This window comes from Pituophis catenifer, unplaced genomic scaffold, assembly GCF_029215685.1.
Source record: "Pituophis catenifer annectens isolate HBS135680 unplaced genomic scaffold, rPitCat1.0.hap2 SCAF_9, whole genome shotgun sequence".
In the NCBI taxonomy this organism is placed as follows: domain Eukaryota; kingdom Metazoa; phylum Chordata; class Lepidosauria; order Squamata; family Colubridae; genus Pituophis; species Pituophis catenifer.
Window position 1 is genome coordinate 10,950,707 of NW_027256889.1, and position 142,445 is coordinate 11,093,151.

At 40.5% G+C, this 142,445-nt stretch overlaps 8 protein-coding genes and 1 non-coding gene across 12 annotated transcripts; 3 read left to right on the forward strand and 6 right to left on the reverse strand.

The window, feature by feature from the left end:
* The first annotated feature begins 8,638 nt into the window (after positions 1-8,638).
* Positions 8,639-20,812, forward strand: PTAFR (platelet activating factor receptor). The gene is made up of 2 exons (XM_070949838.1): positions 8,639-8,707; positions 19,695-20,812. Exons 1-2 carry the CDS (start codon positions 8,639-8,641, stop codon positions 20,781-20,783), a joined length of 1,158 nt encoding a protein of 385 aa, XP_070805939.1. The 3' UTR covers positions 20,784-20,812.
* Positions 20,813-23,761: 2,949 nt separating this feature from the next.
* EYA3 (EYA transcriptional coactivator and phosphatase 3) lies at positions 23,762-50,502 on the forward strand. Of its 2 annotated transcripts, XM_070949290.1 has the most exons (18): positions 23,762-23,861; positions 28,804-28,902; positions 30,410-30,453; positions 30,983-31,062; positions 31,954-32,020; positions 33,105-33,247; positions 34,764-34,901; positions 37,133-37,215; positions 38,044-38,227; positions 39,173-39,312; positions 40,019-40,102; positions 41,570-41,659; positions 42,191-42,249; positions 42,998-43,155; positions 44,220-44,334; positions 45,399-45,520; positions 45,830-45,930; positions 48,059-50,502. In XM_070949290.1, the coding sequence occupies exons 2-18, from the start codon at positions 28,870-28,872 to the stop codon at positions 48,137-48,139; spliced, it is 1,722 nt and encodes a 573-aa protein (XP_070805391.1). In that variant the 5' UTR covers positions 23,762-23,861; positions 28,804-28,869; the 3' UTR covers positions 48,140-50,502. The 2 variants fall into 2 exon arrangements, with proteins under 2 accessions (XP_070805391.1, XP_070805390.1); XM_070949289.1 differs by lacking the exons at positions 23,762-23,861; positions 34,764-34,901 and having other exon boundaries at positions 28,810-28,902.
* A 2,114-nt stretch (positions 50,503-52,616) lies between these two features.
* Positions 52,617-57,017, reverse strand: XKR8 (XK related 8). Its single transcript, XM_070949774.1, has 3 exons — positions 56,695-57,017; positions 55,251-55,447; positions 52,617-54,095 (listed from the first exon to the last, which is right to left on the reverse strand). Exons 1-3 carry the CDS (start codon positions 57,015-57,017, stop codon positions 53,347-53,349), a joined length of 1,269 nt encoding a protein of 422 aa, XP_070805875.1. The 3' UTR covers positions 52,617-53,346.
* A 4,232-nt stretch (positions 57,018-61,249) lies between these two features.
* Positions 61,250-70,735, reverse strand: SMPDL3B (sphingomyelin phosphodiesterase acid like 3B). Its single transcript, XM_070949382.1, has 8 exons — positions 70,615-70,735; positions 69,640-69,853; positions 69,028-69,125; positions 66,471-66,614; positions 66,122-66,294; positions 64,704-64,884; positions 63,218-63,351; positions 61,250-62,366 (listed from the first exon to the last, which is right to left on the reverse strand). The coding sequence occupies exons 1-8, from the start codon at positions 70,673-70,675 to the stop codon at positions 61,971-61,973; spliced, it is 1,401 nt and encodes a 466-aa protein (XP_070805483.1). The 5' UTR covers positions 70,676-70,735; the 3' UTR covers positions 61,250-61,970.
* A 2,423-nt stretch (positions 70,736-73,158) lies between these two features.
* RPA2 (replication protein A2) lies at positions 73,159-87,573 on the forward strand. Of its 2 annotated transcripts, none has more exons than XM_070949537.1 (10): positions 73,159-73,234; positions 73,783-73,874; positions 73,956-74,057; positions 74,818-74,931; positions 75,264-75,338; positions 76,613-76,726; positions 76,987-77,100; positions 78,864-78,958; positions 79,916-80,001; positions 87,443-87,573. In XM_070949537.1, exons 1-9 carry the CDS (start codon positions 73,219-73,221, stop codon positions 79,998-80,000), a joined length of 807 nt encoding a protein of 268 aa, XP_070805638.1. In that variant the 5' UTR covers positions 73,159-73,218; the 3' UTR covers position 80,001; positions 87,443-87,573. The 2 variants fall into 2 exon arrangements, with proteins under 2 accessions (XP_070805638.1, XP_070805637.1); XM_070949536.1 differs by lacking the exon at positions 87,443-87,573 and adding an exon at positions 81,506-81,984.
* PPP1R8 (protein phosphatase 1 regulatory subunit 8) lies at positions 84,579-92,502 on the reverse strand. 2 transcript variants are annotated; one of them, XM_070949533.1, is made up of 7 exons: positions 92,412-92,502; positions 90,428-90,488; positions 87,832-87,985; positions 87,416-87,678; positions 86,622-86,766; positions 86,219-86,283; positions 84,579-85,021 (listed from the first exon to the last, which is right to left on the reverse strand). In XM_070949533.1, exons 1-7 carry the CDS (start codon positions 92,477-92,479, stop codon positions 84,668-84,670), a joined length of 1,110 nt encoding a protein of 369 aa, XP_070805634.1. In that variant the 5' UTR covers positions 92,480-92,502; the 3' UTR covers positions 84,579-84,667. The 2 variants fall into 2 exon arrangements, with proteins under 2 accessions (XP_070805634.1, XP_070805635.1); XM_070949534.1 differs by having other exon boundaries at positions 87,416-87,636; positions 92,412-92,480.
* On the reverse strand, positions 89,569-89,736 carry LOC139321520 (small Cajal body-specific RNA 1). The gene has a single exon (XR_011600796.1). It is a non-coding gene; the product is annotated as a small Cajal body-specific RNA 1 (non-coding RNA).
* Positions 92,503-95,953: 3,451 nt separating the features above from the next.
* Positions 95,954-108,782, reverse strand: STX12 (syntaxin 12). The gene is made up of 9 exons (XM_070949338.1): positions 108,587-108,782; positions 104,198-104,267; positions 103,081-103,180; positions 101,803-101,940; positions 100,664-100,707; positions 100,166-100,271; positions 98,866-98,938; positions 98,407-98,489; positions 95,954-97,635 (listed from the first exon to the last, which is right to left on the reverse strand). Exons 1-9 carry the CDS (start codon positions 108,693-108,695, stop codon positions 97,543-97,545), a joined length of 816 nt encoding a protein of 271 aa, XP_070805439.1. The 5' UTR covers positions 108,696-108,782; the 3' UTR covers positions 95,954-97,542.
* A 16,315-nt stretch (positions 108,783-125,097) lies between these two features.
* Positions 125,098-130,321, reverse strand: CITED4 (Cbp/p300 interacting transactivator with Glu/Asp rich carboxy-terminal domain 4). Its single transcript, XM_070949698.1, has 2 exons — positions 130,182-130,321; positions 125,098-127,038 (listed from the first exon to the last, which is right to left on the reverse strand). The coding sequence occupies exon 2, from the start codon at positions 127,023-127,025 to the stop codon at positions 126,405-126,407; it is 621 nt and encodes a 206-aa protein (XP_070805799.1). The 5' UTR covers positions 127,026-127,038; positions 130,182-130,321; the 3' UTR covers positions 125,098-126,404.
* Positions 130,322-142,445: the final 12,124 nt, after the last annotated feature.

The window sequence follows — 142,445 nt, forward strand, 5'->3', positions numbered from 1 at the left end:
TTAAGTGCCATTTTCCTTGGGCAGCCATATCAGAATTCAGTTGGTACTTTTGAAAAAGACGTTACATCAACTGATTCGGCAGGTAGCTGCAAAACTTGAGATTGTAGGTAATATTTAGATCTCCCTGGAGCCTTAAAATGCACTTTTTTTTGCCTTTCCAGCAGCAACACACCATTAATACAAGAACTTGTGACCGAACCATCTTCTTCCCAAGTGGGAAAAGGGCACTACAGAATCTAGTTTCCTTTGGTAGAAAAAGGATCAGGAAGTATAAATAGAGATAAAGAGAATTTTGTTCAAGGCAGAGAATCCCAGTTTTCCCAGCTTCAGCAGTCAACTTGCTTGTTTCCCTTCTGCTCTCCAATTAACCAAATATCCCCAAAACCAGGAAAACGATTGCTTTTGCATAATGCATTTGCATTATGTCTGGGTTTTGGATTCCCATATGGCATGAACCTAGCCACCGTGATCTCTAAACCATGATATATAAGTTAGCATAGTTTCTGAAAAAGCCAGTGTATTTGTTCAGGACTGGAAGCAGGAATATCTAAACTCTAGCCCTCTCTTAAGCATGGAAACTCACTGGATGACTTTGGGCAAATCACTCTTGGCCCTAAACTGGGAGATCAAAAAATATCTCCCTACTAACCATACTGGGCCAATGTGATAGATTATGATCCATAACCTTCAGTTTAGAGGACTTCATTCTGCAGTGGATTCAGAGATGGGTTTCAGCAGGTCCTGACCAGTTCTGGAGAACCGGTTGTGGAAATTTTGAGTAGTTCGGAGAACTGGTAAATATCACCTCTGACTGGCCCCGCCCCATCTATTCTCTGCTTCCCGAGTCCCAGATGATTGGGAGGAAATGGGGATTTTGTAGTAACCTTCCCCTGGAGTGGGGTGGGAATGGAGATTTTACAGTATCCTTCCCTGCCACACCCACCACGCCACACCCGCAGAACCGGTGGTAAACATTTTTGAAACCCACCACTGAGTGGATTGATTTGTGCTGATAATTCCTGTCCAAATTTAAGTTTATTCTATAATTGAAAACATGTTTAAGTAACTCAACACATTATTGAGATAGTTCCAATAATCAGGAAACTACTGTATATGCAGTATGTTTAGTTACTATTAAGGAAATAACCATTGGTTTCCCTTTCAACCAGCAATTTCTCTAGCAAAAGAAAGCTGAGACAGACAGCCTGTTTCCAAATTCAGAATGAACGTATAATTTGATGACAGCATAATAAACACTGGATTGAGGTGGTATAATAAACTGGTTTAGCTTAAGGCTTAAGCCATAAAAATAATAATTTACAAAGCAGGAAGGTTTGGATGGAAGCAACACCAGCCAGAAGCTGAAGATTCTGGCATCCAGCCCAGTATTTCTCCCTCTCAAGTGATACAGATGGAATGTTCTCAAGAGCTCCCAAGCCTTAACCAGGAACTTATTAAAGTTTATTTGTTTAGAACTCACAACCTGGAAACTCACTCTTTAATTCAACTGAATATAACTGGGATGCTTAGTGAGCAACTCACAATCATTTCTTCATTTGTAGCACGAGCACAATCTTACAAATTGTCTTAGGTGTTCTTTTAATGTCGGCGGGCCATTAATCCTTTAAGGCGAATAGCACATTCACGGGCAACTATGGAGAGGAGGGTGAAGGGGAACTAAATAATGACACATGTAATGAAGACATCACTTCAGTGCTGCTACATGTAATTACAATCCTGAGTGATTTTGTCATTTTGCCCTCGTTTGCCATGCATATTGCCAGACACTGAAGCTCTGATTCCAAACCAGATTGAACATGTCATCACATATAGAGGGGCAGGGCAGACATTCCCTATTAGAAGTCTGCCTCCACTAAATTTTGAGCCTTTCCCCAAAGAGCATGAAAACTGACATCCCTCAGGACCTGCAGCCAGGGAAACTTAAAATTTTATAGATGAGAGGAAGACAAACTGAAGGACCATTAAATCCTATGACAGTCTCTGAATGAACTAAGGACCAAAACTGTTAGAAGCCAAAGGAAGGAATACAAAGTCAGTTTGTATGATCAGGGTCAAAATAAGACATATAAAATTCTAGAAACTCTTTACGGACTTTTTGTTGATAATCTGGACACTGGACAGAAACATTAATCTTTCATCAATTTGTGAATGAATAAGGGAAAGACTATGGGAAGAAATGATACATGTATATAAATTTTAGAGGGTGGATAAATATTAAGATTGTTTGTACTTGTGATGAAGATCAGAAGTCATTGTTTAAATATTTTTTCCTATTTCCTTCTTTCTTTTCCTTTTTTTCTTTGCACTGTACAGTTCCTTTTTTTCTATTCTTTTCACTCTTTCTGATTTCAATTTGTGTTATATTTTATTATTGTTAAAATCCTTAATAAAAGTCCTTAATAAAACTTTTTTAAAAGGTTTCCCAGAGGATCATGGCTGAAGATATCTGTTTTGCCCAACTAGTTTTAGTACGTTTAGTACGTTAGGTCTGTTTTCTTGCCCATCACTTAATTGTAGATGAAGTCAGTCATATTACAGAGCTGGTATTTATCGATAGCTTTTCTAGGCACTTGAAGATATACTGATGGACTTGCAAGTGGAGGTTTTGAACATTTTGAGAACCAGCTTCTCTTTTTTTTTTTTTTTAAGAAGCAATTGCTCTGTCCAAAGGCATTGTGCAATTCCCTGTGACCCGGATCACATGTGAATAACACCAGCAACATAACGAAGTTGCAGCTCTCCCTGCTCCCCATCTTCTGGACAACTTCTGCAATCTACATATGGCGTACTTGGTTATAGAATAAGAATTTAAACAAAAAGAGGAGTGCTAAAAGTCATGTACATTGGCACATAATGATTTGAAATGGATATTGTTGATTTCCGTGGATTGCTTTGCTGAAGCAGCAGAACTAGATTCGGGGGTGGGGGGGCCCTCCTGGTCAGAATAAACCAGACTGCTCTTCCGCAGTGTTATAATGATGCAGATAATTCTGCTTCTCTCCCCAAAACCCAAAGAGAGAGATCTTTGGGCCTATCTGGAAGGTCACAGCTTCTCCATCCATGCTATTTAAAAAAGGCCCTTTTCCAGAACTGTAAGGCTGGCAAATCCTAATACTCAGAGGATCACATTGCTTATTCCATGGAATTGCTTATTCCTGTTAAGACTTCTGCTAAACTGACCAATAAGTATGAAAACACAGGCAGCTACTCACAAAAATGTAGCTAATAAATGAATACGGAATGGATCAAAGTCGGACTGTATAGTTATTGCCAAGAAAGGAAACCAGTCATCTTTCTGCTGACACAAAGCAACAAACACTAAAAATATATTATTTCCCCCGAAAAGCATTCCTAGGAAGAGCAATGTTTATGTTAGGAATTTCTAGCCTTTTACTATGGTTCAGTGAAAAATATCTAAATCTACTTAAGAATATGAATTATTAGACAAACAGATCTGGCCAATAAAAACCTAAAAGCCCACTGAATAGCTACAAACCCTTTGCTGCTGTAACGTGATCATCTATATATTCGTAGCCCAAATCTACTGAATATATCTGGTTAGTGTATCTTTTGCCTTTTTTTGGACAAAATTTCCTTGTTACCTATAGTATCAGTCAGGCTAAGTTGTAGAACACAACTCATTGGTACGTGTCAGGAAAAACAATGAAATGCAGACAGGCTTAAAAACCATTATAAACAAGTCCCAAACACGATTTCTGCCTCCAGCCATACCTTCCAGCCTCCGAATATTGAAACTGAGCTGCTATAACTAAAACGCTTGGAATGCAACACCTTCTCTGTGGAGACATTTATAACAAGTCTTCTCTGCTGATAACATGCTCACTTCTAGGAGAAGAGCTAGAAGCAAATTTCTTTTGGGCAGAAGATACGATTTCCATCCGTCTCTTGTGCCAAGAGCCCGACCTAGTAGGAGTTGTTTACTTTTGACTGTGTGAGAGAACTAATTTTCATATTGGGCTGCAAAAATCCAGATGGCCAAGTTGTTCAGACACTTTTGATTCCTTGTGGCCTAGCTGACAAACTTTTGGCAGGACGCTGTTGGAGGTCAGCAATTGTTCCTTTGAATCTTTGTAAAACACACACACACCCCTTTTTTTAAAAATCCCCTTGGGTTGGTTTTCCAGAGTATCTGGGTCTTCTTCAAATGATCCTTGCCCTGCCTTGAATTATATATCCAAAGTATTTAAGCTATAGCTTCATCATTAGGTCTCCTAGTCTGGTTTTACTTCATCCAGGACTGATCCAGTTCTCTTTCAGGTCCAGGGTTCCTAACAATTTTCTCCAGCAATGGAAAATTATAAGCACCCCATTTATTTGAAAGATCCATTTTATCTACTAATAAGCTCTTTTATCTCACCCCATGAACCAATTATGTGATTTCCTGCTTGCTTACCTTTACCTCTTCCCTCTGTTCTGCCTTTAGGTGATTAAAAAAACCCTGGACATCCAGGTTCCTAGCATTCATATTTAATTTGTATCTCAAATTATTGTAATCTATTCTGATTTCATTCTAGATTGTATTTTACTCTAATTTCATTTTAAATGAATCGTGTTTTATTCCTATTCCAATTTAATTTTAAATTGTTTTTACCAAATTTTTGTAATAATTGTTTCTGGAGCTCTGCACTTTGATATGGCCTAAGAGCTAATCAATAAATAAAGATTAGATTAGCATTCAGTTTATTTCTTTGCTTCTCATGGCAATTTCCTACCAGTTGCTTCTCATTTCCCGAACTTCGCTATACCTGCCCGCCTCCCATTACGCTAGCACTCACTTGTCTCAGACAGTAAATATTCAGACTGCCACTCGTCCCGAGAATACATAAATTGGAGTTTCTCATGTTGGTTACTAGTGCTTTAGCATTTGATGAACATTACTACATTCAGAATGACAGGTGAGATTTTTAAAGGCTGTGCAAACATATCCATACCCACACAAATAAATAAAAGTCGAGAGAATACAGTGCAAATTTCACAGAATCATTTTCTGCAACCAGGTATTCTCCTCTATATTTCTATTACACACACTTAGCTGGGAGATCAGGCTGTTGCCCGGATAAGCCACGAAGTAAAAATTAGGTTAAACTGTTTTAAGAATCTGACTCATTCACCTGAGAGACCGACCACACCTTGCTCACTCATAGCGTCTGTTTCCTGCTATTGCTGTTAAGAAATAAGTTCAAACAGTTGCAGAATGTATATATTGCACATGCACGCACTCACACACACACATATGGGACCTTTGGGATTTCCCAGCACTTCTGTTGCATGTGATCTGATAATGGACTCCTCCTTCCACAAACGTAATACAGTATAATGATCTTAAGTGTTCACCCGAAACTTTTCTTCTCCAGAAGATTAAAAATAATCACAGTGGACCCTTCTGAAGAAGCCACATTGAGATCATCTGCACTTCCAGGATAAAAACATGAGAAGAAAAGGTCCTCATTCCCCATAATCTGCTAGTTGGATTAATTTATAAACCACGAATGGAGGTAAGTCCCTTTTAATTTTATTTCGGAACAGATCAGGATCTCTGTATGGATATCTTTGTACTTGGTCACTGCTTGCTACATTGGCATATTTCAAATAATATGAGTGAAAGAAGCAGGGAGGGGATGTAATGAAATTACAAGCTTCATTCTTGGATTCCCCACCTCTGGCAAGTTGTCAAGCCCAATATACTTTGTTATCTGAAAGTTAGAGGAGATGGAAGTGCTCTGCATATTCCAGACTCATTTTAGCAGAACGAATCTCATCGGGGGTGCATTTGGAAGGCAGAGCTGAGACTTTTGAGAGAAATAGCTAAGGGAAACCTTACTTGTCTATTCCCCAGCCAACCTCCGACAAGGGAGGCAGCTGGCCATTTACCCATCTCATAGGAGGGACAACATTCAAACCCATCCTATAGACCTCTCTAGCATAAGCAAGCTTTCCTTTGATTGGGAATATCACAGCCCCCCCCCCACCTCCTGCATAACTGGAGTTGGCATTCATTCACTAATAACAAGCATTCCTATTGCTAACAGAATTAATTAAATTACAATCCTGGCCCAATGCATGGGAGAAAAGCCAAATCATTACAGCTATATAATAAAACATCCATGACATATTTAAAGTATTACAGATATAAACTTTCAGGAAAAAAAAATCTAACAAAATATAATTAAATTATAGCAATGAAGCAGCTGACTTCAGTAGCAATTGATCTCATAATATGGGTCCTGTCATGCACAAGACCAAATTGGCTATGGATTCCAAGCCTTTCCTTAGTGGGATCTGTGAAATATGCCATCCTAATGAGCTGAGACTTCAGGACAGATTGCATGGGAGCAGGTGACAAATGGTTTGGATCTAAACTATGTTAAGGAAACCTTGAAATCCTGTCGTTTCAAGGCTGCCCTTGGCTTGCTGCCTTCTTGTATAGATTGTACACTTTTCTGATGTGCCTAATCGAATCATAACTGAGGTTTTCATAATCTACTATCAATCTTCATACGCTTATGTTTGATGACAGCACCAAGCATGAAAAACATTCTGTATAACAAAGTCATTAGTAGTTGCTATCACAAGACCAGAGTATCTGCCTTGTCCCTCTTTTAAATTGAATCTTTTTATGTCTCATTCATGGTTGTCAGGAAGTTGGGGAATTTTCCAACAAGGCAGAGAACCTAACTTTCTTCCAAGCAAGGGAGCCAATTTTTTTAAGGGCTTATAGTCCTGGGATCTTTACCTTAAATTTAAATTTTTAATGATCCTTCCGCAGGTTCACCTACGGAAACCTTATTACGACTTTTACTTCCTCTAGTTAGTCAAGTTCGATGGCCTTCTCGGTGCTCCGCCAGGGTCAAGGCTGACCCCGCCAGGGCCGATCTAAGGACCTCACTAAATCATCCAATCGGTAGTAGCGATGGGTGGTGTGTACAAAAGGCAGAGACTTAATCAACGCGAACTTATGACCCCGCACTTACTGGGAATTCCTCGTTCATGGGGAATAATTGCAATCCCCGATCCCCATCACAAATGGGGTTCAACGGGTTACCTGTACCTATCGGCATAAGATAGACATACACTGAGTCAGTCAGTGTAGCGTGCGTGCAGCCCCGGACATTTAAGGGCATCACAGACCTGTTATTGCTCGATCTCAGGTGGCTGAACGCCACTTGTCCCTCTAAGAAGTTGGACGTCGACCGCTCGGGGGTCGCATAACTAGTTAGCATGCCAGAGTCTCGTTCGTTATCGGAATTAACCAGACAAATCGCTCCACCAATTAAGAACGGCCATGCACCACCACCCACAGAATCGAGAAAGAGCTCTTCCACAGGATCTTTACCTGTGCAGCCCTAAAAGGATGGATCGTTTGTTCATGTATAGTGGAGGGGAGAAATGGTACCCTAACCTGTTAATATCTTCAAAAGGAAAAAAAAAATCTAACTCAGCTTTTATTCCATTAGTGACAGAACGTGCCAGAAGTCATTAAGATAGCATAGAGAGCACAGCCCTTTCTTCTAAGTAAAATGCCATCTGAGGTGACTTCCTTCTTTTTACCTAATGATAGGGCCATTCCTAGCTTTCTATCAAGCTGAATCCAGGCATTACATCCATTTTGTTTTTTTTATACATCATGTAGCTGACATCATAGCTTTCTGTGCAAACACCTTTTAGATAAACAAACGTGTGGTGTATTTTTTTTTTCTTCTTCTGTTCAATTGTGACGGATTCTGGGAGACTGCCTAGGAAAGTCCCTTGTTTTCTTGGTAAGGTTTTTCAAAGGTGGTTTGCCATTGCCTCCTTTCTAGGGCTGAGAGAAAGTGACTGGCCAAAGGTCACCCAGCTGCCTTTGTGCTTCAGGCAGGATTAGAACTCGTGGGCTTCCAGTTCTGGCCTGGTGTTTTAAACACAACACCACAGTTGCTCTCATGATGTGTATGGGTTTTAATATTTTCTTTTTAAACTTTTGTATGGGATATTGTTCGCAGTATTTTATTCTTTGTTGTTAGCCGCCCAGAGTCCCTCGGAAATTGGGCGGCATAAAAATGCGACAAATAAATAAATAAATAAATAAATAAATAAATAAATAAATCAAGCCATTAACAACTGCCAAAATGCACAGGGTGAGCAAGTCTACAGTGGCCCGATTTAAGCTTTCGATGATTCAGAATTTAAATTCAGTTTTACATACTGCACACATCCTCACCGTATGTAAATAAATTAAAGCAAATCCAAACTCCATTCGGTTTCACATGTGTCATACTCATCTGGGCTGATCCCGTAGCTCCTTGGATTGGAAACATCAACTTCTACATTTACACACGTTTAAAAATATTAAATTGCCCGCCTCATTCCAGTTGGGGATAAAATATATAGTATGTGCTGTCTTATAGTTTTTTTGTAGCAAGTTATCTTCCTCTCAAACTTGCTCAACGTTTCATCTGTTTGGCAATGAGGATGACACACCCATTGTTTCTTCATTCTCAACGACTATGTAGGTTTCCTGTGTCATTTTCAGTTGAGTTTATGGAATTCAGCCTGTGGTGAAAATGCTTCAAGTCACAGCATGTAAGAGACATCGTTCCCACAGATTGGCCTTCTATTGATGGACATTGCACATTATTACATCGTGGCCAAACCTTTGACTCAGCCAAGAACATCCTTCCTTGCTGTGGTAAGTGATGGGTGCTTTTACAGATGAAATTATTTAAGTATGCTAGGACAGCGTCTAGCTTTTGTTATCAAGGGTTTTTTAATCCCCAAAACTCAGAAAAACTTTATAGAAATATACTTATTGCCAATGAATTTTTTGTACGCAGGGGTGAAATCCAGCAGGTTCTGGAGAACCGGTAGCAGAAATTTTGAGTAGTTTGGAAAATTGGCAAATACCACTTCTGGCTGGCCCCAGAGCGGGGTGGGAATGGAGATTTTGCAATATCCTTCCCCCAGAAGTGGGGAGGGAATGGGTATTTTGCAGTATCCTTCTCCTGCAATGCCCGCCAAGCCAAGCCAAGCCAAGCCAAGCCAAGCCAAGCCAAGCCAAGCCAAGCCAAGCCAAGCCAAGCCATGCCCACCAAGCCACGCCCACAGAACCAATAGTAAAAAAATTTGGATTTCACCACTGTTTGTACGGAAATATCCATCATGGGGTTGGGCTCAATAACAAATATTTTAATAAAAATAATTATTCTGATTATGAAATAGTAGATAATAGAAATAAGCTCAGTTGCAAATTTTGGAGAATCTTGGTCAATCTATACTCAGGAGATCCAGCCTTCCCTGCCTGCTGCTTCATTGTTTAGATTATATTCTTTCTGCACAATCAGAATAGCCATAGAAGAGAATGAGAAGGCAGTTGTTGTCAGTGGTGGGTTCTAACCAGCTTTACTACCGGTTCTCTTCGTGCACGCGCTTCACGCCCGTGCATTAGGAATATGCTCAGCTGAGGTGTGGCAATTCACTCTATCACTCTATCACTCTATCAGCTGGGCTAAAAATAAAGAAATATAAGATAGGAATAACGCAGGGGCGGGCGGGAGGGCCCAGCTCCTGGACAAAGAGAACCGGTTCAGTGATGTCATATCGTCACCGTTACCGGCTCGGTCAAACTGGACTGAACCAGGAGGAACCCACCACTGGTTGTTGTACCTTGTAGCCAGTGGTGGGATTCTACCGGTTCAGACTGGTTCGGGCGAATCGTTAGCTCCGACTTTCAGCTGTGAGTGAACCGGTTCACTCCGATTTTGAAGTGGGCCCGCCTGCCCGCCCCTGCGTTATACTCACCTATGTTTCTTTTTCCAAAGTCCAGCTGATCGGTGCGGCAGAGTCAATTGCCGCGCCTCAGCTGTTTTCCATACCGGCAGCAATGCGGAAGGTGAGTTTTTCCCAAACTGTGCATGCGTGTACAACACGTACGCGCTTAGCGAACCAGTTGTTAAACCGGTAGGATCCCACCCCTGCTTCTAGCTTCAAATGATGCTAATTCACAAACAAATGTACAGAAATCTCCAGGAGCTGGCAGTGATTGTGAGAATCTATGAGCCACAGTAGATATCCAACGATTCCTATTTGGACATGTACCTATGGCATTGGTTCTGATAAAATTCCTTTTGATTGGCTCCTCTGGCATTGGTGCTGTCTTTCTCCAGAAAATAAATTATTATAAACAGGCAGGTCAGCTATGAGTTGTCAACCACTGTGTCTATCCACAATGTCTCCGAAAATCATGATATTGTAGACAATTTTCAATGGGGCTTTTCAGACATGTGCCATAACTGCTTGGCAAGATTAGAGCTGGGCAGGCAGAAATATGAAATAATATTTAACAAAAGGTTAATCAGTACCCATAAGATCCTACCAGGGCACTGTTAGCTTAAATGGAAAGTGCTTCTGCAGATTTGCGTTCAAAGATGTCAATTCATTAATGTCAACCAGTTTGTGACTACAGCCTTGGGACTTTGGGTTTTTCAGTTTCAGTATACAACTGGTCTCTAAGGACAGAAGTAGATGGTTTGTAGCAAACATATACGGAAACCTTGAGTTCCAATGCCTTAAGTCCACCTTGCATTAAAAACAAACAACAACGACAAAAATGGATTAGGCTTCCTATATTGTATTGTAGGTTTGTGCAGTGATCCAGTTTATTGTAATCCGATTCACACAACTTTTGTTGCCATGTCTTCAATCACTATCTTTCTTTCAATTTGGCAAACAATAAGTTGTTGCTATGTTGCATCCTGTTAGCATTCAAAATAACTTGTTTCCAGTACCAGGAAGTTGAAAAGTCAACCAGATCAGGAAAGGGTGTAACTGGGGTTTTTTTTACATCACTGGCAAATTTATAGTGGAATTATACTAAAAATAGAGAATCTAATATCAATGAAATTATCAAGAATGTGGAATTACATTTTCACAAGTTAAAAAAGAATTCTGCTGGATCATGCCCAGTAAAGGTCATAAGTGCTGTCACTTAGTTGTTGCAAATTCTGTATATTCCTTTTTTCTGTTAAGTTATTATCATGTGGAAATCTACCAAGCAGAGCCTAGTATGAGATATGCATTCAGAACGAAAGACTCCACAGTTCAAAGTTTTTTATTCTTGAACTGAACAAGTATACAGTTCTTCCTTATTAAACTCTGCCCCTGAATGACACTATTCACTATTAATTTGTTATTTAGATTTATGCTCCATCTTTATTTTTTTACAATTTAAGGCAGTGTGTACATAATTCTTGCTTTTCCCGTTTTCCACACAATCACAAGCTACAAGGCTGAGAAAGAGTAACTGATTGGCAGAAAGTCACACAGCTGACTTCAGTGGCTAAAGAAGGACTAAAACTCATGGTCACCTGGTTTTGAGTCCAGCACCTTGGGTGGGAATTAATATCTGGGAGGGCCTTGCAATTTCACTGGCCCTGGACAGTTTGAGATTATAGTTTCGGATGCCAACCAAATGGGGACCAATGCTCTAGAACAGCTGTCCTGCCCTGCCCTATTGCCGATTATGGGACTCCCATCATATTTCCATCCCCTGCCACCATAGCTCATGATGCTCAGAATTGGAACCCAGCATTAGCAGAAAGACATTAGATTGGGAAAGGATGCCATAAGGTCAAAAGACCGCAAGGGTGAAAAGAAGATCTCTTCAGCTTGGGTAAAGACAAAGTCTATCTGAATAAGTGACTTAATATAGAAAGTTTACAGCTAAAGATACCAAGGGTTCTTGAATATAAAATGGCAGAACAAACATCATTGTGGTTTCTGTTTCACCTAGTCATCAAAATGAAGGTACAAAAAATATATATAAATGCACCCACTGAAGAAAATAAACAAAAAATAAAGGCCTGCCATGGAAAGGCCACATAAGGGCATAAATACCTCTATTTCCATGTACTTATATATTTCTTAAATATAAGTGCCACATTTTGATGAAGTACTGCATAAAATTTATCCCTTTACAAGATTTTTCTTTAGCACCAAACCTGTGAAACATGTTAGAGTGACAAGTCCACATATGCCACTGAAATCTTCATAGCTGTGTTGACAAAGGGCATTAAAATCTTGAGCTCACATTAATGCACAATACTTTGCACCACTTCTCCCACAAATCAATAGAGAGGTGTAACTTCTAAGTGGTTTGTCAATAGTTAAATCCATTATCAAATGAAAGTCATTATTATCAAGTAGTTTATATCGTTTATATTAATAGTAGTTGTTATTTAACTATCTGGAGTTGTGATGCTGAGATGTGTGGTCATATATACTGAAACAAAAAAAGGATCCTCACATTGGCTTAATCTATGTCAGCCCTTCCCCCTCCCAGGAACAAAGAAGATGCATCTGAGTATTTATTGTTCCTGGTCTATAGACAGAATCTTGCCAAACTAAACCAACTGCTGTATTTGCATAATAATAGATATTCTACCAATAGAAGAAGAAAATAGGACTCATTTACAAGATAAGGTGTAAAGACTATAACAGCAACTATGTAGGACAAAGGGCAGAAAACTAGCAATGTATATCCAGGAACACCAACTAATAGTCAGAAAACATGATGGAGATTCCTTAATTTCACAACATACAGGTAGACTTAATCATGGCTTCAATTGGGAAACTGTGAGCATCCAAGTCCAGAAATACTAGAGAATTCCTGGAAGCCTGACATTTAGAGACAAATCAGCCATCAACAGGCACGTAGAGATAAACAACATCTATATGCCATTCCAAAGACACAATCGAAAAGCCAAAAAGGAAACAAAAAGCCTCCTCACTAGCAGTCAGCATTCAGATAAACAGAGATTAGCAGCAAGATTAACATTAGATCAACAATTAAACAGCAAACAATGCCCCAGCCAAGGAACCACCAACTCAGACTAACAAGCTAATAGTAAATAACAACCTTTTCTAGGAACACCGAGACCACCTCCACTAACACTGATAAGGGAAGCCACTAGAATATGAAATGAGAGCAAGCCCCATTCCCTTCTAGCATTGATGATGCTATGTAGTTTGATGGGGGGAAAACCAGTGGTGCTATTCAGCGGGTTCTATCCGGTTCGGGCAAACCGGTAGCGGTGGCTGTGGGATGCTCTGCGCACCCACCCGGATGTCATCACATCCCCTTTTTGATGCTCTGCACATGCGCAGAAGGTCCTGTACATGCGTGGAGGTGGTGCGTGCGCTCCCATTCGCGAACCGGTAGCAAAGGTAATACCAGGGGTGAAATGTAAAATTTGTTATTACCGGTTCTGTGGTCGTGGCTTGGTGGTGGGGGGGGTGGTAATGTGATTTCGGCTGAAGAGTTTGCAAAAAAATGCTTTGAAAAACCTCTGCCGATCAGGCAACTCAGCTGGGATCGTCAGAGGCTTTTCAAAGCATTTTTTTACCACCTCTTTGGCCGAAGAGTTGCAGAAAAAAATGCTTTGAAAAGCCTCTGACGATCCCAGTTGAGCCGCCCGATCATCAGAGGCTTTTTACTTTTAAAAACATTTTTATGGCGGAAGAGGCTGTAGAAAAATGCTTTTAAAAGTAAAAAAAAAAAGCCTCTGATGATCGTGCGGCTCAGCTGGGCATTGTGGGGGGGCGCAGGGATTTTTGCTACGAATTCTCAGGTGATCCGGTCTGAACCGAGAGCATTTCACCCCTGGCTAATACTACCCCTGGGAAAAAAACCTACCAAGTACAGAGCGCACCAAGGATCCCACTACTAGATACACTCTGGAATCACTACGGAGGAGCCTTCTTAATCCTCATTCTCTTAAGAAAGGTCTCCATACTTTGCTACCCCTTTGCCCTCTGGAGTGCAGCGCCAGCCTCTCAAGAATCCAGATTTTCCTTCCACCACAATTTGTTGCTTTATTTCATCAATCAGCCTCAATAACAGACTGGGCCAAACACATCGCTTCTCACTTGATATAAAACTTGATATGTTTTGATCGATTTCTCTCCCTCTGGGGTTCTAAGAAGCTATTTAAATGCTCCTAACCATGGATCTTTTTTTCTGGATTTATTTTTCATTTGTTTGTTCATGATGAATTGGGAGAAGCGCCAAATTTCTGCTGCCAACAGAAACTTCTCTCATTGGGAAATGAAAGATCAGCACAATACCTGGGGCATTATACTGCATGTAATAAAAGATAAGTCACCCAGCACTCCACCTGTAATATGATTAGCAGTTGAGTTTCATTTCAACACTGTCAATAACCTTCCTTAACTGAAAACAACAAGATTACTCTGGAGGTGCAAACCAAGTAATTCAAGACACACAGTTCCTTTCTTTCTGTTAGTTCTCACCAATTATAAAGTCAATAGAATAGAATAGAATAGAATAGAATAGAATAGAATAGAATAGAACAGAACAGAACAGAATATAATTTTTTATTGGCCAAGTGTGATTAGACACACAAGGAATTTGTCTTGGTGCATGAAATGTCTGCAAGAAAACAATCAAACTAAGAAAGCACCAAGGACCCCCCCCACAAAAAAACTTGTTAATTGGAAAAGGTGCTACCAGACTCCCTCTAATTTTTGGCCATTACAGATAAACGCATCTCTCCTCTTGCAATGTTCACGGCAGTCAGTGATGCTTGGAAATACTTTGCTCGGAATGGCTCAGGTCAGAAGTGGGCCCCGTTAGGTTCCACACCTAGGTTCCAAATGCCCATCCACGCAATCTTTACACAATCTTTAACAGTGGTTCTGCATATGTGTTATTAAGTAAGGCTTATTCTCAAGTAGGGGAGAATGATTGCCCTTAGACTTAATCAAGATGCCTAACAGTTTTAGAATCTTTTTAAAAAGCAAGAATCAATTGAAAATTGAGAAAGGAAGCACAAACAAATCTGTAGCTATGTTCAACCTTGGTTCATGTTGCGCAACTCCTTTTGTGGTTTATGTAGAATTTCTCAAGAATGCCCACACCAGTTTCACTTCCGTCCATATAAAATAATTGCAGATGCACCCAGAAAAATAAAGTAAAAATATTTAGAAAATATCACTTGAAGCTGTATTATAAGGAAGTTAAAAAGACACTAATTTGATAAAAGTTAAATAACTCTTTCTAATGCACTTATTTGCCTAGGAGGAGGAAGTGAGTAAAAAGAAGGCAGCAGAACATTATAACTGAAATATTGCCCCCAGGGAAGTTAAAAAAAAGATCAGCCTATTGCTAAATTTTCAAGAGAAGAAAATGTATAGCACAGAGAGTTTGCAGTTCTTTCTACTTAGAAGAAAAGCTAGGAAAAAGGGAAGTCTTTGCATTTTCATGAAGTTATAAAATTCAATTGACAAACAAAAATGCTATCTAAATGCTATCGATCTATCTTAATTATAACACCAATGCTATTCTAGTCCTCGTTGTCCAATATTGCACAACACATCTCAGCTATCTAGAGGTTTTTCTATTTCCTTGAAGTTGTCCAATCTAAATTTAAGAGAGCTATTCTTACAGTATTACCATCTTGCCAGAGGTGGGTTTGGTATCTGTGGTCCGTAAGGCTTGGTACCATTTTTTAAATCTTTGGTTAAAGTTAGCTTTCTGTCTGGTGGGTTTGGACCCAATGGTAATCAGAGGTCACTTGAATTCAACCTAAGAAATTGCTAATATTGGCAAACTTTATGCCTAAAATTCTTCTTGAAAAGATTTTGACTGCAAAAATGCCAGAAATATTTTATGCAACATAGAATGAGACATAGATTTTCAAATCAATCTAAGTCTGGCTCCCAGCCATGTAACTTGTGGGATCTTTTCAAATGGATATGAATCATCTTCTTGGCAATGGGCGCTTTATTTCAGTCACTGACCAGCGTAACATAACATTCAAGGGTAAAATTATAGCCATCCCATTGAGGTCACAGCTTTATCTATGTGTTATAAGAATTGAGCAAAACTTAGATAATTGGCACAAACTATAAAATCAGGATACCAATACCATTAGGACTGTGTGTTTGAAGTTTCAAAAAAGAAATTAACTATCACAAATATTTATTTTTATTGATTTTACAACAACACAACACAATATACAAAACACAAACACATGATATGTATTACATATCAGTTTCGTTCCTCTTACTTTCTACTATATACATTCCCCATTTTTGCCATCCTTTATTATCATTTATCGTCTCTTTATTTTTAATTTTCTTCATTTACAATATTTTACACATTTGTCACCTTCTCTCCATTGTTTATTCACATTTACTTCCCTAATCTCGAGCCACTCATACCACTTAGTTCATACTTGATAATATTCTGTATCTTCCTTTTCTTTTATTTCTTTCGTTAATTTATCCATCTCCGCACAGTCCAGGATTTTTTCACTTTTCCATGACTGTGCGTAGACTATCCTTACTGCTGTAATTATATTTAATTATATATAATTAAATATCTAATTTCTTTGCTGTAAGTTCTGTTCAATATCCCCAGTAAAAACATTTCTGATTTCCAATCCACATTATAGCCAATTATTTCTTCTATCCAACTTCTAATTTTAATCCAATATTTTTTCGCATTGGGACATGTCCACCAGAGATGATAATATGTTCTGGGGACTTTTTTACATTTCCAACAATTTGGAGAATTGTTCGGAGACATTTTAGCAAGTCGTACTGGTGTGAAATGCCATCTGTAGAACATTAACTGGTTTTCCTTGAATGCCGTTGAAAGAGTCAATTTAATGTTTATTTCCCATAATTTTTCCCATTTCCCCAATTCTATATTGTAGCCAAAATTTTTGGCCCATCTAATCATAGTATACTTAACTACCTCTTCTTCCATTTTATACCTCAATAGATATTGGTATATATTACTAATTAATTTTATCTCTGTTCCATGAATAATTTTATCTAATTCTTGCGGCTCCTTTCGTATTTCATATATCTTTTTATCTCTTACAAATTTAGATTGCACTTGTGCAAATGTCCACCAATCCATCACCCTACCAATTTCTTGTTCCAATTCTTGTTTCGTTTTCAAATCTCCCTGATCATTTACCAATTCCTTATATCTAATTATCTTATTTTTCTCCAATAAATTTGGGTATATCAATGCTTCTGTTGGTGATTCTAGTATAGTGTTTTTGTTTTGTTTTTTTCCAAATCTGTAGCAATGCATTCCTGATCAAATGTGTTTGAAAATATTTATGTGATTTATATTTCTCATCCCACAGGAATGCATGCCACCCTGCTTGCAGGTCATGGCCTTCTATTGTTAGTACTCTGTTATTTTTCAGCTCCATCCAGTCTTTTAACCATACTAAACTCGCCGCTTGGTGATAAATTTCCCATTCTGGTAATGCCAATCCCCCTCTATCCTTTGTGTCTTGCAAAAGTTTTAATTTAATCCTGAGCTTTTTCCCTTGCCATATAAATTTGGAAATTAATTTATTTAATTCTTGAAAGAATGTTTTCCCTAGTTTTAACGGTATCACTTGGAACAGAAATAAAATTCTCGGCAATATATTAATTTTCACTGTTGTGGTCCTTCCTAGAAATGAGATTTGTAATTTTTCCCAATTTCCTAAATCGTTTTTTTTATTTGGTGTATCAATTTATTGTAGTTGTCCTCCTTAATTGAGGAGCATTTCGCTGTAAGCCAAATTCCCAGATATTTTATTTTCTTAGTTATCTTCTTTTTTATTTTGTCCTCCAATTCCTTTTCCTGACCCTTTGTAAGATTTTTTGTTATTAATTTCGACTTATCCTTATTAATTTTGAGTTCTGCTACTTCACCAAATTCTTCTATCTTTTGTATCAATTTAGAACCCGTTTCTAATGGATCTTCCAAAATGAATACCATGTCATCGGCAAATGCTTGAGTCTTGTATTCTTCCTTCCTAATTTTTAAGCCCCTTATTTCCTGATCTTCCCTAATTTTCATTAGAAGAGTTTTGAGTGATAAAATAAATAGAAAAGGAGAAAGGGGACACCCTTGCCTAACCCCTTTTGTAATATCAATTTTTTCTGTCAACCCGTCATTTATAACTACCCTATTTGTTTGGAATATATTTTCCCCACCATTTTTTCCAAATCTTTCCCCCAATTCCATATAATTTAATTGTGTTGTAATGAAGTTCCAATTCAAATTGTCAAAGGCTTTTTGGGCATCAAGGAAAACCAGTGCCGCTTGCTTTTCTGGATGACTTTTATAACATTCATTATTATCCTCAGAAAACCATTTTGGTCCGAATAACTATCGCAAATATTTACATAATTTGGGTAAAAGTATAGAACAGATTTTCTTAGTTATTATACAATTGGTTTGTGTAGGTAAAAAAAAAAAGAAGAGCTACACATTCAAGATGAAGCTCCTGGTTGACACACGTTGTCTTAGCCAGCCCTCAGTGAAAGCGACTCTAAAACCCAGTCTTGACCATCTCCTGCACAAAGCTCACCTCTATTTATTTATTTATATTTATTTATTTTATCAATCATATATAAGATAACAGGTAAAAGTATAAACATAATTTGGATACACGAAGAGTAAGTAAAAAGGAATATTAGGACAGGGACGATATTCTTAAAACTTTCTAAGAACATTTCTCTTATTACTAGTGGCTGAAGCCTGCTTTTGCCAGAGACACCATGACTGAAAAGCATTAAGCTGTGCTAAACTAACCTTTGCTCAGGTTAGTTCTCAGTAAAAGCTCAGATTCCTTCCTCTTTTCTTATATAGTTCCACTTCCTTCCCCTCCACTCATTTCCACCCCTTGCCAGAACTTGCAGGCAACTAATGCAGCTTGAGCTCCAGATTTTCATTATTCTTAGAGTAACCACAGAGTCAAGTGAAAAGAGAAGAAGACTAATACGTAAGTCTGCTGAATGATGAATACCTTAATTTGCCACAGGTTCCCAGACAAAAAGATCAGACAAACAACAGATTAAGTAGCCTTAATCATATATGAAGAATTGTATGGAAAAAAGTGAGAAACTGTTGAGCATAGATGGCCTTGTTATAACCCCTTATGAGCTTTAGAAAACATTGCAAGGAGAAGGAAGTAAGACATGTAATTTCCTGGTAATGAACCAGCTCTGTTCATTCAGTCCTACCCTGAAAAAACTGAAGATACACAGATGGTAAGAACCAAGCAAGCAGTGTCTTAGGAAGATCTCCAAAAACTTTAGACATTTAACTGTAATTATTTTACTTAATAAGCTAAAAAAAAAAGCAAAAAGTTAGTCCGATTCTTAAACTTTATGATGTGTTTACTTGAACTAATGTAAAAAAAAATGGAGTATTCTGAATGCTTATAATGGGATCACACTTGAGAGAATGAAATGGATGATTAATGTAAATGCTGAATAAATGCAGGGTATCGGTATAGAGGTATTCCAAGAGTTGAGGGCGGACTGTCCAACCCAGTTGCTAAATGTAAATTGCCAAAGGAGCAATTTCGAAGTACAACCTCCTGACAGGCGAAAGTAGTTAAACATGGAAAGACATAATTTCTCAGATAACAGGTTTAGCTAAAAACCCTCACAATTCCTAGAGAATCCACAGAAAGGGGATTCCTAGAGGGTAAGGCAATGGACTGCTCCACAGTAAGTGGTGTGAGTGAGGAAAATGAGATTGTGTTAATGACATAGCCAGCTCCAAGTTAGCTATAAGAAATTCTGTCGTTTTCTTCTCTTGTGTTAACTATTTCGTTTTGTCATTTTATTCCCAGGATGAGGACACCATGTCTACCGCAATGATCACCAAACTTGATAAAAATGGAACCCTCTCTGCACTTCTCGGGCAGACTAAGGAATGTCATGTGGATTCTGAGTTCAGATATCTATTGTTTACTGTCTACTACAGCATCATTTTCATTCTGGGCTTTGTAGCGAACACCTATGTGCTGTGGCTTTTCACTCGGCTTTATGCTAGGAAGAAATTAAATGAAATAAAAATATTCATAGTCAACTTAACAACAGCTGACTTACTTTTCCTGGTTACACTGCCAATGTGGATTGTTTATTACAACAACAAAGGGAACTGGATCATGCCCAGCTTTCTGTGTAATATAGCTGGCTACTTATTTTTCGTCAATACGTACTGCTCTGTGGCATTCCTGGGAGTCATAACATACAATCGTTACCAAGCCGTCACAAGGCCCATTTCAACCATTCAATCCAGCACACGAAGAAGAGGAATTTATGTTACATTGGCTATCTGGGTCCTAATAGGTGTTCCTTCCATCTACTTTTTAGTTGATGATGGCACAACTGCTGAGGGGCATCTGATTCGCTGTTTTGAACGCTATGACACCACCGGTAATACAACTCCTATTTTTGCCTTCCATGTGATTATTTGTATTTGTTTCTTCGTTGCTTTCCTGCTTGTCTTGGTATGCAATACTTTCATTATCCGGACATTGCTTTCAAAACCAGCGCAAACTCGGAGGAACACTCGGGTCAGGCAACGGGCTCTTTGGTTAGTGACTATAGTTTTGACTGTCTTCATTCTCTGTTTTGTGCCCCACCACATGGTGGATCTACCCTGGACTTTGATGGTTCTGAACATGTGGGACATAAGCTGCCAAAGGCAAAAACTATTAAATGATATCCACCAGGTTACCCTTGTTCTTCTGGGTGCCAACTGTGTCTTGGATCCTATCATTTATTGTTTTCTCACAAAAAAATTCAGGAAACATCTTTCTGATAATTTGAAAAGCATAAAAGACAGTCGAAAATGTTCCAGGCAAACAACTGAGACTGGAATGGAAGGGATGGTACAATTAGACAATTGTTGTCCTGCATCCCCCAAACCTTAAAAGTATTTTGAATGCAACACGGAGGAAGGTACTTCTGTAACAGCAAAAAAATGCCAAAGAACATACATTTGGTTATAATTTGCATGTTAAGGGACAAACATATACTGCATACAAATTAGGAAATACAATGTTTCCTTACAAAGAGCAAAGATGATAATTGGGAGCTTTGTGTGCGTATTTGATTTGCTGCCCAGATGCTAACTAAAGATGACCAGCTTCTGGGACCTACTTTTCATTCTTAAGGAAATGGACTGAACATCTACATTGAGAGACCTTCTGACTGAAAATTGTAAAGTAGAATGAAAGAATAACTTTCTTACAGAAGAGCAACATTTACTTATCAGTAACAAGTAAAAGTTAATGACTAGCAAGACTCCTTGGCAACTTAAGGTTGCAACTCTTGTCTAAAAACAGCGAGAACTGGAGGCCATGTAACACAAATGCAAGATCTCTGAAAGGAGACGCCTGATCTCAAATGAGATGACTTTGGGTATTTGGGGAAGAATTTGTGAATCTCTTATTTGAAAGATGGATATTTACACTGTTGTAGTTGTGATGCAATATTTGATAATCAGTATTTTTTTTGTTTTGTTTTCATCCTGAAATACTTCTAAACTCTTGGGCATCATTTGGCACATATCAGGTCTTTTTTGGGACTTAGTGCCAATACTTAGGACAGTTCTCATGGGTATACTCTTTCTCTTGCTCTTTTGCCATTCCTTCATATCAAGAAAGGCTGAGAGATACAAACCAAAACTTATACACTTACAACTTAACACTTATGGCTTAGCCAAGAATCCATATGCAAATTTAGAAGTTGAGATAGGAAACAAGAAGACCTATCTGGAGTATGAGAGAACAATTCCTCTAGGTCCCTCAAAAATGAATTCTCTCTCTCTCTTTTTTTTTTTTGCAATCTTATCTATGTTAAAATAAAAGCTATATTACAAGCTTAGATGAAATTAAGACTTCTGGCATATTACGCCCGTTTCAATGTATTTTTCTTCTCCGCATCTGTAACCTTTCACAATTTGACAGACACACGTCTGAGACAGGAGCTTCTTGTACACATGAAGGTTGTTCTTGGTTTAGAATGCTGAATATGATAAGGGATGTTTGGCTTTCTTAGGAGACCCAACTGTTGCCTAATATTTCATTTCTATCCATTGCTTTGTAATAGACTAACCTTAAAATGTTCAAAAATGCAAGTAGTAATGATTGTTTTAATAAATGTCTGAATTAGTAGACATGTGACTTTTATAATGTTGTACAATGAAGGAGTATGGATCACTAATGAAAAAGTGATGATGAAGAAAGTATTTATAGCCAATAAATACTGTTCATTTTTTAAAGATAAAAACTTACCAGTATCTCCATTTTTGTATTGAAGACTATAAAAGACAAGCATAGCCTAGTTCGTTCGGGAAGGGAAAAAAGACTGAAATGTATAGCTGGTAACGCTTTTATTAGAGCCACAATGTCAGAAAAGATTATCCAAGATTTGAAGCTCTCCAGGCTTCCAACTTTAATATAATTTTTGGTCTCTGTCCCCAGAAAAGACAGACACTTTTGAGTGAGGATGAATTCTCCAAACTTTGTTCTCCAGATATGTTACCAATGTTTTGATTTATGGTTCTATTTTCTTAATGGATATCAGTGTGGGGAAAAAAGAACAAAATGTCTTCAGTACAGAGTTCTCATGCTTTCACTGAGAGTCAAGAACAAAAGCCTTTTGGATCATACCTCTGGCAGAAAATTGCCTAAATAGGTGATTGAGTTATGGGCAGAAGGAGAAGGGTAGCAGAAGGTACACTCAGCAGCTGTAGAAAATGAGCAGGTTGAGGGAGGGTTCAAATGCATCATCAGTCTCTTAGCGCCCATAAGCGATCTAAGTCCAGCCCACCTTGACTTCCTTATTTACTGCCAAATTACTTTAACCGCTAGTTCAAATTCTTGTAGAGACCTTAAGCTTGCAATAAATCTTTATACCCATTCAAACTCCCTGGATTTCCTGATTTCTCTGGTGCTTGACGGCAGCTATGATACTTCCCACCATCAATCTCTTTCTTCCTGTGCTTATATTGTTTATTTGTAATACAGACAGCTATCATGTCAGCTTACCTCTGAGTATGTCTGGATTCTGCATTTCACTTGCCAGAAATGATCTTTATCTAAAATGTTCTCAAATAGTTCAGTTTGGAACTCCTGCATTTTTAATTACTACCAACTTGAGATTTGTTAAAAAGCACATCAGAAGTTTTATTCTAATTGTGAAGCTCTTGTATAAATAAATATAAATTAAATATACATAAATGTATATTTGTGTATGTATATGTGTATGTATGTTATGTGTATATATATATATATATCATTTTTAAATACAGTGTACGAATGCAGGGTATATCAGTTACACAAACAAAGACCAGAATAAAAAAAAAATATTAACACATGAACTCATAACAGTACCAGTGACTATAATATGATAACACTTGTATTAGATATCATTGTAATAATATAACGTACGAGTTTGGGTGAACTTCATACAGAGCCGGTTTGGGCTTCCCAAAGGTGACGGGCGACCCCTACCGGCAGAGCAAAGTAATTACGCTGGGGCAGCACTTGTAAGGCGCAAAGACAGCGAGAATGCCCTCAGCTCAGCCCCATTTTGTTTTTACCTGCCAGTTCAATGGCAGTAAGAAAAAAAAACCGCGGCCATTCCTCGTCGCGCGGACCCAATCTTTCGTGCCTTCCCTCACCCTCCTTCCCAGACATTTTGAATCACCTAAGCAGCGGTGGTGGTGGCGACCGCCGGTGTTAAACCCACCGACCAATCCTATCCCGCCTCACTTTTACCGTCACTTCCGGCAAGGAGCTTCCGCTTCCGGGTCCCAGCCAAGCGAAGGCTTGCCGAAAGGGGTTCCTTTCCGTTCTCTTTCTTTTCTTATTTTTTTTTTTGGGGGGGGAGGGGAGTTTGTTGTCCTGTTTGGGAACCCAGCCCGTCGCCGGACCCGCGGTTGTCGCCATCAACTCCACCATGTCCCCTGGCGCCAAGACCGGCTCCACAAAGATCTCCTCACGGTGAGAGAAAAAGAGTTCCCCCCCCGCCCCCCACTTTCCCTTTCTCTCGCGCGATCGGCGCGCGGGCCGGTGGGCGTGGCCTGGGCAGCGGTTGCCGCGGCCCCGCCCACAGGGGCTGTTTGCCCTCCCCTCCCCCCCTCCATCCGTGAATGGAAGGGAGAAGAGAAGAGGCAGCTGGGAGGGGCTCGTCTCCTGCTGCCCCGGGATCGGAGGAGCGCGTCACGGGACGTGCCCGCAACTTGTGGAACTCACCGCCACGTGATGCGGTGACACTTCTGATCCCCCCCTCAATATCCCCCCCCCGGTTTTGATGGCTTTAAAAGAGAAGCCGAATGCATGGAGAAGGAAAAGGTCTGTTTGCGATGGTTTTTTTTCTTTTCCTAATGAAAATCCGGACTTGACATAGTATGTTAGCCTGACTGGGTTGCTTAATTTGTGGTTGTCATATGGGTGGGTATATATATATACCTAATTTTGTACTTATTTATTTTGTCATGTTTATGTAGCGTATATTGGAGGCGGGTGACCCTTTGAGAGCTGTATGCAACGAAATTTCATTTGAATGTATGTGATGATTTAATTAATTAATGATTCAAAGTGACAATGAAGTTATTCTATTCTTATAATATATTCTATTTATTCTATTCTATTCTATTATCTTTTTATGATACCTTTGCCAAGGGGCAAGCAGAAGTTTTCAGCCTCTCAGATTACTCTTTATTTTATTTTTGTTTTATTATTAAATTTATATACCGCCCTACTCAGGACGAAGGACTCAGGGCGGTGAACAGCCAAAAGATAAAACACATATAATACACAATTTAAAAACAATAGAAAAACCCATTAAATAATTTGGCCCAAACAAGTTAAAAAAAACCCTATTATTTTAAAACAAATTTAAAATTAACAATTAAAAAGGAGGTTAAGCCAGGCCAGCCTGTTGAAATAAAAAGGTCTTGAGGGCACGGCGGAAAGTGCGTAAGTCCGGGATCCTCCGTATCTCCGGGGGGAGCTCGTTCCAGATGGCAGGTGTCCTTTGAAGAGCTCATCCCGGTCTCCAATTTTTTCCGCCCCTGAGACCAGTTGGTCCGATTTGTCCTTTTATAGATTCTGACATTGTCAGTCTGTTAGAAGATTACATCAACTGAAGCATGACTATGGGTTAGCAGGGTCTTCTTAGGCAATAAAATAAGATACAGGTAGTCTACAACAGTTTGCTTAGTGACCATTCGAAGTTACAATGGCACTAGTAAAAGTGACTTCTGACCATTTCCCACTTGTGACTGTTGCAGTATTCCCATGGCCATGTGATCAAAATGCAGACGTTTGTCAACTCGTATTTATGACGGTTGCAGTGTCCCAGGGTCATATGTTCACCTTTTTGTAACATTCTGAAAAGCAAAGTCAATGGGGAAGCCAGATTCACTTAACAACCATGTTGCTAATTTAACAACTGCAATGATCCACTTGACAAATGTGGCAAGAAAGGTCAAAAAATCAAGCAAATTCACTTAATAAATACCTCACTTAGTAACAGAGATTTTGGGCTCAATTGTGACCGTAAATTGAGGACTACCTGTACTCTTCTTTCTATACAAATGATAAATCGGCTGTACTGATTTCAGAGTCAGCAGAAGGAATAAAAGCACTTAGTGCATCACAATGTTGTTACTTCTTAAATCGAAACAATTGAGTAAAAAACATGTTGGACGCATAGTGCTGTCATGACTTTTTAATTTATATTCTTTTATCCTTGACCACTCACCTTACTGCCAGAGCTTTAAGGAAGTGAAATCAGAAAATGTCTGATGTGTGATGAGGACATCCTTGTGTGGTGAGAACAGGTGCAATATAAATATCTGAACTGCAAATAAGCCAACCATGGTTTGGCTAAAAAATTAGATTGAGAAAAGCATTGTCCTGGTGATCATGGATAGGTGTTGTAAGATATTTTGTATTTACATGATGAAATTAATCCTAGTTTGTGCAATTCATTTAATTTTCTACCCTGTTTCCCCCAAAATAAGACATCCCCTGATAATAAACCCAATCGGGCTTTTGAGCACATGGCAATAAGGCCAAGCGTTTATTTCAGGGTTCAAAAAAAAAAATAAGACAGGGTCTTATTTTAGGGGGAAAATGGTAGTACCTTTTCACTTGTAATTTTACAGAATAATAAAATAGGACTACAGTTCTTTCCTTTTGTGAAGATGAATAGAAGATTACACTGTACACTAGATGGCTTATTATAAGATGTTTCATTTTATTTTCCTGTTGAGAATGATATTTTTTCTCTGATTATTTTTGTAGAAAAATATATTTTAATATTTGTGCTGAAGAGATAGGACTCATTCAGAGATAAAGATTATGAAACTACAATTTTGTATATTTATTGCAATCAGTATTCTATTCACACCATATGGTTTTTAAGAGATAATAAAATGTTTTAAAATAGTTTAAGTACAATAAAATTTCAGGAAAATTCTAATTTTCTAAATTGAAAGAAATTATTTACTCCGTTTTCATCTTTTTGGTACTTTTTGGGTTGTTAATCTCGATTGCTGAATTCCAAATAATATGTCTCCTTTGTGTTTGTATAACATTTAAACCAGAGCAGTAGATGCAATATACTAAACTTGCTCTGGAAAGAAAAAGAAATAAAAGATAATAAATTACAAAACTAGATTTGAAATCCATCTGCTGTACAATATTTTTGGTTCAGGTTTCATAAAAGTGGCTTCACTATTTCTAAGAATAAAACCATTTGGCTGTTCACTGCTCTGAGTCCTTCGGGAGTAGGGCGGTATATAAATCTAATAAAATAAATAAATAAATAAAAATAAATAAATAAATTTGACTTTATTTATACTTACAGCTCTTCCTGTACAAAAATATCTTTAGAAAATGAAGTTGGCATGAAGCAGGAAAGTAGATTTTTTAAATATTTGCTATTGGTTTTGACTTTGAGCTTTTAGATGAGTGGGTTGCTGTTTTATTAACTTCAAGAATATTTTATGATGGGCATTATTGATTCAATGAAATTTCTCAGTAACATTTGAATAAGTAAGAAACACATATTTGTTTCAGGCAACTGAAAATTTGAAAATATTGCCAGCTTGTTTATGGCAGGCACTAACACATTTTTTTCTATATCTTTGAACTGCTAGCATGGGACTATTTCTAAGACAAACAAACAAGAGTGAAAATGTGAATAGCTCTGAACTTAACTTTGCCACTACATTGCAGGGAGTATCTTAATTTTCAGGCCAAAGAATGGATGACTGAGAATCTCCATAGACATTAATTTTCAGGAATTTGTTTTTAATCTTATTTTAATGAGAACTTTCTCATTAAAAAAAATGATAACACTGCAGTTAGGTTGTTATCTGGGAATAAATCCCATTAATCTCAGTGATTCATGGTTAAGAATCTTTGGGGTTTGGGTTGGGTTTGTTTTGAATTGTGTTTTTTGGGGGTGGGTGGGTTCAGAACTCTAGAGGTATAGGATTGCGTCAGCCAAACAATGTTGTGTTGAATACAGTTTTATACAAAACATGATTTAAATTAACTTGTTTAAAAAGCATTCACGAATTAAAATTTAAAAGTAGATTGTTGGTAAAGATCCTAATGCAATGGCATATTGCTGATAAGGAATCTTACAATGCTGCTAGCGGTACGAAAGGATTATTTTAAGTGAATGTATAAATTAATAAGATTTTCAACAGATACGTTATTAAGCTGTTTTTTGGTTTTAATTTTTCTGTGGTGAGTCAGGACAAGCTGAAATCATATTTTGATTATGAGTCTTCTTGCTTTTATAATGTTTGTAGGTCATCAGCTGACGCTTGCGAAAGCAGTAAAAAAGCTTTTATTGCAAAACATTAATTTTGAAAGTGTTTTCAAGCAGGTTCACTTATAATCATTACTTTTTTTAGGCATCCGGTAATTTTTTCCCCCCTTAAATATTTTTGGATACTATATTATAACAATTTTCTCAGATATTGAAAGTAAGGATTGTAATATCACATTTGCTTATAGCTGTTAAACATATTTATTATATTGGTATTGTAGCATTTTATAGTTACATTTTCAACTTACATTGTATGAGCCTTCCTGGAATTTTCTTGAGGAAGGATGTCATAGAAATAAAATACTTTGACATTAAATTTCATTTAATGTTGTTGAAATAGGCACAGATAAATTTATGTAGAAAAGGCCAAGTAAAAATATTAGTTTGTCTCTATGATATGTAATAACCAGCTTGGTATTGTCTGGCATTTCTTCTATCAAGGACATTGCATCATGAAAAAAGCAGTGTTTGTCTGATGGTTATGTTATACCATGATGAGTTCAGTTTTGTAATTCTTATTATGTTGTGATTTTGGTCTTTTAATTTGAAGAGGAGAGATTCCCTGTACGCTTTAACATTTGGAGGTGCATATTTTATTTGTTAATCTGTTTTTCAAATAGAAAAAAATATTGATGTTTGTATTTCTCCTTAAGGTCATGTTTGTATTGTAAAATAGCTGTTAAATAAACACACAAACTGAAGTAAACACAAGTTTTCCAAACTCTTTCATTTTCATTTATTTGTATTTCATCTGTGGCTTATTTTTCTTTAACCTTCCAATGCTTTCATTTTTACCTTGATATTTTATTAGTAAAATATCAGTAAAAAGAAAGAAAAAAACGAATAGTGACTTGAAATCCAAGTAACAAAACAAATGCGATGGAAATGAGGTGCACCCTTACTTGCATTATCCACTTTAGCTTGAGGTTTAATGGAAAATCCTTGCTTTTTTTCCATATGATAGTGTAGTTTCTCTATATATATATTGGTAAAGCCAACATTTGTCTACAAAGTGTCAGATTAAATGGCTAAAGGGACTGATAGCAAAAATGATAAGCAGTTCCCCGAAAACATGGATATTGTTTGTTACAGGTTTTGAAGGCAGAGAGAAAGACACCCATTCTTCATATTGGAGCACTTTTGAAAAAGCTTGCCTCCATGGAAGAGGTACAAGATTTAGCAGAACAGCCAGTGAGTATACAAAAGAAACAACAAAAGCAAGAAAAAAAGGATTTCTCTTTCTATGGAATTTGCTAGAGAATAGTTTATTCATCTTAACTTTGTTTGCAGGGGTAAAAAATAGAGGAATGCAACACAGATATACGATTGAAAAAAAAGAGTGGCTTGCTAATATTTCCATATGTAAAACTAGTTACCTGACTGATACCAATCATTTGAATTTCTCAGAGTTCTAAATCTCTGCCAGACGCTGTAAAAGAAAAAGATTTGGATGAAATCAATAAAGCCCTAGCCATGCGGTGCAAATTCTATACTTTTGTGTTTTGACTGCTTTTTGTGTCATCTCTTTGGCATCATATTTAACCATGAAAAATGGAGGATAAATTTTCTAAATAAATTATGCATCTATTTATTCCTGTCCACTGGCCATAATAAAGGATCATGTTGAATTAAGATGCCATTTTATCTAAAATGCCAATGAAAAACCATTTTCATAATTAATATTTACTTACTTATTGCTAATAGCAATGCAACCGTCCCATTAAAGAGTCCCAGGGAGAACAGGAAACCTATAGCAACCACATTTGACTTTTTGTATTTCACCTCAAATCCCCCTTACAACAAAGAGATCTTTATCCAACTGTGAAAGGAACAGGGAGAAGCAGTAGACCTGAAGTATTTTGGGAGCAAATAAGTGCACAGCTATTTGCTTTCTTTTTAGCAATCACAAAAAAAGGATCTTTGCAGAATTAATAAATGCTTCTTCAGTTAAAAACTGGATGGGAATTTTTCTTCTTTTGAGTTTATCACTGTAGAGCAAAATCCTACTTTGCAACAACTCGTCATCATGGCTATATGAATATCAATGCGAGCACAGGCGTTTTTTGAGACCATATTTAGCATATGGTGGAGCATTGCTTTTGTTTAAGAATCAATTGGAAATAATGGGAGAAAATGGTCCTTAGCTACAGCCTATCAAAATAGAAGTAGACCTGTCTTCCACAGGCCAGAATATGAAACCTCCTAAATCTTGATCTTTCTGTCCAGATACGTAGATTCCGAAAAAAAACCAGAAAGCTTTGACTTTATTGAACATTGTGAAATTCTGGTTTCCCATTATCATAGTGAGCCATGACAAAACTTGGACAAGTGTATTCTCTTTACTCCCTCCCTTTGGAGGGTTTTACACAAGCAGAGTTTTTCATGAAACTAGACTTCGTTAATTATGATTTGTGCAAACTGGTCAGTAAGAGCAAGCCTGGTTAGACTTTGGCTTTTTCTTGCTAATGAGTACGAACATTACTGGGAATTAAATTTAAAAATAGAAACTGTCCCTTTACATTCAGGAAAAAGGAAGAGTATATGAATGAGAGAATTGTGCAGACCTAAAAAACTGTTGTCATAAATCCATATTCCTGTTATGTCTCAACTCAGCTTTTGTGACTCATATTGTTGCTCATAGTTAGAGTTTTTATTTGCTGTCAAATTGAATAACCTCATATCATACTTATCTCTGCAGATAAAAAAGGCCAAGATGCAGGAATCAGGAGAACAACTATTAAGGTGTGCAATTCTTAAATTAAAAAAGAAATTAGGTTTCTGTAGGTTTTTTTAAAAATGACAAATTGTGATTTGGAATGTATTTTCTTAGGTTTTCATTTAGTATGGACTGGGCGTGACAAGTCCGTTAGTCCTTATCATCGTCCTCAGCTCTATAAAGTTGGTCACTTCAGTTGATATTTCACTGAGGATGAGGGACTGAAAAAAAATTTGAGGCTTTTCACATTGAATTTTGGAAGTGCCTAAATTTCATTTAGTATCATGATTAAATTATAGATAATGCTGAATAAACCATAACTTGAACTTTCTTATTTGTTTAACCAGTTCTGCTAGCAGGAGGAATCAATTAGAAAAACTGAAAAACATTCTTATGATTATTTCAGAATTTTAAAGAATTTTGGCTAAAATATACTTATAAACGTGGGTATTGCATACAGTTTTAAGACAATTAGCATATGTCTGGGATGATAATAATATTTAATGGATGTGACAACGGTTTATAAGTACTTCATTGTTTGACTTCATTTTTCAGGCAAGTGAGCAGTTCGGACAGTAATGATCAAAAGCCTGAATCTTCAAATCTTGCTTCAAACCTGTCTATATCTAATCAAAGTAAGTGATTTCTGTATCTTCCAAGTTTTAGGAGAAATGGGCTGTGGCACCTGAATTGTGTTCATAACATAGCCCTTTTATTTGATTGTTTGATTGATTTGGTATCATCTATCTCCAGAGCAATATTGGGCAGCTCATAATAAAATAAACAGAATAAATAAAGAATGTAATAAAAAGCAAGGCATGCAACAGAATAATCAGACTAAAAGAGGTGAAATCCTTACAATTACCATGGATTTATGATTTTTTAAAACTATATTTATAAGCTAGGTTTTTGAAGTCGTCGTCTTCTTGCGATCCAAAATATTTAAAAAGTTACCCTAAATTTCAAGCATGAGTAAGCATACCCCATGTATTCTGTGCATCAGAATGCATATTAAATCTGCAGATTTAATACGCATTCTGCAGATCTATGCAGAATGCATATTAAATCTGTGCAAAGTGTCCTGCATTTGCTGGGGTAATGAGATTTCCACTGACTTTTTGTTGAAGCAAAAAGTCTTTCTAGTCTTCTTCCACTCAAGCCAGAAGAAGCTTTTGTGTAAGTTTTGGACATATCACTTCAGTTCTTGGCATGCATATGTTACCTGGAGAAATGTGTTCACCACAGATCACCAAAATTTTGGGTGAGCTATGCTGAAGGAGTTGAACAGACATCTGCCACAAAACTTACTAAAACTTTGCATGGCAGAGCAGAGAAAAGGAATATGGAAGTTTTGCTCTTAGAAATATTGCGTGAAGTTTAAAAAAAGTTGTTTTGCTTGAGTCTTCCTTAAATGTTTCTTTTGAACGTTTGCACAGACCTAATGCAAATTACAGTTAAACACACATTAACGACATGGTTTGTGTTAAATAATTTTTAAGGTCATTTTTAAATATTGTATTTTGCAGTCATGCCATGCACTGACTACATCTCAAGGTCATCAAATGACTATACCTCACAGATGTATTCTGCAAAGTAAGTTGAACTAAGTTGCTTCTTTCTCCAAAATGTCACAGCAGGAATCTTACTGGATGCTTAGTTCATGTAGATGTTTAATTGCATAATGCAACTTTTTTTTTTTCTGAGTTCTATGGCATTTGTATGCCTAGGTCCCTAAAGGAACCGGCTCTGTTCTTTGAAACTTCTCCATCCTTCTTTTCTGACTAGGTCGGAACATTTGACCTAACAATTATGGTGCCCCTTCATGACTGCCTTTGCCTTACGTGTACATATATACAGTGGTGGGATTCAAGTAATTTAGCAACCGATTCTCTGCCCTAATGATTTCTTCCAACTATCCGACTGCTCAGAAAGTTAACAACCAGTTCTCCTGAAGTGGTGCAAACTGGCTGAATCCCACCACTGCATATATACCCAAGACTAAGCAAGATTCTAATAAATATTTCTTAGCTGGTATCAATCTGTAATTTGGACAGCATGGAGCTTGGGATGGCACAGAACATAGAAAGCTTCACCAATCTCTGCACAACCCAGAAGGAAGGCAGAGCATTCAGCAATAGATCTAGGAGGCGACATGTCGTTAGTTGTCGTCTCCAGGTTCTCTGGCAGCCGTGATGTTACCCAAATCTGCTACAGTTTCCTTCCTTAACAAGAGACCAAGTGTTGAGAGGAAAAGGAGGTAAGGTGATTGCACCCCTCCTTTGTTCTTTCTATGGCTGCTGTTTTAATATTATAGAATAGAATAGAGTAGAATTTTTTATTGGCCAAGTGTGATTGGACACACAAGGAATTTGTCTTTGGTGCATATGCTCTCAGTGTACATAAAAAGACAAGATACATTCATCAAGAATCATAAGGTACAACACTTAATGATAGTCACAAGGTACAAATAAGCAATCAAATCATACTAGGAAACAATATAAATTGTAAGGATACAAGCAACAAAGTTACAGTCATAAATGGGAGGAGATGGGTGATAGGAACGCTGAGAAGATTAATAGTAATTGAGGTACTATTGCATTGCACGTTGAGAGTTCTTCCTGTTAATGTAGCAACATCCCATATCAACAAGGTTGTTTTTCTTTTTCTTTTTATGTAGGCCATATGCACATGTCCTTTCTGTACCTGTTCCTGAGACGATGGCCACTTATTCTGGGCAGACTCAGTATCAAACCCTACCACAGTCCCAGACATACGCTGTTTATCCCCAGACAACCCAAGCCTACGGACTACCTCCTTTTGGTAAGGTTGGCCGGGATCTGTATAGGGCCTTGCAGTCATCTTGAGAAGTTTTGCTGTTACATGTAAGGTGTCCTCTCTAAAGTGCTTTACATAACTGTATTTACAAATAGGTATGTTTCGATTATGTACAAGCTTAGAACATGCACGTTGCAAATTTGTGAAACAGGTAGTCTTCGACTTATAATCACAATTGAGCCCCAAATTTTCTGCTGCTAAGTGAGACATGGCTTAATTGAGTTTTGTCCCATTTTATGACCTTTCTTGCTACGGTTCTAAGTTAGTAACATGGTTGTTAAGTGAATCTCGCTTCCCCATGGACTTGGCTTGTCAAAAGGTGGCAAAAGTTGATCACATGACCCCAGGACAACCTGCAACCCGTCATAAAGATGAGTCAGTTGCCAAGTATCTGAATTTTGATCATGTGACTAGGGGGATGCTGCAACGGGCATAAACGTGAAATACACTCATAAGTCATTTTTTTTCAATGCCGTTGTAACTTTGATTGGTCACTAAATGAACCGTTGTAAGTCGAGGACTACCTGTACCTCAGACTTCTTCTGTGTAAGTTGCCCAGAGTCCCTCAAGGACACTTGAGATGGCAGCAAATAAATAAATAGATGTCTGAACCCAGCCACAATTGTCAACAGATGACAGGAATAGAAGGGAACTTACATAGCAATAGCATTCAGATTTATATACCGCTTCATTCATAGTGCTTTACAGTCCTTTCTAAGCGGTTTACAGAGTCAGCATATTGCCCCCAACAGTCTGGGTCCTCATTTTACCAACCTTGGAAAGATGGAAGGTGGAGTCAACTTTGAGCCGGTCAGAATCGAACTCCTGGTTGTGGGCAGAGTTAGCCTGGAATACTGCATTCTAACCATTGTGCCATCACGGCTCGCAGCAAGACTGCAGAAGAGAAATGGGCCCTGTTGCATTTTATGTGACAGAGCATAAATTGGCCAATTCAGTGTCATTTGTTCTGTTTTATTTTAGGGGCTGTACTCTTTGGTGTACTCCTGTAGGCATAAATATTCTGTACTTATCTAGGATATATCATGCAGCAATAATTATCAGCTAAGTGAATTTAGAATCTCTCCCACCTGTTCTTTGCCCCAGAGCAATTATGGAAGGAGGCAGCTCTCTTGTAAAACTGCCCAACTGAGTCACGATGGCTTGCTGTAGGGAAAACACTAGTAATCCAGAGGCATTGAGCTTAGGAAGAGTCTGGTCAGCAGCGCCTGCACAATTCTCTTTTCTTAGGAAAGCTTGGGAATTAACCTTATCGCATCTCTTCTGATTTATTGTCTAGCTTTCTTTTTTCTTCTTCCTTGACCCTGCTGCTTCACTCCCTTCCCACCGCTTCTCCAGGTTTAGACCTCAGACTTGCACATTTAACAGCTCCTCTATCTGTCAGCGGCAATTGTGTCACTTGTTCACATCGGTGAGAAGAATTTGGTGGCCTGGCTGACCACAGCCAGCTTTGTTTATAATGGGTGCAATTTATCTGATTCAGGTGCACTGTGGCCAGGTATGAAACCTGAGAGTGGTTTAATTCAGACTCCATCTCCAAGTCAGCACAGTGTTCTTACCTGCACTACAGGGTTAACCACAAGCCAATCCAGCCCAGCACATTATTCTTACCCTATTCAAGGTAAAGGTCGGCATGGTTTTTTTATTTACGTACCTCTTCCTGTAAACCTGGTCAAGAAGCCACAAAGAGGCCAGCACGTTTTTGTCTCTGTTTTGTGCATGCTTCTCTGCTTGGCGAGCTCTGCTTCTGCCACCTCTCTCTGCTCACCGTTTGCCTGCTTTCTCTGCTCTCTACCAGGTGAATTTTACCATGCTCTGCTTTCAAAACCCTTAGAGAAATGGGGAGAAACCATCCGGGGGTATGGGACACGTGCATGTATACAAATGCTAAAATACAGTGGTGATAATAACCTCCTTATTCAGCATGCAGTGGTTTTGCCCTGTGCTTAGGTTGCAAGAAATGCATATAAAGGTTAGCTTTATCAACCTGCAGTAACTATTGATTTTGCTCAACAATAAGCATCTGCAAGTCCCTTTTTAAATCAACAATAAAATCCATCAGAATTTCAAAGTTGCGACAGAACTATTCAAATCCTTCGCTCAACCTGCCATTAAGTTGCAAGGAATAGAATGTGCTTTTGATTTCTAATAAGCAGTTGTCATTAAATAAGAAAGAAACCCTCAGCTCGTTGAATGGGCTGAATATGATTCAGAAATACGTGATGGTACATTGCATTTAAAAATACCACATAGCAGTAAGTGACTTTAGCTATTACTGAGCAAATCTCTTCGACTAATTGCAAACAAGGAATAACTGGAGTGTTTTCCAGACAGATTTTATGACATTGTGGCATTTAAAAAACAAAACCACCCAAGCAACTCTGAATATTTGATAACCTGCAGAAATAGGAAGGAAATGCAGTTAGATTGCTGTAGTACATCTTACCTGAAAGGAGCATCCCTAAGTGGATTGTGTCAGTTTGCAGAAGGACAGGAACAACAATGTGTGTGCGTGCATGTTTGTTTTTCATTAGTTGATTAAGGACTGTAAGTTTCAAGATATCAGTGGGCTATAGCTTTGATGAAAGAAAGTAATTCTATATTGCATTGAAGTAGGTCATCCACTTTAAGGATTAAATTGTTTACTTCAAAGTCCTCTTGGGAGTTGCGGGTGGCTGTTGTTTGGGATAAAGAGGCAGTTTCCATTCGCATCCAGCTTACAATCACTTCAGCACTGAACTTCTCCACAAAGAGATGGTTCTTTTATTCGTTTATTGTATCTGATCTAGAGTGGACCATTTTTTAAGTGCTTTTGCTTTCAATGGATTTAAGCTTGACAAACTCTGGCTTGGATCTGGAATGGAACAAATATAACAAATCTGTTGTGTGTTGCAATCGTTAATAATCAGCATGATGTGCAACCTGGAACAACATGTACCATTGAGCATCTTTGTACCCTAACAAGGAAAGTTATTCTGTTTAAAGAGTTCCCTTCATACTAGTGTCTCAGCTGTCTTCCAGGTTCCATTTTTCTTTTCCAACCGATACTTATGATTATTAAGCACACTTAGTTTTCCTAAGGCCATTTCTGATTTGGGTGCCCTGTTGATTTATTTTGAGGGATTGTAGTTCTGAAAAGGCCTACTCAAAAAGTGACATCGTCCGCCTGTTTTCAGTGGCCCTCTTTTAAGTTCCAGCCCTTTTAGAAGCAGGCAGAATGGTAATGATGTTGATCCAAGCAAAACCAGCCACATTGGGTCCCACTGAAACCAATGGGACAAATTAATAATGCGACTGATTGCAGCTTCAAGTACCAGTGCAATCCTACACTTTATAATTTCCTAAACTGATGCCCTCTACATATTTTGGACTTAAAGCTTCACCGTGCTTTAGAAAATAAGTCGCCCGACATTTAGCAAAAATTAGGAAAGGTTTCCCATTGATGTCTGTTCAGAGATAGTTTTCATTGACTTATACATCACTGATTGATAGATTAAGGTGTATAAATTTATGCACATAAATGTCAGAATTTAATACAACTAGTGGCTTATGCTGTGGTTTTTTGGTATGCATTTGTGAGAAGAACAAATTATATTTGTATAGCGCTTTTTTTAAGTAAACGCTAATGGCATTTAATTATTTTGAAAAGAAAGAACAGCTGCATGGTGATGTCATAGGGGTGATGTCAACATCTTGTCCAATGTTTCTGTGAATTCCTTTGATGAAGGGAAACAGTTTGAACTAAAGATCCTGGAAATGTTCCATCCCCCACAAAAAATTAGGTAGTTTTAACAATCCTCTGCATTTTAATGACATGGATTAATACACCGTCTTCTTCTGAATTTCCTACAGCTTCAAGTACCAATGCCAACTCAATTTCCACTTCCTCACCTTCTGTCAATATTTCAGCAGCCACCGCCAGCATCTCTCAACAGGTACATAATCCTCCAGTATAAATTACCCTGTTCATTGTAATGTATTTCATCCCATGCTCCAGTATATTTAGCAACTGGATGATAGGAGACAATAATTTGATTTTATGAAATGTGTAAGTCTCCAACCCAAGACATGGATCTCACTGTCTCTTCCTGTGTTATTTGTCACAATGCTGACCAGTTCAGCTTTTCAGAAAAAAAGAATTGAGAAGCATTAGCTTGATTTCGGAATGGAACAACTTGTCGCAGCCACTCTGCCATGGCCAACTTGCCATAGGACAAGTCACCATGGCTAACTCGCCATGGGGCAATTCAACAATTTGATTTAATTATTTAACAAAGTAAATATATATATATATATATATATATATATATATATATATATATATATATATATATATATATATGTAGGTCTTTGGTTATTCGGGTCTTCTCCCACGTAAAATTGGAAGTGTCTTGGCGACGTTTTGTCAAAGTCTCATTCGTCATCTTCAGGCTGGTGTTCTAGGCTTCGTGCTTCCAGGAGCGTGCTTCCAATTTTACGTGGGAGAAGACCCGAATAACCAAAGACCTACATACAAACACCCGCGAAAACCTGAGAAAACATATATATAAACATAAACATATTTATATAAGTCCTCCCTCACTTTAGCTACCTGGCATCATCCTATATAGGCTGTTGAGAGTTGTAATTGCCATTGTTGGGATGCACCAAGACAGAGAAGGCTACCTAATACAGACTGGCGTTAAGATTCTTTTAGCACTTGGCAACTGCCTGTTTTCCGCCATTCTTTGCCCTCTTTCAGTTCTTAATTTTTTTTCTTAAAGGAGTATCCTACATACACAATCCTTGGCCAAAGTCAGTACCAGCCGTATTATCCCAGTTCAAGTTTTGGCGTGATAGCACCAGCAGACAGCAGCACAGAGACCAACACGTTGACATCTGCCACCTATCCTTCTGAAAAATCAAATGCCATGGTGCCTACCCAGACGGTGCAAAGACATTCCTCTGGTAAACTCAGGGTTGGGAAATGGGTTTGTAAATGCTTTTTAGATCTGTATTTCTTAACCTCAGCAACTTTTAAGATTTGTGGACTTCAACTTCCAGAATTCCCCCCAGCCAATATCCTGGAGCTAGAGCAGGGGTCGGCAACCCGTGGCTCCGGAGCCGCATGCAGCTCTTTGGGCCCTCTGCCGCGGCTCCCTGTCCCATCACTGGTTGGCCCCGCCCTCTGCCCCTCTTATTTCTTTTTGGGACTCTAGCCCGAAGTGGCAGGAAGCGAAGGCTGCCTTATGCGAAATGTGGCATGAAGGCAGGTACAGGGCAGCTTCGCTCCTGCACTCTCCTCTCCCCCTGAGCAGGGAGCGTGTGCACGTGTGGGGAGACCCTCCTCAAATGAGCGCCAAAGCACAGCAAAGGCACGTGTGGGGTGGGTGGCCGCTCGCTTAGGAGGGTCTTAACAGGATGCAGCTTCTCTCCTGCACTAATGATCTAGCCATTGCCTCCTCCCACTCTCGTGACGTCCTGGCTGTGGCTGAGCCGGGAACATGCGCACACACGGGGAGACCCTCCTCAAGCAAGCGCCGAAGTCAGGGGTGGGTTCTACTTACCTTTACTACCGGTTCGCAGCGGGGCTGCGCACGAAAACTAACTTTTTTTACTACTGTTCTGTGGGCGTGGCTTGATGGGTGTGGCAGGGAAGGATACTGCAAAATCCCCACTCCAGGGGAAGGATACTGCAAAATCCATTCCCACTCCACTCTGGGGCCAGCAAGAGGTGATATTTGCCAGTTCTCCAAACCACTCAAAATTTCCGCTACTGGTTCTCCAGAACCTGTCAGAACCTGCTGGATTTCACCCCTGATTTAAAGGTTGTTCATTTGAATTATATAAGGTGCACTGGAATACGGTATTGAAGGCACAAGATACATAAAAATTGTTGTTCCCTTTTTCTAGGTGATCCATCTACCAGTCCATCATTGCCAAGAGCGACTGCAAGTAAACATGTAGATGAGCAGTCTAGGAGAAACATGACTCCAAAAAACAGAGGCAAGAGGAAAGCAGATGCTTGTTCACCGCAGGACAATGAGCTTGAAGTTTGTGTTTGCTATTTTTCTCCCTCTATTTCTTTCTCCCTCTCTCTCTTTTTTAAGTCTCGGAAATTTGAATTAATGGAAAGATAGTAAAGTTAGGCAATTGTAGTCTGCGAACTGAATAATTAATGGGAAAATTGGTCTGTTTAACTTTCTCTTTATCACTATAAAACATGAGAAATAGCTAAACTAAGTGGGACTTAAAATAGAAACACGAGATTATTCCTTGAGGAGCATAAACGTCAAATGAAGTATTGTGATGCTAAAAGGATTTAAAAGTTCTCGATAAGGATGAGGGCAACATCTGTTGAATAAGAAATGCCAATGTTTTCCTCAAAATAGGGACCATCAATCTACAGGGGTCACATTGCAGTATAGAGATTAGAGCTGATGTAATACAAATTTGTCTCAATCTCTTCGGAGGTTCATCTGCATTTCTGAAGTTCATAATCTAGTCCCTCAAATGACTCAAGTGTCCTCTAACAGAGTAAAATGTAGTTTGGTGGGGATGTTTACCAGAAACAAATGCCTTCTCCTGTCAAAAGTTAAGACTGTTGTAATTTTGAACTGTCTTAAGTCACTGAGGTTTTTTTTGTTTTTTTTTTTACAATAGCAAGGATGGGATGGGGTGCTTTTGAGGCACTTGGGGGGCGGGGAACAGCCAACCACCACCAAAATTAACTTATTACCTTTCTGCTTCTTTCCTCAGCGAGTATTTCTATGGGACTTGGATGAAACCATCATAATATTTCATTCTCTTCTGACAGGCTCATATGCCCAAAAATATGGGAAGGTATTGATTTTTGCTGCTGTTATATTTACTGTAGAATGTATAGATTCTATTCTCTAAATTAAGCCATAGAAAGGATAAGTCTGGAATTTGAAGTCCAGACATCATAAATTTGTAAAGGTTGGGAAACACAGATCCAGAGGAATGATCAATGCTATATTCTCCCCAAAGAAAAAGTTAGCAACCGGGTGAAAATTGGTGAGCCCCTCTGCATCAAGGAAGGGCTCCTTTGGGAGGGGTGATACCATGGGTGAGATGCTCCCGGACCGGACCAGACCGCCCGATCCAGTAGCGATTTTTCCCTGTGGTTCAGCGATCCGGTAGTGATCACTGCCTGGGTGTCATTATTTCCTGGTTTTAACCAGGAAATAATGTTTTTTTACTTTGCGCGCGCACATGGTGCACACAGTGCATGTGCTTCCGAACCGGTAAAGAAGGTAGGTAGTTTTCACCCCTGGGTGATGCCACTGCCTCCTTCAAGAGTACTTTGTGGCCGTGCATGACAGAATGTATAGAATTTGGAGCAGGAGTGGGATTCAGCTGATTTGGACCGGTGCCCTGGTGCTATTCCATCGTATTTAGCCCCATTTTTAAGCCATGCACATGCATGCAAGCCGCGTGTGCAAGCAAAGCGCATGCACGGAAGGCGCGCGCACGCATTTTTGGTGCTGGGCGAATTGGTTGTTAATTCATGTGCCGCCCACCTCTGATTTGGAAGTTCCCTTGTATGAATATATTTCTGACTTTGCCATATACAGCAACCTATCTTACAATGCCAGCAAATAGCAGTAGAATTTTTATGATATATACAAACCTGAAAGGTTCCATCCAAGAGCGTCTGCAGGGGAAGGAAGGGGGGGGGAAGTCAAGGGAAGCGGGGAGGCAATCAAAGCCCCACCCTTTTTTGTGTCACCATAAATTGAAAAAATGGTGGGCTTTGATTACCCCATCCCCTTGGATATTACTGGTTCTGTCCCTCAGCTGCCTAAAAGTATTTTTATATACAGGTAGTCTTTGATTTATGATTGTTTTTCAGACTTATGACCATTGTGGCCTGCCCGCAGTCACATGATCAAAATTCGGAGGCAATTGGCAAATTAGCTCATAGTTATGACAATTACAGCATCCTGGGGACATGTGATCACTTTTTGCAACCTTCTGACAAGCAAAGTCAACAGAGAAGCCAGAATCACTCAACTGCATTACTAACTGAACAACTGCAGTGATTCACTTAACAAGAAAAGCCATAAAATGGAGCAAAATTCACTGAACTGTCTTGCTTAGCAGTGGAAATTTTGGGCTCAATTGCAGTCGTAAATTGAGAACTACCTGTAGATTAATAAAAATAAAACAAGTAATTCACCTGGATAACATTTGTACTTGCTGCAAGTTTCTATAAATGTGTCTTTTGCATTAGAATTTCTGATGTCTTGTTATCCCCTCAGAAAAACTCTCTGTCCTAACTTTTAGGATCCCAGTTTAGTTGTTGGTTTTGGACTAACAATGGAAGAAATGATTTTTGAAGTGGCTGACACACATTTGTTTTTCAATGACTTGGAGGTAGGCAAATTCTGACCTTACATATCTTGGAATGTCATAATGAAATCTATTAACAAAACACATCCCGAAGCTGTTTATCTCTGTTAGTCAGGACTGCAATAGGAGTCTTGAACTTCCAAATTAGTCAGTATTAAGAGACTTGTGTTATTCCAATCTTAGTTCCCTTTTTTCATTGTAATCAGTAGACTAATATCCTCCTCTTTGTTATTAGAGATGAAAAAAAGCATTAAACTCAGATCTGATTTGTCTTGCTTCAGTCCTCTAAATTGCTTTAAAGTATAATTCTGATGAGTGACATGGCTTATTGTTTTATCATTGATCATGTTATCTTTAAATGAGCATAGAGATCAAACGGAAGCCTTCCATCACCTGAAAGATTTATATTAATCCCACAGAGACAAAGCTAGCTGGTTAGGAATTCTTATCCAATAAGCAGGCATCTGATCGGGGGAAAAGTACATGGAATGCTATTGCCAGTTAGCAGAGATCATGACTGGGCATCCTAGGTTTCTTTCTATTCTTTCATTACAGGAATGTGACCAAGTACATGTAGAAGATGTTGCATCAGATGACAATGGCCAGGATTTAAGGTTTGGATCCCAGGGATTAATATGGACAATACTGATACTCATATATAATGACAAAGACAAAATATATCAATGCTGAATATTTACCAATTGAGATACTGTTCTTTAGGATGACCTTTGGATTTTCTTATTAAAAAGGGAAGGAAAGATAGCAGAGTAACCATGAGCATTCAGCAACATCTAATTCCTCCTTGCAAATAAGTGTGTTTTAGAGCCTCAAAACACTTGATCGGCAGAACCAAGGCAATGCTTACAAACAAACAATTCAGCAGGATGCTAAAAATAGGAAGTGTTGTGTTCAAGCTAAGGACATCCTCTGAAAATAGGGCAAGCGATCTAAAACAGGGGTATCAAATTCAAGGGCCGGGGGCCAGATCTGTCCTGCGGGTTACTTAGATCTGTCCTGCGGGGTCAGCCTGAGAACAGCGAAGGACCAGCCCGTGGTGCTTTTGCCAGGGAAAATGGAGCTCCGTTTTTGCTGGCAGAGGGATGCAGGAGGCCATGGCAGCCAAAAACAGAGCTCAGGTGTCTTGTTTTTGCTGGCAGAGTGCTTGGGCCACTACAGGTGCCCCCGACACGAGTGACAGCGGGCTGGCCATGCCCACCCCAGCCCCCAGAGGTCAAACACAACCCTGATGTGTCCCTCAATGAAATCGAGTTTGACACCCCCGATCTAGAATCTTTGAACAATAACTACTGAAATCCAGTTTGTGAGATACATGTAACCCAAAGCTTTCCTTTTCTATTCCAGCAACTACAATTTTTCCACCGATGGCTTCAGCGGCTCAGGAAGTAATGCCAATCATGCTTCCACAGGAGTCCAAGGAGGAGTGGACTGGATGAGGAAGCTGGCATTTCGCTACCGGAAAGTACGCGAGGTCTATGATAAATACAAAAACAACGTTGTTGGTGAGTATCAGCAGGTTTCTTACACTCTTCCTGCAGCAGGCAAGTCTCTTCTATTAAAAATTTTTATCTTTTGGAAAGAACCAGAATCAGCCAGCCAGCCAATAGACACTCTATTATTGATTTGATGCCAATTATTATTATTGATGCAAATTATGTCAGTATATCATCCCAACTACCGTTTATCCCAGTCAGACCACCTATGTAGATGTCAGCTCAACTATATTATTCAAATAAGGCCATCCATGCAATTTTGGCAGGACTTCAGTAACCACTTGAAATGTTATTAGCATTGGTGTAACTGCATTGAAATGTTCACACTTGACATGCACAGTCATCTGGAACACAACCAAGGGATATATCACCTCCCTTGGTGAGGGAGGTGGTCTAGAAACATGAAATATAAATAAATAAAATAAAATAACTTTCCCAGCACAGTTCTCTTCAGCTCTTTGATTGAGTACGTTCCCAAAAGACTCCCCGTTGGCCTTGCTGGCTATAGAATTTTGGGAATTGAAGTTCACACATCACAGATCTCTCCAGGAAATGCAGAATTCCATTTTTTGTGAAGTGCCTTCAGAGGGTTTACTTTCACCCAGTGCATTTTCACCACATCAAAACTATCCTCTTTTTTTTATAAATGTTATTTTCTCCCCGTGGTAAAAAATATATCCCCACTTCCACCACTAGCCCTATGCGTATGTCATGAAGTTGTGAAAGTTATTTCACAAAGAAATTTTTTAGAGAAGGGTAAGGCCGACTGGAGTAATAGGAGATGTTTTATATGCATCTGTTTATGAATTTGAACATGGTTTTGACTTATCGCAGAAAGACAGTTTGGAAAAGAAAATGTTTAAAAACTTGATGGTCTAATTGAGTATGTTAAAATTGTACTTTTCATAAAGACATCTCCGAATTGAAAAAAAAAAACCCAATTTGTTGAATGCAGAAATCACAAAGTTGGTCCCTGAGACTAATAACATTTCTTTTCTTTCTTTTTTTTTTTTTTGAGACTAATAACATTTCTATTTCCTGATCAACTTCATTTATTTTTTTCCCCCCTCTAGCTCTTCTCAGTCCTGAGAAAAAAGAAGCACTGCAGCGATTAAGGGAAGATATAGAAGTGTTAACAGATTCTTGGTTGGGAACAGCGTTAAAATCCCTCCTGCTCATTCAGTCCAGGTACAAAAATGAGACTCCCCTGTAGCAGAATAGTTGTGGCACAGTGCCTGCAACCACATTGGTGTGTGATGAAATGTCTCATAAACAGCATAGTGTTAGAAGCATCCAACCTGAATTCTAAAGAGTTGGTCGTGTCTCAGTGGAGAACCTTCTAACTGGGCACCCAAATTTAAAGGTCACACCTAAGCAAGATAAACTAGAATTGTTTAGAATGTTGATATAACCATGGATGACCCTTGTGGTGATATACTCTTGTTTGTTCTTCTTGGAACAATTCTGGAATAGCTATTTAGGATTCTGTTCTAGTGAGCCAGCTACGGTTTGTTCATAGCTTATTAAAAGAACAAACCAGAATTCCAGATTAGCATATAACAGTGATGGCGAACCTAAGGCATGCATAGGCCAACGTGCGCCTCTGGCCAGCCAGCTAATTTTCAGGATGCGCAGGGGGTGGGGCACAAACATGAGATGCGCATGCATGCACAGGGGGTTGCTCGCATGTGCGGGGGGTGGGGGCGGAGCAGGGGGGCGCAGTGTGCCCCCCTCTACTGCCTGTTTTTGGGCCCAGGAGGCTGCAGGGAGACCTGCTAGACCAAAAATGGGTGTGAGGGGGTCACGCACGCATGCGGGGGGTGGGGGGAGCATGGGCACTCATGCACACATGCACAGTGGGGCATGCATTGCATTATGGGTGCCAGCATGCACATGCGCTGTTGCATGCGCATGCTTTCGGCACACGAGAAAAAGGTTAGCCATCCCTGGCATATAACATTGTCTAAATTTTTCAAACCTCTAGGCTTTGCAAGGAGAAGCAATATATGTACATGCTCTTCATTCATGATTAAGAATTCTCAAATACCGGCCACTGGCCATGACTAATTGTGCCCATTGCTGCATAGGAGATTTAAATTGAGCTTCCCTTTTTGTTATTCTTTTCCTGCTGTCTAGATGTCAGTTTGGAGATTTTTTTTTCTTTGTCATTTTGTAAACGGATCCTTTATGAACGAAGGCAAATATACACCTCCCACATATATCTTCTTTTCCTCCCTCTTGTTTTCCTCTAGAAAAAATTGTGTGAATGTCCTGATAACAACCACTCAGCTAGTGCCAGCTCTGGCCAAAGTCCTGCTTTATGGACTTGGGGAAGTGTTCCCCATTGAGAATATTTATAGTGCTACAAAAATAGGTAAGTGAATTACATCAAATTCCTCTGGGTTATGTTAGGAATTCCCAGTGGGTGCAAATTGAAATGGAAAGAGGAGGGAGGGAGGGAGGGAGGGAGGGAAGGAAGGGGAGAGAGAGAGAGAGAGAGAAAGAAAAGAAAGGAAAGAAAGAAGAAAGGAAGGAAGAAAGAAAGGAAGGAAAGAAAGAAAGAAAGAAAGAGAAAGAAAGAAAGAAAGGAAGAAAGGAAGAAAGAAAGACTTTAATGTGTGAAACCATCACAGTCAAGTATTTCTTTGTTTTAATCATAAAGATGTGTGTCCCTTCCTGGCAGGTAAAGAGAGCTGTTTTGAACGAATTATCTCTCGATTTGGCAAGAAGGTGACCTATGTGGTGATTGGAGATGGCCGTGATGAAGAATTGGCAGCCAAGCAGGTGACTGTGGGCTTCATTCTTTTTCTCTTAGCACCCAGCACCCAGGATGTCTGTCGTCTGTTTCTGCCAGCTCTTTGACTGCAGCTTCTGCTTCAAATGTCAGCAGTCCAAGTAACACCCCCAACGAAAGAAAACTCCAAGGCTTGAGTTTCCTCAAAGTTCCATTTTATTAGAGATGTCATATTGGCACATCTGGGAAAACCCGAATCTGAAAGTTTCCAGGTTTTCCCCACCCAAAGGAAAGTTCAAGTCCCTGCCCAACACCCACATGTCCATCACATGATCCAATCAAAACACTGTCCCAACTGGAGATGCCTCCCAGTCCCAGCCTTCCAGGTGCAGGACAAGATGTCCTTGACTCTGAGAAAGGAATGTTGTTATAACTATATATCACCCTGACTCCATACAATCCCCTCTCCCAGTTTCCCACAGTAGTAAATGTGGCGGGCCTGAAGATCCAACGAAAAAGATGGCTGCCAGGCCTGACATCAGAGCTATTTAGTGTCTTGGCCACCCCTCATCCATAGATCTGAAAATACCTTCATGACTGATGGGCTGTTAAACTTTGCTTTGTTGGCTGACTCCTACTCTCGGAAAGTACAGTATTACATTTGCCCATATTAGTCAGCACCATTCAGATTACAGGCATGTATTCTTGCTGCATATAGGCGGCTGAGTGTGGTGGCTAAAATGTTGCACTTGGTTGGGGAAACCCAAATTCAAGTCCCCATGGACCAAGCAGCTAACATTGGGCTGAGCAGAGAATCTTGAGTTTCCAGAAGGACGGTGGTGGTGTAACCCGTTGGCCGTTGGCCCCTCCAGCAGCCAAATCAGAGGAGAAGGAGGAGGAGGAGGTGGGAGTCAGGGTCAGCATCAGGGCAACCTGGGAGCTCCAAGAGGGAAGAGGGAATGGAGCTGGCAGAAAGAGAGACAGAGGCAGAGCCTGGGCCATCCGTCAGCCCTGAGATGGGAGAGTCAACAGCCCCCAGGTCTTTTTGCCGGGGCTGCCGGCATTCCTAATAAAGGAATCTTTTGAGTTCACATCAGAGGGTTGTCGTGTTTGGAGAGCTGGGTAGAACAGAAACAGTAGAACCTTTGGTCATGACCATAATGCATTCCATAACTTTGGTCGCAAACCGATTTGGTCGTGATCCGAACCTAATTTTGGAAATTTGACGCTTACAAAAAAAATGGCACAGAAGGGGAAATTGGCCACGGGGAAAAAAAATGTGAATTTTTTGGAACCCGATTTGGTCATGGTCAGAAGCGTTTGTGACCAGAGGTTCTACTGTATAGGGATATAGTGATGATGATAACAATGGCAATAAATAATAATGGAATAATAGGTAGTCTGGGATCTGAATGTTTTTTATGTTCTTCTAAGCAATCTCCTTTATTAACATAAGCTTTATTGTCATTTTTTTCTGTAGATACACATTAAAAATGAAATTATTGCCTGCTCTCAAAAGTGTACACATACATACCACAAATAGAGATATGCTATATACATATATACGTATGTATATACCTACACCCTAACATATAAATATATGTAAATATTAATCACTATCCATCTTGATTGACTGATAGAAGAGAATTTTTGTAGCTCAGGATTGAACTGTGGGATCCTTGATGCTCTCTGAGTTTGGTGGTTTTCTTGCAGGGGTTTAATTTTCAAACTAGGTAACATCATCAGTTCCCTAATAATTCCTTTATTATTTCCCACCTATCTTGCCAAACTAAAGCAGACTAATTTGCACCATTTAATACTGAGATCTGGTAGGGAAGAGTCGCCTTAACTCTTTCTCCCACACTAAACTCTCTTGCTACTCTGGAATACATTCCCTCCATCCTGGGAATCCAAAGTACATCACACTCCTGGCAACAGTGGCTGTAAATTGTAGTGCAACTTTCCCAAAATTACAAAGTCTCCCCTGCCCCCCACCCCCACCCCAAAAAAGAGGGGGGGGGGGAGAAAAAGCCAGCATGCAGAATTTCATACCACTCACTGTGCCCTCTTTTGTGCAGAAAAAGCCTTAATTACACCACTTCCTTTGCACCCCACCTTGTCCCCCTTGGCAGAGAGATTGCCCCATTCCTCACAGGACGGTTTCTCTTCTTTTTGCAGCACAACATGCCATTCTGGAGAATCACAAATCATGCGGATCTGGTGTCCCTTCACCAGGCTCTCGAATTAGACTTTCTGTGAGGACCTGGGCGCAAAGCATCTTGGCCCTGCTCCCAACAGTCACCTCGTGGCTTAAACAGGAACCAGTCTGGGGACTTTTCTCTTTCACCCAGACAAAGAAATGCAGCCAGTGGAAGTGTACAGCAGGAGGTTCTTCTCCCCCATCGCTGCTTTCCCGGGAGAACCGACAAAGCCTTGGCAACGCAGCTCCGGTGCTGGAATGGTTCTCTGTGGGTTCGTTTTTGGGTTTTTTTGGCAAAGGGAACTTTGGGAAACTTCCAGGTGCAGAATCTCCAGCAGCAAAGGCCTTTCTCCCTGTGTAGCCCTCTGTAGTATTATACTAAAGAAGAGAAAAGCAGTACAGTTTGGTAGAATACTTTTGCTCCCTGCAGACTTTTTTCAAGCTGTTAAATGGGAAAGGAAGGCAAATAGATTGTTTTTATTGTTTTTTTTTTTTTTTTTTTTTTTACAGAAAGCGGTCCAGGCATGTCTCCCTTCTTGCAAAGCTCAGAAATAGCACTGTTTATATGTTTGGGGGGGGGGGGAACAAATAAAGTGTGTTGGATGAAGGGGAGCTTTTTAGTTTTTCCTACTAAGCCAGGGACCGAAAATACCCAACCATTCCCTTGAGGTACCATGGCTGTCCCCGATTCTTTTTCTAGCAAATACACCCACTTGACTAGCATGGTATATTTTTTAAAGTGAGGACAAGACTCTAGAATCTAATTGTCCCGTGCCATCCCTCTTTTCAGCACCTGCATAATTGGGTAACAAGAAAGCGCCTTTTCTTAGATCCGAGATGGCACCCTGCCCGTCCACGATAGGAGTCCCCTTCAGATGCCAACTTCCCATGCACCAAGGATAGTGTCCTTTTCCGTTCCGATTTTCTGAGGCAAGGATTTGGGTAGAACAAGGTACCAAGGAGCGGGTGAGGGTGGGCTACAATGCTGCAAAATATATATTTTTTCAACCCCAGGGCAAAAGAGAACCCTTCAGCTCCTTTGCAGAAGTTGACGGTAGAGATAGCAGCCTGCTAATGTTTTAAGAGATGCCTCCTGTAGTTCTCCAGTTTCTTATTTCCACTTGACAATGGTACCTGATTTTCTTCAGTACTGTAATCTCGGCTGTAGCTGGATAGCAATTTTGCATCCCCTGCATCCCTTTCTTTTGGCCGTCAACCTGGAAGCTGTTGAAATAGTAAACAGAAATGGAAGTCACCCTTAGGTTACTAAGTGGCAGACCAGAATGGTGGCTCCTTGTTAGGGAGGCAGTGGGGTGATTCCTTTTGGAGTAAGTGCATGGTAGACATTGATGGCGCAGATGCTGCAACATTCAGTTATTAGAAAAAATGGTTCTCGTTTCCTTGCTCAAGGAGACACCCAGCCTTCTTGCTGCCCGGTGTTTTTTTACAAATACTTTAAAAGACAGGCCTAGCAGTGTATTATTGGATGAAAATATATTCTCCCTCCCAGATCTTCCCCCCTCCCCTCTCCAGATACAGACTAGAAGGGGCCTCTGTCTGTTCAATCGCTTTCCTGCAGATTTTTATTTCTCAGCAAAAGTGTGGAAGTCATTTGCCTTGAGGGGCCCTTGCTTGACTTTGGAAATAACTCTTGTGCCTTAACTTCTTCCCGGAGTCCTGGAAACGTCAACCGTTGTGTGGAAGAGCCTCTTCCGTGTTGAAAGTTAATCTTTTGATTCTATTTTTTTAAGCAATCTCAGTCAGTGAATGTTGAGCCCCCAGGAAACTGGCTCAGAGGTGGGTTTTTTTTTTTTCTTTCTAGAAAGAAGCCCCTTGCCAGCCCCTTGTCAGGTTTTGGAAACACCTTTGGCCATGTGGGAAGCTTTTGGCATCAGGTTCTGATCTTTGTAACGCCTCCTTCTCCAATATACATGGGCCGATTTGTTTCCCTAAACCACTCAGGGCGATGGTACATTTTCTGTATTAACTTTTACAAAAGTCGATTCAGCTCTTGCACCACTGATTTTGCTGGCTGCTTTTCTCTTGGGGCTTCATAGAATTTGGAAACCAGTGTGTTGCCACTTCCTTCCCACTGTTTAGCTTTCAAGCATGTCTGGGTTTTTTTTTCTTCCTCTAATGCAAAGGTGGATGAACATCACCTGAAGTAGGTGGGAGGCTGTCATCTCCCACCAAGTGTGAGAAATAGGCTGCAACTGCAATTGCATGCCGTAAGCAAAAGTAAATGACAGTTGCGGATTCTCCCTCAGGATCCCGTCAACGTCCTGGCGTCAGCTGTGCGTATAATACGGTAGTGATTGGAGGGCATTAAATGGCTATATAGATTCCTTAAACATCATGTTCTATGTAATGGCAACTGTCCTGTGAACTGGAAAAAAAATAAAGTCTTTTATTTTCTATACAACCCCTCAATTGTTCTTTTCTTTATTTTCCCCTTTTCTTGGAAATTCTTCTCAGAATTGCTCTCAAGTTTGGATAGCTGGAGGTTTGTGATTTCTCTCAAATAAGTGAAGATCAGAAATTCTTGTTGATCTCCTGAAAATCATCAAGCTCTATGAGCTCCATGTGTCTTTTGCCCTACCTGACCCACAGGGCTTATTCAAGGTGTTCTCTGTAAGACAGAAGATAAATCTAAATCTCTTACTTTTCTTAAGTGGTGTCAGTGGGATCTTGGGCTTTGATACTTGGCTCTGCCCTTATTTTCCCCAGCAAAAGTTACCTCATCAGGCCAAGATTACTAAGAGAGAGTTGCCATGTGTGAATTTAGTGAAATCAAGCGTACCCTGTGAAAAGGTATTCTGCCTGCTTTTATTTTCTTTTACTTTTTTGCCTCCAAATATGTTGTTTGCCATAAGTATAGGTAACAAAAGCTAGATGGGTGTGATTTTCTTTTTAGCTGAATACCACACAAGAATTGGATTCGGATTCTGAAACAAGGCTCTAGATAATGCTTCCTTGTTCCCAACAAACATGTCCAATTTGATCACATTTGTTTAAAAAATGATCTTAAGGCTTTGGTAACAGCAGCAATGAGTGACCTACGGCCTTTCAAATGTGTCTCACAGTACTTCCCGCCAAGGTGGCCAATTATGCAGGATCTGGGAATTCAATATTGATCCCCCATGCTTCTAGACTAAGCTTCACTCAGAATATATCTACTTAAATTATGAAATCTCATACGATTGAAGTACAGGAACAGGTAAAAATATATCTTGCTTTTCAGACTTTTTGGTGGCCTCATGCATTAGCCCGCAAAGAAATGACTGGATTTTGCACAAGATTAAATTCTATCAGGAACCTCAGTTACCTGTAGCCATTTGCTTTGGCTTTGCATTTTAACTGACATCTCGGTACTGAGAAGACACACTGAGCAGAGTTAAGGCAGTTATCTCAGGCACCTTATGGTTGGGGACATCCTAGTAAATCCTTTAGTTGACCCCTTTGGAGAGCTACTTGTGAAACAATTTGGCCTGTTAACATTGGAGCAAAATTTACCAGTTCTATAGCACAGATGAACAGGAACTGAAATACTAAATATTTCATAAGTGGCAATAAATTAACAGTTACACTGAATTCCCACTAAATTTGGCATTACTATATGTAAAAAAAGACCCAAAACTATAGCACAGATGAACAGGAACTGAAATACTTTATTCAGTCTAAATATTTCAGAAGTGGCAATAAATTAACTGTTGCACTGAATCTGGCATGACTATATGTAAAAAATAATAATAAACTGGGCGACAGTTTAGTGAAAGGAGGAAGAGAGGTTAAAGACTAGTGTATCCACTTTCTGAATTGAAAAGCAGGAGAGGACTTGAATTTTTTAAAATGCCAATGTATACTAAATCCTTTCCTAGAGCTTTGCTATTTCCTCCACTCCAACTTGCAATCTTCTGTATTGGAGGCTTAAATAAGTTGAATATGCACATCTCTGCCATACATATTTTTGCTGATTCCAGTCAATCTGAATCATTGTGAAAATCTAAAGTAACACTGACTTTTTAAAATTAGCCACATAAGGCATAGGTATAGAGCCAAGTCCAGAAAGAGGTGTTAGGCATGTTTTCTAAGCTTCCCTTCAAGATAACTTGGAAATTGGAATAAGGACTGTCTTCTCAAAACTCTTGAAATACAAACTCCTCTCAAAACTCTTGAAATATAAACTATTTGGGCACAGGTGGCCAAAATAGAGGGGAAGGGCTGAAGCTACTCTAGCTAATCCAGATGTTGCATTAAAGCAAAATCTAATTAGTCTTCCAGGTATTTTGGAATTCTATTTCCATCAGTCCCCATATCAAGCCATAGAAAATTACAGTAAACTACCAGGTTTACGAACTTCATCTCAATGAGATCGGAAAAGTCTCAGCATCATTAACTATAGCACTACGCCAAATTCTAAACTATAGTGCATTTTCAAAGTCAGTTTATAGCAGAGGTCTTCAAACTTAGCAGTATTAAGACTTGTGGATTTCAACTCCCAGAATTCTCCAGCCAGCTATGCTATGCTATGCTGGCTGGAGAATTCTGGGAATTGAAGTCCACAAGTCTTAATGCTGCCAAGTTTGAAGACCTCTGGTTTATAGCTTATGGTTTAAGGATTATGTGTTTTTCCAGATAAACTATACATCCATAGAAACCTTGATGTCATAGTTCAGATACTATGGCAAGAACTAGTTAAAAGTACAAGCGACAGTTTGGGACCTTTCTGATGGTCACATCAAAGAAAAGTGGAAGCATGTGATGTGACCAAAGGTCATTTCAACTAATTTTTTCTCATGTAACATCAGAATGCAGGCAGGTGGGCAGTCAAGTACAGTGAACTAAAGACCTGAATTTAAAGGTATAAAGTTTGAAAAGTGCACTAGAAGTGAGAAGTATTGCAATCTACAATAAGGTGCAAGTCATAGAATCCAGAATTAGAGACATCAAAAACAACGATGTACCTATGAACATCTGAATTTGCTAACTACATTTCCCAGCATTCTTCAACTTAGGCCCTATTTGGCCATATCTGCTGGTGTTGCTTCATATCTTCCACCCCCTGCGAAAGATTCTCTTCAAGAGGACAGCTGTACAATCTCATCCTTAACTAATAACAACATTTCCCTCTGAGCTTATTTGGTTTAGTTTATATGGCTAATCCTGGAAGAAACATAGACATGGATTCAGCAGGCAAACTGGTACAAATGTTTTCTGAATCTATATTCTACTATAGTTTTGTCTTGGCTGCCGTAGACAACATGGCTCATAGATACATATCACCGACAGTCCCATTCTGTTGGTACCGAGTCTCCTTGGCCAAAGAGCCAGCAAAGAAGTTCTGAGAGAGTCTATAAGTCCGATGGTTGATGACGGGGGTTTCTATAACCATTTGCCGGAACACAACCGCATCTCCATTCCCAGGCTCATTGCTGTCTACTTCATCGTAATCCGTAATGAGTGCAGTTTTCATAGCGGGATGAAAACACTTGTAGTAGACGCATTTCAAGAAAATGCCAAGGGCATAACAGACCAGGGCAGCTAGGAGTGCAGTGCACACTTGGGAATCCCAGCTCGAGGGAATTCTGTACCACCACCAAGAGACACTCAGGATGACGCTATCCAGAATTAGGAAAATGTGGTAAATAGCTGAGCGGTGGCGCGTTTTCCCCTCGGCCACATTGAACCAGCAGAAATAGAGGATAACGGCTACCGTAGCTCGATAAAACCACTCAAAGATGGTATGTTCCATCAAGTCTGTCCCTTGCAAGGAGACCCAGAGAAGCATGGCCAACCAGATGACTAGGAAGTGGAGGAAAATGAAGCCTGAGAAGACTACTGCAAAGAGCGCCAACGAGAGAATGCGAGGACACATCAACAGGAAGTTCCACAGGAAGTAGAAAACCGAAGACAGGAAGGCCAACTTGTGTTTGTCCTGCAGGAAGCTGCGCAGGGTCTGGTGATAATCCAAGAGGGCCCAGGTGATACACAGAAAAGATGTGCAAATCCCAAGTACTGCAAAGAAAACAAGGGAGAAGGCAGTGGAAACAGAGATCAGGTTGAGGAAGAACCTCCCTCATTGCAAATGTCGAAAAGGTACACAAAATTATCTGCTACAACATCCTATTTTTCAATGACTACTTCAGCTTCAACCGCAATAACACACGAGCACACAATAGATACAAACTTAAGGTAAACCACTCCAAACTGGATTGCCAAAAATACGACTTCAACAACAGAGTGAATGCCTGGAATGCACTACCTGACTCTGTGGTTTCATCCCCAAACCCCCATAACTTTAACCTTAGACTGTCAACTGTTGATCTCACCCCATTCCTAAGAGGTCTGTAAGGGGCGTGCATAAGCGCACCAGTGTGCCTACCGTCCCTGTCCTACTGTCCCCATTTATTCGTATCCATTTCCTGTATTCATAATCATGTTTATACTTATGTTATCTTATACATGCTTGACAAAATAAATAAATAAATAAAATAAATAGATTATAAAATCTATCCCTTGTAATTCAGGAATCGTTCAGTTATTTAAATTATTGTAATTTCTATTGAATGTACTATTTCTTTGCACTGTTATGCAATCCTCCATGACCAGGGGTGTCGTATCGTGACTTTTCCCCCTTCGCTAAACCAGGCATGGGCGTGGCCAGTACATGACACACCCAGCCTGCGGGATGCAAGTTTGTAACCCTGCTCTACATTGACAGTAAATTGACATTGGCAGTAAAATCAAGGAGGAACCTACATGTAGTCCTTGACTCAGGACTGATTTCTTGATGACAGTTTGAAGATTCAATCTTAAATTAATATTAAGATCTCCATTGAATTGTTACTTTGTGCGTAGATGGATAGATGGATTTTGATTTGATTTTGAACATCCTTTTCCAATTCACCGAACAAATTAACAAGGTTAATTTTTTCACATTGTTTTTGTATCTCTACAAACCCTGAATTCTCAAGAGGCTGAAGATCTGGCTATTAAAATGCTGACATCCACTGCTGGATTTTATTTATTTATTTACCAAATTTCTCCATCGCCCTTCTCATTTACATGACTGAGTGGCTGACAAATAAAATGGATACTGCAAATAGCAGGAATTTATGCTGGCAGCAGCTCACATTCCTCCAAAACCGGCCCCTCCCAACTGGCGCTCACCTTGAAATATCTCAGCTTGGTTAGTGTGTAGGATGATGTAGATCACCAGGATGAGCTGAGGTGCGCTTTCCAGAAAGGTCTCGAAGAGGCGCAAGAGACTGACATCGTGTGACAGGAAAATGGCAAAGGCCTGATGAGTCGCTGTTGCATCTTCCATCTTACACGCCTGGAAACCTACCTTCAGGACACAGAGACACCTGCACAAGGCAACACAGAAGGCAAGATTTAAAATTATGAAACAATGCTGTCGGAACATTTCTCAAATGGCAGCCCTGGGAGACTTATTTACAGTTAGTCCTTGACTTAACAACCATTTGTTGAGTGACTGAAATTACAATGGCACTGAAAAAAAAGTGACTTATGACCAGTCCCCACATTTATGACCACCGCACTATCTCCATAGTCACGTGATCAAATTTCAGGCCCAAAAACATCCAGCAACCAGTACTTTCTCTATGATGTTGGAGGAGTATACGACAAAACTTTTTATTGTAAGATCCTAAACTATCCCTAAAAGCAGTACCTCCTAACAGTTTTGGTTGCTACGGTGTAAAAAAGATGCTGAGACTCTAGAAAGCGTGCAGGAAAGAGCAACAAAGATGATTAGGGAACTGGAGGCTAAAACATATGAAGAATGGTTGCAGGAACTGGGTATGTCTGGTCTGATGAAAAGAAGGACTAGGGGAGACATGGTAGCAGGCTTCCAATATCTCAGGGGCTGCCCCAAAGAAGAGGAAGTCAAGCTATTCTCCAAAGCACCCGAGGGCAGGACAAGAAGCAATGGGTGGAAGCTAATCAAGGAGAGAAGCAACTTAAAACTAAGGAGAAATTTCCTAACAGAACAATTAATTAGTGGAACAACTTGCTTCCAGAAGCTGTAAATGCTCCAACACTGGACGTTTTTAAGAAGAGATTAAATAACCATTTGTCTGAAGTGGTGTAGGGTTGGATTAGAAGACCTCCAAGATCCCTTCCAACTCTGTCATTCTAAATTCTAACAGACTTCACTTTCCTTCTCATTCCAGGAAATATGCAAGATAAGTGTAATTAACCGGATCATTACATTCACACATAATGCAGCCTCAAGGGCTTCTAAGCATTATTGTTCGTGCAGCCAACTGTAACTTAACCCACTGGGTTAATTCGCGTTTTGCTTTTACTTTGGCCAAGTTCTTGGCAGCTACACCCCCCCCCCCGCTATCCTTGCGACTTATGACTCAAGCCCGCGTCCATCCTTTTTAAAACACAGCCAACCAAGTTAGTTGGAAGAGCCTGGTGCTGTGATGCGGACTCTGGCATGTGGATAAAAGGTGCCGGAGTTCAGTCAGGTTGGCAAGGAGTGTTTGTTTAGATAGGTTGTGTCAAGTATTCAAGGGAAAGAGCCTGTGCTGGGTGCAATTGCCCCAGTCAATGAACGGAAGCATCCCCTCCTTGCTCTTCTTACCTGTACAGGTAGCCGAGCTGTAGGACATGGAGCAGCTTCGAGGTCCGGGCGGATGGCTGGGAGAGGCCTTCTTTACCGGAGTCACTTCGGAACCAAGCCCAACTAAAGAACTGGGTCGTCAAGGAGGAGAGGAGCAGCAGCCCCAGCACCAGCCCGCCCCATTGCAAGTGGCCGGCTCGGAGGTAGCTGGCAGCCACCCAGACATCGGCCCCCAAGTCCAGCAGGAAGGCCAGAGTGCCCGCCAGGGCAAAGGCCAGGTCCAGAAAGCGAAACGGAGGCGGCTGGGGAAGGCTGCAGCCAGGACCGCAGCCGGTCCTAGCCATGGTCCCCGTTGGACGGCAGGGAAAAGGGCCTCGGGAGGAGGTTCCTCAGGCCGTGGGCCGCCCGCTTTGGTTCCTCCGGAGCGGTTGCAGAACTTCGCCTCGCCTACCGCGGGTTGCCGGGAGGAGCAAAGCTCCGTTGTCCGCTAAAGAAGCGCAAAGTAGGAAACTTCGCCGGGATTCCCCCCCCACCTTCCTCTCAGACCCCACCTCTCAGGCTCCCCTCAGGCCTTGCAAACGCCCCTTCCCCGCCCCGGGACGGACTACTCCCGTCCCTTCTTGCGGGAAGCCGGTCAGCGCGCCTCCTTCTCCGACCTGGAGGGAGCGAGGAAAGCGGGGTTTGTCCTCGCCTCCTCGACGGCAGCGGCGGCTAGGAGCGGGACGGCCGGGACGCTTCATGGCTTCCTCCCAGCCCCCTCGTTTCTCACGCCGCCGGGCCTGCTTTCCCCGGAGGAGAGGCGGGACCCAGTGGGGGAGAAAGCGCAGCCCGTGACCCGCCCGGCACGGAAGCAGGCCTCTTTTCTCGGCTTAGAAGGAACAGGCCAAGAGGATAGCCCGCCTTCCTCTTAGGAACTAGGGGAGACATGATAGCAGTGTTCCAGTATCTCAGGGGCTGCCCCAAAGAAGAGGGAGTCAAGCTGTTTTCCAAAGCACCTGAGGGGCAGGACAAGAAGCAAACTAATCAAGGCGAGAAGCAACCTACAACTAAGGAGAAATTTCCTGACAGAACAATTAATCAGTGGAACAACTTGCCTCCAGAAGTTGTGAATGTTCCAACACTGGAAGTTTTTAAGAAGAGATTAAATAACCATTTGTCTGAAGTGGTGTAGGGTTTCCTGCCTGGGCAGGGGGTTGGACTAGAAGACCTCCAAGGTCCCTTCCAACTTTTTTATTCCATTCTATTTCTATTCCTCCTCCTCCTCCGTCTGTTTACCCCGAGACGGGTTGCCAGGAAAAGGGAGCATCAAGTCTGGGTCGACACACCTTTCACACCCCGAGGTTGCCTTGGCACCATACGCCCAGCTTGGCAGAGGGTTTTTTTTTTTTCTTTTGGTTTTGCATTGAGGCAAATGACTTTTTTTCTTCTTCTTGCATTGAGGCAAGTATTTTTTTTTTTTTTTGCATATGTGGCTGTGGTGCAAAAGATGGCAGGGATAGTATCTTTGATTCAGGCTTCAGCCTTGTGATTCAGCCTTGTGATATCATCAGGCGGCTTTTTGCAAGGAGTGGCAGAAAATACCCAAAATCCATGCTTTCCTCTTGGGTCTGTACAAAGAAGGCTGTGCCAAGTGTTAATGTAGGATGTCTGTGGAGATTCTCAAGTCATCCAGGTCATGGTTGTCCCAAAGGTGCTTTTTCAGAGCTGAAGAAGCTTCTTGGGTGAGAAGCGAAAGGTCTTCAAAAACAAACCAGAAAGTCCAGTTGCCTCTTGAAAAAAAGCTACATGTTAATGTAGGAGTTCCTACACATTAATTTCCCCCTCCCTCCAGTTTATTCAATTAAGCATAGTTAAATTACAGAGCTGATTGGCTGTGTGTGCACACACACACACACGTAGTCCTCGACTTGCAACAGTTCATTTAGTGACCAAAGTTACAACGGCACTAAAAAAAGTGACGTGACCATTTTTCACACTTATGATTATTGCAGCATCCCAATGGTCACGTGATTTACATTAGTAAGATGCTTGACAATTGATTCACATTTATGACGATGGCAGTGTCCCTGGGTAATGTGATCCCCTTTTGCAATCTTCTGGCAAGCAAAGTCAATGGGGAAACTAGATTAACCTTAACCACTATGTTACTAATTTAAGTGTTTCACTTAACAAATGTGGCAAGAAAAGTCATAAAATGGGGGAAAAGTCAACAAATTTCTCGACATAAATTTTGAGCTCAATTGTGATTCGTAAATTGAGGACTACGTGTATATAGAGAGATACAGATAGATAGAGATAGGTTCATGGAATAGGAAGCCATAAACCACAGCTTAACAAACCACAACAATTTTTAGCTCAATTACAATACTTGTTAAATCAAGGACTACCTGTAGGTATTTATGAAAAGTTTGAATTCCCAGCAGGAATAACTGGATTAGGTCAATTGCAGACCTTCTTGCTAAATGCTTTCTCGTGCATACTGATGTATTTATTCCCTTTTTCATAGATTGAGTAATACTTTAAAATGCCTAATTTAGAACTGTTGCAAGACCACGGGCTCTCATGACACTTTCTTTCATTGTTTTCAATTGCTTATTCTGAGTTCTTAAGTATTTTGAATCATGCAGTTTGACACATTCTGGAATTAAAAGTTAATTCCCTCAACTCTTTTGTTTCTTTTTATAAACCCACAAAACACATTCAAGGCTAAAATCCTTTGAAGACATAGTTGGAGTTAATAAGATGCCAGGAAAATATGCCTGGAACTGCACTGTTTCTATGGAGGGTTTCTATGGGGAACAGATGATGTTTTATGCTATATTTATGCAAAAATACTGAAAATCCCAAAGGTTCACAAATCTCAAAGCACCATTGTAGTTCCCACATAAATTACCAATAGTCAAAATTGGTACTCAAAAATATTTGAAGACCAATTATTTATTTATTTTGGAGCATTGGTATGTCCCCTCATCTCAGTTTTTATATTACATCTTTTTCTTTAATCTGACAGTCATGCAGACTGGAACCTAAGTCAAACCAACTTTTTCTGCCCTATATGTAAATATTATTTTCAGGTTCCAGGAAATCTTAGGTTTGTTTTGTCTCAACTCTGTGAGAACTTGAAAAAACATTAAACAATCGCTGTGAAAAGGCTGATCCTGAATCCTCCTTTTAAGTTCCTCTATTTCATGTAGAATATTAACACCTTTATTGTTTACCCTAAGCCATTTAAGTTCTATTAAGTCAATAAACCTCATATTTCTGTGTCTGTGTTAAATTGCTGAAGTTAAAAGATTGTCTGCTCCAGCCACTGTAAAGAAAAATAAGAGACCCCGAATTGAATTCCAAATTGAACCATGGGCCTAAGCAGGGGGATTGGACTAGAAGACCTCCAAGGTCCCTTCCAACTCTGTTATTCTATTCTATTCTATTCTATTCTATTCTATTCTATTCTATTCTATTCTATTCTATTCTATTCTATTCTATTCTATTCTATTCTATTCTATTCTATTCTATTCTATTCTATTCTATTCTATTCTATTCTATTCTCTGTACAAGGCCTGCCTTTCTATTGAGGTAAAATTCTGTGTCATAAAACACTGCAAATCTTCCCTTATTGCTTTTATGGCATTGTAGACATGGGATAAAATAGGAAATGAAACAAAAAACTGAACCATTGAAAATCATGAGTCATGTGCTGGGACTCACATAGTGCACTTTGCGCACGCATGCAGACTTTGTGTGTGTGCGCACCTAACACACTTGCGCACAGCATTCAAAATACAGCAATTTGAAGCTCAGCTGCTTACCTTCTAAGGCAGCCCTGGTATGTAGAACAGTGGAGGCATGGAAATCAGCTATGTTGTGTGAATCAGCTGAGCCAGAAAGAAGGAAATATAGGACAGGATAGAGCAGGGGTGGGGGGCAGCTGATTGTTGGAACTACCGGTTTGCCCGAATTGGTCCGAATCGGGCAGCAGCCCACTACTGGTCACAGGTGGCTTACAGTTCTAAAAATATAACAGTCTACAACCTAAAACCAACCATATTGCAGAGCTACTGTCTATCTAAGTGGGCTTCTCAACAAAAGCTCTCTAGAAGAGCAGGTTTACTCCCTTCCTAAAAGTTAACAAAGTTTCGTATAAGGAAAATTTCCCCTTAATCTCAATTTAGGGCAGTAAAAACCAAAACAATTAAACAATCTTTTGAAAATTTATTGAATCTGTGATTCCAAGGTGCCCTCAGCAGAAGATAAAGATTTCCAATCAAACTATTGTGTTGATTTACACACATTCATTTTCTACACATGTGCAACTGAAGATATTGGCATAAATGGTAACTCCACTGAGTTTTCAGTTGAACCTGTTTCACTGAATCCAGTTCTTTATAGTGTTTGGGTATCAAATCAAGAATTCCAAAATGTCATTTACTCAGCCTGGACTGGAGATGTAAAATTGGTAACAGCCAGGGGTGGGTTCCCGGTGGTTCGGCAGGATTCGGGGCGATCTAGCCAAGGATCGCCGGGATTCAGCAAACCCCCAAATGCAACCCTTGGCTGGCAACGCCCACCCCTCCCCTCCCCTCCCCTCCCCTCCCCTCCCCTCCCAGGAGTCTCCATGAGGCCCGTTCATCATTCCAGGTAAATGCAGGGACCATGCAGAGGGTCTGGGAGGGCAAAAAACGGGCCTACCGGAGATTCCGAAACAGGCCTATTTCCGGCCTCTGGAGGAAGCTGTTTTCACCCTCTCAGAAGCTCGAGGAAAGCCTCTGGAGCCTGGGGAGAGTGAAAAATGCCCCCCGCCTGCTGTGGTGCAGGTGGCTGACTAGGCCATGCCCACCATGGCCACGCCCACCCAGAAACGGGGCAGCGAACCTGTTGGTAAAGGATCTGAAGCAGCAACGTATTGATACCAGCAGTTTCATGTGGATGTTAAAGAAGAGGAGTCCACGCTCTGGGACATTCCATTAGAACCTCTCCTCTTTCACTAACATCAGTTTGAAATACCCTTTTATGCCACTGCAGCATAACGTCCCAATCCCGAACTCTTGAAGTCATAGCAACGATACTCTTAGATTAGAAGCTTTGCCACCTAAGTGTGTGTTTGTTTTTTTCCAAGGGAAACCTTGCACCATCCCAATGCAAGAAAAATAATAATTTTGATCTGATGATGAAGTTCAGTTGAGTTTGCAATTCAAAAATTCATCAGAAATGGATGGTCTAAATTCTCAGGATGCCGTCCCCTGTGACTGTCACTACATTCTGTGTTTCTTCTTTGCTTCTGTGGAATCCGCATGGTGCTATTTGTGGCCCAGCTTGCTCAAGATGTCGATGAGGCCTAAAGTAAGGAGACCCATTGTAGGGCAAAGTAAGAAAATGTCCAGAATTGGGGTTGCAGCTGCAGCACTTCTGGCTATAACACACTGATTGTATTTTTCGAAGTCAACTTCTCTGATGGCACAGATGTGATCTGTTTGGCAGCTATCATTGCAGACTGAGTTGTCGTACTGCACGGAATTATACCGGTAGTACTTCTGGAGCTGGCCTTCATCACTCATAAGCTTCTCCAGGAGCAGATGCATGGAGCGAACAGAACCATCCGGGATCTTGTATGCCTCTATCAGGCTGTATTCTTTCTTCCACTCAGGAGTACCCATGTTAGCATGGGTGAGGTTTAAATAGTAAGTTACTATATCCTAAAAAAAAAAAAAAAAGGAACAGAAAACATTTGGAAGAAATACTACGAAATCTGTTAAAACTGATCAAGGTGAGCTACCAGATTCAGGCTGCAGAAATTCAGACAACTATGCAATAGCAGCAAAAACATACAGAGAACTCAACTCTTTGGTCCCATCTACTGGACATTTACATTTTTTGCAGCCTGATGTAGTAAACTTAATAATGATGGAAGATAGCGTGTAGGAGAACAGGCAGAACTGCGGGTAGAGTTAAATACATCATCAGCTTAGAGTCATTGCGTTCCCACAAGTACTCTAAGTCCACCCCTCCTGAATTCTTATCCGGGGCCAATTCATACTAAATTTTAGTTCACCAGATTCTTGTGAATAAGCTTGAATATGTAACCCAATGGTGGTCCTGATTCTTTGCGCCTGACAGATAGCCATTATATTTCCTTTGCCCTCTGTCAAGACAGTCAAAAAGGAGATCCAATTCACTTTCCACCTTTCTTCATTTCACTTTCCTGGGCTGTAGCAACCAGGACAACTAACACAACTGGGTTCTCCATGTCAGTCAAATAAACTAACATTGCATTTCAGGATTTTTTGAATCAGGCCATAATCCTTCTGATGGTCAGCAGGATCCTCATGACTATTGCTCGGCTCTCTACAGCATCTCCCCTGTTCCTTCCCAAGGCTGTCAATATGAATAGGATTCAAGCAAGTCACAGGAGTCCAACTCAATTGGGACCATATAGAAACCTCTAGTGGGCAAAATAACTTGCCCTCAGTGGCTACATGGATCACCTCCGGAGCCGGCACCCTGATTTCTTGGAGACAAACATCAATAAATGGAATTCTCTTTCTACCTTCACGAGCAGAGTGCTACGGTCGTATTTAAAAACACGGATGCCAGGGTTGTTGGCTCCATTCTGCACACCTGGCAAGCTTGTCTTCCAAGGTGTAATTGCTGGAGCTAAAAATATGACACTGATCGGGGAATCTGAAAGAGAAGACAAACTGCGTCGGGAATTTTATCACACGCACACATAGACACACATTTTATTTTGAGGACTGATTGATGTTGTCAGTGTTCTGACTTAGGCTTCCTGATACAGTAAAAGCACACAATGAGTCCCAAAAACCTTCTTATTATGGCTGTGAATTCTGCTCATTCAGGGCCTGTTCATTCTCAATCTGTTCATTCACAGATGAGTCCCAAATAGTTGTAAAGAGTCCAACAGACGTCTGCCACAGTTCTTCTGATAAGGGTGATAAACACCCACCTTTATCTCCCTTGACACGCTGTCAAGACCTAATTGCCAATTAACTGTGCAAGGCCACACAGAAACACAGAGTCAAAATAGAGCTGCAGTTGTTGCATGAACAACAGTTGCTTCCTGCAAAGGCCCACGTGCCTTTGCTCCTCCTTTATGTCTTATGGGAGGGGCCAATCATCTCCAAGCCCTACTCCTGAGTCGACCCTTTTGTTTTAACTGTTCTTGCCTTCTGGCAGCTCTGCGCATGCGTGCACTGGGAACAGGCTCCCTCTGTTCCTCTTCCTAACTGACGTCCAACTCTGGAGGCTCCGGAGTCCACACATAACTCCCAGATGGCCCTGGCCCCATCTCTGCCTCCAACACAGAGCCCTCGTCCGAGCCTTCCCCAGACTTCAGGATTGGCCCATGTTCCTCCCCAACCTCCTCACTGTCCGACTCTGCTGCCAGCTCCGCAGGCCACCGGCATACCACAACAGTCAGTTCCTTGCCAGACAGGATATAAATCCATGATGGAGTGATATGCAGACTGGAATAGTGGCATTCAAGTCCCAACGATGTGTCAATTGGCAGATGAGACAAGGAACTGCTTTTGGCAATGCAAAACTTGCAATCACTTTTGGGGCACCCCCTCTATCTTAAATGGGTAGGGATTGGAAAATATGCTCCATTCAATTATGGCTCTCCTTTTGTGGAATATACTAATTGCTGGTGGATTCTGACACAGATCTTATCCCTGGGCAAATATTATTTTATTATAGGCTTTTTTGGCAGCTAATGTAAGGTAACTGGAAATTTTGTTGAATAACAGAATAACAGAGTCGGAAGGACCTTGGAAGTCTTCTAGTCCAACCCCAGCAGGAGATTCTATGCCATTTCATATTGTCCAGTCTCTTTTTAAAGAGACTGCTAAATTATATGACATTTTTTCAGTTGTCAGACACATGACATCTTTAGATAGTTGCCAAGCTCCCAGTAAAGTCCAGTCCCGTTATTTGCCTTCCTATTAAGTACTTTTGCCCCACAACCCTGTTGCTCTACAGACTGGAAGACATCAAGAGAATTCCAGAGGACGTACCTTTGTTATCATAGAACATTCTAAAACTATCCGTATGGTGATGCCCAAAAAATTGCGCAGCAATTACAGCATGATGTTTCTGAATGATTTCTGTGTATCTTTGATTGAAGTGTTTTCGGAACCAGGGTTTACCTCGTTTCTTTTCAAAGATGCCAGGAGGAACATGCCCAATAATAAAGACCTGGGATAGATCAGAGAAGGGATAGTCAGGGGAAAAATGACATACTAAAGACTGTGAGATACAGTTTCCTAGCCTTCCCCAACCTGATGTGCTCTCATGATCGTCAGCTAGCCTGATCAATGCTTTGGGAAGTGGTGGGACCAGAACTGGCTCCAAATTTCTGCTTTTCCCAATATCCTCTCTCAAGATATGTTCTCTCAACCTATATAGACCTGAAACTCCTGTTATAGAAATTTTAAACAAATAATCTACAGCTTGTTGGCTTCGATCTGAATAGGTTTGGTACAAACCCTTCTCCTAAACTGCACAAGGAAGTTGGACTTAATGGTTTCCAAGGCTCTTTGTAGATCTTACAATCTAGGATTCATACTCTCTTTGGCTAGATTCATTCATACCACGCTAAATCGTAAAACGGTTTAGTTTTATTTATTAAATATATATATTATAAAATGCTTATCCCATTTTTTATTATTAGAAATCAAACCGTGCTTATGCCTTGGCATGTAATGTAACCCTAACTAATTATGGCTTAAACCATGGATTGTGATTTAATTATGTATGTATCCTTTAATTCCTTCTTGAAATCATGACATTACGGAATTGTGTTGACATTCCAGAGATATATCTTTGACAATCGCTTCATAGTGCTGAATGCATTTTTGCAGTTGAGTTGAGACATTACCCTGATTATAGTTCTGTCCCAAAAAGGCTTAGAAGCAGTGGTGGGATTCAGCCGGTTCGCACCAGTTCAACAGAACCGGTAGCTAATTTTTTGTGGAGTTTGGCGAATTGGCTGAATAGTGTGCCACACCACACCTGGCCCTGCCTCGCCCCACCCCTCCCAGCCAGTCCTCGCCTTGCCTCCTGGCTGTTCACCTCGCCTTCTGGCCACTTGCTTACCTGGCATCCCAGCTGCTCGCTCCCTGACCTCCCAGCTGCTCGCTCACCTGCAGTCCAGGTGGGTGAGTGGCCAGGAGTCCAGGCAAGCAGCCAGTGAGTGCCCAGTGAGGAAAGTCCAGGCGAGGTGAGGCTGGGTGGGACAAGGAATGGCTGGGAGGGGAGGGGTGAGGCAAGGCAAGGCGCCCCTCAACATGAGTGATGTCGAGTCGATCATGCCCACCCAGCCACGCCTACCCAGCTGGTCATTAGGGCAGAGAACTGGTTGTTAAATTATTTGAATCCCACTACTGCTTAGAAGTATTATTTAAAATAAGAAAATAAGGCAGCTGAAAGAAACCTTTTCTCCCGTTTCCGATGCCTTGGTCAACAGAGTTTGCAGCCACTGGAATTGGCCTCCTGGATCCTCCAGACTCATGGAACGATTATTCTTTTCATAGTACAGATTGGTGTTGAGGACAATTATTCGCCTCCTTGCTCCAACACCAGGCAGCAATTGACTGTAGAAAGCACCTGCAAAACAGTCAATAGGTCAGTTTGGACCAGAGAGCGTCTGGTAGGAAGCAGTTAATTTGATTAACTGGATCGTTGGACTACTAACTCCAGTTCGTTTCCATACAGCCCCTTATTTAGAATCAGAGGAAACATTTTTTTTGGGGGGGGGGCAAGTGCAATCTGCCATCACATACCTCTTCTGAACGTCTGTATGGAGGCCTCATCAAGCCAAGCGCGCCATAGGTCTACTGTTACATTGTAGATCTTGTTCTCCTCAGCTGGAAACTGATTTTTGGGGTGGAAGTCATGGTTGCCCATTGCTGGATAGACCTGAGTATCTGAAGGAAGCAAGAAAGAATATAGCTTGGTAGAGAACGGTATAAGAAAGAAAGCTGTCCCACAGTAGGGAGAAGCAAATCACACATCTTTTGTCTTAGCCAACCTAGATTGATCTGATGCTAAGCATAAAACTTTACATACAAATCTGAATGGTGGAGTTCACAACGAGATCACATTATGGTTTCCTATGATGCGTGGACTCAAAATTATTTTTTTCCATCAAAATCTGAAGAGGGGTACCAGAGGTGGTATACCTCGGCACAGAGTAATTACAACCAGTGTAACTTTTATCTAACAGAGATGCGGTGGCTCAGTGGCTAAGATGCTGAGCTTGTCGATTGAAAGGTCGGCAGTTCAGCGGTTCGAATCCCTAGTGCCGTGTAACGGGGTGAGCTCCAGTTACTTGTCCCAGCTTCTGCCAACCTAACATTTCGAAAGCATGTAATTTTTTATTTATTTTTTTATTTATTTGATTTGATTTCTATACCGCCCTACTCCCGAAGGACTCAGGGCGGTGCACAGCCAAACAATAAAACACATACATACAAAATTTAAAAGTAGAATAAAATCAAATTAAATAATTTTGGCCCTGACAAATTTAAAACCCCAAACTTTTAAAACCAATTTAAAATTGAATGTATAAAATACTAAAAGATATTTAAAAATTAAAAATCTTTTATAAAAGAGGGAGAAAATTAGGCCAGGCCCGCCTGGTGAAATAGTAAGGTCTTTAAAGCGCGGCGGAAGGTGCACAGATCCGGGATCCTCCGTATCTCTGGGGGGAGCTCGTTCCAGATAGTAGGTGCCCCCACATTTTGTAAAAAATGCAAGTAGAAAAATAGAGACCATCTTTGGTGGGAAGGTAACAGCATTCCATGCACCTTTGGTGTTTAGTCTTGCCGGGCACATGACCATGGAGTTGTCTTTGGACAGTGCTGGCTTTTCGGCTTTGAAACGGAGATGAGCAGCGCCCCCTAGAGTCAGGAACGACTAGCACGTATGTGCGAAGGGAACCTTTACCTTTACCTTAACTTTTATCTGAGCTTATATCAATTTACAAAATGTGGACCTAGACAAGAGAATCACCAAACAAGGAGATCAAGTCATGGATTGAAACTGACCATCAGATGGTAAATTTAAATTTAATTTCATCAGATGGTAAATTTATGAAGTTATGGAGCTGAGCATATGGAAAGCCAAAGCAAAAAGGACTCTGAAACATAGTGAACACGTACATATTCTATATCTCAAATGAATCTCAACCTTAGCCCCTTTAAGATGTGTGGACTTCAACTCCCAGAATTCTTTAACCAGCATGCTGGCTGGAGAATTCTGGGAGTTGAAGCCAACACATCTTAAAAGTGACTAAGGTTGAAAAACATTGCTATATCTGGAACATCAAACAACCATATGAACCCTTAGCTAGGATTTCATATGCTGTCTGCACCAAGTCATGCTATGGAGAATGGGCTATATTTCCCCCCCTAAGGAAATATACCGGCATATGTAAATTCTTTCCATTATCCTGAAATGGGAACATATTTCTTGGAGAAACCTGAGAGCAGAATATATACAATTTTGTCTGCTTAGGCAACATATTCTCAGTAACCTTCAAAGACGAACGTTCTGTTATTGTCTTCCACAATCTGACACCTCTGTGATGGCTGGGAATGTTGAAATTTGCAGTCTCAAAACATTTGGAACAAAGCAGAATGGGAAAGTTATTCCGCTCCCACTGCTTAGTACTAATTTAGACTACGAGTTTTTTTTTTCCAAAAGTACACTTTACACCTAACTTTTGGAACCCCATATAATCTTATTTTCAGGACAATGAAGACCATATGAAAGTAAAATATGTATAATTTAATTTAATTAACCAGTAATATGGAATTGGCTAGTAAGCAATCAGTATGTTTCTGTTGCACATAATACATTTAAGCCAAATAGGATAAAAATCATCATCTTCATCATTGAAATATTTTTTCAATCAATTTTTCTATTAAAGTGATATCCAACGTATTTGCAACCATGTAGAAATATTCAAATCCTTCCCTGTTTTCCAAGATCTTGCTGCTCTGTGACTGGCTGCGGCCAGCAAAACAAAAATTAATATTTTTAATGCTCTAAACATCATCTCATTTTAATAATAATAATAACCTAGTCTAAACATCTGGCTGACTGTAGCAACTAACCATAATAACGGTGATTTAATAAAAAAATTGCACCAGAACAATTGAACAACTTCACAAAACCATCACATGTGTACCCTTTTCTCTGTGTTTTCTCTAATACATAGGTGTTAACAATAAATGTATCATGTTAACTTTTATACAAAATGTAAAAGGCCGCATTTGGTTATGGCCTTTTACAGGCCTTAGTTTGTTATTGCCCACTTATTCTAGCATTTTGTACCTGGAAAGACATCTCTGATCAGCTTAGTTAGCTTTTCTATTATTTCCAACACGATTTTATCTCCCAGCTTTTCATCTGGCACATGAGGAGTATCATCTCTAGAAAACAGCAAAAAACACATTCCAGTGAAGCCTACAGATACTAGGCATAAACCTAGATAAGCTACATATAAGAAAGAATACAATAAGTGTACAAACCAGGTCTCAACTCTGATAGAAATTAGCCTAACAGGTGATTAGGTTAAGAAGCAGGGAGATAAAAGGGATTGAAATCTACAAAGACAGATATGTAGATATTCCCGTCCATTATCTCTGTTTTATTCCCAACCTCATTAAAGCTTTTTATTTCCATCACAGGTAACCTGCAATTATGAGTAAGTAGCATACAGATTTAATAAATAAATAAGCAAACGAACAAACAAGCTATCTCTCTTGAACTAACATGTTCACATATTTGCATAGGAATCCTGAATCGTTGTGATAGTTGAGTAAGAGAATGAATGAACAGTTATTCTTGAATGGTTAGCCAGCTAAGCGGTGAAATAAAAGTTTGTTCTGTTGTTTACTACAAGGCATAGGACTCATGCTTTTTTTTTTTTTTTTTTTTTTTTACCCAGTCCAAAGAATGAAGTCTGGATCAGGAAGAATCTTCTTCATGGCATAAATAGAAGAATTGATAAGAATCCAGGGTGCGTCACACAAGTAATCACCCCAGGTTCCTGGACTGATCACTGGCTGCGTGCCAGCCGATGGACACACCTTCAAGGGATCTGTGGACTTTTGGTACTCTGGGTCAAGATGAAGGTCTGAGATATGCCAGAAGAAACCTGCATCAGCAGACAGAAAATTCACAATAAAATTGCTCAATATTTATATTCACCAGAACCAAAGTTCTTTATTTCAGACAGCAAAATATCTAGGATTGTTCCTGTGCAATTGCAAGTTTTTCCCACATTTGCCAAGCCCACCCTGCAAAACTATTCCTTTTTTTTTTGTCTTAAACCAAAGGCAAGCAACTTTTTTTTCTTGGATTTTGAGTGGTGTGCCTGAGCCGCTCTCCCAAAATTAAGTAGCACCATAGTCAAGAAATGGGTAGGGCAACGACAACCCTAAACTTGGCTTGATTTATGTGTGGTTCAAATGAGTCCAATTGCCTGAGTTAATTATAAACACAGATCAGCCCCTTAAAAGGAAGACACATGTCCAAAGGGAGTCTCTGCATACCAAATATAAAGCATAAAATGAGTAGAAAATATTAATGTTTGGAAATAAATCTTTAAAAGGTTCAGTTTTGCCAACTAAATGGCAGTTGCCAGCAGCACATAACTTAGCCGGTTTCTCTGCATCTGATCTGCCAGAAGAAAGGATATAGCTAAAAGCAAATCGATTAAACAGTTAATATGATTACTTCTGTGTAATGTTCCTCTTCTGTCATATTAAAACAACAATTTAGTGGCAACTCTTGAAGAAGCTCCTAGGGTGGTGCCCATATCCTGTGCTAGAGACTTAAGGGTTGCCTCATGAAACTTATCATTAAATGCCATTCTTTTAAACAGACAACCTCCCAAATAAAAAAACTGGAAAATACCTGAAGCTCCAATTACATTCCTGCAATGCATCAGTAGCAATAGAATCTTCCAAAAGTCCATTTTGGTTTCGTGGCTAACAAGCACCGGAGATCTGCTTTGTCTTCTTTGGTGCAGCTGTGGCAATCCGTCAGCCGTTTTATTCTCCACCCCTATAACTTTGACTCATGCCTTACTGGAGGAACTGACTTGGCATCAGAACTTGGCATCTCTTCCAGTTTAGCAGAATCCCTGTAAAATATTTCAACAGTGTGTTTAACTGAAGGAATTGCCATTTGACAAGCTCTTTGTTGACGTAGCAGGATGGAACAAGTTTATTTTCTGGCAGAGAAGTTTTGGTGGGTGGGGAGGGACAGGTAAATGTTCAAGTTCTCTGCCAAAAACTGCATCAAACAGTCCAGAGTGATCTAACTTGTTTGGAAGAAAAACTCTTGTGGTTGCTGAATGAAAACAAGATTTCTAGAGTGTTACAATTGTTATTCCACCCCAAGCCATTTTAAAATAAAAGTGCTACAAATACGAATAACAAATATTGACTTTGCTTACTATTTATTTATTTCCCACATTTACTATATTTCTAAAGAACACAAAGCATACACACCTTGAACATACCTAATACTCCTTCCTCCTCCTATTTTCCCTACAAGAGTTATATAGATTTGGGACAGAAGCTATATACAGGTTGCTGCTTGAATTAATTCCATTAAATTTTATTTATTTATATAGTCCTTTCAAAATTGATTTGGGCAAGGAACAGATCAATTCAGGAGTTCACAACATGGCCCGCAGTCTATCACATCTGGAGGAAACCAGGTTGGGAGGCAATTTCTAAATCTTGTTTAGCAGTTTACTCATTTATCCAAAATCTTCCCTAAAGTGCTATTTGCAACTGACTTTCTGAAATGTAAAATTTGGTTGCATCTTGTTCTGGCTTTTCCCGGGTGCTGGCTTGCAGCTGTTCACTTATCCTGGCACATCTGTATCTTTATTTCAACAAAGAGATCAGCGCAGGAATGTTTCAGAGGCTTTGCTCGCAGGAAAAGATGCAGTTCTAATCCTCGCATCTGAAAGAATACCCATGGGGTATATTAAAAAAAAGCAGGTGCTAAAAATAGGTGTTTTGTGCTGAAACCTTTTCAAACCTTTGCAACACTGAGATAAAAAGGAACAGTCTAGAAAGTTGGGAAGGACCAGGAGAAATTTCTACAAATTGGTGTAGGTGGATGGCAGCTCCTTTCTTTATAGACAACTAGCTGGATGCCCGTGCTTCGCTCCGAAACTATATGATTCAGGCGTGATAAATTGACACATAGAGCCTGAAACTTAATGTAGAATGTGTAACTCCACAGCATCAGAGCGTGTTAATATAAGGCAACTAGCAGTTGGAACAGAGGGGGAGTGGGAGTAAAATGTCCCAGCCCGCAGGCTAGATAAGTCACACCCTGGCCATGCCCATGCCCGGTTTAGCGAAGGGGTAGCATCAGAGTGCATTAATATAAAGCACCTGGCAGTTGGAACAGAGTTCCTTTCAGGTGGGGAGGGGGAGTAGAACGTCAAACTCTTTAGCATCAAAGCGTGTGAATATAATACTATATATGAAATACTAATGATCTGATGGTCATATCGAAAAAATCCTTTCTTAGTGAGCACCTAGAAGCCAAGAGGAACATACGTGCCAAATTTTAAGTTTTTAGGCTTTACCATTCTGGAGATTTCGTGATAATGTGTGAGTGGTTTTCGCTTTTATATATATAAAGTTGAGACATTCCCCAATTTTATATTTAAAAAGCAAATTTCATTAATCATGGGTTTCAGCCAGTGAGACTTACAACAGACCTTCATATCCTCATGTAAATAAACAAAAGATTGAAGAGTTCTACCAGGCTTATCTGAATCTAAAAAGTGATAACCCTTCAATTAATGAAGGTTCGTTCATAAAACGAAAATGCTTCAGTTCTGCAGATACTTTCGCTTTTCAAAAATGGTATGGCCAAACGCCAGGGAAATTGGTAGCCATGGCAGAAGGATATGTTTCCCATTAATAAACAAAATTTCCCAAATAAAACCTGAATGCCAGTACAATCTTACAGGCACTTCAGCTTCTTTCCTATTTTAAGGAAATAGCCCATCCGACCTGGCTGGGGGTATAAAAAGAGCTGAAGAAACTACCTATCTATAAAGAGATCAGTTAGCTAAAGCTAAAACCGTTCACTTAATAAATTCCCTAATTTCCCCCAGAAATACAATTCTCAGAATATCAATTTCATCTGTGTGCCTCCTGAGAATTCTGGGAGTTGTAGTTCCGGAACTACAGTATTTTTGCATGCGCCACTCTAGCTTCTCTCTCTCTCTCTCTCTTTCTCTCTCTCTTTCTGCTGGCTTTCGGCTCCAGGCCCGCTCCTCAGAGGGCCCGCCCCTTTCGGTTTCCCCATCCATCGATTGGTTGGGAGAAAAGGAGGAGGTGGGAAAAGCCGGAGGATTGACCTATCCCGAGCGCCCGTGTGGGGAAAAAACGCGCGAGGGCGAAAGCGAGCTGTTCGGGGGGGGGCGAAAGCCGGAGTTGAGCGCGAAGTCTTTCCACGCGTGGGTCTTCCTATTTCTGCAGCATGTGGTCTGGTCACGGTGAGGGCGGATGGCGCGTTCTTGTATGCGGGAGTTCCGAAGGCCTTCCCCTTTTGAGGGGGGGGGCAATGGGGGAGAGCAACTCCCATCACCCACAGCCTGCACGGCTGTGCCTTATGGGAGTTGTACTCTTAAACTATTTTTCTTCTTTCGTTTGTCGCCATGATTACATTAAAAACGATGCCACTTATTTATTCGTGGTAGATTGCTGCCCATTTCACCTATGTGATCCTATGTATCTTACAGGAAAATAAATTTTAAAAAGCTGCATAAAATAAAATATAGGATCCGGGCATTATTAATTTCATTGTGTAAATGAGTAATTGGGTCAAATCTGGCAGAAGTACTCAAGGTGCCTTATTTTCTTCCCCTCTCCCCCCGCAGACACTCATGAGTCTCATATTTTTAGTTTTAGTTTTAGTTTAATATCTAATGAAGAAAAAAAAAAGTAACATAGGACATATTTCTATGCACTTTTGCTGCTTTGGAAAAAAATCAGAGGCTGAAAAATGCAAAGAAAAATGTTTTTTTTTCTATTATCTTTCCAGGAGGTTATGACAGCAATTATGGCAATATTAGCTATACACAGTCGCCTGGAGGATTTACATCGCCGTCTGCAACTCAAAGCGAAAAGAAATCAGTATGTACTTCTTTATATCCAGTCTATTTTCTGAAAAAGTGACAGTAAAAGGATTATAATGTAAAATGTTCATCTTTGCAGAGGTCAAGAGCTCAGAATATCGTTCCCTGTACAGTATCACAACTATTTTCAGCCGAACAAGTGGACGATGTTTTCAGGGTCCGTGAAGTTGAACTTTCACAGGTAATTTTCAAAGTTGCCTTTACTAGGTATACATTTTATTATTGATTTATTATATTTATTCAGTTTGTATGACTGCACATCCCAAAAAATGACTCTGGGTGGCACATAGTATTAAAAATAAATTAAAAAATAATTCCCATCATGAATATAAAAATTAAAATATGTAGCAGCTGAGAAGAAATCCTAGCAGAGCCGGGAGTCAGGACCCTTCATGCACTTGGGGTCCCAGGCCTGGGCAGACAATCTGGTCTTTAGGGCCTTATGAAAGGCCAGCAGGGTCTAATCTCCAGAAGAAGAATGTTATGTAGGATGAGTGCTGTGGCAGAAAATGCACACTTCCTGGGCTCCGCCAATCAGGGAAAGATGGTCCCTTAGGTAACATGTTTTCAAGACATGAAAGGCTTTAAAGATGATAAACGGCATCTTGAATAGCATCTGAAGCACAACAGCAGCTGACACACCTCACAAAATAGTGGCATTACATGTGCCGAGCAACTGGCACCATTTACCATCCATGCAGCCACATTCAATATCATTTGAAGCTTCCGAACACTGTTCCAGTTTTTAGTTCTGCCAACACTGCTATACAAAGGTTTTATTTAAATATTTCCTCTCTGGTATGACATGGTTTCATCTGATTGTGCCAAATCATGATTCATTCATGATGTATACATTTGCAGGGTTAAGTTAACACAAGGATTAATAGGAGATGCCACTTTACAATCTATTTATTGAAATTTGCATCTATTTCCTCATGCAGGTTATTATTGTGGGCATAATCAGGCATGCTGAAAAAGCTCCAACAAATATTCTCTACAAAGTGGATGACATGACTGCAGCCCCGATGGATGTGAGACAGTGGGTCGACACGGATGTAAGTGTCACACAGGCTTTGATATACATGAAAAGAGATAGTATGATGTGGCAGCTTATAGAAATGAGGTCCATGTTCAAATCCATACTCATTTTAGGACTAATAAGAAAATAAAAGGGAGGGCCATAAATGCTGCCTTGAGTTATTTAGAAGGAACATGGATTCTAAATGTAATACATTTGTTTCAAAGTTTGCAATTTGATCTCCCTTATCTTTGGTTCTCCATTGGGATAAAGTAAGATAATGGAATCCTGCCATTCTAGATTGATTTGCATTACTTTGCGAAACATTGCTGGCAAATGCCAAGAAATCATTGTCTCTTTTTATTCAAGGAGGAGGGTAGTGAAAATGTGGTCGTTCCACCAGGAACCTATGTGAAAGTAGCTGGTCATTTGCGATCTTTCCAGGTAAGAGCCGTGCAACAGAAACATTAGAAAATGAGAACTGCCACATAGTGCTGGATAATTCTGTTTTAGCAAAAGCACTGAATTAATTTTGAGCTCCCCCAACAAAAGACATTTAAGTGCTGTCTTCTTGTTTAATCTGTCAGATGAGAAGATGGCAAGTAAGTTTGTGCATGGGACATATGTGTGTTCCTTGACTATTGAGAATCTGTTTCATGTAGACATTTTTCTGTGATTTCAAGGAAGTAAAACTGTGTTTACAGTCCAATAGGTATGTTACTTTCCTTTTTTCCCCAGTCAAATAAATTAGCTACATCTTAAGCAAAATTATTTACTACCGGTACTTAGTTACTAAACAAGTTTTTTCTCTCTGTCATATTGCTATTTGCCTGAGAAGGAAACCAGTTTGGTTTAAAGTATTCAGCCAGCCTCAGTTAATGCAAACCAAGGTGTGGTTTGCACAGTATAGCTATAGAAAAGTATAATATATTTAAAAAATAATTATAAGAGTAGTGAATTGGACTCATGATGGTAAATTCCTAAGCATGAGAATAGAGAAGAACTTCAGTAAGTGTGAGTAAAAGTAACAAAACTGTTTTTGGAAGTAAATAGTGTCTTACAGAAAAGACATTGGTCACCTCTGAAAAACCCAGTTAGCATTCTAAAGTAAGTATTAGGCAGGAATTTATTGTTTTACATTATGGAAAGTAAAATGCTTTTACTTTCTTAGATTATAATGTTACTCAATAATCAGGTCTCTTATCCTAAAACTAAAAACCCAGTAAATTGGAGAATTAGGAAATTATTGGACAAAAACCACATTTTGCTCCCAGGTAAGTTAGTCAAAATTGTTAGAATTTTGGCTAACATTGGCTGTCAGAAAGACTAACATTACTTTTCCTGTGGAGAACAGAACAGAAATTTTAAAGGTAGATACAGCATGTGAAATTCATTAGAAATATTACTGAAGATGACAAAGATTTATATAATAAAGTATTCTTGCAATACTTTATTACTTGGAATCCTTAAAGAACAGAAACTTAAAATACAAATCTAATTTTTTAGAAGAGCCTAAAAGGAATAAATATTTAATAAGATTATGTACACTATTAAAAAAATATTCTTAGCACTGTTTTAAAAAAACATTGAATTTGCTGCTATGTGTACATGTAAAGCTTGTTTTTCCCTGTAATGTGAATATTTGGAATTTATTTTGAAAAATATATCTCTTGAGAGTTATTGGCCAGAATAAGTTTAGTGTTCCTTTAAAATTCCAGAACAAGAAGAGCCTGGTTGCATTCAAGATTATGCCCCTGGAAGATATGAATGAATTTACTACACATCTGCTTGAAGTTGTCAATGCACACATGATCCTCAGAAAAAGCAACACGGTATGTGGGCAAGCAAAACACACACTAATTCAGCCTTTCCTGGCCTAGTCACATATGCCTGGCTGGCTATCCTAGAAGAAGCAATCTTAATATATTGAGATGGTTCCAGGTTGTGGAAGGGAGCAAACTGATTGAAAATTGTAGAGAGCTTTAACAAATGGCATTGTTACAGGTAGCTAGAGCTCAATTTCTATTTTACACATGCAGAAATATACGTATTTACCCTAACCGGCCATTGTTTTTTTTCCCTTGACTTTTAGGCCCAATCTTCAAAAATGCCTCAGCCCTTTGGTGTATTTGAGACGAGCAGTATGTCAAATGTAGGAGGAAATGATACTTTAACAATGCATGGTCTCACACCGCACCAGAGTCAGGTATGTATAGTTACCAGGTCATGAATGAAGGCAAATATACATGTCCCAGGATAATGTTGCAAGATCCAATTTGAGTCGGTCTTCTGAGCTTTTGGACTCATGCTGGAGCCAGTGGTGGGTTTCACTTACCTTTGCTACTGGTTCGCTTGTGAAGAAGCTTCTGCGCATGCGCAGAGCGTATTTGATGACATCCGGGCGGGTGGGTGGAGCCTCCCACTGCTGCTGCTACCGGTTCGCCCGAACCGGGGAGAACTGGTAGCAGCCCACCACTGGCTGGAGCCCATCTTCAGAGAATAAGTCTTCTGGAATATGTGCTTTGGGCTATTCTGTGAGTTGTATTTATATGGTGTCTTCCTATTGGTTGATTAGTATATTGATGGCTGGCGATTGGCTGTTGTTTCCTTATGCTGCCAAGCTCTCAGCTCCTAAGTACCTGATAAGCTGGTGGTAAATGAGTACTCCTATTAACTGACAAGGGGCCCGTTTCCCAGGCTTCAATCATTACCCTGGCTATCTCTGTCCCTGCTCAGTCAACAATCTTAGTAGCTGAGAAATTGAATGTATTATATTTTTTGGAGTATAAGATGCACCTTCCCCCCCCCCGCCCCCAAAAAGAGGATGAAAATCTTATACTCCGAATGTAGCCCTGCCCAACCTCACAGAGATTTCAGAGGCTGAAAGAAGCCTCTGAAAGAAGCTTCAGAAAATACCCTCAGAAACGAAGCTTCAGAAAAAGAGCCTCTGAAAGGCTTTTATCTAAAATAATATGGCAAGCAACATAAGAAGAATCAGTAAAGGTTCTAACTAAACTATGTTAACAAATCTGGAGAATGACACAATAACCAACAGATGGGAAGAGTTTAATCTACATACCAATACCAAAGAAAGGAGATTGAACAGAGTGCAGATAGTCCTTCAGAATAAAAGCCTCTGAAAGAAGCTTCAGAAAAAAGCCTTTTTTTCTGAAGTTCTGTTTCAGGCTTTCAGTTGCAGAAAAAAAAGCAAGGCACAGAGCTCACAACCAAAGCTCACCTCTGGAAACAGCTGATTGGGGGTATTCCTGGAGGCGGATCTACCCACCAATCAACTTTTTTCTTATTTTCCTCCCCAAAAATTAAGGCCCGTCTTGTACCCCGAAAAATACGGTATGCCCTTGTTCATTGCAATGTGAGGCTACCAATGAGTTTAGGTCTTCTCATCTGACTGCTTGTTTGTGTTCTTGCAATCTGGTGGTTAGCTTTCTCCATTTACAAGATCAATTCTGGGCACAGCAGCAGATTTATTCTGTGAAGCTTCCTAAACATATCTCCATGTGCACTTACAAGAGTGATCGGATACTGTTATCTGCTTCTAACTAGTTTCACTTTTGCACACAAACCTCTCCATTCCTGGTATTTCTCACATGTAACTTCATTGCAATCCTGGGCACCTAGGTCACAATTAAGCACAACTAACTTTCCCGACCCTTTTTAAAACACATCAATAAAATCCTGAAGTGAAAGGTATTAAATAAAAATGGCCTGCTGGCACATGTACTTTCATTATAAAACTAAAACTCTGTACATCTGAAGAAAGACTGCTGTGACTGTTCATTTTTATATCGCTGCATGTTTTTCCGCTGTAGGTTGAAAACAGAAACTTGGATATTGACGTATAACATGGCTGTTGTATGACTAAAAGGGCTCTTTATTTTTTGTTAAAAAACTTAATGTTAGGTCTTTTCTGCATTTGCCTTTGAATAACTGAACTCTTGCTTTTTGAAGGTTTTGAATTTGATTAAAAGCTGCATGACAACCGAAGGGATAAGTCTTCATGATCTGAAATCTCAGTTGCACAATATTAATCTACAAACGCTCAAGTATGTAACAGACTGGGAAGTTAGGTTTTTGACATAATGGGCTGTTGGTATTCCTATATTAAAAGGAAGTCATATTGATTCCTTTCAAACCTGAAATCTACACCTGTGGTAGAGTATCCAAAGCAAAATTAGGATCAGGTTTATTTTTCCTACTGAGAGTATTTCAGAATTGTATTGCTATATAGCCAGGATAATGCAAATTAAGCATTTTTTACATTCCTCACCCTTTTGCATTTTATGTTTGGTTCTTTCAAACAACTTTGCAGCATCATATGCTCTCTCTTTTTGTAATCTATGTTTTGTTAATACTGTACACGAAAGAAAATGCCAGGTCACGCAAGGCATTTCTGCATGTTTTTCTTATTGTCTGACAGGAACTAAATTTGGTGTGGGGATATGTAAGATCAAAACGTTCCTCCAAAATGTTACCAATAACTCTTTTCCCCCTCAGACTTCCCCCTTTTTTCTTAAACTTCTTTGTAATACCTTTTTTGGAATAGTTAATCTCTTGTTACATGCATGCCTTTTGTTTTTCTCAAGAACATTTAGATTCGCTTCTTAATGAACATATTTTCTTCTTTTTATGTATTGCCTAGTAATTTTATATAGAATAGAATAGAACAGAGTAGAATTCTTTATTGGTCAAATGTGATTAGACACACAAGGAATTTTTTTATAATGATTCTACTTTTATCTTGATTTTATCCATTTTATCACAATTCAGGATTAGTTTGCATGCTATATGTTATAGCTTTGACTTTATTTTGGTTGGTAGCACCAACTGTGGCAATTTTAATTATAGTCTGATTGGTTTTGTATGTTTCCCCTCTTCATGTGATTTTTTCCTTGTTATGTTGTATATAAAAAGTATATTGTTCTATGCTGCTCTTTAGTTATAATAAAGTTTAAATTTCAAATTTTACTGAAGAAATTATTTTTTCCTTTCCTTCCATTCAGGAAAGCTGTTGAGTTTCTTAGCAGCGAGGGACATATATACTCCACTATTGATGATGAACATTTCAAGTCTACAGATGCTGACTAAGGTCTGATTGATTTATAATAATCTGGGTCCAAAGTTTTAACAGATCCAAGACTGTTTTGCCTGATTTAAGTCTCTAAGTACTCTTGATGGTGACACATAAGACTGAACGGGACATGAGGACATGTCTAGAACAGATGCCACCATCCAGCTGTTTTGTGGGGAAGGGGTGGCCATGGTTTCTTAGCTTTTGTGCCTATTTCTGTAAATGGAATCATCCTTTAAAAAAGTATTTTTTTACTGATATAGCAATAGTTTATTCGCAGTAGATATTCAATCTAGGATGCTTTGCATTTCACAAAAACTTTGGAATGTGAAAATGTTTTAACTTTGCTCCAGCTAAATATTATACTATGCAATTTTGTACGCCTGAAGCCCCCATGACTTTGTAAATCACATTATGCATCCTTGTACAATATTGGAGTTTGCCTAACTCAGAAATCCTACTTACATACATAATTATGTAATTTAATTTGGGGATAGATTATTTCACTGCAAATGGTAGGTTAAGATTTATTCTTAGTTTAACAGTTTTAAATTCAGGAGCAGAATTAACACATATCCTGGAATCTGACTTGATTATTCGTACAGTAATTATAGATAACAAGCATGTACAGAGACATTAATGTAGTTTACGTACTCAAATTCTGGCTGAGAATGTAAACATTTGTGAAAGTTAAGATGACAGTGTTGACATTTAATGCATGTAAAAATATAATAAAAGCTTGCTGTTCTGAAAATATCCTTGTTTAATTAGTCTCAAAGTATGTTAAAAGAATAATGTAAAAGCTTGGTTAGAATTACTTGGGTCTGTTGTGTGGATGCTTGGGTGGTTTAGGAGTGGGGAATTGTGGTGGGTGGGAGTGTGTTTGGGGAGTGTTATGTGTTGGACCTGGTCTTTGGGTGTTAAAGTGAATTTCGTTGTATGGGTATACTGTGTATACACGTACAATGACAATAAAATTATTATGTGAGGTGTGAGAGAAAGAGGCTGAAGACAGGCCCTCCCTAATAGTGCACAGAATATATGGTAGATGCAGATAAGACTGCTTAGTCTGGCAAGATTCTGTCTACAGGTGTGAAAACAATAAAAGAACTTAGTTGGGAATGTGCCCATGTGCTATTTTTGGTTTCAGAACTGGCAATTACTGATATATGCACCTCAAGTTGTTTGGATCAAGAGCATTTGCAGCTGTGTGAAGTATCTTGGGTTGGCTCAGATTTTAAATAATTTCTCTACTGATACTTTTGCATTCTACCTCTCTTCTGGTTTGCCCTTGTCTGGTTTAGAAGGGAGCGCCCCCCCCGCCCCCCCCCCCCCAAAAATTCCTCTGGTATTGAATTACCTTTACCAGCAGCCTTATCAACTAAAATTGGTATCCCACTTGGGAAAAGTAGAATGTTTCTTGCCCTTTATGAACTATCATTTTCATTTTGAAGCAAGATTTGACTTCTTTCACATCTGACATTCAAGTACTTCTCCATACATTAATTTGTTCCAATTTCAGATCACCAAAACACTTTGACGCAGACTACCAAAATACATGTCTTTCTCTTGGTTTATTCTGGCTGATGGGGATCCTTCATGAATTCTAGTGGTGTATATCCCAAGAGAAGAGATGCAGATGTACGGCCGGAAAAGAATAATCCAAAAAGGGATTTAATCCAAAATAATCCTTTCTGGAATTCCTGGAAAAATACTGCTATGAAGATCCACGTAACGTTTACATTCTGACACAATAATTCATCAATATTATGGCCCATTTCTTTAATATGAATGTTCAGTACAACCACACTTTGAATACTGCATATAATTCATGTCTCTAAACATGAACTATAATGGTATTGTAGACCTGAAAAAAACTGGCAAACGATTAAAGGAATGTAACAGCTTTTTTCCCCCAAGGAACAACAGAATTAGTACTCTACTTGAGAAAAAAGATAAGTGGACAGGAGAGAGAAGTATAAATTCATCATGTTACTAAAAGTGTGGGTACTGTACTTTTATAATCCTGAAGCTAAACGCAGAGAGAAGATACCATTTTTACACAACATAGATTAAACGAATTCACTGCCATCCAGAATAGGGAGTGCGGTCAATGTAATTTAAAGGCAGGCTTGAACAATCCACGAAGTTACCAGTCTTGTCTTAATGGCTTTAAGAAATCCTCAGAATTAATAAAGGTAGTCCTCATTTAGTGACCACAATTGCAACTGGTAACTCAATCGCTAGGTGAAGCAGTCACTAAGTGAAACCCTGACTGCTTATGATCTTCAGCTTTTCTTTGTTCTACACATCAGTAAACGCAAGGATTGGTTGTAAAGTTACTTATTCATCACGTAGTAACTGAATGATTGTTAAACGAGATCTACCTGTATGCATTCAATATCAGTGACGAAGGACAGCATGGGAATATCACCATTACATTCCACTTGAAAGCTTCCTAGAAGCATTAGCACAACATACTGTCATCCCACAAAACTTTCGTATTCATTTTATGATTTTAAAAACATTGTATAACATTTTGAATATTCTCGTTAAAAAAGAGAGCAAGGTTAAAAAAATATTAAATAGGATGGAATGGAAATTAGGTAGGGTAATTTTTACCGTGAAATCTGTGAATACACGTTAAACTCTCCATTTGGCAAAACAATCATTTAATTTACAGTATAATAAAGGTTACAGATAAAAAGCTCAACAGTGTGAAAAGGCCTATTACACAAATGTACAAATGTCTGTACAGAGCCCCACACACTTAATCCCTCCCCTCCCTGCCCCAATTTCAGCTAAGCTTGGCTTCAAAGAACTGAAAAGACAAGTTTATACTATCCCAGGGAGGTCAGGGCCAATGCTACCACATAGTAAATTCCCAGATGATGTATTTTGCAAGAACCAACTACTTTTTCTTAAATCTTACTTTAAAATCAAGCAAGGAAAAGTTCAAGTGTTTTAAATTCATCGCATCTTGAACAGGTACCCTCACAAATTAAGGAATCATTCCACAGCCTTGGGAAAATTAATAATTCAGAGAGATAAAATTGCAAATGAAATGAGAGGGGATTTGGAGTACAGGACAGAAAGTTAGTCATTAGCAATTTCTTCCAAGAATTATGTTACCTAACATAACTTTTTAAAATTGCATTTTTTAAGAGGCCCTACCATATAAAATGAAACAGAAAACCAGACAGTTCAAAAGTATCCATCTACTATAGACTCCAATGATATAATCTAATATACCACAGGGGGAACAGTTGTTGAGGTTGGGCAGAGGCAACTAATACAAGGAACTATTTGGCTCCAATAGTTACCGGTAAGTTATCTGATATAATACTTTTGTGGGGAGGTGCAATTTTGGATAACTGCAAAGTTTCCAAAATGACAACCATCTTCTATCTTGGCTCATTCAATTTTAATAAACATCACCAATTTTAATTGGAGAAATTAAGTCATGGATGAAATCTACTGGACCAAGTGCTTGAACATATGACACCTGCCCATTGTTGTGCTAAAGGATTGTGAAGTGCCCCTAAATACCCAGAATCAAGAACAGTGATGATCACTAGCTTGCAGTCTAGAACATCATATGGGACAATATACCTCCAATTTAATAGCTATTTGGGGATACACAGTTCATACATTGAAATCAATGGCAAAGTCTTGCTCCAAATATTTCGAATTAATGAATATCTTTAATTTTTTTTTTGTTTAGTTAAAAAGAAACTTAACTGCAGAATGATGGAGCTGAGTTTAAGCAATGATTTTAAAATGTGCAGTTTGATGTGAGAACTGGCTAACCATTCTTGGGCTCAACTTCAGGGTTACTCCATTAAGGAACTGCTTGGGGAAATAGCATTAATCTTAATTAACATGCTACCTTAAAATCATACAAGATTATTGCTGAATGTTTTACTCCCTGGTCCATCAACATAGTTAAATGTGGCTATTCTTGTTCTGTTAAGGACTGGTCATAAATTTCTTTTTAACTAAATCTAGTTTGACTACATCTGAAATGGTCATAATCTTTTCAGTGGTTCCAATCAAGAATGTCAAAAAACAATTAATTCCATGACCATTTCATTTGGTTTGCAGTCATAAAAATGATGATGGTAGTTTACCTCGCAAAGGATTCTACCTAGACTAAAAGCACTTCATAATCCTGAGATACAAAAGCAACACATGGTATTTGACTTGAATTAAAACAATTACTGATGTGTTTGTCAAAATACTATGGAAGTGTCAAGAAATTCTGCTGGGACCCGGGTTTCCTTTGAGACCAGCTGACCCAAAAAGAAAAGAAAAAAGAACTGGGACACTATCAGTAGCAAACCACCTGCCATTTCTACAGCTGCGACATATACACAAGGACAGTGCCCCTTAAATGCATGAATAATGCCAGAATCAACGTAACTGGGCCACTGTAATGTCTGGGTAAATGAAAAAGAACCTGCCAGGCAATGTGGTTCCACAGGCAGTGAGAGATATATTTTTGCATTTCATTTCTTAGACACCTTTTGAACTCTTCTGAAGGTTGGTTGTATAAGGGAGTCACAAGCCCCTCCAAAATCTGGCTATGATCCCAAGTCTGAGAGTTGTGGCTGCACTTGTACAGTTCCCCCTTCCCTGCCTGGCTTCTGGCTCCTGCCTCCCGGAAAAGATTCAGATTGGCTCTTCAGATCAAGAGAGAAGGGGTCGGCTTCTTGCCCGGCCAAGCTTCTTTTGCGTACTTCTTTTTCTTGGGCTCATTCACAACTTCGGGATTAAAGACAGCAGGGTTGGGAGCTGGGTTCATGGCAACAGTGGAGGGGGCAACCGGAGTCAAGTCTACATCTGGGGCAAGATTAGGATAGGGCATTGGTAACCCCCCAATGAGCGCTGTGCCGTGAATGGTGTGGGTCTGGGCGCCTGCCTCATTGTGGGTGGGAGGCAGGCCTCCATACAGTCCTCCACTGTAGGGAAAGTTCTGCATGCGACGTGTTGCAGCCTCATCCACAGCCAGGGAGCCAGAATTGTCCATCCGCTTCTTCTGTCGAGAAACAAAACACACGGAATTAAAATATGCCCCAAATGCAAAGACATTTAGCAGAATCTCAGCTTTTGTGAGGAGGTGGATCTCCAGAAGGGAGTGGGGTGCATGCCAATGGAGTAAGAGGCTACTCAGCCCAGATATCATGTATGAGAGGGTGAACACAACCCCCCCACCAAAGTTCACAGAGTATACTGTAGACCAGGGATGTCCAAACTTGGCAACTTTAAGACTTGTGGACTCCCAAGGCTGGCTGAGGAATTCTAGGATTTGAAGCCCAACAAATCTTAAATATTGCTGGGGTTGGACACCCCTGCTGTAGATGCAAATAGGAGAGTCTTCAGTCTGGCAAGATATTTTTCTATAGATGTGAGCAATAAGGAAGAATGAACACATGTTATTCTTGGTTTGGGGCCTGACAATTTTTCCACTTCAAAATACCAACGTCTCATTGTTAGCAGGGTTAAAAACAGAATTAAGTCATGAATTTCAGTTCCCTGCACTTTCCATTTTTATCAAGTCAGTAAGCTTATTCTGTCACAGTTGTATCCTAGCAGCTAAAACCTCACACGGAACTATTTTAATTCACAGCTGACAATTTGATTCTGCGTGAATCTATTTCTTTTTTTAAAGTTAGCTAACCCTGTGTTCAGTGCTGCATGGGTAGAGTTGAATTTCTGACCATTACCGAAGAAATACTTCTTAATTTTCATGTCAAAGCAAGCTATGAACTATGGAAATGAATCTTGATTAAAACTTCTTCCTGGCTATGCAGAAAAGGAAGGGAGAATGAGGGCAATCATCTGTGTTTCTGCAGTCTAGTAACCAGGGGAAATGGTTGTTATATAAAATGGAATTCAGAAGCTTTTCATCTGGATGACTTTTGTATTATATTTGTTATTTTTCACTTTGTGGAACAAAAGATGATTGTTGATGAATTCAATTCTTCTTTTGTTCTATCAAAACCTAATCTTATTTCTTTACATATTTCTGTCCTTGGCAAAAATTAAATATAATCTAATTGGCAACATAGTCCACTGGGAAAAATGTAATTAGGATCCGAATGCAAGTTCTGATACTGACAGCATATTTGTTCTGATTTAGCAGTAATAAGAATCAGAGTGTTTAGACTATGCCCATATTATTTAGATAAACTAAATAGCCATATCAGCTATATTTTTCAATTTAGTTACATACCTTCACTGGAACTACTGCAGTCTGTACCATGTTTCTGAAACGCCCAACGGAAGGGTCCACGTCCTCTGTAGCAGTAAGAGTTTGAAATACAGCAGTTAATCATAAATGGAATCTCAGAAATATATTTAGCACTGAAAGAATTTAATCCAAGTCTTTCCAAAAGTAAGTTAATTATCTTCTTTAGGAAAGTATCTATATATTGATACTTGTTTGCATGCAAGTAACAAGGCAGGCAGCGTTCTTTAGGAACAATCTATGGCTCCACCGGGAACAGTGATGGGGTACCCTTCAGACGTTTTGCACTATAACTGCAACTCTTGACCATGGTAATCAGAAGGGATGAGTTGTAATTCCAACCATCAGAAGGGGACTGGGTTGCTTATTCCTGGCCCACATTACTCACCTGGATTAATGATTTCATCGTCATCGCTGAATGTTACTCTTGAGTTCTTTCGTTTTCTTTTTGGTCTCTGGATATCCAAATTCCCTTCTTCTATTGTCAATGTGGAAATCCTCTTGTTATGGGCCGTATTGAACTCTGTCAGGTTCTAAGATGTCAAAGAGAAAGAGATTTTCATTGTAGCACAGATTAAAGGATTAACGATTTGGGGCGATGAAAACTGTGCTTTAATTTCCTACTCTGTTGTGTCAGTAATCTTGATATTTCTGGAACAGACAGAACTTTATCCTTCTGTGGGGTTTAGTAAGAGGGAAAAAGAGGCATTGTAAACCTCTGGGGGGAAAAATCCTGGCCAAATTTTTTGGAAGAATATTGGGGTTTATGATATGGCAAAGCTTCAGGCGTCCATTCTGTCTCTTAAAACCTGCCACCAAAATGTAATTTTGAAGACGTCAGCCCCACTTTTTGATAGGGACTACACAGCATTTAGACCCTAATCAAGAGGAAACTTCGATAGGGGATAAAAGCAAACTTGAGCAGCTCTTGGTTTAGCCCACTAAAGAAGATATCCCCAGCTAAAACAAACAATAAGAATCTGGTTGGAAGAATTTGGTCACTACTACTTTTCTCTTGTCTGGGGCCACCACAGCAAATTTGTCACATAGAACCCTCCCTCCCCACTTTTAAGGATAGCACAGCTCTACTCGGGTGCTAGTGCCAAGCCACAGTTCAAGTCCCCTTCATAAACTAGATATGCAACATGGGTACCACAATGCAGGTGAAACAACTGTGCTCACATCTAACTCTGTCTCTTCCTCTGGCAGGCCAAGCAAGCCCTTGAGTTCGTCATCTTCACTGGTCATCTTCTCATCTCCTTTCACTGACGAGGGCAATGTCTGAGGCTTTTCTCTCAAGGTGTAGGCCCGCGTGGAGGCGCCAAAGGAAACCGTGGAATCAATGGGAATCTGTTGCGGCTTATGAGGCTCCAAACGAATATGGCCCAAAAACGTGCCATGTGCTATGCATTTTAGAATAAGGAGGAGAGGAAAAGCAACAAATACTAATCATGTTACTAAAATATTACTTAAAGCACAGTCTCTTTCCTTAATTTTAGTGTGTGCTTCCCTCTTAACCAGTGCCCCATACTATCTAGTTACTTTAAAAACACTTCCACACCCCATCAGGATGTCCTAGACATTGTTTGTCAACTTACTGCTGTTCAGGTCTATAAGAAAAACTCTCTTCAGATGTTTATGGTAGACCAAAGCAGCATGGACCCGAGAGCATGACTGGTGATCTATGGTGAAGTCGCACAGGTCGGGGTTTCTCCCAAAGAGATAGTATTTCTTCTCATCGATGATCAGTTTCTGTGACAAGGTATGCAAAGACAAATGGGTGGATATTTTTGGGGAGGCCTATACTTTCTTAAAATCATGGGCCTGGGTATAAAAAGGGGGAGATCCTCATTATGCCATGAGAATAAAGAAAAAAGGCAATCAAAAGACTAGCAATTGAAAAATGTGTCATGTTTCATGTTTTAATTTTCACATTGGCTTAACCACAGGTGGCCATTTTTCATTGTATTTTAGTTAAAAATTTAAGGGTTGGGTTATCCGCAAATATATACAGGTTCTTGAAAATAATTGCACATAGTCCTCAGATTACAATGGCAATTGGGGCTAGAATTTTCATTGCTAAGCAAGGTGGTTATAAAACGTGACATCATATGACCTCATTGCTTAATCAAGAAAAGAAGCAACCTAGAATGAAGGAGAAATTTCCTGACAGTTAGAACAATTAATCAGTGGAATGACTTGCCTCCAAAAGTTGTGAATGCTCCAACACTGGAAGTTTTTAAGAAGAGATTGGATAACCATTTTTCTGAAGTGGTGTAGAGTTTCCTGCCTAAGCAGGGGGTTGGACTAGAAGACCTCCAAGGTCCCTTCCAACTCTGTTATTCTGTTAAATACACTAAGGTGGTTTGTTCATATAAAATAATGGAATCAAACTGTAAAATAAACTATGAGGGAAGGTTGAATGGATCAAGAGTAAAGGAAAATCTGAGAAAGGTAATAGGATGGGATCCTCAAAACTGATATATCTCAAGAACAAAAGAATACTATGTTGGGTATGGACATGGTGGAAGTCAGCTTGCTTTGTAAATATATAGAGAGGAGCAATTTGCAACATCTGCTGGCTTCTCCAGTTGTAAAGCATGTATCGATCACATGACTGTGGGGATGTGCTAAACAGTCATAAATGGAAGGACTGGTCGTAAAGTTATTTTTTGAACACTGCTGTAACGTTGAACAGTTACTAAACAGGGCAGCCATTAAGCAAAGTCTACTCATATTTGCAGATAAGACAGTCCATCAATGTCAAACCCACTTTTGTGGATATATTTTGAACTTAAAATTCTTGGTTTATCTGCAAGTAGATAGGGTAATTAATCAACATACAAATTTATTAATACCATGTGACACTGCTTTTCAGTATGGGACAATTTCTAAATTAGGGGTCCCCAAACCCTGGGCCATGGTCCATTACAGTGGCCTATTCGCAATTGGGCCGCGGGCCAGCACACAGGCATGCATGCAGCTCAACTTGCGCAAATGGTGGGCCAGTAGTGTCGAGTTGTGTGTGCATGCGCGTGCGCACCAATCGGCCGCTCACACGAGTCAAGCAGCGTGCATGTGTGGCCTAGCCTGCCATTTGTGCAGCCCTGTTCCCCTCCCCTGCCAAGCCGCAACAGTTGGGGACCACTGATCTAAATGACAATGGTACCTGCATAAAAAATAAATTAACTATCAATTCAGCAACTTTACAAATAAGTATAAGAAGTCGGCAAACTGATGTTCCAGAGTTACTTAAGTTATATAAAAAGAAATGGGAAAGCAGAAAAGCTAATAATTATTTTGCCATTCTTGAAGGCATCAACCAATGAAAACTCATTTGTGCCTCTGAGTTATAACCCGGTGTGATTCTCCACACATGGAGCTTAATCACTTCATGGCTTAACTTTGATGTTGCACTTTTTAGACCCAGCCAATCACTAGTTTCACCTTTGAACTCTAAATGAGAACTAAGGCACAGATGGCTTGGTTAGTATCAAGTGCTTAAGAAGTCTGTAGAAGCGAAATAGCACCATAATTTGCAGTTATACTTTGATAATACATTCTTCTTAAGAAGTGTTCCATCCCATTTTTGGGATATTTGGACAAATCAGAGAGTTATCAGAAAGTGCATGAGTCACTTGCTTAGTCCTTATACTGCTCCCTTCTTTCTTGTCACACTGCAATTAAACCAGGAATGATTCAATTAATTGTAGCTTTCAATTACATCCAAATATAGATTCTTAAAGTAGCAGCAACCAAGGTTCTTTGGTTTGGAAGAGAGACAGTATTGCAATTGAGAACAAACAATATAAGAATGAAGTACTCAAACACCTTCTAACCAAAGACATGAATGCTGAAAATCTGAAATCTTGCAAAAACAGACTTCTGCACAAAAATAATCATTCTGGATCCAAATAGTAATCCAAATTATTAAAAACAATAAAAGATATGGGTGCACATTCATACTTAATAGTGTAAAAGCACCATTATCTTTGAATATTTGGATGCAAATAGCCACATACAAGTCCAACAGAAAAAAATTCAGATGGCTTGCTAGAAATAGCCAAGACAATCTAAAACTAAAAAAAGGTTTTAGATATTCAGTCTTTCTTCTTGCCTGTGATAAGCTCTACAGCTATCCAGTACTGTATGTCACCTGGCTTGTATTTAAATTTTCTGAATCTATTTTCATACCTCAATAAGTTTGTCTCCTTTGACTACATCCAAGTGCAACCCTGGTGGAGGCTTTCCTGCCCTAGGAAACAAACACACAAAAAATATTTTGTTTAAGAATGCTTAAAAGTAGTCTTTGGAATATCTGAAGTTATCAACAGATGTAAAATGACCACCAATTGCTCTGATAGGGAGAACCTGAACTTGGGTGCAGAAAGTCAATTATGCTCAATGCTGACCCTAATGTTTAGTTTAATTGAGCATTCATGAGTAGAGTTTAGATATATAACAAATTATGAATCAATTGCCTTAAGATGGTTGCCTGAAAAGGGGACTGAAAATTCATTAATTTGGGCCTACAGATCATGAAATCCCCAGTTCATTAGGAATATGATTCCAATTGTTTGGAAACAAAAGTGGCATGTCCTATGTATGGATTTCCTGGAAGCATCTATAAAACTAGTGAGAAACCGCATGAATCAGAATTATTACTGTGCTCTTTGGCGACAGTATCTACTTGGAGAAGTTATTTATTTATTGAATTCAGCATATAAGGAAACAAATGTGTCTACAAATAGAGTCTTACATATTTCTGTGAAGTATAGGTTTATATGCCTGATTTAGAGTGGATGGCATGTGGCTGAGAGACAAAACTACATAACATGACTACATAACTACCTAACATCTCCTGTTCAGATCTTGCCTCTGCTACAAAGTATTTTAACTTTTATGCTCTCCCAAATCTGCTACATAAACAGTTGTGTAGCAGCTAAAACTGTTAATATATGTTAAGCTTTTTGAGCACTCAATATTTCAAATGCTTATTGCAGTTATTTTTGGATGCACATAGTTACCACTACATAAAAAGACACAATCTCCAAGGCTGGCGTCAGAGTCCCTGTAGTGTCCTGTCATTAGTTTAGGTCAAAACAATGGATATGATACAAATGATTGTTTTGGTACAATATAGACAACTTTTTATCTTTGAAATGCCAATCTCGCTCTCTAAAAAAACCTGGGTGGATCTTGTATTACAAAATCCTTGAGCATATTTGCATTTTTAAGGCACATTTTGACAGCTCTTCAATTGCAGCTTTAATCTCTCTCTTTCACATTTTTTCTGTGAAGTCTAGCAAATACACAGAGAGGTCTACAATAGATCTTTCCCAACATATTCCCAAGCTAAGCTATTTGAAAAGAATAAGCCTCCAAATCCCACAATTTCATAATAATTATTTAAATCACATAAGTGACACAGTTGATAGCCAGGTTGAAACTCAAATAAACTTTCTACTTGGCAACTACTTTGATCTAAGGAATACATATTTGTATACTGTACACTTCAGTTACCACTCTGTCCATTATTCAGATTCTTACAACTGAGGCAAGATTTATATCCAGATATCCCAAATGAATGTCCCTGCTGCCGAAATCAACTTTCCCACCACAATCTCATTTTGTAGGTTTATATGTAGGACTTCAATAACATACCTAGGATGAAAGCATATTTTGATTTCTCCCAGGCTCAGAGATTTTAAAGTAAAACTTATGTCATTTGTCCATACTCAGCAGTCTACTCTCTCTCATTTCCCAAAGACCGTTCAGTAGCCACACAGCCTGCCCTTTATCCATCATATCGCGTCCTATATTGAACTTCTTCGCCATCCCTATTCTGAGGCACATCAATAAGTAGCAAGCCCTCTCCTCAGGACCAGAGGCATCCTTTGAGGTCGAAAACATGAGTTCTGCCTAAGCTAAAAACACTTTCCCTCCCCCCCACCATCCCAATTATTTCACATACGAAGCGCGACACTGCAACGCTCAAAAGGACCAATCTTGAGGGGATTCCCTTCAATCGGTCCTCCCTTCCAGGGGCTGCTGCTACCCCCCCGCCAGTCCCCGGACCCGCTTCCCCTCTTTTAGGATGCTGCTCCGCCTCCCAAGGAAAACGCAAATCCCCTTTGCAACGGCCAAGTCGGCCAACGGCACACGCCCCCACCCTCACCAGGTCGGGCAGTCAAAGAGTGGGAGGCTACCGCCGCCGCCACCGGCAGAGTTTGCGTTCGCCGCCATCTTGTGACTGCCCCCATTCAGCTGGGCGCGGGGCACGCCGGGAAGTTGGAAGACCTGGCGGGAGGGTTTGCGATCCCAGCATGCATCGCGCCCAGGCGGGCAAGCGAGGGTGAGTGGAGGAGGGGGGGAAAGGAGTGGGGAGAGACAAGCCGCAGAGAGGATGGAGCGTATTCTGTCTTAAGCGCGAGCGCGGCGTTCGGGGGCGACGTCACAACGACGCTCCTTCCAAGAGCGGGAACAGAGAAGCCGTCGGGGAGGGAGGCCATTTTATACTCGCGGAATTCAACCTGGAGTGGGGGGGGGAATGGGGGGGTGCGCGCGCGCTTGCCTCTTGTGTGGGCCCGCGCTCTTTCTCCTGCAATCTGTGGCGGTGGTGTTTTGTTTTTTTTTTGTTTCCTCCGGCCATTTTTTTTTTTAAATAAATGTGCAACTGTTCCATTATTACATGATAACTGACGCGAGAAACGTGTACGTCATAAAGCAGCCATGTGCGCGCGCTTTGCCTTTTTAAAACCGCCAGCCCCTGTTTTGAGGGGCGACGAGCCTGGCTCTGAGGTGTCCGCTGAGCAGAGCAGAGCAGAGCGACGGGCACCTGCAAAGTGCAAACCTCCCCCGTCCGTCCTTTCAGGAGATTGAGGCGGACGCTGCAGGGTTAATTTTAGAGATGTTGGTCCGTTAGTCCTATATGGCCTGTCTGTCTGTCTTAAGGACTGAGTTCACGCAACGTCCTTGAAGTAGTGGTAGCTGCATTTTGACAGCAGTACAAAAACCGCGTTTCAAGTATTACAAAGTCCATCCTGTGTGTGGCCCTCAGGATGGTTTTAATACTTGGGTTTGTACGTTGTGCCCTAACATGACGCCTGGAAGTGTGACGCCTGGAAACGAATTATGTACACTAGTAGTTAGATTAAATCAGGGGTGAAATCCAGCAGGTTCTGGAGAACCGGTAGCGGAAATTTTAAGTAGTTCGGAGAACCGGCAAATACCACCTCTGGCCGGTCCCAGAGTGGGGTGGGAATGGAGATTTTTGCAGTATCCTTCCCCTGGAGTGGGGTGGGAATGGGGATTTTGCAGTATCCTCCTGGAGTGGGGTGAGAATGGAGATTTTGCAGTAGTATCCTTCCCCTGCCAAGCCCACCAAGCCATACCATGCCCACCGAGCCACGCCCACAGAACCGGCAATTAAAAAAATTGAATTTCACCACTGGGTTAAATGTGAGTGCAGCAGCTGTTATCGGATACTTGGATGAATTCTCAAGGTTGCCTTAATTCACGATATTTGCCAGATAGCTACGTTTTTTATTTGTCTGAAGGGTTATTACAAACAATCCAATTTAAACTCAACCCTCCCCCCCAACTGTACCATATTGAATTCTACAGTATAGTACAATATGGGCTTTAAATTTCAACTACGGTATATAGAATGTAAAGGATGTATGTTTATGTTTTTATTTTTATAGTTATAATGTACACTGAAGATGGCATTTAATTTTGTTGTACCACGTGCAATGACAATAAAGTAAACTAAACTAAACTTTGAGAAGGTATAACTACCATGCACTCATGGGTTGATTTGTGTTGTATGTGCATACCGGTATAATATGCACATATTTCCACAGTGTGTGTGTGTGTGTGTGTGCGCGCACCTTGGAATTGTTCTTGGCTTCTGGCAATTGCTGAACATAGGTTTTTCACGTCGGTTTTCAGAAATGGTTAGTCATTGCCTTCCTAGGGCTCCGAGTGAATGGCTGGCACCAAGTCATCCAGCTGGTTTCTTGCCTAACCAAGGCCTAGAACCACCATTTATTTAACCATTATGCTGATTCTCGTTTGCACACTTGGCAAAAACAAATCCTTTGGTGAATGTACTGTCTTTGATCAGTCTCATTGCCTTCTCACACGGGGGTCTCCAACCTTGGCAACTTTAAGCCTGGAGCTGGCTGGGGAATTCTGGGAGTTGAAGTCCTCCAGGTTTAAAAGTTGCCAAGGTTGGAGACCCCTGTTCTGACATAGTTATATTTACCAACAACAGGATTCTGTAGTTTTCAATTACCAATTATTTTCTTGTAATTCAGGCTGTCTTGAAAGGAAAGTGGACCACCAAGGTTATCAGAGTTGCACTGATATTTAATTCGAAGATTTAAGTTGAGCTAGAAGTTCAATTTTATCAGGAAAAACCAGAGTATCTCCACAAATGGATTTTTCATCTTTTTATAAATGCAATCATTTTAGCATTCAGTAGTGTTCTTTTTAAAAGGAACGCAGTGACTCAGTGGCTAAGACACTGAGCTTGTCGATCGAAAGGTCGGCAGTTCAGTGGTTCAAATCCCTAGTGCCGCGTAACAGGGTGAGCTCCCGTCACTTGTCCCAGCTTCTGCCAACCTAGCAGTTCGAAAGCATGTAAAAAATGCAAGTAGAAAAATAGGGATCACCTTTGGTGGGAAGGTAACAGTGTTCTGTGCGCCTTTGGCGTTGAGTCATGCTGGTCACATGACCACAGAGACATCTTCAGACAGTGCTGGCTCTTCGGCTTTGAAACGGAGATGAGCACTGCTCCCTAGAGTCGGGAACGACTAGCACGTATGTGCGAGGGGAAACTTTACCTTTACTAGTGTTCTTTTTATTAACCTGCTTTTTGCTCCCACCAGTAAAAATTTATATATAGGTAGTCCTTGATCTATGTCCACATTGAGCCCAAAATTTATGTTGCTAAGCAAGACAGTTAAGTGAGTTTTGTCCCAATTTACCATCTCTCTTGCTGCAGTTGTTAAGTGAATCAGTGCAGTTGTTAAGTTAATAACACTGTTGTTAAATGAATCTGGCTTCCCCATTGATTTTGCTTGTCAGAAGGTCACAAAGGTGATCACATGACCCTGGGGCATTGCAGCAGCCATCATAAATATAAACCAGTTGCCAAGCATCTGAATTTGATCATGTGACCATGGAGATGCAACAGTCATTAGTGTGAAAAATGGTTGTAAGTCATCAGTGCTGTTGTAACTTTGAACCATCACTAAACGAGTGGTTGTAAGTTGAGGACTACCTGTATTTTAGATATTACTCTCATAGAGAGCTATCTCTGCAGGTAAAATCATCATCTGAAATAAAAATTGAGTTGAATTTGGTAACAAATAGGGTAGGACGCCTCACTATTACTCCAGACATCTTCATTGGCAGTGATTCCTACAGGGAGAGCCTTGGCAGCAAACCCACAAAAGTTGTGTATTATAAAATCTTATTAGGGCATAAGCTTTCATGAATTTAAGATGCTGTTCAGAGGCGTGAAACATAAATCTTCAACAGATAACACATGAAGCACCACTTGGAATGGACTATAAGGAACAAAAGCCATACTCTAATAATTTTTCCTAACAATGCAGTCTTGGCCTTCAATTTGAAGTCAAATATTTTCTCAACAATTTAAAGCCAATTTAAACTGTTCAGGTGATTTCTGCTAAAAAAAGAGACATGTCAAATATCTAAAAATGTTTATTGATACTTAAATGGATGGAATGATAGTGCAAAGAAAGATGTGCAACTGAGGGCATCATTCTTCACGCAACTTTCACAGTTTAGTCATTTAAATATGTAAAATGTGTGAAGTAATAAATAGATGTCAGGAGAAAAACATTCATTACTTGTATACAGAATGTTACCAAGTCAACATTTTAGCCTTTCCATGCTCATTTTCTTTTAAGAGTATCATTGACTCAAATAAGCTACCCAGAAATGTCACTAAAATACAAGTTCTGAGCAGATTAAAACACCAAGTCAGACATAAAATGGAACTCATGGGTCATAAAGACACAGAATAGTGAATCTTAGACTGGCATGCTTCTAATCCTCCATTGATGCAAAAGGTTTAAAGTTTCCTTTTACTTATTCAGAACACTTTTCCTAAACTCTCAATATGGAAAATGTTTTTTTTTTTACCCAAGTAGGGTACCAGTACGTCAGGTTTAAACTACTTTACACATTTAAATATAAAAGGAAAACAGAACGTTCTCACTATATGCAAAGGACAGAAGTCATATCAGCCTCAAGTATGCTGCAAACTTCTTTCATTAAATTTTGTTTTCCTAGTACATTTGACTGCAATATCCACAGATAGTCTAGGAAGGAAGTTGGTACTCCAAACTAGAAATCTTTTGGACAGACTTATCTACCAAAATCCCAAAAGAAAAGAGGCATAACCTTCTATCATTCCATTTCAGACTCTCTATGCCAACTTTTTACTGCTGTAATATTTAATGTATGTGCTAGTGGTTCAAAGTTGGGAAGAGACAGTAGGATGGGCCATTTCCAATGACACCTTCATTAAAAAGACATCGTGACATATTACTAAGCAATTGATAGTCACCACAAAAATGGAGCAGAGAGAAACAGGACTTTAAATACAAATACCTTCTGACTAATTACCAAATGAGTTTCTGAAGAGAACCGGCTTGAATATGCCTCATATTAGCTATGCTATGTTTGGGGAAATTGGGGAGATTTTCTCTCTTCACAAGTTGAAAAACTATTCTTTGTCTGCTCCTATTTTTTTCCCAGCACACTGGGCTACACTCAAAGCAGCTTCCATGAAGTACGCAATTGAAGTTGGGAATTGCTGTTTCAAACAAGTGTGGTAGTTTCCTGTAGGGAGATGCACATCTGGAACAGCTGTGGATCACACTGAAAATTGCTTGGGATTTTGTACTTAGAAGTTATTCATATATGAGTCACTTATAAAAGCAGTACACATTAAAAAAGAGTTAGATCTGTAGTGTTTATGGCAATTAACAAACTAATCTAGATGACTGATCACATCCTTCAATACTTGGGACAGGAACATTCGGGAAAACAAAACGAAGCCCTCCACAAGTTTAGTTACATAAAATAAATTAACATGGACTGTCTTCATGGTTCACTAAATCCAAGAACTAGTTAGCTTCATGTTAGTTTTTATATTATAATTACTAATGGAAAATCAGTTGGTGTTCCATCTCACCTCAATCCCCTCATTCTTTAGGCTTGTCTCATGGCAGAAATATTAATTGCTTCTCTAATTCCACAGAAATGCTTCATTTTTGTACTTGCCAAATGATTATTACCAAGATTAAACAAGCTAAAGCCAGGCCAGAAATTAGGATGCAGATCTTCTTGCGTGATTTCTTCTGTTTAAAACAAAAACAAAAAATTAAAAACAATAGGGTATACTGCAGGCAAAGAGATATATGCACTTTATACCAAGAAAAGTGGCAAGAGATGCAACATTCAGCTCCCATTTCAGAATTAGAGTTACAGTGAAAACCAACATAATTTAAAAACTTGAGTAACTGACAGTGGAATGGATCAGATAAATCATGTTTTAAAAATGTCAAAACAAGTTTTTAACAATGGTTGATTTAAAACTACTATTCAGAAAAGAGTATTTTTGTTAGTAAGCATTTTATTCTGTGCAATGTTTGAGTATCTTATCAGCACTAGCACTGATGATATTACCTAGTTTGGGTAGTGACATGTCTGCAAGAAAACAACCAAGCTCAGAGAGCAACAAGGACCCCTCATTTCAACCTTGAGCTACAAATATTCTTCTCTATTAGTACTTTAAAAAGCATTCTGTCTCTTGGAAGGTGGGAAGCAAGAGTTAGCTCTCCCAAGACTGATGCATATGGTTAAGGCTAAACCTACAGTTGGAAAAGGATCAGAGTTGAGGAAGGGTGGAATATAGAAGATTAGCTGCTTGTATGCCTTTCATGCCTCTCAATCTCTCCTAAATCACAAACATTTTAAGGGACTGAATGGAAAGCTATATATTTCTCATCATTTGGGAACAAAAAACATTCAAAATAAGAGACAGAGCATCTCTGAAAGGCAGACAGAAATCCCAACTATGCTGCCCCCACTTCTAATTCTGAAAGACTTTGGGGCTGTACAAAGATTACCTGATAATAAGCAGACCTCTGCAACTGTTCATTGGCATTTTCGACATGGACTTCTGCATTCTCTACATTTGCTTCTATGCTATCTATAGAGAGAAAGAACATCCACTTAGAAAAACAACAACCCACAAGCATCACCACTATATGATGCATTCTTCCTACAGTTAAACCCTTTTATATAGTCTGTATAAAGTTATTTCAGCATGAGATTAGTAGTGTGGCATACCCTTTAGCTGTACTAAGGGTTAACCTACTAATTAATAATGGTTAGCTTAGTTTCAGATAGGGGACTGTCTATCAGGCCAAACCTAGAGATGAGACTTGGAGATCCAAACGAGTCTAATCCTTTATATGTTTATACCAAATAGGCAGAATCTTGCCAAATTAAAGCTATAACTTTCTAAGCTACTAGATGCATCTAGTATATAGTTGGCAGCCAAGCAAAAACCACAATTTACTTACCAATCATGTCTCCCTGATCATGGATCATCATAGCCAAATCTTTAAAAATCTGATTCACATCCAAGATATCTGCCTGAAAGGGAAGTTTGCAAAAAAATTAAGCTTTTTATGCTTATATGTTTCTATTGAAATTATTTCAATTATTAAGACAAATAATTATTCCTGTTGCATTTATTTTTTTCTAAATAGCAATCTAGTACGGCTTAACTGTATAAAGTCTCATTGTCCATACTACACTTACAGAAAGAGTCTTTTTGGAACAGCTATTTGTTGTCCTGTATTGCCACTGTTGCTGAATCTTTGGATTCATCCTCCCCATTTATTTTTTAAAATGAAATTTCATTTATGATCGTGTATCACAAGCACTATGTCATATTCCAGTCTTAGAAGAATACTTGGGTTTATATGTCTGGTTCACCCACTCCAAGTTCTTCCCTTTCTACTACATCCTCCTCCTGTTTAATAACTGATTGTAAAAGTGCAACCCACATTTTGCAAAATCCTACACTTCACCTGCTTATCTTTTAAGAAGATACAGGAAAATATCAATGTCCTGCACTTTGCAGATTCTTCTAATTTCCCAAATACCGATTAGAAACTTTATGAATTTATCAAACACTATCAATGTTGCACATTTTGCTCTTATTTTGAACTGTTACTAATTCGAGATTGCCTTGAAAGAAAGAAAAGTCATGTTCATATCCCAGGTCCCCAGTGACACATCTATGTATTCACAGATACTGTGCCCGGTGCCTATCAGATTCCTTGAACCATCTGATTTTAAGTTTTTAAAAAATATGAAAAACTGACATGCTGCCATGTAAAGGGCCAGCCTCATGCAACTTCTTAATTTCCATGAATGGCTTTAGCCCTCTACGTTTTCTAATAAAAACCATAGTGGTGGGTAGCTCTAGTCTAGATCCGTAGCTTCAATTGGGTTCATTTTCCTAGAAATGAACTTCGGTATATAGACATAGCAAGAAACATCCTACAGAAGGCAGAACTGAAAGAGATGGCAGTTTGTATTAAGGTAAATGGAGGTTTTCTACCTAGACATGATTCTCATGGCAACCGTTTTACAAATGGACAAGGCTGGCCATGCCAATCATTCTCCAAGATGTTCTCAAAATTCCAACAGTGGTCATCAGACCAAAAAGACATGCTGTACAGCATTAGATAAATATCACAGAGTGCAAATGAAGAGCACAGAGTGGCTTTTGACAAAAAGAGGCTGTTGACCTCTTTAATGTGTATTTTTTTTAAAAAAAATGGCATCTAGCTAAATCTATCAGCTACTTACCTCCAATTGCCTAATGGCAGTTTCCCTCTCCTTGATTAACTCAAGATCTTGCTCCGTTATAGCTACGTCTTCTTCCTGAGCCTGCATCTGATCCCATTCTTCATTGCTGAAGGGAAAAAAAATGGATAATTCACTCTTCTTGCTGATCCTAAGAAATCAAGAAAAGGCTACTCAAATACTTTTTAGATTCACTTATATAATTCCCTAGCTGTGGAAAACATTTAGTGGTATTTAAAGCTATATTGTCTACTAATCAGGATGTCAATAAGAAAATCAGGAGCGCATAAGAGAAAAGAGTACAAAGCCTGAGGAATATCCTATTAAACAATGATTTGGCTCCAGTATCTGAATTGAGCCACTATTTCTGAATAAAAGTTGTTGTGTGTCATATGAGCAACCTCATAGGGCGCAACAGATTAATTTTCAAATTGACTGTGGATTAGGAATGTTTTTCGCAACTGAAGAAACAAGGTAATCGATATCAGAAAGCAGTATTACCTGTCAAATGAGACCAGTTGCTCTTCCCTGCGTCTCTCATCTCCCTGGAAAGAAACAATTCAAGATCAGCCAAAAATTTACACTGGGAGGATATGATGCAGCAATTAGATCCTTTCTGGCCTAATTAACAACAGGTTGTTTTTTTTTTTGTTTTTTTTTTACACAAGTCATGGATCTGGCAGACATACTCAAGGCAAAATTAGTTTTTTCATTTAAGAGTACCAATTAACCAAGGAGGTTGTTAATAAAATTTGAACAACTGAAATGGAATTGAACTAAACAGGAAAGGACCAAGTCACTATGTCTGCAACAATATGATAATTATTCCTGTTCCCCTTTGAATCACTCAGTCCATCTAATTTAATCTGCTGGGTGCAAGACATATGTGTGTGTGTAAGGAATTATGCCATTCAAGGTCACTGCTCTGAAGACTTGTATTTTTTTCTATTCATCAATATGGTCATCAGTCAGGCATCCGTGGTCCCTCGCCTCAAGTAACAAGTGAACTTTCATTTCCCCCATCCAAATTACATAAGGTTGGCATAGTATTGTATAACAGCTTTGCTGTGAGAAGACTGAAAGATAGCTACCATCCTATGTATGGTTCTTGAACTGGTTTGGAGCTTGTTTGGAGCTTCTAACAGGAGAGTGCAGCTATTGTATATCCTTAACCAAAGACTGGAACTCTCCTCCTATCTGGGACAGTTGTCCACTTCCAACAAGTGTCCAACTTCAGGAGGGATGCCCATGGACAGTGGGGGAGGAAGATGACCAGCTACTTAGCCAGCAACTGTGGCTATCAATTGGATGGCAAATGTTGCATCCAGATTGCCCTCACATCCTACCTACTGTCCTGACAGAGACAAGGACAAGAAGATAATGCTGCAGAAAGGAATTCACTTAAAAGTGCAAAGCAACCGCCTTCACTTATTTTTTTCCAAGTGGGTATTGGAACATAGATAAAGCCAGATTTTTTCCACCAGAACTTTCCTTGTTAAGAACCACCTATAGTATGACTTTAGAATAAATAGGGTAGATGTGAAGCTAGAAAACAGGGAACCATCAGGTTAATAAGACACTTTGCCATCTAGTTTTCCTTTAAAACAACTAAATTATTCTTTTGTGGAATGACAACTTACAGAGAGACGAGAGCCAGCTCTTGCCCTGGCAACAGTTTCTTTTTCTTTCTCCGAGACTCTTCTCTGCACTGCTTGAAAATTATTTAAGGCTGCAGAAAAGTCATTCATTAAACGCTCCTTCTGAAGTTTTTGCTGGCGCTGGAAAAGAAGAATGTTGTCTGTGATTGTAAAAGCAAACTCACCAGCTTCAAAGAAATATTCATACTTTATTTCTTAGCTCTTACTGGATATGTTCGCAGCTTTCAACATACATGACTTTTAAGAAGAGACTGGACAACCATTTGTCCAGAATGGTATAAGGTCTACTGCTCGAGGAAGGGGTTGGACTAGAAGACCTCCAAGGCCCCTTCTGACTCTGTTATTCTGACTGATTCAGACCACATTTATCCATTGTTTTATTAAAAAGCTTTTAAGGAGATTTCATGTTCACCCATGAATAAAATATTCATATTCTGATGATAAAATGGAAGAGGTTTGCATATGCTGCTTTGAGCAACATAATAATTGCAACAATAGGAAAAGCAGGGGTCCAATGCTTCCAGCAAACCAGAGTGTGAAAGGGTGAGTGATACCTATTTCATACATGAGCAGGCACTGAAAATTAATTTGTCAACTATATGCGCATACTATTAATCTCCATTATTACAGCAGATGGAATGACAAATTATTCCTCATCTCCAAAACGCTACTTATACCTTATTCACACGGAGAACTAGCATATGCAAAATATGTAAGTAAGTCTATGCATGCCCTCTGCCCCCAGATCCATACCACCATGTAAAGGAAGTATTGCCATTCCTGATGATTGAGTATTACGTTAAGGCATGGTTCACATATCGCCACGCTAAGTATTTTTTTTTTTTTTAATTTGATTTATATGCCGCCCTTCTCCGGAGACTCAGGGCGGCTTACAATGCGCTAAGCAATAGCCTTCATTCTTTTGTATATTTATACAAAGTCAGCTTATTGCCCCCACAACTGGGTCCTCAATTTACTTACCTTAGAAAGGATGGAAGGCTGAGTCAACCTTGAGCCTTGGTGAGATTCGAACCTGCAGTAATTGCAGGCATCTGGTCTTAATAACCAGCTTAATAACAGGGTGCCTTAGACCACTGTACTACCAAGTTATCATGTGTTATGCTTGATTTTGGCTTATTATGTTTTGCAAACCCAACCATTGTTGTTTTAAACCATGATTAAAAAGCAACGGTTTAATGTGATCAGCAAACTTGTTCAGTTTTCTCCCAATACATGAAAACCACAGATAAACCCACAAACCTGTTCTGAAGTAGATAAGGGCAGTGGAAGGGAGCCTAGTTCCTTCAGGTATTCATTAGTCTCTTTGGCAAGCCGGTTTGCTGTGTGTTGCAACTGTTGTCTAGGAATAAAAACACATTTCAGTTTCATTCTAGCAAGGTTGTGTCCTAGTTCCATTTCTTTTTAACTTTATACTGCCATCTATCTGAATGGTGATTTGAACTGGATTATTTAATTATTGACTCAAACTGCTCCCCTTGCCCAATCCAAGATTAGCCAAACTCTGGTTTTCATATTAAAACAACTACCGTAACTTAGATATCCATCCTGCTTTCAAAACCCAGTCCATAGGATTCAACAGTTTGGTTTTTGTTCAGAGTTGTTTTTTCCTTGAGCATCTCCCCCTTACTTGACAATTTTTTAAAGATTGGATTCACGGTGTCTCCATTCAGTCTGACTTAAACAGCACTCCATAACAAAACAAACAAAAAAACCCAGATCTCCTTGTTATTCAATGGTGAAAAAAAAATGCTTTGAATGTGAAAGTTATTTAAAGCTTATGTCCAAGCCTATTCTTAGAATTGCTGTAACTCCAATATGAACAGATGGAACAGGAGTTTTGCAGATTCTGCTCATAAAGCATTGGTTTGAGAAGCTATCCCATGTCACTTTCTTTATTCTCTAGTTTCTTGCTTTCTGGCTTTTAATTCTTTTTTTTTTAAAAAAATCAGCTCTTGGGGAAAAATTGGGGTCTGATTTCCTTCTGGCTTCTTGTAACAAGGGATTTTTGTCCATAGGAATTTTTTTCTCAATTAGCTTCTAGAACTTGGGCATTTTTAAATCCATACAGTATTGTGAAAAAATAAGTTAGAATTTTCGATACTATGTAATGCTATCATACAAAATTATCTAGTTCCTGTTCTTATCTTTTGTTATACCTCGTTCATGTTCATAAAACTGAAGCTAAACTTTACAAATCACCTTTTTCCTTAACCCATTTACATTGGAAATTATTTACAATATTATTCTATTCTATGAATTTGTTAGACCTCAAAGTTAAGATATCCAAAATTAACCTGAGTATCTGATTAGCCCTCAAGCCCTGCATATCGTAAAATGCTACTCAGGTGATACTTACAAGTTTTCCTGCAGTTTGGTTGAATCCTGCTTGGTTCCCAACTGATTCATCAAATTCTTGATTTGAGAAGCTGTAAAAAAAAATAACATCATTTGTCACATACAGGTAATCTTCAACTTATAACCACAAGTGAGCCCCAAATTTCTGTTGCTAAGCAACACATTTGTTAAGTGAATGTTGACCCATTTTACAACCTTTCTTACCACAGTTGTTAAGTGAATCACTGCAGTTGTTAAAGTTAGCAACACGGTTGTTAAGTGAATCTGGCCTCCCCATTGATTTTGCTTGTCCGAAGGTCGCAAAAGGAGATCACATGACTCAGAGACATTGCAACCGTCATAAATACCAATCAGTTGCCAAGCGTCTGAATTTTGATCACATGACCATGGGGATGCTGTAACAGTCGTAAGTGTGAAAATGGTCATAAGTCCTCTTTTTCAGTGCCATTGTAACTTTGAATGGTCACTAAACAAACTGTTGCAAGTCGAGAACTACTTGTATGTTCCCCACTGAGTTATGAGAAAATGAGAGAGTGTAGATTATTTGGTGCAACACAAAGTCTATGAGTAATTCAAGTGGGTTATTAAACTCAGAGACTACAGTCATAACCCACAACAATGAAGAAAGTTATTACACTTGATTGCCTTAAACAACAGACCATCACTTCAAATTCTAGATTCTTATAATCCCCCCCTGCAAACACTATGAAGTCAGCTAGACTCAAAAAAAATGATTTTTTTTTTACTTGCAGGACACAAAGAATAAACCAATCAGACACAGAGATCTTAAAGACATCTGGGAAGGATAAAGGGATTGAACAAATAAGTGGAATTGTTGGTTCCAAAGTAATAGCTACATATCCCTCATCTGCAGACTCTATTTATCTATCTTTGCAACTGTTCTAGTCCCAAAACAGGTATGCAGTTGTTTTATTCAGTCCCTATTGAATAAAGGACTCATTCACAACAAATGTGAGCATATAAACCTGGCTTAAAGTCAGAAATCAACAGTCATCTTCTAAGAGTGGTAAGTAATGTATAAATAATTCCAGTGCTCACAACTTGTCTCAACAAAGTTACAACAATGAGTAGATGGATTTAGCCCACAAAAAGACTTAAATAAAATCAGACTATCAAGATGCTAATCTGGCACCATTGAATCACATGCTCAGAGGCGGCTATAATTTTCCAATTATAAATTGAGAAACCAAAACAAAAAACAATCCACTAAAACTCCTGACAGTCAACAGAACATGGATTGTTTAGAGTTCGTGCTATTCTGGGCACTTTTTAGGAACAGCAATTATAATAACATCAACATATATCTCCCTAAGTCATGGGGAAGGCTGCTATCAAAATTATTTCATCTATTTATGAATTCTTGTTTAAATATGTTGATGTGAGAAGAGGCTAAATTAAAAAAAAAATGCCATCAAGGGAGTGCCAGTGAGATCGCTAGTCAGTAACCCCATGCTCTAATATCTTTTATTACTAAACACCCCCCCCCCCTTTCACTTATTGAAAAATGAAGTTCTGGGATTTTTTGGCAGATATCAACAGGCATTCTGTAAATATGTTTTAAAAGTATTGATTCCAATCCTATCAATAATGTGGATTTCAGAAGATCTGTTGGAGATTACATCCCCACAAAAATGAAGACACTCTCTGATGAAGAAGCCAACTATCCGATTTATAAACTTAAAATAAAAGCTCAATCCAGCTGCAGGCTCATTGTAGCCTGGTATGTTGCATACAAAGCTTCAGTCCATTGATCTCTAAAGCCTGCAGAAACAGGACAATTCAAGCCTATGTTAATTCCTCAGCAGGCTGCAGGCTGTGCCAGCAGGAGATCATCTCTCATATTAAATGTGGGTGTGATCTGGTCTCATGGGGAATGTTATGGACCTATTCCCTGAACATTTTTGTGGTCTCAGTTGCCAGCTACAAGCCCAAAATGAAACCAACAGGAGCCATGACTTAACTTAGATTTGCCCATATTTCTGACCACTCCTTGTAATTCTATGCAAAGAGTCTGAATATCTTTGCACAGAAAAAGTTCGGTGTAGTATTGAGTTTGTTGGCAAGAAAATGGCGAACCCTGAGTTCCAGTAGTCCCTTGGGCATGAAAGCCAGCTGGATGACTTTATGCCAATCACTCTCAGTCCTGTCTACCTTCCAGGGGTTGTTGTGGGGAAAATAGGAGGTGGGAGCAGACTTTCCATTACCCAAACGAGATCACATCATCAATGCTGGAAGGGAGTGGGGTCTGCTCTTCATTTATATTCTAGTGACTTGCCCTGTCAGTGTTGATGGGAGTGGTCTTGGTGTAGATGTAGATTTAGTGTGTTATTTTTTTCCTGTTGAAAAATATTTGACTTGCTTAAATATTTACATCACCATCTTCTCTATCATACCAGAACTATAGATAACTTTCTCAGATACCCTGATCTAGAGAACAATCAGTAGGCAAAAATGGGGATAGATATCATTATTACTATATTATTATTACATTACATTACATCATCATCATTATCTCTTTTATTCATTAAACATGAAATTCAGTCAACTGAACATTTTAAAATGTGTCACAGATACCATTGACTGGTGCTAATAGTTGATATGGGTTGCTGCCAGCGTCCTAGGTATTATTATTATTATTTACTTTATTCATTAAACATGAAACTCAGTCAACTGAACATTCAAAAATGCATTACAGTTACCATTGACTGGTGCTAATGATTGATATGGGTTGCTGCCAGTGTCCTAGGTATTATTATTGGTTAATCTTTGGTGAGATTCACAGCCTTTGAGGCTGGTTAATAGCTCAGCAGCTCGAGTCCTAACCAAGGACCTAGGAACTGTTAAGGTATCATCAGAGGATGTAAGCTGTTCCGAGTAAGGTGGTTTTTTGTAGAGTCAAAATGTTCAAGTCCGGTAAATTTAGAATTTCTAAATAGCTGGGTAGCCTTTTGGGTATTGCTCCAAGGGCTCCAATTACAATCGGGACAACATACGATTTCTTTTTCCACAGTCGCTCAACTTCAATTTGCAAGTCCCGGTACTTTGTGATTTTTTTTTGCTGCTTATCTTCAATCCGTGCATCACCAGGTATTGCAATGTCAATGAACCATACTTTTTTCTTTTAAACTATTGTTATTGTTATGTCAGGTGTGTTGTGGACCAAGTGCCTGTCAGTCTGAATCCTAAAGTCCCAGAAGATCTTGAGTTTCTCATTCTCTAAAACTTTCTCAACCTGATGTTCCCAGTGGTTTTTGCTGTACTCAAATCCAAACTTCTGGCACAATTTCCAGTGCGAGTCTTAGCAATGCGGTCATGGCATTGTAGGTAGTCAGTTTGTGAAATTTTGCTGCACCCACTGATCAGGTGGTCTACTGTCTCATCTTTCTCATTACAGAAGTGACATTTGCTGTTGGTGGTAACATGTTGAATTTTTGCCTTCATGCAGTTTGTGGCTAGGGCTTGTTCTTGAGCTGCCAAAATAAAGCTTTCTGTTTCTTTTTTTCAGTACTCCTGATCTTAACCAGTTCCAAGTTAGTTTCTGGTCAGCTTTGCCTTATTATTATTATTTACTTTATTCATTAAACATGAAACTCAGTCAACTGAACATTCAAAAATGCATTACAAATACCATTGTCTGGTGCTAATGATTGATACGGGTTGCTGCCAGCGTCCTAGGTATCAACCAAGTACTTTCTTAAAATATACGATGTTCCAAGCAGCACATTTTTTTGCAGTTCCGCTGGTGTTATTGCAGGAAGCTGCAATTTTTGTTATTGTTATTGTTATTATTCTTCTTCTAAAACGTTACATGCAAAACCTACTGAGCTCCGGATGGCTCCTGATCTCCGCTTCTTCCGTCGGGACTTGAAGACTTGGCTTTTCAAACAAATAGGCTGAGACTGATTCCGGGCTTTATTATTTACTACTAATTAATTATTTGGATTAAACTATGATTTTATTGTACTTGTTTCTTAACTTGTGTTCGCCGCCCTGAGTCCTTCGGGAGAATGGTGGCATATAAATACATGTAATAAATAAATAAATAGGGATCATGCCTAGACTCTTAGACTTTGGAACTGCTTGCTACTATATTTCTCATCCCAATTCGTACTTTGTAGTATTTAACATTTTAAACAGATACACTTTCTTTAAACGTTAGGAGAAGGCGTGGATTTTACAAATGAAAACGCGGTACAAATGATTTAAAATGAAGAGGTTAGCGAGATGGGAAGGGGGGGGTGTTAAGAAAAGGGAACATCATTTCTAAAGGAAAGATTTTTTTTTGTTTTGTTTTGGAGGGAGGGAGGGAAGGATAACCCAGGAGATGGTGGGAGTTCTGTGGGTCAAAGAGATCAAAAGCATCACTCACTGCATTGTGCCAGGCGCTGTATGTTGGCGCTGCAGGTCTGGATAATGGTGCTGAAATCTCGAACCGGAAGCCCCCCAGGCCGGTACGTCTCTAACTGTCCGTACGACATAGTTATCTCTAAAGCCTCAGGAAAGGGGAGGAAAAAAAAAAACCCCAAGAAAACACAACCAGAAAACAACCCCAACCGAGAAGGACAAAACCTCCTATTTTATCTGTCAAACCGAGACCCTGCCGACGCCTCCGCAGCTGCGCACGCGCATCAGGCAGGCCCGACCTTTTCTCTCCCCCCACCCATTTTCTCACGCAGGCGCACAAGTAGAAGCCTAAACGGGACAGCCCACCCCCGCCTTCTCCCCGGCCTCACTCGAGGAAGCGGTAGCTGGTTGGGCGAGCCGAGGGAAAGCGAAGGGGCTGTACGCATGCGCCCTAGCCGCGAACGCTCAAAAAAACACTAGGTTCAACCGCCGTTATCTCCAATGGGAGTGCTCGGTGCCATGGCAACCGGGGGTAGCTTGGTTGGGGGTGTTGCTGTTTAAAGGAGGCCGCGGTGGTCGTTGTGATGATGATGATGATGATGATGATGATGATGATTCCCAAGAGATAACGGCGTGGCGTCGGCTCCCTCTTTCCCTGAACCGCTTTCGGTCGTCAGGTTGCAGGTGGGAAAGGCTGGCGACGCTGTACACCGGTCGCCAGTTCCGTTGAATTAAATGGGGATTGACTCTCTTCGGTATGAAAGGGGATTCGGGTGAAAGCGAAATAATAACCGATGGATCAATAACAACGACGGTACCCAATTCAGTCGGCCTGGCTTGCAAGGTATGTGACCCCAGGATTATTATTATTACACCGTGGATGTTATTCTGCCAAGGCTTCTTAGAGGTTGACGCCTTGAGGTCGGTGGCCTTTTTTTTCCAGGTAGGTGGGGATTAAAGACCAAATTGGAAAAATTGGGGCAACCATCAGATGGCGGTGGCGGCGGCAGCAGGATTGTGGGTCTCTTCTTGGCTGCCAGTCCCTGGGCCAACGGGACCTTGCAGTCTTGCAAAAATTACCCTTGGAAATGGATCAAAAAGGGGACAGCCCACTAATATTGAATACCACTACCCTGTTTCCCCCAAAATAAGACATCCCCTGATAATAAGCCCAATCGGGCTTTTGAGCGCATGGCAATAAGGCAAACAAGCGCTTATTTCAGGGTTCAAAAAAAATATAAGACAGGGTCTTATTTTTGGGGAAACATGGTACCAGTAGTCTAGTGCCATGATGGCAAACCTATGGCATGCATGCCGGAAGTGGTGTGCAGAGCCATCTCTCCGAGCACGCCAGCCGTCACCTGTTGCTCTCTTGGGTTCTGGTGTGCCAGCTAGATGGTTTTGCGCACGCGGGAGTGCGACAGAAACCAGAAGAACAGCTCCCTGGTACATATGCACGCGCCGGGAAACTGAGCCGCTGGGCTTTGTGTGCGCATGTGTGTCAGAAACCGGAAGCTCAGCTTCCCGGTGCATGCATGTGCGCTGGGGAACTGCTCTTCCAGTTTCTGGCAGTCTCCCCCCCCTGTGCATGTGCGCTCCCGTTTCAGCACTTGGTGCCGAAAAGGTTCACCAACACTGGTCTACAGTGGTTAAGGCACTAGGCTGGAAACCAGGAGAGTGTGAGTTCTAGTCCTACCTTAGGCATGACAGTCAGCTGGGTGACTTTGGGCCAGTCACTCTCTCTCAACCCAACCCAACCCACCTCACAGGCTTGTTGTGGGAAAAATAGGAGGCAGGAAGATATAAAGTATGTTCACCATCTTGAGTTATTTATAAAAATAATAAAGGCAGAATAGAAACAAAAAATCTAGTCCCACTTTAGGCATAATGCCATCTGGGTGTCTTTGGGCCAGTCACTCTTTTTCAACTCTAGGAAGATTGCAAGGGCAAACCGCCTCTTAAATCTTGCTAAGAAAACTGTCCAGGCAGTCACCAGGAGTCAACACTGATTTGAAGGTGCACACACATATACCAAGAACAAAGGTGGATGGATGGACTCAATGACAGTAAAGCTGGGTGCACTGTAGGAAGACTTGAAGGACAAGATTGGGGACTGATTCTTATGGAGAGTATTTGTGTGGACGGTCCATTTTGAATAATTTTAAATATAACAACAATGTTAATGTTTTCAGAAAGGGCTATACTCTGTTCAAAATGCTGGTCTTCTTTACATCCTCTAGGATCTAGGCTCTGTTAGATCATTTTCTCCTACATCACTTGGGTCAGTTATCTGAATTGTGGTGGGTGGCAAGCTGAATAGAGACTGTTCATGGGGAGACCATGCCAAAATACGATCTCATGTATTTTCTGTGTCTAACAACAAACGAGGAAAGCTAGAGTGCTGTGCTGGCAAGATGGTCAGTATTTAATACAGATTCACACATCAAACAAAGCCATAATACAATGGCTTGTTTAGATTAATATACATAATGTGACATGGTCACATGTCATTTTAAAGTAGTATTTGCAGACAGGTTTGCTAAACCACAAAACATGGATTGCAGCAACTCACTAAATTAACTCAAAGAAACTACAGTATATAGTAAGACTAAGTATATTGAGTGAACTAGGTCATATGTTGTAAACAAGATTTATAGCTTAATGTTATATATGATGGGCTTCCTCTGCCTTTTAACTTTGCAATTGTTCCTTTTAACTTTGTTTTTAACTATAGCTTTTTTATTATTTTAAAGTTTTATCTGGAAATTGCCCAGAGGTATGCAAGTGTATTAGGTGGTATAGAAATTTGATAGACAAAAAAATAATTAAAATGAACCAGCCTATAATGACTTGTTCATTAAACCATGTCTGAAGCAAATTCTGACAGAATAATCAATTTAAAATCAATAACACTATTGATATATTGATTTAATCCTTGAGTTTTCTACATTTGAGCCCATCCCAGCTAATCAATTAACCATAAAGAAATAAAACTGTCAACCGGTAAAGGTTAGAAGTTGCACTTTGAATATCAAAACTCCAATTGGAGGGTATAGAATAGATCTCATAAATCCCTAAGATTCGGGGAAGTGTCTGGCAAATATCAGACACCAGGGGGCATCAGTGCCCAGTAAATGGTTTGAATTATGCAAGGTTTATAGAAATATTCTTAGCCAAGTATTCTTAAGGCTGTGTTGAAACTTCAGGCTTCCTTTGTTTATCTGCTGTTCAAGTTGCAGAACAGCAGGAGCTGGTCGAGCGCATGTGCCAATAACATGTTTGCTCGCAAGCCTCTACCCACAAGCCACAAATGAACAAACTCAACTTTCAGTTTTCTTCTAAGAAGTTTATAATACCATATAGTAGATCCAGCTACTGCTACCTCCATTACAGTCCTTTGAATTACAAAGGACTCAATTACAGTCCTTTGTAATTCAAAAATTCAGCCTAAAATCTTTCTTGGTTCTTATTCGTATGCTGAGTACATACTATATGAGAAAAGTGTCTTTTAAATATATTTGAAGGTTTAGCCAAAACATCATATAGCAACAGCAACTTTTTTCATGAGTTTTTTTCCTATTGTAAAATGCAGAGACAAGGAAATAGTCTTTGTGTTATCTTATACCTGTTCTTTAAAGGAGCTGATGACCTTTGTCCATAAAACAAAACCTTTATAGATGTTCCTGAAAGCTGACAATTCAGAAAAGCTGTTAAGACTCCTGGCTTTGAATGAATGAGCAAACATTGTTGTATGAAGCCAAAGTTTGCTTTAACCAGAATTTGTTGAACAACCATGGGGGTTTGTTTTGCACATTATTCAAAAGCCATCAGCTGTGGATTATAAATTGCAGTAGCTGGATCCACACATCGCCCCAAGCCAAAATCAAATAAACGGTATCTTTGTTGAGCAGGATATGTAAATCTGTTGTTCTTTTCATTTATTAGGTTACCTTAGTATTTGACTAATAACTTTTCAGTTTTAGGAGGTTGTTTTAGATTATAATTAGCCCAGATCTCTCAAGATGAGGTGAGCTATAAATGAAGGTAAACAAGCTCTGTCATCTGATTTGAAGGCATATGAGTCAATTCATTAATTGTTAAATCTTCAGTTACGTGGTTTGATGTAGAAAGGATACATTGCTCGTTTATTGATGCAGCAACAATGATCTTTTATTTGCTCTCATCAAGTGAGTAAATGGCATCATTCTGAAAGAATTGTTTTTAGGTGAGGCACACTTGGACTGCAGCAGTTTTATCTCTACTTCTTTTGTAGCATTGTTTACTATCTGCAATTTAAATGTATTAGTGATCAAAACTGCGTACACTGTCAACAATGTTGCTTCCCAACTAATCTGGCCTGGTAAAATTGCAATCCCTGCTATGTTTATTCAGAAGTCACCCCAGTGAATTCAGGGAGTTAGATTGATTCCGAGTATGTCTAATACTGATTTCAAATGTTAGGGTTTCAAATGTGTTATTCAACCAAGGATGGGGTTCCTGTAGCCTTCTAGATGTTGCTAGAGTCCAGTATCCAATTATCGTAGCCACTGACCAGAAGTGATGGAAGCTGGACTCTAATAACCTTTGGACGGCTGCAGCTCTATAATCATTGGCTAAGGTCACATGACATACTGAATTGCAAGCTAACTAGAATGCATATTTGTATGAAAGTGTATATTTATCCAATGGTAATTTTAACCCAGCTAAATTGTGAAGTACTCTGGGTAATGCATTAACTGTACTGCAAACCAATTCCATGCTGACTATTTATGATTTAGTTCTCAAATGGTCCAGACCCCGACCGGGTGAGGATCAAAGCAACCACACAGGAAACAGAGCAGCTCAGTAACCCAGGCTTTAATCCACAATAATAGGCCAGAGCCTTGGTACACGATGAGTATCACACACAGTTACGTGCAACGTCAGCGCTGGCAGCTCTTGCCTCCCAGTGCACTTTATAGTCCAGGGCAATACCATCTAGCTGGCCAGACAGGCCCCCTGGTCACCCATCATCAGGCTGCCTGTAGCAAACATCCGGCCGCAGCGGTGTGGCCGGGCTGGAGACAAGCTTCAGGGTTTTGTGCAACCGGCCGGAGGCGCATATAGGGACACAGGAGCAATCAGCTGGTGAGCAGCTGTATGGCGTTGTCACCGGAAATCCCGTCACCGCCATAGCCTCCTTGCCCTTGAGGCTGGGCACCTGCCTCGTTGCCTGCTGCCCGGTGCCGCTTGCATGGAACTGGCCGGGAGAGCGGCCTGCTGACGAGCGGCTTGTTGACGCCGCTCCGGTGTGTCCTGCTGTCGCTGCTGCAGCCTCGCTCATTGCTGCGATCGCCGGATCAGGGCTCGATATTAGTGTGTGATGTGAAATGGGAGTAAACCACAATTATATTAAGTTCTGAACATGACTATGTGAACGCTACCAGTTTTGATTCAAAACAGTGGTCTGGGAATCTTAGCGCTGAGGTGTGACATTCACTTTGGTGTCCCCTCTGTGTTCTCATTGCCAAGATTGCATTTCATCATCAACGACATCTGGTTTCGATCCATACATTTATGACTAATTTATGGTCTTTGATAAATATTAGTGCCAAAATAAATATTTGAAGAACTGCTCTGAACGTTTATATGAGAATTTGACCTGAGAATTGTATCTAATAATCCAGAGCACAGTCCTCTGTTATATATTCAGAAACGTTCTGCTGCAGCCTTCCCTACCCTTGTATTTTCAGGTTTCTGTTGGAAGTAGAATTTCAATTCCATGCATAACGGCAGTGATGAATGATGGTGGTCCAATTCATTTGGATGACACCAATCTGCATTCAGCCATATGGTACTACAGGAGGATAATGGATGATTAATAAAGGTTGGTGCTTTTATTGAAAACTAATTGCCCATTCGTATTGTGGGGCATCAACAAATGGTGTGCATAAAAGGCAGTCTAAAACGTAATAACATTGGCAACAGTATAATAATTTTCGAGATCTTAGCTACTCTGCTTTAGAATTTTAAATTTTTATTAACAAAATAAAGATGGTTTCTTACATTAACACAACCTCTTGCATGTTTTCTTATCTCACTATTCAGTGGAGTTCTACTCTCAGTTACATTTACCTAGGATTGTAGCTTTGATAGAGACGTAGAGGATTTAAAAAAGAAAGTATGAATAGCAAAGTATGTTTCTAGGTAAACGTGCATGCATTCATCCAGCCCACTTCTTTGTTGTTTTCTGATGATTCACAAGGCATAAGTATAATGGATCCAGTTGTTTAAACAGTAATGCAATGATACAATTAGAAATGTAGGTGATAGTTACAAGAATCTAAATGTAAAAATAACAACGCAGGGCAACATCTGTTAACTGTCAAGGGCTGTGTCAGGAAGAGAATAACATTTGCATCAATTCACATTATGGTTTAATGTAAACTAAATCACATTTGTACACCCTGTAAATTAATGATCAGCAGTCGCAGCCGTTGCCTGTCCAACTGCAGCAAAAGTATCTTCTGTATCAGCTACGTAGGAACCAGGTGGCTGGGTTCCAGCTCTTCCTTGTCCAGAAATAAGACCATGTCTGAACACCTATCTTGTGCTTGATTGCAAATAACCATTCCCTGGAAATTCAAAGGAGGAGGTTAAAGCTGTTTTTCAGGTGGCTTGGAAACACACAAAGTATCTGGCGTATGAAATGAAGACAGCCCTGCTGGTAGCGAATGGAGGCCCCAACATCTGCGAAAGCGCACAAATACAAGGCTTTTGAACTTAAAGGCTACAGCAGACTCTCTCCTTTTTTTTGTTTGTTTGTTTTGTTATTCAACTCAAAACGCTCTTGATTCACAATGTTCAGAGAGCTAAGCGGAAAGTGCCTTTTCCTGAACCTGGTTATTTATATACCAGAACTGGCTGCTGCTGATGCACGGGACAAGAATATTGCTTGCAAAAAACAAAACAAAATACACACACACAATAAAACGCTTCCCTCCCCACTTCCACCGTTGCACCAGGTTGTCATCAATACACTGGAGGATGTTTCACACCATGAGAGGAAAAAACTGGCTGCTTATAATTGGCTGCAAGCATTCAGATAACAAAAGGCATTCGGTGTTCTTAGGGAATTTGACGAACTGCAATGACTATCTAATCTGTTTTCTAAACTCCTCTGGCCTTGCAGTCGATGTGGCTTCTAAAACCACAAATATGGGCTCCATTTTGAGGGTTCTTTTTGGTTTTTTTGCTGGTGTGATTTAACAGTGGTTAAACTATGGCTTAGTGCAGAGTGGGAACCCGGGCTGTTAAAAAATGCACAGCCAATTCTGATACATGCTAAGTGCAGGAATTGGTTGTTACAAAATTGTTCCTGCCAATATCTCCTGAGCTATGTTGCAAGGATTACAGTTATTCAGCAGTTGGAGAAAGTGTTCACAGGTTTCCTGCAATTAAAAAAATGCAGAAAACCTGCAGGGAAAAACAAATCCGCTTTGTGGCCTTACATGCAGGTGAATTTCAAACGGGGGTTAAAAGTGGAGCTTAGAGCATCTATTATTTACTATTCGTTATTGCATTGTGACCTCTGAAACCAAAGTCTGTTTAACTGTCTAGAGGAGTTACAGTTCAGCTGCACTTGATGTTGCAAGAGTAGAAAGATGTAGTAGAAAGATGAGGAGGTCAGAGCTGGTAAGTGGAAAGAGACAATGGCACAACAGGAACCATTTATTGCCAGTTATTCCCCCACTCCACCCCCGCTGCCCCATGCGTGACAGAATTGAGCTGTTCCATTTTTGTTCCATGTCTTATCATGGACTGAAAGTCTTTTGGGGAAGGCACTGTGACATTTCCATATTCTGTCCAGTGCAGAGCAACTTGTTAGCACTCCTAAAACTATTAAGCCGCAGGTGTTGGTGATGGAGGTGGGAGCTGCACCCCTGGATGTCCTCCCCGGTCTTTGCACATAAGATTTGCCTTCAAAGGCTTGTAGGAGAAAGAGAGCGTGATCTAGAGATCAAAGTGTTAGATTAGGATTTGGAAAACCCAGGTCCGCTGTCAGCCATGGAAACTCACTAAGTGACTTTGAGCCAGTTGCTCACTTGTCAGCCCAGCCTACTTCAGAAGAGGTTTGCTGTAGTAGAGATAAAATGGAAAGTTCTACAAAGCCACCTTGAGCTTCTGAAGAGAAGGTGGAACAAACATCTAAAAGTACAGTACAAATGTAATATATGTATATTTCCATCCACCCAAGATACTTTGATGCCACCAGATTGTTAATAACAACTTGAGCTTAGCCTTTTAACTCATCCCTAAATTCTGGAACATGATATTTGTAGGTAGTAGACAAAGGCAAACATTCATTGGATTCATAAATCACAGGTTTATCCATGGTTTATTTTATAAACTGTGATTGGCTTGGTTCACACACATTGCTAAGCCATAAGCCCAAAGATAAATCCCATTATGGCTTAGTACATTACATCTACATAACTGGAGTCAACATAAAACAGTTAAGGAAATGACAGTATAGTGTAGTTAAGGGCAAAGCGGACACTTTTGTCCCATCATTCAGAATAGTCAAGAAAAAATATAAAGACTTAATTAATAATAATAGCTTAATAATAATAATAGCTTAATTAATGCTGATCAAAGGAAAAGCCATATGGTTCTTATTTACTTTGACCAGAGGAAAAGCTATGGTTTATTGAAATACAGTAGTTCAGTGACTAAACTAAAATATTTTATTTATCAAATGTCTTAGACTGGCTAAACCCTAAACCATACTGTGACTTTGTGCCATATAGGCATACACTTTCACAAAAACGGTTGTACAGATTAGATAAAGGTAAAGGTTCCCCTTGCACATATGTGCTAGTCGTTCCTGACTCTAGGGGGCGTTGCTCATCTCCGTTTCAAAGCTGAAGAGCCAGCGCTGTCCAAAGACATCTCCGTGGTCATGTGGCCGGCATGACTAAATGCCAAAGGTGCATGGAAGGCTGTTACTTTCCCACCAAAGTGGTCCCTATTTTTCTACTTACATTTTTACGAGCTTTCGAACTGCTAGGTTGGCAGAAGCTGGGACAAGTAACGGGAGCTCACCTCGTTACGTGGCACTAGGGATTTGAACCGTTGAACTGCTGACCTTTCGATCGACAAGCTCAGTGTCTTAGCCACTGAGCTCCCGTGTCCCTTACTTGTACAGATTAGAAGGGAGGAGAAAATCCAATCCTGATTAGAGGAACAGATTCTTCCTATCTGTTGCACCATACTATTGAACGGAATTACTTGCATCCCATTCAGCTCTCTTTCTATAAATACAGTGTTCCTTAATCTTTCTAGTGTGGACAATTCAACTCCCCACCTGACTGCTAGGCAGCCTGTTCACTGTGGTTCTGGCTGTCAAATGTTCTGATGAAAGCTTGATTTAACGACGTGAAAGTTCCTTTGGCCTTTAAAATGAAAACAGGAAGAGAACAGTCTTGTTTTTTTTCTTGCTGGATTGTCACTGATGCAATATAACAGAATTGCTGGCTGTGTTTCTATATTTGGAACCACATCTTCCTCTGTGTTGTAAGATTCATCAACAAATAAGGACCCTTTGGATTCCTCAGTGAAACATGTTTTTTTATTCATTCTCCTGACTTCTTCATTAGAAGAAAATGCAGCACACAGGACTTTTCCAGCCCTACTAGCATACCTTTTCTTATCCTTCGGCAGCCTAATGTGTAAAAGTTTTCATATTGATGTTCAAATCCTAAAATATCTAGAGTAGAAGAAAATATTATCCCTGGAAGTCTGCAGTTGTGTTAACATAATAGGCTAAGCTGCGATTTCTTGAACAACTCGTAGAGCAGCTCGCTCTCCCAACGTTAACATTCTGGGGAAGATGCAAGATAAATGACAAAATGTGCATTGTGAGGTGGTGACAAATGTCTTTTTTCATTGTTCCAGTTACTACCAAATAGCTGTGTGTTCTTATAACATTGTTTTGACAGTATTGGGTTAGACAGACCATTGGCTTAAATTCAGAATAAGGGAAGTTCTTCTGTTCCTTTTTTCCATCTCCTAGTTCGTGCATTTTCGAAGTTTTAATAGTTAGAAAAACAAGGTATACGTTGAAAAAAAATAAAACAAAAATAAACTTAGTAACTGAATTGACTCATCCTGTTGACCTGTGTTTAACTTAATTATGTTTGGTTGACCTGCATTTGACTGAGCAGTAAAGTAAAACCCAAACATCATCATGATGAAGCATAATGTGTGAAGTTACATGCTACTGATGATCTATTCACGTGACATACTAATCCTTCTTGTTTGGGTAAGAGGGTCACATGCATTTCCTTCTTAATCCCCGTACCTATACAGCTTTTCAACCATGATCTATGACTTACATACGGCTAAGCATGTTAGTTTTATGTAGAACTGTCACCATTTATTCATGGATTGACTTCTCTAAATTAGAATAGACTAGAATAACAGAATTGGAAGGGACCTTGGAGGTCTTCTAGTCCAACCCCCTGCTTAGGCAGGAAACCCTACACAAGTTCAGACAAATGGTTATCCAATCTCTTCTTAAAAACTTCCAGTGTTGGAGCATCCACAACTTCTGGAGGCAAGTTGTTCCACTGATTAATTGTTCTAACTGTCAGGAAGTTTCTCCTTAGTTCTAAGTTGCTTCTCTCCTTGATTAGTTTCCACCCATTGCTTCTTGTGCTGCCCTCGGGTGCTTTGGAGAATAGCTTGATACCCCCCCCCCCTTCTTTGGGGCAGCCCCTGAGATATTGGGGCTATTATGGCTATTATGTCTCCCCTAGTCCTTATTGGCTCATCCTTTCACATCATGGAAGATCTACTTAGCATCTTGCCCCCGCATGAAATAAAGGTGGTGGGCTAGAAGAGAGTCTTCTTAATGGTGGACCCTTCATTGTAGAATACTGTATCCTGCCCTTGAAGGTAGCTTGGTTACTTTGCTCCTGTCTTCTAGGATGCTCATTTAAACTTATTTAATAATGTTTTGATAATCTTAATGCCAGCGGGTGGGGGGAGGAGATGGCCACTTTATTTTTGAAATTGCTAAGCTGAAGTTATTTGTATACTGGCCAATGTTTATATTACAGACACTTGGAAATTAAACAGACACATTTTCTAGTGGATAAGAACTAGAATTTGAAACCCTTGGTAAGTCTTGATTTTAAATTCTGATAACTTTATTATCCACTGTTTTAACTATACAGTTGCTGTCATCTTCATCTTTTAAAATTATTTAAATTTACAGATGAGGATCTAAATCCACGTACAGTCTGTGTCCAAAGAGAATGTTATTGCAAATAGTTCAATTTGGGCATGCTGTATATGACAAAATAGTCTTTTGAAATACATGGCCAATTCTTAACATTAGCGTGGTTACTGTCCTAATGCATTATTGATATAGAATATAAAGCCATTTATTCTTTGCCCTAAGAACATTTTTCTTCTTTTTCATGCTGTCATCACTGGGACATTTCATGTAGCATCAGTGGAATATGGAAGTAGCTGGATTGTAAAATGGCATTTGCTAGTATTTCTTATAAAGCGGAAAATCTGTTTGCGTTTTCCCTATGATTGCTGTCTGATTTGTAATTCACCCGAATGGGCAAGTTAACCAACTACAGTACTGTTAAATTATATGTAATAATGTTGAGCTATATAGCTGGTATTGTACACTTTACAGCATTACTGCTAATCTATCAGAATTCTGTTCCAAAGTAACCATCTCATTTTGAGAAAGGAAATGTTGGTCCATGAATACTGTCACCTATATATGAGAGGCAGTAAATCCGCTCAATATGTATTTTGCTCTTTTCTGTTTATTCCTTGCTATTATTCTAACTTGCTTTTCCACCTAGCACTTTTGAAGACTTCTGTTCATTACAGTTTGGGAGGGCTAACAAATTTGCGTGTATATTTAGTCAGTTAGCCAGCACAAACTTTTAATATGAAGAATGGTTACATGAACTGGGCATGGCTAGTCTAGTGAAGTGAAGGACCAGGGGAGACATGATAGCCGTGTTCCAATACTTGAGGGGCTGCCACAGAGAGGAGAGGATCAAGCTGTTTTTCCAAAGCACCTGAAGGCCAGACAAGGAATAATGGATGGAAACTGACCAAGGAGAGATTCAATCTAGAAATGAGGAGGAACTTTCTGACAGTGAGAACAATCAACCCATGGAACAGCTTGCCTTCAGAAGTTGTGGGAGCTTCATCACTTGAGACTTTCAAGAAAAGATTGGATTGCCATTTGTCAGAAATGGTGTAGGGTCTCCTGCCTGAGCGGCGGGGGACAGACTAGATGACGTATAAGGTCCCTTCCGACTCTGTTAATCTGTTGTATCCATGATTTCCATACCTTATCTTTTTTCAGAGAACATATATAGATCAAGTTTCATATCTTCGTGTCACCAATAGTATAACAGCACAAATCTCTTGAAAATTAAGTATTAAAGTCCAATGAACAGTTGATAGACATAAAAGCAATGAGTCCAATTAGTGTAAGGCTGTTGTGGACCTGAAGAGAAAAGCACACACACAAATGTCATGGACAGAACTCTTGAGAAGTTCTAGGTGGAAATGCTCATTAGAATAACGAGCATTCATTCCATCATAAATGGCAGTCTGAAGCCATACTGAATTTTGTACCATATTCCTTAGGGCTGTCTAGACTTGTTCTTCCCAGTTTCTCTGCTGGGACCTGGAGGAGATTGCCCAAGCTGAGCCAGCAGGATTGAACCCTAGCAACAACTGAAAATAAAATGCCTTCCAACATAGCAACTCATTTGGAAAGCTGTCTCGATTACAAATCACGCAACTTGCAAAACCTTGTGTGCTTTCTAAGACAGATGGGATTATTTCCTGATTGTCCAGTTATCCTGGAATAACTTGAGTTCCATCTAGGTAGATCTCACTTGCAAGTGTGCGTATATGACAGAGAGAACAATACGTGAGATAAGAGCTGACAGTGCAACTATGCTATAAGCAGTACATTTCACAATATGTTGCACTGTGAAATAAAACCATGGCCAGCTGGTTTGAAAAGAATACAGTAATCCCACTGTCCTAAAAAGGGTAATTTTAGGACAACTGTGGAGACATTTGATTTCGTTTGTGCTGGAGGAGATGGAGTTAAAACCAGACTGAAGTTAAGAACATATTAGCAACCTGAACCAGAGCAATGCCCTGTTTCTATAGTGACCTCTCAGATGCCTCATGGAAGTAAGACGACAGGATACATTAAATGCATAAAGCCAGGGGCAGAATTTCTGCCTAGTAAGTTGCTAGAGATGTTCTTTGGCCATCATAATCTAATACCGAGGTCCTCATTCTTCAAGGTCTCCTCTATCTTTGACTGCCTGATTCTTTAACTGAAGATAATCGAGATCTCTGTGGCTTTCTGCGTGCAAAGCAGACAGACTTGGCTATGATCTCATCTCCCGTAGATAAATAGGGCAACTTCCCCCCCCTCAACAAGACCATAATTTCTGCAATTCAGAGATAAACTGCCAAGTTACCCAGAAGAAATAGCAAGCAAGAGGTGCCTATCAAGATAAATCACCTTGACTTAAAAAAAAAGGATACATAGCACAAGCATCTGCCTAGTTTAGGATTATACTTTCTGTTATACAGCAAGGGGAGGGGAAGGGGTGGATGGGTTTCAAGTACTATCATTTAACTGTTGTGCAGACAATTGTGATCTATTCAATAAAAAGCTCAGTTCAGTAAACCACGGCTTAATACTTTGAACCTGCGCTTTGCAATATGGCTTGGATCCAGAACAGAAATTGATGGATCTTCTTCCTACCCGCACTAACTCTGAAGCGTATTAAGTAGTAAACTTTTGCCATGTCAACAAATTTTGCATCTCTCCAGAGATTTGAAGGGATGACTGTGAAAACAGGCAGAGATGGAGCCTGGGAAATCAATCGGGGAGCAAGCCGTTTGGCCCCGAGGAGGAGAGCTCCAGTTCGCATACCTGACAGTAACTAAAGCAACTCAGACTCCATTCATGTGAAAGAGGAGCAGAGATAATCCTCTCAATGAGCAATTGTTCCAGGCCAAGGAGCACATGAAGTGGCCTTTTGTCATTAGTGTTTCCTGTTGTTATGCAGCAGGCAGGAGTCTGTGTATCTTGACTGGTAGCCAACAACAAAGAGAAGATGCCAAGCGCCAAACAGTGTGGAGTTGCTTGCCATTATTTTTTAAGGCAGAAAGGAGATTGCAAAGTCACACACTAACAAAAACGTTCTGTGTCCTGGAGAAACCAGGATCTGGTTCTGTCTGCTTTTTTGACCCCATGGCTTAATCCTAAAATTAATCAATGAACAATGGCCTGTTTCATATACCATGGGGTAAGATGGACTTTAGTTTATCAAGTTAAGTTAAAATTGGATAAATTTACCCAGCAAATTCAAGTCTTAAGCTCTGCTTGACAAACAAAAAAATTGACACAAGCAAAGTAAATTACAGCTCATTTTAAGCCTGACCATTATTCTGTGTGAGCTGAGCAATAGTGCCTGTTTTTGCATGGAGAGAAATCCAGGTTTAGACTTCAGTGGTGTTAACTAACCATTGTAAGCCAGGCTGATTGATTTCAATAAGCCATAAATCTTAACTTCCAGATCAGAATAGCTAGATTTGTACAATACATAGAGCAAACAAGCAAAATATATAGTACTGTATTGTATGAATCAAGTTAGAGTTTTAAAAAGCTGGACTGAATTCACATTACACCATAACATAGTTTGCTTGGTTTTGTACATGAGGACTTAACCTCATGTATAAATTCAACAGGAGTCAGATCTAGTCTTTGGTACGTTTTCTTTTTCTGAGCCCAGGTAAACACAATTTTAAAAAACCACATCAACATCCCAAGCTCACTCCCCTTACATTAACTACAAGTTTCCTTAAAGTTATATTAATATTCTTCCTTTGCAATCAACTACTTCTCATGTGCCATTAAGTTTTCAATGACTAATAGTTCCAACTGTTTATATAGCCAGCAATAAGCACTACTATCTGGGTTCACACTCTCACAAAAAGATTGAGTTTGCTGAGTAAATCTCCATTGGCTGAGGAAGTTTTAAGGGGCTAAATTAAGATGGGGAAGAAATAGGTTTTTTTCAATAGAATATTCTAAAAATTTAAAGCATGCATTTAACCTTTATAAACACCAATCCACCTCCCCAAACATGGAATCCAAATTTTTCAGGTCTGCCTTACTCCAGGGGATTTGGGAAACCACAAAGTGAGTGCTGTAAGGAATTTTAGTAAACAACAACGGACTGGTTTTGCACATCATACTAAACCATATAAACCACAAGTTGCAACTACAGTGGCTGAGTTTACACTACATTAATTTGACTTTTGGTGACCTTTGGGGCACATCCATTAAGGTTTTTGGCAACAGAATGTAAGTAATTTGCCACTACTTCCCAGGATTCTCCCCCCCCCCAAATTTCTCATTCAAGTCCTGTGATTTTGGTGATTTCTCATCCAACGATTAACTAGGTTTGACTTTTTCAAGATTAGCCATGGTGCCAAAGCTGTTTACTCTAAGCACAAATGCCACAATGCCTCCAAAAATCTGATCAGTTACTTAAAAGCAATATTTCCATCCTGAAAGTTGAAGGATTTTGGTCATGATCAGAAGCCACCAGAAGCTAGATTTTTAAGAAAGTCACGAAGATTGTGGTAGCAATCATGGAAACATGATCTGTTATGATCAAACAGACACAGGTGAATAGGTTTCCTAAGCTGCCTTTCAACAGGTATGTTCAACTGCAACTTTCAGAACTGCCAGGCAGATCTCAACACATTAGGAAACCTAAGGCTTAGTATATATACTGATTGCTTCAGTTTCCTATTTTCATTTAAAACAGCAGTAACATTTGTGGTTTACATGCACAACCACCTAAGTCAGGTTTAATTGCCACAAATGCTTCTTTATGAACTGCGCAAAGTCAGAACATACATGGGGCACCTATCCCAAAGTTTCCTATACCGGTCTTTCCCACTTGCTGCTCTCCAGATATTATGGATTTTACCTTCACCACGCCAGCCAATTGTAGTCCCATCTGGAAGTTTGACTAGCTTCTCTGTATCTTCCAGGGGTGTCAAAAGTTTATTCTATAGTACCTTCTGCACCTATGAAGTATTTTAGCTTGTGGCTTGTTTAGGTTTGATTTAGTCTGTTGAATCCAACAATGGTGCTTTATGCTACCATTTTGCACAAACCCACCCTATGGCTTGTTAAATTATGGTTAAACAAAACATGGTTTAATGCCACATGCAAAATCAGGCTTATCTCAAGAAGCAATTGAATAGGAGGGAGGCTGTAAAAGGCTTCTTAAGGATTTGAGGATGTCATGTACTTACAGAAATAGACATCTGGAAGGTCAAAGCAGAACAATTTTTTTAAAAAAGGACGTTAGGCCTTTTGTCCACACTTAATTGCAAGTCCAGGAACATTTCCTTACACACATGGATATTTCAATTAAGACACAAACCCAAGCAAGGATCTTAAATTTGAGGGTTTAGCTTTTATTTGGAGAAAAACAAAATCACCTGTACATTTCCACTTCATTAATCAACAGTGATGTGTGCCTGCAAACAGAAGGGGCCTTAGCAAAATCTCCACTCTACTGAACTTTCTGAATTTGAAAATAAAAATAAAATTGCTATCCACACCATTTTTTTTGGAAACAAAATCAAAACTTAAAAAAAAAAATCAAGCCCCCAGAGAGTAACAAGCTAATTTTTTTTTCATTCAAACAAAATATTCTTGCTCTTTAATTAAGAGATAAAAAATATGGAGGGACATGCACTTCAGTGTCTTGTTTAGCCCTTCTCAGTAATTTCAGAAGGCAACACAGTTTGAGCCCTTCCAAATAAATAGAAATACAACAAAGGGGTTTTTTTTCCTCTTTGAAAAATTAAAAATATACACAATTACAGTTATTTTATTTGGTTTCAGAGGCAGAAAAAGCTAGAGAGCAGCTTAACAGCTCACGTTTGTAGCAGCCTAACAAGAAATGCTAATCAGTTGGTCTTCCCCATCAGAAGTGACCTAACCTTGAAGATTTGTCATTTGAACACGTGTGCCAGCTATCCCCCCAGAAATTCCTGTGAGCTCAATTCAAAACAGGAATGCAATTACAAGGGGGGGGGGAAACACCAGAACCAAAAACCCCAACCTGAGGCCAGTGATATTTTCAAGTTAAAAAAAAAAAAGAGAGAGAGAGAGAGATGGTTGCAGACTTCATAGTACTGAAGGGCAACAAGGCAGGAGAAACAGTGAAGAGTTATCTCCCAGCCATTCACGTTTCAGGAAAAAAGGTTTAAAATCCATCACCGCTACCCCGCTAAAAGCCAGGGGTTTATGGAAACAGCTTGTTCTGCCATCAGGGAACGATACAGCAGGAGCAGAGCTCAGCCTCTTTGAAACCCACCCCTCTTATTGTGTTTGTAGTCCAAACGCCGAATAGTTTTTGAAGGGGGCAGGCTTTCTTTCCTGAATGGCTGAAGTTCTATCACTGCTATTCATTTCCCATCTGCAGAAGCCTTTCACAACCACTCTCTCTGCGAACAGCACAAGAAAAAGCTACTTCTCCCTTGTGAGAAAGCAGCAAGGCAGTGCAAGGGGGAGGGGAAAAAAAGTTTTTTTTTTTAAAAAAAAGCCTCTGGTGATTGTCTGTATTGTTTTTCAAGCAACAGGCAAGGATGATCTGGGAAACGTATCTACAGGAGAAAACGAGAACGCTGGAGGCAGGCGTGTATCACAGTCAGGCCACAAGAAAAACAGGCCTGCTTCCCGAAGGCAGAGCTGCTCAGCAGCTGATCGCGCTGGGCTGCTGTTTGTTAACAAAGTCCGAGAAGAAGTCAAACTCATTCTGTCCCAGAAAGAGTTCCGGCAGCTCTTGAATGCGGTCCAAGCCCAGCTCCAGAACCAAAGCCGTCAAGACTTCCTCATCAATAAGATCCGTGTCCATAACATTCAAGGTCAAAGCAGGGGAGGGCAGATGCTGCATGCCTGGGTGCTGTCCCGGGCCCATCCTGTATTGCTGTGCGCCTGGTCCAACCGGGCCAGCCGTCATGCCTAGGAGAGGATGGCCCTGATACTGAGTGTTGAGTTTCTGCAAGTGCATACTTGCCATAAGTTGCTGGGTACCCACAGGTCCCATGTACTGTTGCTGTTGACTTGGGCTGTTGAACATCACTGTGCTTGGCATCTGGTGGTGACCCATCTGTCCATTAATGCCCGGCCTCTGCCTCATTCCTCCATCCATAGCAGGGCCTCCGTACTGCATCATCTGATGGTTGGGAGGAAGCGTCCTTAGCACATGCTGCTGTCCATGTTGTGGCGGCGCGGGCATCCCATTCATGCCTATCCGGTAGTTCTGCATCCCGTTCATGCCATGGCTCATTGACATCATCATGTGATCGGCCATCACAAACAGGGCACTGCAAGACAAAAGAGTTCAGGTTAGAAGGCTGGCATAACAAACTCACTTGCTATGAATTCTGAAGGCTCTGCTGGCAGCAATTGGTGCTTGGAAGTCAAAGAAAGGAGGACTGATTCAGCAACCTTGCTGACGTTCTAACTAGTTGATCAGGTTATTATTATTTTTTTTTGCAGATGGGAGAAGGCAACAAAGTCATGCCTGCCAGCTGTCCTCAATTCCAATATATCAAAGGCAACACCAGTGCAATGTGACCTTCCAATGAGGAATGTCACAATGTCAGCCTTCATCATACGAGTCAAACCAGAAACTCCACAGGCAGATCAGAGCTACACTTTAGTGGGATAATTCTATTGAGATAGATATCAGAATCTTGAAAGTCTGATTGTGCGGTACCTTATCTCTAGCAATTTCTTAAATATGTTTCCCAGCACTCAAAGAATGCTTCAGCCCCCTTTGCTGTCAAGGTCAACTCTCTTCCTTCTAGACAAACTGTCCTGCATAGTCCATTTATTTGATATCGGCTACTATTCCTGCTTAACTTGACATCTTCCAGACACTGAGGTTGCACCTCGCTAAATTCTATCACATTTGATAACAACTACATTTTAGGTGTAGACTGATAAGGAAATTCCCAGGTGCTTTAGATTGAATTCCCCCCTAACTCTGTTCAGAGATTTGATCTAAGAGGTCTTTCAAGATAAAAAATACATATGCCACTACCAAGCTAAAGACTCCTGGAAGTATTTTTTTGCTACTGTACCTTTCCTGGAAATTTCAAAGGGCCATAGAGTGTCTGCCCAACTGTCTCCAAATTATTCAGTGGACTTTACAGCTGAGTTGGATTTAACTTTTGTTTCTGAATCTACATGTTAAGATTAGGATGGAGGGACTGAAAGCTTGAAGAGTAACTGCAGCTCTGGACAGCTGCAGATGTTTCTCCAAGCAATGGGCCAGAGCTAATTCAATGAAGCAAAGAGAGGCACGCATACATATAATTCCAGCCTTTCTTGTCCACAGTGGTAGCAGATGGTAGGGACTCCTCCCTGCCCCCTCAGTCCATGTGGCAGAGAGAAAACTGGAGTAGGAAATCACAATGAGACTCTTGGTCCAATGTTTTAGCTCAAAGAAGACATTCAGAGCTCAACATCCCACTTCCCACAGGGCATGAATGATCTTGAGAAGCCCTTAGAATAACTTGCATCCTATTTACTATGCCCCTTTCAGACATTTAATCTGGAGAAATACTGCTTTTGAACAGAGGCATGACACAGTCTGAACAGCAAACCACATTTTTGGTCTAAAGTGGTACTAGCTGTACTCAGAAAAGGTGAGTAACTATGATTCATCTAACTAGGAATAAATGCATAAAGGCAAAATCACTATGGAACTGACATGGATTTACCATGGAGTGTCCTTCGGTTAATATGTCACTCCAGTCTTCACAACGTTACTATTAGGTATGTTCTCACACAGGTTCTTATACTAACCAACATTAACAGCCGGCAGAAGATGCTACAGCCCCCCCATGCCCCCTCTGTCCCAAACCAAGGTTAAAATTAAGCATAGTGCACTGCTGCATTTAATTCCAAAGTTTTTTTTAAAATTCATCCGTATCAGCATGTTGCTGATTAAGTCTGAAGCTGTAAACTAAGATGCAAGATTTCTTTCTCCTGCCCCAAAGTGGGTACAATTCTCAAGCTGGCTAAGAGCAAGGATAACCCACTGGGAGATGTGTGTGTGTGTGTGTGTGTGTGTGTGTGTGTGTGTGTGAGTGTGAGTGAATGTGTGGAGAGACAACAAGGCACCTTCCAACTTCTTAGGTCTGCTCTGTTAAGAGTATAATATTTACACAATACACTTAAGCTGCAAAGTGATTTGCTCAGACTCAGCAAACTGTGTGAACCCAGCCACAGGGGTCTCCAACCTTGGCAACTTTAAGCCTTGGCGGACTTCAACTCCCAGAATTCCCCAGCCAGCAAAGCTGGCTGGGGAATTCTGGGAGTTGAAGTCCGCCCAGGCTTGAAGTTGCCAAGGTTGGAGACCCCTGGTTTATAACTCGCTGAGTAGACTGGAAACTTCAGGTATACTCAAGTGAACCATGCAGGCTGCGTGACCACACATCTGCCCAATTTTTGTCATGTTCTCCTACGGAACTCATTGCACTCCCTTCAACGGAGTGATTTAGCTGTCAAGGAAGCCCCCCACTTGTCCGCTGGCCCTCTTTTTGAGCTTAGGGCCGGGGCCAACCATTCACAAAGCCGGGTTTCCTCCAACCACAACGATACGATCCAAAGTTGGGGCATTTCAATTTCCTTGGCGATTTGGTGGCGCCCCCTAGAGGCAGGACAGGGCGCTGCCGGGGACGGAGATCGCCTTTCGCATAAAAATTCAAGCCAGGCGCGCAAAGACTTGGGAGTTCGGGCTCCCCTCTTTTAAGCTTTCCTCCGCCGTCCTCCCTCCCTCCCTCCCTCCCTCTCTCTCTCTCTCCCTCTCTCTCCCCTTGGCGGTTCCCTTCCCCGCTCTTTTCAGCCTTGCAACCCCAACCAGCGAGCCCCCCATTCGCACGTTCAATAGATACGTGTAAGTAGCTCCTTTAAAAAAAAAAAAAAACACCCAACGAAACTGCAAGACAGGGAACGTATTTTGGGGTTCACGCCTCTCTCCCCGGCCAGCTCTTCTTTTCCCCTCCTTTAAGAGAGCCCAGCTTTTTCCGAAAGGGGTGGCGGGCACCTTCGGGGCTCCGAGCGCCCTTTTCTCCTGGTTCGAATCCTGCCAACCCCTCTTCTTTTCTCTTCTCTTCCCCCCAACCCGCTTCCCTCCTCCGCCCCGGCGAGATAGCTCCCGCTCCGGCACATTCCGCCGAGCACAAAGATCAGCACTTCGCGAACACCCGTTTAACCCTTCCCTCCCGGCGCCCGACTCAGACAATGCAGAGCCTTGCAAGAGCGCTCGGGTGGCAAATCGGAGGCGGCCGGCAGGCAGGCAGGCAGGCAGGCAGGGTGAGAGAGAAACCGGGCGCCCTGGCTGAGTCTACGGGCAAAAGAGCTCTTCCTTCCACCCACCCACCTACCTACCCCGGCCGTGTCAGTTCTGGAGCGCGGCCGAAGCCCCAAGACGGCTTTCCCCCAGCAGGCAACGTACCCCTAAAAGGCGGCGATCCGAAGGGGAGGCTGCACGGCGCGCGAAAAGCGGGAGTCGGCGCTCGACGGAACAAAAGCAGCCCCGGCTGCGACCTCCGCTCCGTTCCGCTCCGCGCTTTCTCACGCTCGTCTTGTCGGCCGGCCTCCGCCCGCTCTGTTTGCAAAGGCGTCCCCAACTCCGGACGCATCAATCCCGGCTGGCCTTCCCCGCTTTTCTATTATTATTATTTTTTTTCTTCCCCCTCCCCGCCCCGCACACTCAACTCCTCGGTGTATATCGCCAGCAGGGGAAACTTCAGCCCCTTTATATAGTCGGGCGAGGAGGGCGGAGACTTTAGCCGCGCCCCTCCATTTCTGATTGGTGCGAGGTCTTTCCAAGGAGTCCCGCCCCGCCCCGCCCTCCCAGCACCACCGCGGAACGAGGGAATTCGGGCCCGGGTGAAGTCTCGGGGTCCCGCCCACCTGTTTTTCTTTCGCATCCGAAGAGGGAGACTTGCAACGCGGTGGCTGGCCGGGGGAGAGGGAAGGTCGACTTACGGGCTCCCTTTTTCTTCAACCGGCCTGCCTAAGAGCTAGCTATAGCTTCCTTCCTTCCTCCCTTTCTTTTCCTTCTTTCCTTCCTTCCTTTCCGTTCCTTCCTTCCTTCCTTCCTTTTCCTTCCTTCCTTCCTTTCTTCTCCTTCCTTCCTTCCTTTCTTCTCCTTCTTTCCTTTCCTTTCCGTTCCTTCCTTCCTTCCTTCCTTGTCCTTCCTTCCTTCCTTCCTTTCCCTTCCTTCCTTCCTTTCCCTTCCTTCCTTTCCCTGCCTTCCTTCCTTCCTTTTCCTTCCTTCCTTTCTTTTCCTTCCTTCCTTCCTTTTCTTTCCTTCCTTTCCCTGCCTTCCTTCCTTCCTTTTCCTTCCTTCCTTTCTTTTCCTTCCTTCCTTCCTTTTCTTTCCTTCCTTTCCCTGCCTTCCTTCCTTCCTTTTCCTTCCTTCCTTTCTTTTCTTTCCTTTCTTTTCCTCCCTTCCTCCCTTCCTTTTCCTTCCTCCCTTCCTTCCTTCCTCCCTCCCTCCCTTCCTTTCCCTGCTTTCCTTCCTTCCTTTCTTTTCCTTCCTTCCTTCCTTTTCCTTCCTTCCTTCCTTCCTTCCTTCCTTCCTTCCTTCCTTTTCTTTCTTTCCTTCCTTCCTTCCTTTTCCTTCCTTCCTCCCTTTCTTTTCCTTCCTTCCTTCCTTCCTTCTCCTCAGTCTGTATGCAAACAAACGAGGACAAGATTTCGCCCCCTTTTCTCCTCTGCTGCCAATTGGTGGAAGGAGAGGTGTTCTCCAGAGGGGCGCGCCCAGTGATGTTCTTAACCTACAGGAGGTTCCTTGGGGTGCAGCTGATGGAGAGGGAAGCCTTTTGAACAACTTTTTCCCCCCACCGGGAATCCCCGCTTGCGTGGTTGGCTATCAGCACCCCTCATTCTGTAACTGGCGAGAAGATAGGTGACCCTAATACCCACAACCTGTTTTCCTTGTTCTCCAAATATTCCATGTGTCGGTAAAGAGAATGGAAGTTTGTTTAGGGAACCTGTTTGACTTGAGCTTCTCAGGCGCATGCATACATATAAATGATTTTTTTTTTCATTCTTGCATGTAAGAATCTGCTGTTATACTCTCCCTCTTTTATTATAAGAGAAAGGTCACATATCTATGCCTTTTTGCTCTTCTTATAGTAAGATTCTCCTAGTAAAGAATCTCACTGGATCAAAACAACATCAAGTCTAGTCTCATATTTCCAATACTGGGCAACCATATATTTCTGAGGGAAGCCTGCAAACAAGACAACAAGTTCACCATGTTGCTAGACCTCACTCAGCATCTGCTTTTCGGTGGTAGATTGCCCTTGCACATTGAGGCTTTGTTGTTAATCATTGATAGAGCTGCCTGTATTCTTTTAAATGCACTTGGTTCCATAGCTGCTTTCTTTTTTTTAAAAAAAGAAATTTCTTATATTACCATTTTCTTTGTCAGATCTGGTACGCTGCTTATAATAGAGGAATCAGCGTAAAAGTCGGACTTTTACAAAAATTATATTTTTTAAGGTTCTTTTAAAAAAAAAAAAGCCTTCTAGATTAGACCACCCAGAATCCTTCTTTGAGAGAGATGGGTGGTTCAAAAACGTGAAAAATAAATACATAGAAAATCTGCCTCACTTGGAGGATGCAGACTTTGCTGCTTGAAGCTGTTTCTGCAGGTCTTCCGGTCTGAACCACCATCATCAATGGCCACAGAAGTTGAAGAGTCTCTTGGACGCCCCAAAGGCAGGATGAGCAGCTCATAACTTGCCCCTGTTGTTGATTTGACCTTCCAGAGCTCAAAGCTGCTTGTGCATAGAGAAGTTTTCCCAACCTCGTCCCAGGGGCAGAAAACATGTTTTGCTGTGCAACTGAGATCTCTGAAGAGAAGATGAGGACAGCTTTTATGAGGGAAATGAAATAGTGGGGTATATGATTAGAAGGAGCAAAAGTAACAACAACAAAAAAAAAGTGTTTTGAGGTAATTGGAAGTTTAGCCCTTCTGACACAAGCGGGCTGTGGAATGCAAATTACAGTATTTTATCAGAACATCAAGTGTTATCTTCAGCAACAGAGGCCATAGAAGAGAGAGACTGAGGCCAAAGGCAAATGAAAGGAAAGAATCCAGCAAATGTTAGACCGGTGTTTTTCAAACTTGGCCACTTTAAGATAACACTAGACTTCAATTCTCAGAATTCCTCCACCACAAAATTCTGAGAGTTGAAGTCTTAAAGCTGGCCAAGTTTGCAAAATACTGAATTAGACCTGAAAACATTCAGTATTAACTAGGGGTGAAATCTACTTACCTTCCTTACCAGTTCGGAAGTGCATGCGCCATGTGCACATCACATGTGCACGCAGACCCTCTGTGCATGCGCAGAGGGTAAAAAACACATTACTTCCTGGTTAAAACCAGGAAGTAATGACACCTGGGAGGCAGGGGTAAAATGCTCCCGGATTGGACCCGATCCGGTAGCGATCTTGGCTGGTGGTTTGGCAACTCGGTAGCTATGGCGGAGCAAAGCTCCGCCCACCTGCCCGGGTCTCATTACTTCCTGGTTTTAACCGGTGCGTGTGCTTTCGAACCGGTAAGGAAGGTAAGTAGATTTCACCCCTGCTGGGCGGGTGGGTGGAGCCTCGCACGTCCATCGCTACTGGCTCTCCGAACCACATGCCACAATCGCTACTGGATCGCCTGATTCAGTCCGAACCGGGAGCATTTCACCCCTGGTATTAACTCTCTACCTTGTCATTAATAACAACATTCAACTGAGCAATGCTGAATTAATTGTCATAGACAATAATCACTATTGAGGGAGGCCCATATGAATAGAACATCTGGAGGAAACTTACGTACTCATTTGTAGAAGAATTCACTGATCTCCCATCCTTAAAAGGGATGCTGCATATGAATAAGGGTGGATCCTATGCAAGTGCAGATGCTAATTAATTCAGTATTGTTGAACTACTTGTGTGATGGACTATCAAGGATTGGGGTGCTTATTTTAGATGCATTTAAGGTCTAATTGAATTCTAAGTTTGAAATTCTTACCTGTCCCATTACTTGTTAGCTATCTACCATGCTACCCAGCAGCGGTGGGTTTCCAATATTCTTACTACCGGTTCGCCTTGCGAGCGCACACTTGCTTCATGCATGCGCACTCCTTCTGTGCATGCGCCCAGCCTCAAAAACGTGCCTAAACAGGACAGCAGAGAGCCGGGGAGGGTGGGGGGGGGCAGGCCTACCCACAATTTCCACTACCGATTCGCCTGAACAGGTACGAACTGGCTAAATACCACCTCTGATACCCAGGATACAAATTGTAACACTTTGCCTCCAACGGATTTTACACCTACACCCACCATCCGCAAGCAAATTGCACGTCAACTTTCTCTAATCCCCATTGCTCATGTCAGGTAGGAAACCACTGATGTCATATTTGGGAAGGATAATTTATGTCTTTGGTTAGTTTCTTTTTTGCAAGAAGGCCCCTTCGTTTTGTTACAACCTGGGTCATCTTTGTCTAATTTGCTGACCCCTGGACATTTTGGATTGCAGTTCCCACCATCCTTGACTCTTGGTCATGTTGGCTACCGTGTTTCCCCGAAAATAAGACCCTGTCTTATATTTTTTTAAACCCTGAAATAAGCACTTGGCCTTATTTTCGGGGAGGTCTTATTATTTTGGGGCGCGTGGAGCAAGACAGGGCTCCTCTTGCCATCTTATCTGATTTTCAGCTCTGTCTCCCTAACCCTAACCAGAAGAAATGGTGGGGACTGGCTGCACATGTGTTTAAATATTTTCGGGGAGGGCTTATTTTTGGGGGGGAGGGCTTATTTTCAGGGAAACATGGTAGTAGGGCTCAGGAGAGTTGTAACTGAAAACTTTTGGAAGATAGTAAAAGAGGAAAGGCTGATTTAAATACCCCAACGACTCTCTGGACATTTTGGACTGGAGCTCAAAGGGCTGATAACCTCTGAGGGTGTTTCCCTCCTTTTGAGGCACAATCAACAAGCTACATCTAGAATAAATATTCCTTTTGAAGAATGAGAACCCAATCAAGAACACTTTAAAAAGATTAACAGAGCTGGAAGGGACCTTGTAGGACATCTAGTCCAACCCCCTATCCAAGCAGGAGACCCTACTACACCATTTCTGACAAACGGCAGCCCTATCTCTTCTTGAAAGCCTCCAGTGATGAGGCTACCACAACTTGCGAAGGCAACTTCTGTTCCATTGGTTGATTGTTCTCACTATCAGAAAATTTCTCCTTATTTCTAGGTTGATTCTCTCCTTGATCAATTTCCACCCATTATTCCTTGCCTGGCCTTCGGGTGCCTTGGAAAACAGCTTGACCCCTTCCTCTCTGTGGCAGCCTCTCAAGTATTGGGATATCGCCAGTCATTCATTCTAGGGAAGGATGCAGGGGGCAAGCCGTATGCAAATATTCTAAAAAATTCTCCATCTTTCTTAGATTGAAGGAGGAAAAAGGGAAACTGTTTTGTCAAAGGAAGGAAAAACTGTTAAAAGAGACCACTCCCAGGTTAATGCAACCGATACAAAAGGGCCCAGTGCTGAGCAAAGATAACCCTTTTGTTCCTCTTTCCTATGTTAACTCTTAAGCAAAAAAAGGACATGACACAGAAAGTTTTCCCCAGAGTAAACCACTGCTGTCAGCTTGCCATCTATCATTGAACTCTCTACATTACAGGTAGCCTTTAACTTACAAACAACGGTTCAAAGTTACGACGGCCTTGGAAAAAGTGACCTATGACTGTCACACCACCCTTGCGGTCACGTGATTGCAATGTGGACACTTGGAAAACCTGCTTGCATTTACGACAAGATCCTGCATGTGATTGTGACTTGTGACTTTTTTTTTTTTGGCCAATTTCCAGCAAAAAACACCCACTAGGGAAGTGGGATTTACTTTAATGACCCTATGATTCACTTAACAATTGGTGTAAAAACTGATATAAAGTTGAGTCCAACTTGACTTAAAACCACAAGGACTTCAGATGGAAATTTCCATCCCCATTGTGGTTGGGAGCACTATAGTCAATCTGGGGGGTTACCCTGATGCCATCCTTGGGCAGTTCACAAAAGTCTGCTTGAACATGTTGGACTTCCTGACTGGCATCTGGGTGCTGTCTCCTGAAACTCCCGACTATCTGGACTGGAGGGTGCTCAACTCTTCAGCGGAGTGATGCCCTTTGTTCCTTGCCAGGAGTGGGCTTCAAAAATTTTAGCAAGGGATTCTCTGCCTGGTTGCTGGGTGGGCGTGGCCATGGTGGGCGTGGCCTAGTCGGCCTCCTACACCATGGTGAGGGTGAAGTGTTTTTGCCCTCCCCGGGCTTTCCTTGAGTCTCTGGATGGGCGAAAACAGCCTCCAGACCCTGAGGAGGCCACTCTGGAGGCACTCTGGAGGCTGGAAATGGGCCTGTTTCCGGCCTTCCCGAACTTCCACAGGCCCGTTTTTCGCCTTCCCCGAGCCTCCATGCGTGCCCTTCACTTACCTGCATTCAAAACAGGCTGCGTGGGGACTCCTGGGAGGGGAGGGGTGGGATGGGCGGGGCGAGCCAGGAGTGGGATTTGGGGGTTCTCCGAACTGCACAGAATCTTAGCTAGAGGTTCTCCTGAACCCCTGCAAACCCCCAGCAGCCCACCCCTGTTCCTTGTTAAATTTTGCTTTGGATGGCCTTGTGAAGCAAAATTTGACCTTTGGAGACCTCAAGAGAGTTGGCAAATGAGGAAAAATAAGGAAGGGGAGGGGGGAGATTTGTGCAACGCCATTCTAAATTTTAAATGCAATGCAATTTGAAGGCAGGCTGGATGATAATGAAGTGGAGCACATTGGATTAAAAAAAATATACCATATAGTGAGCCTGGATCATTAGGCTGTAATGGCTGTTAGTACTTGGGGAATACTCTCTTATGGAAACTCACCAGAAAACAAGCATCACTATGCCAAGTGTAAATAGAACGCTCAAAACATTGCTGCTTGTTGATTCTCAAATGGAGGACTATGGATCTGTGAATGTCATGAATGCGTGAAAGTATCAGAGGGATGTTTTTGATCCAGATTGCATGAAGGTTTTTAAGAAGAAATTGGACAGCCATTTGTGCAGAATGGTGTAGGGCAGCGGTGTCAAACTCGATTTCATTGAGGGCCGCATCAGGGTTGTGTTTGACCTCAGGAGGCCGGGGTGGCATGGCCAGGTTAGCATAGCCAGCTTGATGTCACTTGTGCCGGGGGCGCCTGTGGTGGTCCGAGTACTCTGTCAGCAAAAACAGGCTCCCGAGCTCCATTTTCAGCTGCGACGGCCTCTTGCAACCCTCTGCCAGTGAAAATGGAGCTTGGAAGGGCCACATGTGGCCCTCCCGAGCTCCGTTTTCGCTGGCAGAAGCATTGCAGGCCAGTCCTTTGCTGTTTCCAGGGCGACTCTGTGGGCCAGATCTAAGCACCTCGCAGGCCAGTTCCGGTTCCCGGGCCTTGAGTTTGACACCCCTGGTGTAGGGCCTCCTGCTTGAACAGAGGGTTGGACGTGAAGACCTCTAAAGTCTCTTCCAATTCTGTATTCTGTATGGATCACAGCAACAAATGGGGGTTTGGTTTGTTAGACCCAGGCAATCTCATTGGCTTACCATGAAATGCAACCAAATCTCACTTAAGCCAAAAACTCATTGTTGGCTTTCCATAAGCATTGAAACCTGGAATTGTATCAGAGAACCTACCGAGTTTTCCCCAAAATAAGACATCCCCTGAAAATAAGCCCAATTGGAGTTTTGAGCGCATGCGCTAAAATAAGTCCCCCCTGAAAATAAGCCCTCCCTGAAAATATTTAAACGCATGTGCAGCCAGTCCCCGCCATTTCCTCTGGTTAGGGTTAGAGAGACAGAGCTGGAAATCAGGTAAGATGGCAAGAGGACCCGCGTCTTGCTCCATGTGCCCCAAAATAATAAGACCTCCCTGAAAATAAGGCCAAGTGTTTATTTCAGGGTTCAAAAAAATAAAAAGACAGGGTCTTAATTTTGGGAAATCACAGGTATGAAAGATGATGATGCCCCAGATTATTTTATTATTTATATTATCATATATATGCTGTGTTTCCCCAAAAATAAGACCCTGTCATATATTTTTTTGAACCCTGAAAGAAACACTTGGCCTTATTGCCATACGCTCAAAAGCCCAATTGGGCTTATTATTAGGGGGTGTCTTATTTTGGGGGAAACGGTATTATGGATGTTTCAGTGCACTTTTATGGTGTTTCTCCTATAGTGTTTTTTTTTTATTTTTTCGAGTACATATTAGATCATATATATAAGTATAAGCATGAATTTAATACATAAAATGAATACAATTAAAGGGAACATTAGGACAGGGACGGTAGGCATGCTGGTGCTCCTATGCACATATTGATTGCTTGTATAGTTGTTGATAACAGCTCACACTCAGGCATCATTCTAAAAAAAATAATTAAATTTATACCAGCCCCAGAAGTAGATGACACAGCCTGGTCTCTGCACTGAATGCAAACAAAGACAAAACATACTAGAAGTGAGGATGGGGTTGGAAAATGTGTGGGGAGGTAACCACATGGGCCAGAAAATAATCTATAAATATAAATCCCGGGGAGATGGGAAATTGTGACCTCATGCTGTTGTCATGCAACCCAGTTCCCTGAGGGTGCTGTTTGTAAAAGAGCATTGAAACTGGTCTATAGAGAGAGCTGAATATATTGTGCACCACGAACACAAAGGAAATAAAGGGTGAAGTACAGTGCTAAGTTAGAAGTTTTGAAGGGATCCCTCCTCAAACTCTCCCAATTAAAATCACAACTGCTGTTTTAGAAAAGTTGCAAGGGTTGAGTTCCACTTGTTGGACTAGTCTGTTTTTCCCCCCTTTATTGTTGCGAAGCTAAATGTGCTTTCCCTTTTTTTTTTTTATCTCTGCAAATAAAAGCACTCATGCTTTTTAATTTTTTTTTTTATTTTCATTCCAAGAAGAAATAAACTCTCTTCCAGCCTTCTGGCCAGTGAGAACAAAATGTGCTGGGAAGCAGGCACCTGCCATTTATTTACCCCTCATCAGTTTATTAAAATTTAACTTAGCTGATAGTCATGTAGTACACTGAAATATAAACACATCAGGCTCCTGTTTCAATTCTGATTGCTTTGCATTGACTTACGAGGGCCTTGGCAGCTGAATTGTGCAGCGCGGTGCTAAGCATGCTCATTCAGAAGTAACCTGGCCTGTATTTAACACAATTGCTCCTCTAAAATATATTTAGAAGGCCAAAATTTGTTGAGCCAAAGCCTGAGGATGATGGGGGGTGGGGGGTGGGGAAGCCATCCCCTGGGAGCAACGTGCATTTATGCTATTCAAGAAATGTCCCTTAAAATTGCCCATTTCATCTGCATGGCGAGAGCTTCCTTCATGGTTTCTGCACCTACAGGCTTAAGGATTCTGAGCGATATGGGGTCGTTTCCCCGTACAGGATTGGCAGAAGGTGCTATCAGTTCAAATACGGGTAATTTCAAATATATATATATCTACACTTCCATAGAAGGATGGGATCTTTTAGGAATGTCTTCTCCATCTGTGCTCCAGAAATGTTTGCCCTGGACCTCTGACTCCATTTTTGGCAGATTGCTCTGTTGACATTGGGCCTGTCTTGGCAGGTGGATGGGATGGGTGATCTGAGAAGTGGAATTTTGGTTTTCCAAAAACAGGATGACTAAGACAGTTAATTGTTCAATGGTATAATGATTGTTTTTGCTCTTGGAATGTCAGTGACTGCTTGCTGGCGTCGACCGGAACAGCACTGATATGTACATAAGTGATGGAATGCATGGATGTGTGTTCACACCCATGACTGCCTCTCCCTCAGTTGGTCCATATGGTAGAAAGTTCCTGTCTGTCTTTCATGGCAGCTTGGAATCATGTCAGGGAAGAGTTAATGGACAAATGTCATGGGTCGAGTTTGCCATTCTCCCGTCTCGAAAGTTGGTCTTGGCTTGCTGAGAACTAAGAAACAAAGGAAGTTTTCAGGCCACTTAGACTTACCTTTTTTCCCCGAAAATAAGATCCTGTCTTACATTTTTTTGAACCCCGAAATAAGCGTTTGGTCTTATTTTCGGGGAGGTCTTATTATTTTGGGCCACGTGGAGGAAAACAGAGGAAATGGCATGGACTGGCTGCACATGCGTTTAAATATTTTTGGGGAGGGCAAATTTTTTTTGGGGGGGCTTATTTTAGTGCATGCGCTCAAAAGCCCAATTGGGTTTATTATCAGGGGATGTCTTGTTTTTGGGGAAACAGGGTATATACTGCTTTACAGCCCTAAGTGGTTTACAGAGTCAGTCTATTGCCCCCAACAATCTGGGTCCTCATTTTACCCACCTCGGAAGGATGGAAGGCTGAGTCAACCTTGAGCCTAGTGAAATTTGAACTGCCAAATTGCAGGCAGCTGACAGTCAGCAGAAGTAGCCTGCAGTACTGCACTCTAACCACCGCGCCACTGCGGCTCATAGCAATAGTGCTGAAAAAGATGGTTTACGACCAGTCCTTGCACTTATGACCATTGTAGCAGCTCCTGTGATCAACATTCGGCCACTTAGTATCCTGCATGTATTTATAATGATTGCAGTGTCCTGGAGTCGTGTGATCATCATTCCTTTCCCAGCCAGCTTTTGAGAAGCAAAGTCAATGGGAGATGCTGGATTTGCTTAACGACCATATTATTAACTTAACAACAGTTGCAAAAAAAGTCACGATTCACTTAACAACCACCTTGCTTGGTAATGGAAATTCTGGTCTCAGTTTTGGTCATAAGATGAGGTACTATCTGTAAGATCTCCTTCAATTGCCAAAAACCAACAGTAAAAGTTTCATTTTGAGACTACATCACCCCCTTCCAAGCATGATGCAAATATGATACAAAGAGCCAGTTTTGTCTACTGCTTAGCACCAGGCTAAAAAGCGGAGTTGTTTTTTTTTGTGAGTTCAAGTCCCAGCTTAGCCATGAAAGCCAACTGTGCGACCTTGAGCCAGCCCCTCTCTCTCAGCCCAACCCATTTCACAGGGTTGTTGTGGAGAAAATAGGAAGAGGAAGGTGTGTTGGCTGTATTCATTACCTTGAGTTATTTGTAAAAGTAATAAAGGCAGGTTCCAAATAAAATAAATAAATATTCTGCCCACTTTTGCCTTTGTTTTCTGCCCACATCTGCCTTTGTCCTTTCCAAAGGAGCAAAGAGCAGCCATCAAAAAGATGTTTATTCTTGCAAAACTGTAGAGCTGATCAGGAGTGTCCTGGCATAGCTGGAACATCCTGGGAGGTAAACATTCTCAGGGCTAAACTCCACGCTTACATAATGGGGCAGCTTGCCAAGGAGCAGGTAGAAGAAGGCCTTTTTTTTTTTCCTGCCCGGGTGGTTAGATAAGGTCACCTCCTTTTTGACTCACGGGAGAATTATGTGACTTGCCCAAAGCCACACGTGAGAAAATCAGGAAGAGGGAACTGCTGGCTTTTCAAGTCACTTGTGCCGCCCTTGGACTTCAAACTCTGCCATAACCCAACCTTCATAGCCTCGTATGGCTCAAGGATGGTGAGGTTTCAGAGCCCACCCTTCCGAAATGCTGCCCTTCTGGGAAGACTCATTGATGGCCTCCCATTATCCAAATGGACCACCTGAATAAAAGAAAGGAAAACAATGTACAAAACAGTTTTTTTTTTAATTTAATTGGTTTGGGGTTGGAGAGAGGGAGGGAGAGGGAGGGAGGGAGGGAGGGAGAGAACGAACATATGTTGGTATTGAAAGTGATTGATAAGGTTGCCTATGTAACCCTTCAGAAAACCCACACACAAAGGACAAAAACAACTCTTCTCTTATCAGTGCCAGTCCTTTAGTAGGGCTGATGGTTGGTTGAAGCTCAGCAGCCTCCCACACTCTGTTGTTGGCCCACAAGGGATTCAAGTACAGTAGCTCAAGAACATTACAAACTTCCTGAATTTTTTCGTGTGTATTTACTTTCCACTTGGCTTTTTTTTTTTTTTTTAATTTTTGTGGTCTGCTGTACTGACTAGGTTTCCTGCTAGGCTTCCTGCTCAATGTTTGCTTTTAATTAAAAAGGAAAAGAAGCCGTTGATGGGAGTCCCAATGCCTTGGCTGGGTAGGGCAGCCATTTTGGATCCTATCTTGGCTTCCCCCTGCCTCATTCCTCTGCAGAAGGGCTTGTAATTAGTTATCTTTTGCTGATAGTTGGTATTTGCTGGGTGTAAATGTCCCTAGGAATCTCTAATTAAGCAGCTCTCCCCCATGAGCAAAAGGCCTAAAGTCCGTCACGCGTGCCTGGATGTGATACAAGGTCAAGTTACCACTGGGATATGTCATGTCAACAAAGAACTGAGAAGGTGGCACTTTTATTTATTTTTATTCATTTACCAATTTCATTCAGGTGGTGAACATACCTAACAGCCTTTTCCTTCTACTTTCCCCCAACCACCAACAGTTCTGTGTGGTGGATTAGGCTAAGAGAGAGTGACTGGCCAAGGTCACCCAATTGACTTTTATGCCTAAGGCAGGATTACGTGGAACTCATGAACTTCTGGTTTCTAGCCTAATGCTTTAACCACTAGACCAAACTTACTGGCCATCCAGCTACTGCTGAACTACACCTACCAGCATGCTTCATCATCGGTCACCTATAGCTTCTTGTGCTGGGAATTG

Bases quoted from the DNA above. Each gene is read 5' to 3' on its own strand.
- PTAFR (XM_070949838.1), top strand. From the start codon at position 8,639: ATGGACATTGCACATTATTACATCGTGGCCAAACCTTTGACTCAGCCA. The intron at 8,708-19,694 runs GTAAGTGATGGG...TTTTATTCCCAG, and splicing joins GAACATCCTTCCTTGCTGTG to GATGAGGACACCATGTCTAC.
- EYA3 (XM_070949290.1), top strand. From the start codon at position 28,870: ATGGAAGAGGTACAAGATTTAGCAGAACAGCCA. The intron at 39,313-40,018 runs GTTTGTGTTTGC...TTCTTTCCTCAG, and splicing joins CGCAGGACAATGAGCTTGAA to CGAGTATTTCTATGGGACTT. The intron at 44,335-45,398 runs GTACAAAAATGA...GTTTTCCTCTAG, and splicing joins CTCCTGCTCATTCAGTCCAG to AAAAAATTGTGTGAATGTCC.
- XKR8 (XM_070949774.1), bottom strand. From the start codon at position 57,017: ATGGCTAGGACCGGCTGCGGTCCTGGCTGCAGCCTTCCCCAGCCGCCT. The intron at 55,448-56,694 runs GTAAGAAGAGCA...TGCCTTGTGCAG, and splicing joins CAGCTCGGCTACCTGTACAG to GTGTCTCTGTGTCCTGAAGG. The intron at 54,096-55,250 runs GTGAGCGCCAGT...TTTTCTTTGCAG, and splicing joins CCAAGCTGAGATATTTCAAG to TACTTGGGATTTGCACATCT.
- SMPDL3B (XM_070949382.1), bottom strand. From the start codon at position 70,675: ATGGACTTTTGGAAGATTCTATTGCTACTGATGCATTGCAGGAATGTA. The intron at 69,854-70,614 runs GTATTTTCCAGT...CTGCTGATGCAG, and splicing joins GAATGTAATTGGAGCTTCAG to GTTTCTTCTGGCATATCTCA. The intron at 62,367-63,217 runs GTAGAAAGAGAA...TTTTTTTTTTAG, and splicing joins GTAGCACTCTGCTCGTGAAG to GATATAGTAACTTACTATTT.
- RPA2 (XM_070949537.1), top strand. The intron at 74,932-75,263 runs GTAAGTGTCACA...TTTTTATTCAAG, and splicing joins GACAGTGGGTCGACACGGAT to GAGGAGGGTAGTGAAAATGT. The intron at 76,727-76,986 runs GTATGTGGGCAA...CTTGACTTTTAG, and splicing joins TCCTCAGAAAAAGCAACACG to GCCCAATCTTCAAAAATGCC.
- PPP1R8 (XM_070949533.1), bottom strand. From the start codon at position 92,479: ATGGCGGCGAACGCAAACTCTGCCGGTGGCGGCGGCGGTAGCCTCCCA. The intron at 90,489-92,411 runs GTGAGGGTGGGG...TTTGTTTCCTAG, and splicing joins CTCTTTGACTGCCCGACCTG to GGCAGGAAAGCCTCCACCAG. The intron at 87,986-90,427 runs GTATGAAAATAG...ACCTTGTCACAG, and splicing joins AAGGAGACAAACTTATTGAG to AAACTGATCATCGATGAGAA.
- STX12 (XM_070949338.1), bottom strand. From the start codon at position 108,695: ATGTCGTACGGACAGTTAGAGACGTACCGGCCTGGGGGGCTTCCGGTT. The intron at 103,181-104,197 runs GTAAGTATCACC...TTTTATTCCTAG, and splicing joins ACCAAACTGCAGGAAAACTT to ACAACAGTTGCAACACACAG. The intron at 100,708-101,802 runs GTAAGTTGTCAT...GTTTCTTTCCAG, and splicing joins GAGCTGGCTCTCGTCTCTCT to GGAGATGAGAGACGCAGGGA.
- CITED4 (XM_070949698.1), bottom strand. From the start codon at position 127,025: ATGGCCGATCACATGATGATGTCAATGAGCCATGGCATGAACGGGATG.